Genomic DNA, 144,179 nt, shown 5'->3' on the forward strand with positions numbered 1-144,179 from the left:
GGAGAATATTGTATATATATTCTAATGGCATTTCCCTCTTTATTTGTAAAAATTTCAATTTTTTAATTTTTATTGCTAAAAATGTATCGTTGGGTTTTTCTTGTGTTATACAATTTTTATTACATAATGTTACACTGTATGAATATAAATTTGTATTTGGTTATTCTTTTATTAAGTTTATAAAATATTGTTAATGTGCTTATTGAAATTCTTACGCTGCATTTGTGTCATGAAATTTAAAATAGAAATTTATCGACAAAAAAAGATGTCAACGCTATCTTTTGTCTCAATAAATACGTCTTCGCGATACCCGAATAAAAATATTGCAAGAAGAAAAGTCGAAATTGCAGACAAATCGTTGGCGTGTTGTTGGCGACAAAAAATTTCATCTCTCCATTTAACCACCAGCTGCAACGTCAAACAAGAAGCACAGAGACGACGATCAGTCCATTTTCCCGGCCGCTGCGGGCGCGGCGAAAGGACGCTGCTTCTTGCTGCAGCCCCGACAGACTGATAATCACGGCGAAGTAATTAGTAACCGAAGGAATGCAATTGAAGCACGCCGGAAATTGGAATCGGCGAGGGAGCAGTCTGCCATTCTGCCGTCGAAACTCGCGTCTCGGGATAAAGTTTCGTGCTCGGTATCAGCAAAAAAGATTTCTTTAACGACCAAGGAAGACTCGGCGAAAGAAGATTCCGCTGCTCCTGGTATCCGGGACAGGGATGCGACATGCCACAAAGGGAGACGCGAGGAAATGGCGAAAACTGGCGAGGTCGCGACGTCGCGCAGTCAGCGGGACGATTCCGACGGAACTGCGAATGACGGAGTTGGGAGATCGCGTATTCCAAATGCGCGATTACGGGATCAGGATGGGACTGACCCGGTCCAATCGGAGCTGCGGGATGAACTGAATTATCGGTTGACGCTGCATGGGTTGGAAGTATGCGATTCCCCGATCTGCGGGAAAGGGACTCGGTGACTCAGAGAACGATTATGTTGCAGACCGAGGAGAAGCGGCTGAAAGTGAAAATCGCTGAGATGGCTATTCAGGAAATTCGATTCAGAATCCGAGCTCTAAACGAGGACATTCGGCGCGCCGACGAGCTGCACGAGTTGCATCTGGCACTTGCGACGGCTCAAGCGGTAAGTCGAGTCGAATCGCGGACACAAGCGCAAAAGTGCATTCTCCGAGATACTGTCATCCGCAATCAATAGTTCTATTATTTTTTATTTATTTATTTATTTTTTTTGTTATATACACACGCCAGTCGCATCATTCGATTTTTCGCGAGAAACCCGATAATCCGATGTCTCGTTCCAGCGAAAGGCTATCGAACATAAATCTACTGTAATCGTTAAGGAAAATATTTTTTATGGAAACATATTTCCGTAATACTCTTTTTTTGCAATATTGTTGTATAGATACTTTATAGCATCAATATTATGCGCGGAATGCATTTCGTAATTACCCAGATGTCGTTTGAAATTTATTTGTGGTTTTCTCGCAAAAATAAAATTCTTTCAATTTAATATTTACATGACAATTTTTTTTCAAAAATGTAGAGAAAATCTAAATAACTTTTTATTCAATATTTTTTGTACGCATGCAAATTAAGAGGACTGCGGGATCAGATTGCTTGCAAAAATCGTACTTGTCTTTGACAATTTTTTGTAGCGTACTGAATAAATATACAAAAGTGAAATTTTATTAGGAATATTTATACAGTATATAAAAGAGTAGAAAAAAACTTTTTATTTGACAAGTATACGTATGTATGTATTAGATTATTCCATTTTAATCAATTCAGTCCATTTTCTTCAAAATGATTGATGACAAAAAATGTTATTCATAAAAATAGACCGTTTTTGAGGGAAACGCATTTATTTATTTCGTCATGTTGTTTCTTTTCTAGATAGAGACATAAAACAATGTGAAGCTCACTGCCGTTTTCTAAAATTAAATTATACGTTCTTTTTATATAATATGATTTCTAATTATAAAGGTATTAAGGTAAAGTTATCGATAAATCAATAGTTTGAGATATTTTATATTTTATCGTACCATATTTCGACATAAAATATATAATATAAAATATTTTCGTGATCCCAACTATTGATTTTTAGATAATTATACTTTAATACTTTTACGCACAGAATAATGAAATAAATTAATTGATATAAAGAAAACACTATTTTTATTTTTAAAAATGTAATAAAAAAATATGTAATTTAAAAAAAATGTAATTCTTTAAAATAAATATATAATTCGCTTTTGTACTTTTACTCAATTCGTTATAAAAAAATGTCAAAAATTTTCAATGTAATTACTTCAGTTCCCATAATGTCTACATGGTCAATACCAATTAAAAATACTGCATCACTCCACAAAAAAATACAAACATAAAAAAACAAATATACTTAAGAAAGACGAGATTTAAACAATTAAAAACAAAGGCAAAGGCTAATGAGAGTCAACGCGGTTAACAATGCGCTCAACAACGTCAAAAATTCATTTAGAATTTAGAAGTAACGCTGTGAAAAACATCACGTTACAGTGAAACGGAATCAATTGTATTTCTATGGATTAAAAAAGTTTTACTGAATTACTATCCGTTGCTTCACGGATTCTCGTTTGGCATTTTGGGAGGGATCAAACTATCTCCTCTCATATTATACACGGTGGGAAATTTGCACTTTGGGTTCAGCAAACCGTGAGTGACTCTGTCCGCACACCGAACCCACGATGTCCTGATATTTCAATTAAATTTTTGTTGTTGGAACTTATTATTAAACTGACGATGACGATGACAAAGAAGAGTCGAAACGTTTGAACTTGTATATAATAAACAAAGAATATATGTCCATTTTTGATGTGTTGTAGGCATTGTTAACCGCGCTGACTCTCATTAGTCTTTGCACTTATTTTTAATTGTATAAATTTAAAACATTCTACTTTTTCCGTTATTTCACATTAAAATAAAACACTATTATAACAGCATTAAAATAAGATTTCATAATATTATCATTACGCGTGCATATTTTTTTTCTTTAAAGTAACGACTTCCTTGTTTCCATAAGTGATGCAATACTTGATCGGTACTATACAAAGATGAGAAACAGCAATAATTTATTAATTAATTGAAGATAAGAATATTTATACTTACTATAAATTTTAGAGGTGACGCATAAATATTTTCTCTTTATAAACAGGATACTCAAAGACTGCATGTTTAAGGATTATATAATTCTACAGGAAGGGACAGCAGCTGGAAAGGTTCAAGAATAGGAAAATATGAGAAGAGAAAACAATTGTATGTGCTTGAAGTTATTTTTATTAATCGCCATCATATCGCATGTCACGATGTCGTCATTTAGAAAAAACGCATGGGACCATACAAAATAACAATGCGCTTAGATTTTTGTGGTAACCGAGCAACGTCTCGAGGTCGCGTTATCTGTTTGCATTCGCTCTCTGCTTCCGTTCTTTCCTCTCCTCCTTCTTCTCCCCCTTTTTTGTCTCTGTTGCAGGATCAGAGCAAGTGCAACCATTACAACGGATCGTCGATCGTACAACAAACTACGGAACAATAATTTTATATCACCTAACAAGACGCCTTTTGTTCCATCAGCACCGCGCTCCCTATCCCTTATAATCGTGCATTTTCTTTCCTCCTTCGTTAGACTTTCCGTCATCTCGCTCCATTTTCTTCGCTCCGTACTTAGTATTTCTCCTCGTATTTAGTGATTGTTAATAATTATCACAGAAAGTTCGTAAAACAATGATTTTGCCGTTTATTAAGTGTACGTGTCGTGTTCTCCTTCCGTGTGCACGGAGCGGATGCAATGTCGAGTAGTGTACGCGCGTGTACGTGTGGACAGTATGTGTTTATGGGCGTGTCTCTCGAGAATGTATATTATGCATTTAGACGGAAAAGTTTCGCACGTTGCTGCAAATATAGTAACAGTAGTTAGCGTTAGAGTACATACTAGCGGTAATAGTAGCGGTACAAGTAGCGATAAGTATAACGGTACACATTAGAATAGCCTTCGTGCATCTCGCACGCTTAAGAATAGCAATATCTTACTATAGTATAGAGAATATACTTTTTTTCCTTTTATTTTTAACGTTATCATCGAAAAGCCGCGCACTTTTCGAGGTCGCCGATGCGTAAAACAAGTGGAGAGAAATAGAGAAAGAGAGTGAGAGAAAAATAGAGGGAGAGTGAGAGAAGGTATAATTGTGGAGAGAAATGTCGGAAAAAACTCACGCTTATCCCAGAGCATCGTATCTCCGTTCAATTCCATTGCAATTCCGTTTAGGTTTGTCCGCGCCCTCCCAGGGCGCCTGTCCTCGGAAGTGACTAGGAAACGTATGAATAATTCACGGTATTAACCGTCGTATTTACACTTGGCAATTTCGCAATACAGTCCAAGTAGTATATATTTAACGCGGGGATGCTTATAACTTAAAATCCGCTCCCATGGAGTGAAACTTAGGATTAGTACATCGAGAGACGGTCCCTCAAAACTGTTACTTTTTCCATCTGTATTTCTTCCACCGTTGTAAGTCTCAGAGAAATATAGTTGAACGATATTTTCTTTATTTCAAATTTTTCAATGTTCAATATCAAATATAATATTAAACTTGTACTAAGTTATCGTTGAACGAAGTATAGGAATTTCTATACCTGCCAATAATTTGCACTCGTGCGCATTGATTCAAAAATTTATTTCAGGTCATAATAATCTTTTGATAACGTGACGTATCAAAAAAGGGGGCCGCGCTGAAGCAATAGTCTCGCTAAGAAAAGAATTGTATCAGGGATGGTCAAAGAAATCGTTAAATGAGAGAAGTGGTAACAGTTCTGGGTACTCTATATAATCGCGTGAACGCTCTCGTTACGTCAACCTTCTATAACTCACAATAAAATAACGTCCTAACATCTATTTTCACGCTACCGTGATAGATATATCAATTCATGTATCTTTGTGAAATAACCAACGCCTCCCGGAGGAGTAATATAGTCGGAGTGGCTCAATAACAATCGGGAAATGGGTTACAGAAGGTTAAGCCTCACAATCCTTCTCGAGGCACGTATAAAGCTGCAACTGATTTATCTCTGGCTATTAATAAAGAAAAAAGGAAAAGCGGGAACGAGAAGGCCGGAAATACGGAATGTAGATCTTGAAAACTCTTATCGAAATCTGGCCGTACGCGTCGAATCCGATCGAATCTGATCACCATAAAAGTGCCGTTTATTTTCGCGAGCAGTGGAAATACGGGCGAAATTCGCGAACGCGTTATCGCGAAATCGTGATAAAAATTCCAAATCTCGGAGGCCACCGTGACGCGGAGCGCAATTCCATTCCAGCTGCGCTCGGACGACACGGCGACACGGATAGCTCGCGGGATGTGATCGTCCGACAGCTTTATCCTCGAAAGCGCGCCTTTTGTCTCCGGTGGCGTGTCTACCGCCGACGACCCGCGTCTCAAAGCCTTTGTCGCAAATTAGAGGCGGATGCCGAGCGCTCGATTGCGGAACGCAGACATCCGCGGGAAAGCCATTCTACGAAAATGACTAATTTCTCGTTCGCGCGGTAATATGGCGAAATTAAATCGGTTACCGGTGCAGCGGCTTTAAATTAATTATCGTAATGCGCTTGAAGGGATTCAAACCGATTGCCGCGTTGCATTATACGCGGCGATAAACGGTCACAGGTACGAATGCGACGCTGAGACTTGTTTGCCGGATTAAATTTGCATTGAAAACGCTTATTTCACAGCCATTAGCGCCATCGAAATGGAATTGAGTCGAGTCCAAGCGGTTAAAATTATGTTGAATCGTAAAGAATAAACTTGCGCAACGCGATGCAACAGATATTCTATCACGCTCCGATCTCGCGCGCGCCCGCGCGCACACAATAAATGCGCGAGCCCGCCTAACGAATACAAATGGAATAATTATCCCGGGCCGATAGTTACGTAATAACCCCGGGGGGGTCTCTTTCTCTCTCTCTCTCTCGCCGCTATCACTTTTCTCGCTCGGTGCGTTTATTTTTACCACTTCCGTCATTCCGATCACGCTCGGTGTTCGGTTAATCGCTAATCACCAACGGCGTGTAATGGCGCCTTTCCTGAACGGCCGCTCGCCAAAAGACGTCGCGCCGCACCGCGCCGAGATGAGCGTAGAGAAAATGGGGAAACATCGCCTGGAGCAGGCACGTTGGGCTTTTTGATTTCCTTTCGTGCTTTCCTTTCCCTCAGCACTTTTCGTCGCGCGCCGTTTACCTCCGCTCTCATCTCTCTTCTCCTCCTCTTCGCGAATTACGAGGAGACTTTCAGTTCTCTCACAAAGCGTTCACTACGAGAATTCAGTTAACACGAAAAGCATCTAGGAATTTTACTAAGCGAGGTTCGGCTCTTACATTTATGCTTCCCGTTGAAAATTGTAAAAATTGCTTAAAGACGATTTTTTTTTTTTTTTCGCTTAATAACTCCTTATACGAAGGTAAACTTAACCCGATGCACACCGCTTCGTCTTCCCGTTTCTCTCTCACACTTTTTCGTTCTCCGCGTTAGTCTCGGGGCCAAGAGTCCATCGGCAGAGTTAACTTATTGCGCCAGAGTAGAGAAACAGTTTCAAAAGTGAAGGGGGAGGGGGGAGAGAAAAAAAGCCGACGTTTATAAGAAAATAATCAGAGGGTCGCGGGGGTGCCCGCGGATATTGGAAAAGCTAAGCTTGCTGAAGCTGATGGATTATTTTTTTTCTCATTAAACGTTTTTAAAAATTTCTCTATTTTTCTCCTTTTCCGCCTCTCTTCCTCTCGCTCTCTATTGTGGCGCATGATTACCTCTGCTGGCGCAATCTTCTCCCACCTGACACGCCGCCGCCGCCGCCGCCAAGATCGATCGCGCGAAACGCCGGCGATAAAAATCCCGACGGAAAATCGCGAAAATTCGCCGCCTCTCTCTTCCCCGACCGAGGCCGGTGACAACGATGTGCGTTCCCTTCGATCTTACAACTTTTGACGCAACAATGTTGCGACTGCGTCGAAGCGAAAATCGGACGTGTGTGTTAGAAAAATAGAACTTTCGATCGCGCCGTGATAGCTCGGTAGGAAACGAAGAGTTACGGGAAGGAGGCCCTGTTGCTGAAGCCGATCGCTGGGAAATCATCGTCGGCACCAATTTGCCCCGACCGGGCCGTCTCTCGTACGCCGTCGGCGAAGTGATTCACCACCACGTCGCCGAGAGCCGCGTGGGTATGCGCGTCGTCGTCGTCGTCGTCCACAACTTGAGCCGAGTTGCACCGACAATCTGATTTAACTAACTCCAGGTCAGTGATTCATTATCTTCAGCTAGATTATAATTCCACTTAATGCGAGTCCTTTGATAAATTTGGAGACCGGATTTGATTAACGCTGATGACATGAAAGTTATGGCGAAGTAAATTTTACAAGTGCAAATAAGATAACGGGGTAGCATTTATTTTCCAAACTAATCTCGGGCGCGCTTTATCTCGAGGGGACCTTAATTCGCGACATGGTTACCGAGGCGCGTTCAAAAATTCTCCAAATTTATCGGGATATCGCGGTGGAGAGGCTCTCGCGAGTAAACGCCGCGGAGGGAAAACGTTAAGGTTTCATGTTAATTGATGGTTGGTGCAACCACAGCTTTTAACGCTCGACGGCAAATTAAAAAAATCTGCGCCACGGATCTAACAAATTAGATCGTGTTCCACGATTATTGCTAAGGTTCAAGTGATATCCAGGCCGCGTACGCGGAGCGAACTTTAAAACGCGCTTGCATCCGTTTTTTACGGACAGGTCGGAGTGAACTGGCGCGGGCGCGCCGTTAGCGCGTTCGTGTTTGCACTTGCCTTTTCCCTTAGGAAAAATCGCTCTGCTCATCGCAAAGTGAAGTCGTACAGTTTCTCGCTCCGATGTTCGAGGCATGCTACAAAATGATAGTTTCACGCCCGCTCGCTCGGGCAACGTCCACAAGTTTCCGCGAGGCGGGCACGCACGCGAGTAACACGAGTAATCGAGAGTATCGTTAAAGTCTTAACGTGTGGAGTAGAGTGTTTTTCTTTTACCAGCAAAAATGTAGAGTGTCTTAGTACAGTGATAGTAACGTGAAGTCGAGAGAGCTTTTAAAGCCTTACCTTAGCGTAACGTACAAGTATAAAAATAACGAGCTGACGACGAGATTCGTCCGGAATTTCCCCCGTGCGAGTAACTTTCAAAGTAAGAGACTGAAAATGCGCAAGTGAAGTCCAAGCGACCGTGACAAGGAATCTCTCTAAAGATATTTCCACTAAACGCTATTCTCATTTTTTTTTATGGCGCTACAATGGTTGGTATAACAGTAATATATTTCTCGAATACGAGTCTACAGTGTACGAACGATGAAGGACACACACACATACTCCCGGACGACTTTGATATTTCCTGCTGCGCAATTCGAGCCGCGCGCACGTTTATTACGTTACCCCAGGATTAATGTGGACGCGACGTCCTATTAGAATTCTCACGCAAAACGAAATCTCATAATTACCTTTATTAATTTTGATTTACTCTCTGTTATACCGAGAAATCGGCTACTCGCCGTTCACGGTATATACGTAACATTTGCATTAATCTGAATACCGCGTACTAAATCGCGATGAAAAAAAGATAGAGTTTTCAACACAGCCGTGTAAAACGGATGCTGTGACGCCCTAGCGTAACGTATAGCGAGGCGCGGGAAACGAGAAACGAGGGTTTTTTTTTGCGTGTTCGATGACGAAGCTTCTCAAATAAATCTTGACGACATAGGGCCCTGGGTTGTAGGATAAATTTGCACGCCGCGCCGGCGTAAAATACGCGTCATGAAATGGTCGTTATTTAAACGAGGACTGCGCAGCGCCTCTTAATGAGAGGCGCGCGACACGTGTTGATTCTCGCCAATATTTATATTCGTATTAGGGGAGCTGGCTCTCTGTGCGCGCCCGTTCTCTCGAGGCGATTCGCGTGCGCCAACATTGCGGATGAATTCTCGCTGTTGTTTGCCATTCAAGGTTGATTAAATGCCAGGGTGCGCGTGACAATTAGAGCGGCATCGCGGGCCGCAACTACGAGAATCAAATGTTAAAGCTGCCGCTCCTCCTTGCGTGCTCGCTTTCCACTTTCCACCGCGTACGTGGCGCCCCGCCAACATTTGTGCGCGACTTTGCGTCTCGTCAGCGGACAAGATGGTCTGTTGTGCACGAGCGGCACACTTTCCGTCTCTCCACGCGTCGTTGCTCGAAATGTTTTTCGAGCTTCGCTATCGTTGCTTTTGCACAAACTATTTTCCTTGGGTTTATAAATATTATCTTTCGCCGGTTTGTACCGCGAAGAGAGAGAGGGAGAGACGGGAACGATAGTTACATCGATTTGCGGTCGTGTATCTATCGGGTGGACAGGTGAAGGGTAGAAACCGTACATGTGAAAAGCAACGATGGGTATCGGGACATTAGGATCGTATGTGCGGCGCTACGTGGGAATTTATTTGTTTACACTAGGGTTCAAATATTGAGGGAAGTTTGACAGCCGCGGGCACTTGGCAGGGTCCTTTCCCCGATGCTGGTGCACACGATGTGGAGCGGAACTCTGACACCGTCGTAAAGTTCGTAACGTCGCGAAAGTTAGCGGAGCAATTCTCTCAATTGAACGGATATCGGGAGCGGGATTCTGAATGCTCTTTACCCCCGAGTACCGGTATTCCCTGCATCCGCGTATCGCGCTCGCTCCACTGAGACGTAAGCGTTATTTTGAGAGGGGATGAGTTACGTCGAAATATTCTCCCGGCATCGATCCGACGACGCAACGGCTAAGCTCGCGCGAGCGATTACCGCTTGTTCGTGCCAGCTTCACTTCGCCCCGAGAGTAACTTCTGCGAGAGAACGCGAAACTCTCTCGCAGTCGAGTCGACCGGGATGATTGAACGGAAGGGCGGGCAACTTGTCGGGGACTTAAACTTAAGAGCCTTATAGGACGCTCCAAGTTCCAGCGGCGGCTATCTGCTCGCGTCCTTGCTTAAATCCTGATCGACGCAAACATGACAAATAAATCCTCGAGGGACGGGCGCGAGTTTAACGTCGGCAATATTATTGTCGCGGAAGCTCCATTGCTCTTCGCAATTACGCTCCATGTCAACAAGTCGATGTTGTCGTAACGGCGATTCCGCGTTTCACCAAATTTTATTTTCCCCGTCTTTATTGCGTCGTCAATTGAAAGAGAAGCAAAACATTGTTAAGCATCGTTTGCTCTTAACTCTCTTTTAAGGGGATGCTAAAATTATCATGTTCCACCGATCAAACGCGAATTTCTTTCAGCACACTATTTTTCTAATTGTACTTACAGATTTAAAAAACCTTTTTCTCAATTAAAGGTCGACTTTACGCCGAGAGAGGACAAAAAAAATTAAGAAACTTAAATTTGTTTTACCTATTCTTGACCTAATATGACGTTTATAGCTATCAACGTGTGCCAATATTTGCTTCATATAAAAGTTTTGCAGTCTGTTTGCACAAAATGGAAATGGCCCGAGGTTTGGGTTACACGATAAAATAACGTTGCGTTCTCAATTTTTGGCTTGGATACTCAACGTGAAAGATTAGTGTGCTTGAAAATTTGCGCATCTACATGCGTGCAATATTGCTGCGGCGGGATATAGTGACGTATCGATATTTCGTAAATCGTACGTGTGTATTGTAAGTCGTTGTTCAGTCGATAAAAATATGTTCACGACTTTAGCATCCCCTTAACAACTTCCCATTTCTTCATGATTGACGGCATTAGCTGACGTTTTCGAGGATGGCGCTTAAATCCGTATCTCGCGACATGATAAAGTATCCCTCTTGAAGCGATGCGTCATAATCCCTGACCTGCGAATTATGTAAACGCGAGAATCGCGACCAATAGTCGCGGTGAGCTCGCGCGCTTCCTAGGAGAAAATGGATTGCAGGTAATAACGTTAACGCTGCGCGCCTCTCGGAGAAACGTTATTTGCCAGTATCATCTCTCCTCGGCGTGGCGCTAATCCGATTTGATCTCGGCGAGAGATGCCGATGGGCGGCGAAAAAAAGGGACAAGAAAGGTGGCGAGAGGGGAGGCGAAGGAAGAAAAAAAAATTGTCGCCGGGAAGTTTGCCAATATCGTGTCGTTTCACGACGCCCGTCACGCGTGCAGAGAAAACGTCCGCGCCATTTCGCTGAAGTGCATGCAGCAGCACGCGTACGTGTGTGCATGTGTGTGTGTGTGTGTGTGTGTGTGTGCGCGCGCGTGTCTTCCTGACTCTGCGGGCATCGTAAATAAATATTTGACGCGGCTAAATAATGGGGCGCACCGATCCGTAACGAGTGATTGATATCACACCGGCGTGACGACGCCATGGGTGGGCGTCGGATCTCGCTATCGACGAATTTCGGGATATCGGTCCTTTCGCCGCCAATTAATTACGACCTCGGGGTCCGCTCGAGGAGAATTGACTCACCAAACGGTTTGAGAGGAATGGTTAATATTTGTTTATGAGTAGGTCGCGCGCGGCGCGGCGGTGTATGTATGTACGTGGCCGGATGCAAATTTCACGATCCCAGCTTTGCTTGTCCGAATGGCGCGTTTTGAAATCATAATATAAATGAAAGTGCCGACGTGCATCGTCGGACTCCTGAAAGGGATAATAAGCGTCGCGTACACGCGAATTCTTGAATGTCTTTGAAGCGCGTTGTCGAGCTGCGCTACGAGCGTACAAGCACAATGCGCCGAGGGCGTAATGGCTTTCGAGTTTATCATGGGTGTAATTAATCGTCGCTCTTGGCTGCTGATGTATTGCAGTATGCAAACATTTATCCCGGAATTCGCTTCGCCGTTGTTATCGCTGTGCGATTTTACTTCGCTGCGAAACTGGAATCGTTAACCACATTGCTGCACGTTTGTATGCGCGTTCACCAGCGCATCTCCCTCAATAAAGAAACGGGAGTGAAACAGGAGAAAGAGAGAAAGAGAGAGAGAGTGGGGGGGGGGGAGGAAGTAAGGCAAGCGTGAAAAGAGAAATGTGCCCGCGGTGGCAGGGCGGCGAAAAATGTGTTCGATGGTTTTCCGACGAATGGAAACGTGTGGAAAGTAAAGGGTGCGATGAAAAATAGCGTAAATTTCAGCCGGCTGTAAATTTTTATTCGCGGGGAAATCTGCAGCTAGTCGGGCGGCGAAATTAACGACGGAATGGGAAGTGAAAAACGTTCGTCGTCGAGCAACCGAGGAAAATGAGTTTTGCGAGTCGACCGCCTGAAGAACCGGAGGCGCCTGCTTGGCCATCGTTCAAGTTTTATTCGGAAATAAACTTATCCACACGGTCGGTCACTGAAATTCTTGCCACGTGAGAAGGGACGGTGGTAAAGTGGAAAGGGGTGGAAAGGACGCGGATGTTGAAGGTGCAAGCACACGCGCCGTGAATTTATGGCGAGCCGACGCGACGCGACGCGATGGCAAGTTTCGCACGGTTGAAAAATTAAGAAAAGACGAGATGAAATGCAGATGCCTGTGACGTCGGATGTTACAAATTTGGCAACGCGACGGGGATAGATGGGACGACACGTGGGCGCTGGTGACACGCGATAGATAAAAATTGCAGAAGTATGGATGGTGCGGCGGCGCGTTTCTGTAATTCAGTAATTTTAACATTTTGTAAACACGATTCGACACGAGTGACCTGGCGCATTTCTTTTCTTTGAAATATTACAGACGAATAGCGGTCTTTAACCTTTCTTTGAAAAAATTTGATACACTATTCTACACTGTTAAAAAGGTCATGAAATTTAGCGTATTTTTAAATTTTGCAAGTAGATTAAATTTAAAGTATTTGTTTACTGAAAAATATGTGCAAGGAATTTGGTGCACTTTTGACGACATTAAGTTTTTTAATGTTTAAAATTTGCTTTTGTTACGCTATATTAAATTTTGCTGCGTATTTTTAACGATATAGGGAAAAAAGCTTTGTGCGTTGCCAGCCGGTTTCGTGCTTTTCAAAAAATTTGTAGAAAATTGTCTTGAATTATAAATGGCCCTATTGTATATAGAATGTGATTGTTTTATATTTGTAAATTTTTACTTTTTCTTTATTTTCAAACTCTAATTCTCATTTATATTGAAAGAATCACGAGGTATTAAAAAAAAAATCAAAATTTACACGATAATATTTCGAGTTAAAATGCGAGGAACATCGCTATCATATTTTTGTTGAATGTAATCAATAATATTGAAAAATATTTCTTATAATTAGTTTCAATATTTTTAACGCTACATACATTTGTTGAAAAAAACATTATTTAAAATGTAAATATAATATATCTTCAATTTATGTCCATTCGTGTATATTAAAATACATCATTCAGATCACTATATAACTCAACTTTTTGAACAACTGTACACATAAATTTTTTTTTTTTATAACAGTTTGGAATGCCAATTTTTAAGTATGAAAGTATTTCTTCTTAAATCATTTTTTATTCAAAGTTATGAAATTTTATATGATAACGTACATTTCTCTAATTTTGGCTATTAGTTATGAGACTGATATATAATTATTTTTTCAATTAACTATATAAATACTTTCCAGAGATATTAAATCATATGTAAGAATCACTGAAGAATTTTCACAACCGACTGTTGCTAATCTTCGGTTGTGACCAAAGATCTCCGTAATTACAATACATATCCTTATCAATTTTCTTATTAACCAAGTTGATTTAAAGCATATAATTATTACGTGCTTATACGTACGTAAGATACATCGCATTGAACGATTTGAACATTTGAACTTTTTACCGCGCACGGCGCGCATCGATTGAAGCACTCGCAGTTCGTCCGCCAACTTCAGATCGTTAAAAAGCGCGAGGCGTGTCGCGAGTCGCGCATATACTCGAGTATTAACAGCAAGTCGCGATTGATTTTTTATTAGTAAAACGTGCGTTTCGCGGAATTCGCGCGATCGAAAATTGTGTTAATATTGTGCCGAGTACTGAATCCTGTATTACTCTCCTCCGCTTCTCTGTATTTTCGAACGAATCGTCACGTCGCGTCGCGGCGCGTCGTACAGTTAACCTACTTTTCACGCACGCATTGCCGCTCGTTCAACGCGCGCAGAAAGGAATCTTAATCTTTGGTCTGTTTACACAGACGCGTTTGAACAAAACACTCGTTTGATTAGTAATTCATAAAGACGCGCGTTCGCGCTAAATAGCGTGTGCACGGAAAGCAGGCGACGACCGGTATTCTTCGATTCGGCGTTCCTAACCCTAGCGTGCCGCGCGCGGTAAACCAGAGTACGGTTGTTGTTCCCATCGAAATTTTCGACGATGACCAACGAAACGTCGTAGAGGCGCGACGAGAACGAGGCGGTCCTAAATCGTGACACGTTTAATTGGGAATTATCGGTCCGCGTGATTAGTTCCTGTATTCGTTGCGTTTCGCTAATTAGCGCGCGCGCGCGCGCGCGTGTATGTGTGTGTATGTGTGCGAGAGTGCCATGGGGAAGCAGCTCAAGCATCCACGTAGGATTCCGAGAGGAGGAGCTGGCCTGGGTGATGTCGGGCGACCATTGGAGGCGGCGAGGAGTGAGTAACCTATCTTTCACTTATGTATAATTAATTAATTTATGTAACAACACATGCGTGCATGTGTGTGTACAATCGTTTCTTGTACTCACAATCGTGTGCACGACGGTTTTTTTGAACGTATGTTGTTTTTATTCAAGTCTGTTTAACTCGACATATATTTTTATCATCCATATCTATCATTATACCTGTAAAAGAGTTAATGAAAATTAACTCAAACGCGAATGACCTAATCGTTCATGGAGAAGGTGTTTAAAAGCATCGTGTGCACAAAGTGTTAAGTACTAAACTTTTACACGCTCAGCTTTTACGATTGAAATTCGTCGAGCGTTCGGAAAAATGTCTGCGTCGAATCGCGCGATAAATCTCGCGAAGAATTTCGATATAGTTCGCTATTTTGTTCTCGCCGGGGCGGGAAGGAGGTTGCTATGCGCGGAGCAAGATGGTGTTTATCGCAATGCGAATGTTAGGCGAACTATTCGGGATTCTCTGTGCGCGCGAGTGATTGTATGCAGATTCGCGTAACTCTGAAAAAAGAATTAATAGCGCAATACGAAATGTGTGCGAGTATTGTAAAAAAAAGTCTGATACCAAATGTATTTTGTTTGATAAATATTATAAAATATAATTATAATGACCAATCGTTTGTTCATATTCATTACACTGTTAAATGTCAAAAGATCAAATTTAAATCAATTTTTTGAGTTAAATATTGACTTTTTTGTTATTTCTAATTTCATTTGTGTCGAATTTATTATTTTAACACAAAACATTTGATTGAAAAAACTTATTTCTATAGTTAATTGCTTAATGTTAAAGTAAACTCATATTAGTATACACAATAAGTAATAAACTAAATTTGAGTCATATTTAATATATTTCTTAAGTTAAATTGTTCAACTCCATTGTTTTAATTAAATTAACGGTACATTAAGTAACAGCAATAACAATGCAGAATTTCAAAATAACTCAAATGGATACATTTCGACATATATTACGAATTTAACATATAGTACAATTTTGTTTGTAATAACCGGACCATTTGATGATAATTACTATTTTGATTAGACTGACTGAACATTTGATTGAAATTACTTCACCAAAGCTTTAGTAGCTTTCATCTAGACTCGATCGTTATTATCAGACTTTTTTTCAGTGTATCGAGCAAAAGCGAACAAGTCGGGGTGATTCATGGTATTTCATTTTATTGTTCCACACACGTTTGACACCTACGCGCGAAATGAATACGCGGTTCTTAAATCACGCGAGATAATAGTGGAGTTTTACTGTTTTAAGCAGCGATTTATTTTGCGGACTTGCGATGCGACGAGTACATTTTTGCGAAAAATTAATATTTGTCTATTATGCCGGACCAGTCCGTTCAATTATGCTCGTGGAGTCTATTTCTGCGCTCTAGTTCCAGGCGCTATCTCAGGTGCGTGAAATTTTTTTATCTTTTTGCGAGCACATATGAATACGCGCGCGTTATTTAGAGCAATAACACGCGCTTTGCAACGCATCTCGCATTTACGTCTCTAGAGGCATTCCCGAGCTTGTGAATTTTTGCTGGTTACGCGACGTTTTTCTCGTACAGAGTCTCATTCCTATGTAGGTTGGAACTCGTATCTTCTTTCGCTTTACAGCCACCCAATTGGAGAATAGATATAGCGATGGAAAAAGATACGACGCTGCTTTGAAAATTCAATGGCACACCGTGAATTCCAGCCTTCCAAAAGGCGTCTTTTCTTTATTCAACTTGGCAAACTTATCTTTTTTTTTATCTTTACGTTAAAACATTTAATTCTTCTTTGGCAGCGGAATTCCGCAAGCACACGTTTCGTAAAGTCGGTTTAAAATTCACTCATCAACGTGATTGCGTTCTTATTCATTTCATTTGTTTTTACCGACTGGATAACTTCCCTGATAGCACAGAAAGGTTTTTACAGAGATATAACATTGAAACTTTTACGTTCCGTAATGTCTCTAAGATATTCTTACAAGATTGTTAATCAGTGTCAAAATTGCTTCAATTCTCAAGACATATTACAAAAATATTACAAAATGTTACATTTGGATTTAGTGAGATCACTGTAATTCTCTTTGACTCCATTTGCAACACATTTGTAAAAGATGTGTGCATATTTAACATATAAAAATATGAATTCAAATCACATAAAGTATCGATGTTATTTCTAATAAAAGAATAGGATGTCATCGTGATAGTAAGAATATACATACGTATCTTCTCTATTCGGAAAATAAATCTAATATGTGCATTTTTTTTATTGCAACCACGTTTGTGATTTTTTAAATCAGAAATAACAAGCAAGAAATAATTTTTCATGTGATTTGTTTTAAAATAATTTTATATATTAATTATAAATATTATGTGTCTCTTTTTTTTAAGACAAATGCTCTTCCATCTCAGATTCAACGTTAAGAGCGACGGCTGTGCACGAGCTGACATGTACATTTTCAGTGAACACTTCTCAGCAAGGCGCGCGCAGTTATTGATCTCAGAATCTTTGCATGTTTTTTTGTAATGTTGCGAAATACATTGCAGAAAGATTTCAAATCTTTTTAAGGTTTTAAGATTTTTTTTTTATATTTTAATCTTTAAGTTTTCAATCATGATGGCTGCAGAAATATTGCAATTGCAACGTTCCAAGAAAAGATGGTCTCAGAGACATTACAAATGTGATGATATACAATTGAGCTGTAGAATATGTCTGCAACATAATTGAAACTATCTTTTTGTGCTACCAGGGTTAATTTTCCGTTTTTGTGCTTTCGCAATTTTAATTACTCCGCCCGTCTCTCATTCCTCGCCGCATTATACACTGAAAAAAAGTGTAATAATAATGAAGCTTTGATAAAATAATTTCAATTAAATGTTTGATTAAAGTAATTAAATATTTACTAATATTTAGTAATTATATTAATAGTGACCAATTGGTATAATATAATGTAATTACTAAATATTATTAAATATTACTAAATATAATTACTAAACGGTTACTAAATATTGCTAAATATTTAGTTATTTTAACTGAATGTTTAATTATAATTACATATTTCATCAAAGCTTAGTAACTGTCATCTAGGATTAATTATTATTATCAAATTTTCTTTTCGGTGTACGTAAAATCGAATGATAGTAGCCGCGCACGTTATGGAAAAGAAAATAGAGACTTAGCGGATCGTTGTCTCGTGATGGTAACTTCGCTACCCGAAACCTCATTTTTACGCGCGAGAGCGTAAGCCAGAGAGCGTCGTCATGCAGTTTCGGCGGTAACCGTGTTACATATTGCATGGTCTGCACCGGACCAAGTGCCTATGCATTTTTCATAAGTCGTCTGGTGATTCTTTCGGGGTTTATTTTACTTGCCGCTATTTCTGTCCGAGCGCACGTATGCCTCCACAAAATATTTTCCCAATTTCCACGGCAACAACTGCCCTCTGTCCCTCTCTTTCTCTCTCTCCCTCTTGCGTGTAAACGTCGGTTTATTCTTTAAATGGATCTCCGCGAGCGCGGAGTCACGAACCGCGGCAAGATTTATCACCGTGCCACCCACCTCTCCCCCCTTCCCTCTCGGATCTCCTCATTGTCAAGAGGAATTCATTCTCGCGCGATTCCGCACCTATAAGAAATGCCATCGGCATAGCCGGTCGCGCACCCTCGCCCACGCTTGCTTTTCACGTCTCTCCTCCTTCTTTCTCGCGCGATTCTCGCACTTTTGTCTGGCCCGTTCTCTTTGTTCCACCGCCCGTGAGCTCCCGACCGCATCCGTATCCCGATTTCCGCGGAATGCAGAACGTTATAACGGATCGATCGATGAGAGACGTGGCGCGTCTCTATCCACTTCCACCCGCGCCTAACTCCCTTTAATCGTCCTTGGCGCTCTCGCTCTGTCACGTTAGATTTCCCTCTCCCCCTCCCCGCTCTTATCCGGCGACCATCTGACGCTCTCTCCTTAATATCGGAGAATGGGAGAGAGATCCGAAATTCCGATAAATCCGTGTACCAATAATGTCACGTCGCGCTTGCCAACTAAATGCAAGTCGTTATCGCGTTTCGCTACTCTCGCGTCGCTTTATTGTCTCCTCTACACATCGCGCGATTACGGAAAATTACAAGTTGCTTACCAACTTTCGACGTCGAATCGTTTCCACGTTCGTCTTAACCGCTTCCGTCGCGGAGACGGACCGCCCCCGAGATGACGAGCCGCGTCCTCTCTTTCAACTTAATCACCCTTGACGCTTTATTTCAACCTGATATTTCTCTCCCTTCCGTTTCTCCTGTCTTTGACTTCGGTTTAATATTCGACGGAGACACGTCGCGATGATGATTAATTGATCGCCATTGTGCGAAGAATGCAGATTACCGTGCTCTTTCTGCCTCGTCTCTTTTTTTCTCGTGATTTTATATTTCAGGTAAAAATACTTGTTCCAAATGACGCCGGGCACTCTTTTCTTTATCGATCGTTAGCTTTATTCCACTCGAGTCATCTTGAATATGAAGATTTAGGTCGTTGAAGTTGGAAAGTGGAGCATCAAGAACGTCGATGACTGCGATTGAAGAGATTGTGATTAAAAAGTGGACCCAAGAGAATAACAATACAAGAGATCCACGAGGCAGATGCAACTTTGCTCATTAATATTCGACGATCGGCCGCTATTATAAACGCGGTACTCGCATTTAATAAGATCATCCATTAATTTCATTGGTACCGTTTTCTCGTATAATTCTGTTTGCGTAGCTCCTGATGAATATCATTATGAGAGCCACGAAACCAATATTAGCGCAACTTTTCCTACTATAATTAAGATATATAAGCGACGTATAATTACACTTCACATTCACTATTGAATTTATCCCCTCGCGCTTTTTTTTTCTCCGATTCCATAACCCGGCAAATATTCCATTGATAATACGCGTGCCGCAGCTGGCGAATTGAACACCGGCGACCACCTCGTCGTGTAAGTGACGTAAAACGCTCATTAATATCGGAAAGCAGATTGCCATTATTCATCTTCCCCCTTTTTGCTTAGTCACCGTCTCCGTATCTCCGAATTTTTGCGCATGCCGTTCTAATGCCGCGTATTAGGCAACGCGGGAAGCTGATACGGCGATTTGTTAAGAAATCGCGCGCAAATGACGCCAGCGTCAAATCGACTGATCGCGGCAATTTTGTCAGCGGCACGCAATGCTCGTTATTCCTCGACGCTTTTTGACATTTGAAAATGAATAATCCCGTGCAGTGCTACTGGGTAGATATAAGCGTTACATAAAGTAGCGTTACATGAAAGTCCGCGTTAATATTCACGATTCGACGATTGAATTCGAAATGACGAGGAAGGAACTCCGCGCAATCCTTATGGAAATTGGATTTCGGTGGAATTGGCTGAAAATCTGATATATTGTACATCCTGATAAAAGTCTCTCCGTGAGCGCTCCTCCCAATATTTGATTTCTACGAGACGCTATCTCTCAAAAGTGTTTAATATCTTATTTTCAACGATGCATTCCTATTTTATTATTTACATATTAAAAAAGTTTTTACTGGCTATATTTTTAAACAAAAAACTATAAAGACGACGTTGATATAAGGACGCGTTTCACTTAATGCTCTCAACGTTCTTGGAATTATTTTATCCTTATTGAATATTAAACAAGGACAAATAATGCTCGCGAACGTTGCGAGCGTTAAGTGAAACGCGTCTTAAGTCAATATTGTAATGAACGTTGTTGTCTCATGTCAATTAATTCAGGATCTAGAATATGCTATTTTCAGATGTGTTTGTAGGACGTTGGGTTGAGTGGCTTAATTCTCTGAAATCGCTCTCTGAATTATTATAATAAATATCGCGCCAATGCGTAACCGTGGAAGGAACGTGTAACGCGCAAGAACACTGTAACTAACTGAATGTATGTCTGATAATGAGGTTAAGAATTTAATAGACGACAATTCGAACTAATCAAAGTGTAGATTATTGCTTCTGTACACTAGATAATGCGTCATTAACAAGATTAATCATAAAAATAATTCTTGAATTAATTAAGTAGGCGTGCATCTTACGGTCAATAATACTATCAGAGTACCAATCAATACTGATAATATTATTGATCCCGTATGGTTAATATTGATAGATTGATTTTGAATATTGACAGTGTTCCAAATTTCTTGATTCTCGAGCATCAGTATCACAGTGTGGTAGGGATATTGACAGTAATTCATCGACTGTGTAAAGAGGACGCGTCAATATTTTCGTCAGCTCATAGTTAGACAATGAATGACATAATCGTAGAAATAATCTTAGGTTGTAAAAATATTGATGCACACTGTCGATATTACTGATCGGAATTATTGATCGTGTAGGACCCGTTGAAAGTAAAATATTGTGATCTTAGATACTTGACAAATGGCGTCTCGCCGAGGTCAAATGGTCACTTATTGGCGGTCGTAGAGACTGTTCATCATTGGTGACAAGATATCAAACACAACATACGAAATTTTCAGCCAATTACACCGAAATCCAATTTCTACAAGGATTGCGCGGGGTCCTTTTCAATAGAACGCGCGCGCGATGTATATAAAAAGAAAGAGGAAAAATAAAACAAGTCGAATTACCACTGCGCTATTCATTGTCGCAAAATTTACATGTTTCTCTGGACTCTTCCGCTCGACGTTATTGAAATATCCACGGGCTCATTGTGTCCCCTTATTTTGTTTGCGGTCGCGTTCGCTACGCACAAAGTCGCACAATACGCGATCAGCTGTCCACATTTGAATGCTTTTCCCTGCGGCAATTTCTCTCCGCTACCCGCCCTCGCTACCGTTCTCTTTTCCGCTCTTCTTTCCTTTTTCCCTAATGTGAGGCTGCGCGCTTGCAATAATCGGAAATAGCCGCGGCGAGCCTTGTTGAAATTCCGAGCGGCGTGCTCGCGTCGAGTGTATTCGAATTTTACTCGTTACCCGTATTATCGTGACGTTACTTTGCCAACGGAATAATGGAGCCGCAGAGGAGGAGCAATGCGACAAAGGAAACTGCTTTCGAGGGAACCCGCCCCGAACGGGGATGCTCCCTTCCGTGATTCGTATGTCTTCATTGTTCGCACTATAACAATTTATTCGTAGTCCAAGTCCTGCATGCTCTCTAGCTAAAAATGTAATTCGCCACGTGTCCAGTCTCCTTGAAAGCTACGACTGCTCGAACTGCTAGACATCTACTGTTACATTAGCATCGAGATTCTCGAAATCGGATCGTAAACGAAGACGGAGGGATCGATTCACCAACGGGGAACGAGAACCGATCTTCTCCGAAAGAGCGAGAGATACGTACAGTGTAGAGAGAAAGAGATCAGTATAGAGTGAGAGAGTAGAAAAGAAGTGGTGGACTAGCTCTTCGACACGAGAGAAAGATCTCTTCAAAAATATTCGCAAATCTCAACATCACCGACGCCTCGCTCCTCGTTCACGTTATTGCCTATTTTATTCACACGTGCATGCCAAACCGCGCGGATGTGGACTTGCCTTTTCTCCCAAGGTCTTTTCTCGTCGGCCGATTATCGAGACGAGCGGCTCGCCCAGCTCGACGTCACACATAATTACGATAATGACGACGTGGAGACTCCCGTTTTCGAAGGATCGTGTGCCGCCTGTGATGAAAATTGGGGTTACTCGCCACCCAGCGAGAGCGCCTGGACGATCCTCGGGTCGGCCTTGCTACCCTCCCGGAATTCCTCGAGCGTGAGCTTGTCGTCGTGGTTTTTGTCCATCTGGTCGAAGATTTTGTCGACCCTTTTCTGTGGAGTGTTCTCGTCCTCGGCTTGCGGCTGCTGTCCCTGGAACATCCGACGTTGTTCTCCGCTTAGAGTTCCGCTGATCAATGGGAGACTATCAAATTGCCACTATACTCTTACTACAGTGGGCTAAAATACCTCTTTATTGCACGTTACGAGACTATAAATAGCATGCCATTCTTCAAACTAGAAAGAAAATACCGAACCAATTTTTTTCCCGATAAAATAGCTTCTATAACCAAATATGAATGTAATTATATATAAAATGTATGCACGTATATATATTTTTTCTTAAATAATTTCTGTTTGTGTATACGAGAAAAATAATAAAAAAGATTAAAAAATAATTACAAGGCTAACTTTAGTAATGTTCTTTTTAATATCAAGTGAAGTTTGAGGAAAATAAAAAAAATTGCCTTTATATATTCATATACATATAATATACAATAATAATTATAATAATAATAAATTTCAAACTTACAGTACAATTGTTAATAATAATAAAAATATAATATATAATAATAATAATAAAATTGTATACGTAATTATACGTAGAATATTGCATAACGTAATTTTACTTTTTTAAACAAAATGTGAAAGTTATTTTCTAATTAGTTTTCTTATTATTTTTCTTAAATATATAAACATTATACAAGAGAAAGAAAAAGAAAAGATATCCGCATATACTTTTATCTATAATTATATACATTTATATATTTAATTATGTATAGAGACTCTTATTGAATAAAAAACGTTAATTAGTTGGAAAATGTCTGCCTCTTGTTAAAAATTTATTACCACTTGTGACATATAGAAAATTTAATTCCCATTATCGTGAGATTTTATCGTTACTACGACAACGCGCAGAAAATGTGATGAGAGATTTCACTATTCGTTAATACTTTATTGCCCGAAACCCATTACTGATAGTGCTGAGAGATGATGATTCACGATATTGATTTTTAATGCATTCGTTTGATCCCATGGGTTTTAATTGATATCGGTTGATCCGCGCTAATTCTCTACATTGCGATTTGGCTTTATCAATTGCGTTCAATCGCATTACACAGCTTGATCGGGTTTATTGTTTTAAAGTCGACCGTCAAAGTTTCATGCGCTTTTGTCGACTGCCGACCTGCATGGTTATGGATTATCATGTGCATGCCCCGCGGGTATGCATATAATATGTCACTGTATTTCTCTTGGATATTAATATTAACGAGACTTCGAGGTGATTAATGGCGAACCATTGTCGCGAGACGGATTTGCCGCGGTCGCGTCGAATTTTACCTTAAAATCTGCATGGGCGCGCGATATCCGCATAAAACAACCTTATGAAGCGTTGAGATATTTTACCAGACCTCTCGAGGGTTTTTGCTGCATATTCTGCGAGTTTTTCGCATCTCGGTGGAAGTAACGTAGTTTTCATGTAAAGTTTTGACTCAAAGTGCGTAATCATGAATGTGCGCGACTTTGTAATTTAATTAGTGTCACAGAGAAAACTGCACGCAATTCGCCAGATAGTGTAGATTTCTTACGCATTTTAAGGCGTGCAATCTCAAATAAAAGGAAATTAAATCCACACGCGAAAAATACGGATTTTTTTTTAACCGTTTAATCTTGTTGCATTACCAAAATAATTATGTAGGACGCTCAAGCATGATGAGCGATGCTGTAAAAAGTTTGATTATTCTAACAACCAACTTGAACGTTCTACATAATTAATTTTCATGGTTCAACGAAATAATATTTTCAGATTAAACTTACATTTTTAGCAAAATTGTTTACAAAATTGTTCTTTCCATGTGTACTTATAATTTATTCTTTATTGAATCAATTCAACTCGATATCGATCTTAAAACATAATATGATTTAATAAAGCTATCTTGAGAATCAATTTAATATTTGTAATGTTATATCTGTCGCGATTTAAGTGAGAAACTCAAATGAACTTTGTCTTAAAATAAAGCTTGAATTTTTTGTTTCTTCTGATTTAATAATCGAATCTAAAGAGAGACGTGATTGGAGAAAAGATTGCATTTAAATAACTCCAGTTTTAATGTTGAGAAGTTGCACGATGATTTATATGGACAACTGGATTTGAGTTTAAAAAACAGATTTTTAAAAAGTGACAACAAGAAATTGTAGAACACTACTTTTTGTTTTCATTTTTGTACAGCAATAATGTTGGACAATAATATTCTTACATTGCATAGCAATCAGTAAACAATTCACGATTATTTGGAAATCAATTTGCTGTTTGCAAACGTATATCAACGGCAATCAAATGAGTATTTGATTGCCGTTGATATACATATGTTTTAAAGAGAATAAAGTTTATCTTCTTTTTAATCGGAAAGCATTTATGGAAATAAATTTGTCTTTATTATTTTCTTCTATGTTTTTGCGGAAAACCTCAAAATTATGAGATGTAATTTCAATAAATCGATAAAAAGACATGAAATTAAATTATGATATTTTTTGCAATGATTTAAATTGTTCTGATTTACTTGCGATTAAAAATTAGAATATTTATAAATCATATTTTGTAAGTTTAAGAAAATTATTTATTTTTATTGTTTTTAGTAAAAATTTAAGAAAAAATATTAATAATAACCAATTAATTTATACGTCATTGTTTCAATTAAAACAAAAATAAATTTTTTAATTTAAAAGTTTCTTGTAAATTCAGTTTTCATCAAGCATTCAAATTTTTAAAAATACTTATACTGTTTTTGGAACGTAAAAATTTACAGAAAAATAATAAAAAAAATTAATTTTTAGTTTTAATAATATAATAGTTTAACTTACAATTAGTTATTAGTACAAATATGATAGCAAATTTTAATTATTACACATAGATTATTTCATATTTAGTTATGTGTTATATCAAATAAATTACCACATACTTATTGAAAAAGAATTTTTGTAATAACGGGTCTTCAGATGCTCTCAATATCGAGTAGGAATCGTTATCTTAGACGATGCTTAGGCGAGTCCGTAAAGTGCGCGATATAGCATTGTATAAAAGATAATATTTGTTAAAGTTACCAATTTGAAATAACGGAATATTTTTAGTTCTTAATATGTTAGGTGTTCAAGACGACACTAGATGTGAGTACGTGACTTTGGCGCTTGTGTCGAATGTTGAAATGTTGTGTAACGTGTCACCACGTTATTATCCTTTGAAACGTTTGATCGTTTTCGATTGTTACAGTTCACGATTGCCGTTTCGAATTAATTAACGATTAATTAACTCCCATTAATGACTTGCATGTATCACACCTATTGGCAATAATTACTTAGCAGATTCTCGCGCGATTCACTGAAGTACTGAATTTAAAATCGGAATTGTAATGGAGAACAGAAATTATTTTAACTGCTCCTATATTCTTTACCATTCCGTTGCGATACTTAATTAATAATTACTCTCTTAACGTCACTTGTGGATTACATCATTTCGCATCGCGTTTTGTGACTTATTCGCGAATTCTAAAGCAAAAATTTTATTATTATCGGATTGAGAGCGCAGAGTTATATGCGAGAACGATCAGTACGAACGATTCAATTAATGGGGACTCGCTACATATCAATCGTTAATTAACTCGCGATGCATCGAACTAAATATTCAGCTTTTGTATATATAATAAATTTTTTATTGTATAACATATTTTTTAATAATGGATTTTATAATTCAATTTTACACAGACGAATTGTTCGCGTACTTGGAGCTTTTTTGGAATGACCTGATCAGGACCTTGACACCAATAATTGGATTCTTAATCTGAAATATTTGGCATCTCGATACCAAAATGAAAGAAAGTAACGCAGACATTGCGACAAGTTAAAAAGTTAATGTGCGGCGAATTTTATGTATAAGAGAAATGTGATTCAAAGAACAAAGTATCGCGAAACGGTTCGTCGTGTCTCAACTACTTTTAACTTCGGGAGTGCCGTAGAAAGTGTCTCGTGATCGTCGTGTTCCTTATTATGTTGAATAATTAATTTGCGGGTGATTATAAGTAATAGTACTTTCGCGAGTGTTGTGACTGAAGAATGAGAAGAAGAGGCTTAGACGGTATTGAACGTAACAACGGAGAGTAACGTGGCGTGAGTGTATTATTTATACATTAAATTTATTTAAAGAGGAATTAGAGAAAAACATTTTTCTATATAAAATTTTATAATGAAATATACTTGAAAAAAATATATTTTTTATAGTTATTAAATTTTTTCAAGCAATTTTTTAAAGATGATTATAAAATTTTATGCGTTTAATTATTATTTGTCATTAATCTTCCTCGTTTATTTGAATAATTTAAATAAAAATGAAAACGAGAGAGAAAAAATTTTATTTATATTTATTTATAATAATATATTATAATTTTATTTTTATTATTATAATATTTATTATAATATTTTGTTTACACAAGAAGTTATACTTTCAAGAAGCTTTTTAAAAATTATATAAATATTTTATTATTATAAATATTAAGTAGAAATAGAATTTTATATGTACGATAATTATTTTTATATATCTATATTGCGTTTATGTTACTATAATTTAAATCTTATGTTTATATTTTACAGATCAATGTAATTTCAACGTAACAACTTTGTTGCTGCGCATCGTATTGGTAAGTGATAAATTAATCTTCAGTAAAGACTCGAAAAATTCTATCCAATATGATATACGTATATGTATGTCGTATTGATATACATAATTAATACGTATTAAATTAAAAACCAGTTAACAAATGTGCTAGTCATTATTAATTGTACACAGAAAGAATGAATGGTTTTGTTAAATTATTTAAAAATTTAGCTGGATACAGATCTGAAAATAATTCTTTGTTAGACTATTAAAATAGTTATGTAAGAACTCAAGCTGGTTGCTAGAATGTCAAAATTTTTTGCAGCGTTACTTATGCTCGAGCGTCCTTTATAATTATTTTTGATAATCCAACAAAAAATTACTTTTACATCTGCAATTAGCTAAATTTTTAGTCACTTCAACAAAACCATTTCTGCCTTGTACTTATTTTTATTCGTCAATTTTAATTTATATAATCTACTTATCTATCTACTATTCATTTATCTGCATTGATATTATATCAGTTAAAACAAAGTGTAAAATGACGTGAAAAAATAACATTTCAATTTCGAATAATCGCGGGACAGCGTATCAAACGCTTAATAATCATATATCAAACGCGTTTAGTGATTTCGTAAACATGAATAATTGTTTTGCTTCCATCCAAATGCTCTCATTTTATCTCTAATCAAAATATGGCACCTCATCTAAAATATGAAACGTCATCCTGGGTATCTCTAAGTGATATTCAAGGCGAGATTCAAGAGTAACGGTTATATGTAAATACGGGCTTTAAAGTTTTAGTAGATGTTACAACCGGCGAAAGATTAGAGTGCGCGTTGCACAGTACGAGGCATTGTAACTCAAAAGAAGCGTACATCGCGCTTGTCAGGAGCAATAGCGAAGTGGAGGTGACGTTATAGTTTACGTTGCTAACTCGCTTGTATAATAGCATGTATTGCTCGGAAACTGCGGAAGAAGATTATAACTTCTGCTAGGTTACACGTAACGCGCTTCGTTCGGATAAAATATCGACTTGATATTAAGCACGTTTGCGCGCGATGCATTTACAATTGCATCGCAGATAGCTAGTTGTTAAACAAGCACGAAAATGTTGTGTGCTATCGTGACCTTATTTACAGACGATGAATAAGGGAAGTGCACTGAAACGCGAAATAAACGAAACACGATCATAGATATCAAATAAACAAATAAGTAATAGAATACTGAGATAATACAGCATTCCAGAGTTAAGAACGTTACTTTATTAAAGCAAAGTGTATTACCGTTACTTTTTTCAAAAGCCTCGTTACTGTTATTCGTAAATTTCAAAAGTAACACGTTACCGTTATTATTACTTGAAAGTAACAATTTGTTACTTTTTTGTTATTTTTTTACGAGATTTTGGCGACTTATTCTCTTTTTTTAAAATAGCATCCAATTTTTTATAAAAGATGATCTAAATGTATATATTGTTCATTTCTAAAGTAACTTTAAAAATAACAATAAAATTTTATTATTATAAAAGTGCTCGACGTTACCGTTACCGTTGCAGACAGAAAAAAGAAATAATTGTTACTAAAAAAAGTAATTGTAACCGAAATTATAAAAAACTCGTTACTTCCCAGTCAAGATTGTTCAGTTTTTCCGTTTTATCGAACAGCATACTATTGACAGTTGAAATACTTAACAAATTTCTAATTGTCATCAAATTCACGTGACGTCAATAAAGCAGAGAGTTATTTTAAGAAAATCCTTGGATAGACATTGATAGGAAAAGCGTATTAGGTCTCAACTCAATTAGGAAAAGAGCAACAAAACGTTTCACGTTTCGAAAACTTCTTCGCGGGTTAACAAGTAATTTGAAAAGGATGCACTTACAACCATCTGATATATCGCGTCGACTATATTGTACATCTCGTCCCTTGTGATGAAGCCGTCATTGTCCACGTCATACAAACGAAAGGCCCCTGGAAAAGAGATAGGAAAAGGGAGAAAAACGCGTTTGACTTCTGCTACTGAAATTCCTGGAGAGTACACAAAATCCGAAGGTGCGCTTTGTTCGTATGAGAAACCGGTATCTTTCGTTTCATGCACGACTTCGCAAGCTTGTAAGTTCTATTTTCTCCGATGATATCCCGACCGCAACATTCTCGGCGAGGCTTTCATTCTTTGCTTTTGTCCGAATTGTGATCATTCATCGATAGTTCTCTCTCGAAGAGAACAATCGAGATTATCTCTTACGTTGCGATTGTCTTTCATAAGTCATTTCAAATTTTGTGTATAATTACAGTATACAAATACTTTCTGGGTATGAAATTGAAAAAAGCGTATTATTAACAATCAAATTTAAAAATTATCTCATTTTAATTGAATGCAATTTTATTAACATTTGTGTTTGTTTTCATCATATTGGAGAAAAATGAAAGCATCTTCAATAGAGATATTTATTTTTAAAATATGTATCTGTAAAGAATACTATCTAAAATAAATATTTTGTGTAGTGAATATAAGAAAAGCAAATAGTATTTAACATTTATATATTATACAGTATATTATATTTAATATATAATATACATTTATTTGAAATAAGATTTATTTTATATTTTAATATATTGAGGATAAATAAATTTTTCTTATTTTCTGTTTGTTTACTCACTACATATTTTCTATTTCTTAAGAAAACAAAATTTATATTACTAGACAAAACAGGCGCGCGCTACAAGACCTATATTACATAATTTCATACAAATCACAAATTGAATATTACATTATTAACCCCTCAATATAAATAATCAAAATACTTGATCCCCCCGTGAACGGCTGTCATTTACGAAGTAAGCGTTGAATGTGAACCAATCAGCACATTGGAAAAGCGACAACAATAAATTTCGAAATTTCGAGTTTTTTGTAGATACATTTTTAAGTGAAAAATATTTCTATCACTATTTTTTCTTTCAATTAACTTCTTTCAATTACTTTAATTTGATTTCAATTAACGGCTAGTTTTCATCGACTTTATGGAAATGTAAAAGTTAAGTTGCGTCGCCAACACCAATTCTGACTTTTTGTGCAGTGTTACTATAGCGGCGAACTTTTTACTTTCCCAGACAAAATTGAGTTTGAATTATTGACTTAATCACGTTAGGTAAATCAAAGAGAACTCGCTGCGCGATCCCGGCGATTGTCCGCGACGTGTCTAAAGTAGATGGGTAAACAAAGTAGCGCACGGGGGAGAACCCTTTCAAATTCGAGTAGGTGAGTTTTTTGTGGGAAATAAAGGACGAGGTACTCACAGTGAAGCTTTTCGTCCAGGTTGCCGCGCGACGTCACCGAGAGCGCTCTTATGAACTCCTCGAACTCTATCGTGCCGTCCTGAAACAACAATCCGACGTATCCTTATTTTGTCGCACGCGAAATGCTCCCTCCTATCGATCGCGGTATATATTCGAGGATCACTTTGCGATCGCGTTTCTTTAAAGGCGAATAGCTATCGGCTGCCAGTCTGGCAATTGTGTCGGCCGATACATTGTGCAAATAGTTTTCTCTCTCCCGGGTATTCGTATTTTTCTCTCGGGCCGCAAATCGAATAGTCTCGCGAGAGAAATCCAAGGCAAATTTCCGTCTCAGATATTTTTCTCAATATTTTCAGTAAACATACTCGACTTCGCGGCGCGAATGCCAATGCTCGCGCGATCGTTTGCGAAGCGAATCGCGATCGCCAATATCGGATTATCTCTGGTCTGACGCGTGAATTTGTTCAGCGCGTGCAATGCAAATTAAGAGTCTGATCTTATCTAATGTCAAGCTTCACCGAGCGATTAAATAACGGATAATAAAGATGTTGCGAGGGGTAGCGGCATATAGCAATCGAGGGGGAGGAAAAATAATTTGAGTAAGAGATAGTCGTGAACGCGCATCGCGTGATCGTCGCTCCTGCACGCGAACGCCGAATATCCGACGAACGCGAATTTGAAAAGCATGTGGTTTCGCGAGAAGCGACGAGTCTACATACGTGACAAGAAAAAACTCACGGCATTCTCGTCGAAGACTCTGAAGACGAGGGAGGCAAACTTTGACGGGTCACCCTGAGGGAAGAACTGCTTGTAGATCTTTATGAAGCCCTGAAATCACGCGAGCGCTGTATATAGTACGAGCTTTTTTACCTACTGTATTGATTATTGAGGGTGATTAACCCTTTCCTCCGGCTATTGTTGTCACGTGACAACAATGATTAATGTACTTTTCGTCCTGAGTACTGCACTCGACCATTTAATTTTTTGTTTTATGTCTTACTTATATTGCAAACGACATTTCTTTTAGGTGAAACGAAAGGAAAGAGTTAATATAGTTTCAACAGTATATAAAACAGTGCATACCTGTTCTGTCAGCAATCCATCGGGGCAATCCTTTAGGAATCCTTTGTGCCTACATGATATATATAATTCTTGTGTAATTATTTATTTTATTTTAAATTAAAGTATAAATTTTGAAATGTTAATAACGCAATTCAACGCAAAAATAACACCACAATAAGACTAGTCATTTCTCGTAGTTTTTTGGATGCTAAATACGAACACGGTTTCCAATTTGTTCTGTCACGTCACAATTTCGAGAAATTTACAGTTAAAGTTGCAAAAAAGGATTATTTTCACATATTTTATCATGTAGTTATGATGTGCATGACTTGCTAGAGAGGTTTAATTGCAACTAAAATTAAGAGTGTCATTAAGACTCTTAGACACTTTTGTATCAGTAAAACTGACAAATTTTAAAAAATACTCAAAAAGTACAATTTTGCTGAAATACAGATCTGAAAATAATTATATTGAAACATTAAAAAAGTTATATCAGATGTATAATTTGGTTGCTAAAATGTCAAAACTATTTGGAGCAATATTATCATGCTTGGGCGTTCTACATATGATAATTATTTTTGGCGGTAACAACATAAAACTATTTTCTGATCTATATCTAACTATTTATAGACGCTGCAGTAAAATTGTTCTTTCCTTGCAGGCGAGCATATGTATGTTTAATGTGGCGAGCATATGTATATATTAATTAAAATTTAAAAAAGGAAGAATTTTTGCAAAAATGTATGTGTAGAGATTTTTCATGATACTGAATTTGTCGATTTTTGACGTCAGATTCGTATTTAGTGATCTGAAAAACTTTTCAGTTTAAATAACTATAATTGAAAGGTGAAAGGTATAAATTGTCAATAAATTTAATTTACAATTTTTCTGTAATAAATTTTATAATGAATCATAGTTGACACAAAAAAATCTTTTTGAGGATTGAAAGTTCCAACAACATACTTAATCTTAATTCCAGTAAAACTTTTGCAGCATGTCAGATATCATAGTTGTAATATGATAAAATACGTGAAAATAATCATATTTTTGTCATTTTTATTGAAAATTTCTCAAAATTTTGCCTTGATGAAGCAATTAGAAAACCGGATTTGTATTCGACATCTAATAAACTATAAAAAATAATTAGAGTTTTATTCGAAGAACAGTCATTTTTTGTTGAACTGTGTAATAACTGGAAATTACGAAAAAAATTTTATAGTTTAATTTAATAATCTTTTATTTTAATTTGGCACAAAATTGATTCTCTCGTAAATTATTTTTTTCTGATTATTGGCGGAATATTTAATCATCCTGTCCAAGCTCTTGCAAGCTCGCATAATAGCCCATTGCTTTTCTTAGAGTCGAACTTACCATTGACGAATCTCCTTCTCGGTAACTGAAACAGAAACAAGAAGGGACATTTGGAGAGGTAATTAATTATTGGTCGTGCGATGTCGAGATCGGGTTATTCCGCGCGTGAAAAGTGCCCCCTCCCCCCAGTAAGAAAAACGCGACAGAAAGAGCCGTCGAGAGAGCACGGGGCGGAGAGAATTATATTGTTCTCCGGTGCACGCTCGCACCAGGCTCGTATCAACTGCCGTGTGATTTACTGCGCGACGGATTTACTCGGTAAATTCAGTACGGAGGTACGTGTCACTGAAAAACCCGATTGTCCCGTGAAAGCGATCAAATTTTTATACGGTGCCGTGGGTGGGCGGGTTCGAATCGTTTCTCTTTGCGTCAGCGGACGAAAAGTGGGACGTTACGTTCTCCTCCGCGTTTACTTCGATGGACATGAAACAAAAATGTATCCACCCCCTCCCCTCCCCCGATTAGAGGTGGCTGCAAAAAAAAGGAATAAGTCGTCGCAGTGCAGGGGCTATTCGTTCGGTGGATTGAATTTATTTGAACGAAGGGAAACCAATATCAGCGTGAACGACAATCGATAACGGCGTTTGTCCCTCAAGACGGATGTGCGAGCTGCTGAAATAACGAAAGTTTCCCTTCGAACCTTTTGTACTTAAGCGAACGGATTACTCGGCTTTTTTTTATGACGGAGGTTGAAGAAAAAAATAGAAAGAATAGAGAAGGGAGAGATTAGCAAATATCTCGTACCAATTTGTTTCTTAAGAATGTTTTGATTCTGTAATATCAGCTAAAAGTTATTGACATTTAAAAATTGCAGTTTTATTCTTTTTTTCTTGATCAACAACAAAAACTTTTGGTTATAAAAACTTGAATTTTGGCTCTAAAACCAACTGCAAAGATCAAGCCAACAAGGAATTTGGCTTATTGTACTTTATACATCAAAAATGATCACACTTTGCTGCAGTTTCAAATAAACTATTTTTAAAGCCAAATAAACCGAATAAGTATGTCCAAATAAACGCGTTTGCACAAATATTTATTAGAATTTTATTAGTAGGAACGTTGCCAAATGCGTACCACTTAAAGTATTTTCTATTATATTTTGCATTTGATGCTATTTTGGATGCAAATCAAAATTCGAAATTGTAGCTTGTGTGTCAAGCATCTATTATTATTTGCTACACCTTTTAGTATTAACAAGTTAATTTGTTATAAACTCTTTTGAAATATGCTGCGAAAGATGTGATTTATAAAACTGGCCGTCTAAAGCGTATCTGTCTGTGCTCTCTTAAATCGTATCGTCTTCGAAAGTATTGAATTTATAAATTAAAGTAATTAAAAATATAAGGAATTATTAACGAATATAGTTATTTTATTAACAATTTATCGAAAAAGTGATTAAACATTTAATAATTAATAAATAACGAGTAATAAAAAAATAAAAATACTGCAATAAATCTGGCTCGAATTTTTATAATTGACATATTTTTATTTATATCAATTATTAATTTTACCATTATCACTCATCAATCTTACATTATTGTTTATATTGTAATATAAATTTGTAGTGGTACGAGTTAGAAAACTTGATAGAGTTTATAAAAATATTGATTTCATTATTACAATAATTGTAAATATGTATATGTAATAAATGTTAAATATTCTGCAACAAACCTTCTTTTATGAAAATATAATAATTCAAAATAAAATTACACAATAATGTTATCATCAATTATATAAAATGATAAAAAATTTGTATCAGATGTAATTTTACAAAATTCATCTTGTTTGCATGATATTTTCATATCATGCAAACAAGATGAATCTTGTTAAATTTTTGTCTTTATATTATTTCTTATTTACTTGATATTTTTGTCACTAAATGTTGTTTATATTTAAGTAGTAAAAATGTAAAATATTGAAGAGGTACACTTTAAGGTATGAGTATACATTCAACAACTCAATATATTGTATAAAAATTTTAATTTAATTTGTAATGACATTTCCTCATCAAACTTGTAAATGAATATCAGAAAACACAATTTTATATAAGAATCAAGAGTAACAAAACATAGAATTGAATAACTTTTAAACTAATAAGAGAATTATATTTAAATTTTACATAGACACTGAAACGTATTATAATAATAGAACAATCTATAAACAATCTTCTATGTTTCTGATAATGTTTTGAGATACAACACATTTATTTTTAAATTTTGAGTTTCACAAAGCGCACTTTTCGATAGAAGCGCGAACGCAGCCGGAAAACATTGATCCGTACTGAAATCGCTATGCGAAATAGGTTTCCGTTTGTCCCGGAAGTTTATTTCAATATATCAAAGCGAGAGCAAAGATATTTTAGCTTTAACAAAATATTTTATTGAGATTGCATTCTAATTGGTAACCAGATGGTAGGTTATACCCTCTAAAGTACACGTGCTGCGTACGAGCAAAGCGCTTTACTCCCCACGTCAGCTGAACCGAATGTGTTATGGCAGAACCGAAGGAAGGGACAAAGGGTAAAGGGCGCGAGGAGACGCGACCGCTTGGGATCGATAGAACTAGGAGAGAACATGAAGAGTTTTGCGGTTTATATGGTAATCTTGCGTCGCCCCGAGTATACCATTAGCTTTCGGCAAACAGTGCGGCGAAGCCTGCCATCTCGTACGAGAGGAACTCTAACCAGATATCACCGGATATCACGTGATCTCCCGCTCTAATCAGGATATTACTCCGATAGCGATAGTTCCGCGATCTTCTCTCTGGGAAGAAGCGTACGGAGAGAGTTTCTCGACAGCGCGTTTTCCTCCGGAGGACATATTGTTTTCACGGGATATTTTTGTCTCTCTGCGCAGTCTACGCGAAAATAAAATCGCCCTCTCGTTAGATTGGATATTTCCGTTCGCGACGAAGACTGACTCTCTCGGAGCAGGAGCCGTCGTGTAATTATGCGAGACAGATCGTCTCGGCGATTGTCGCGAGGATCGATCGCGAGCTCGCGAGCCGATCATTATTCCTCGGGGTTGCCGGGGAGAGGTGGCCCGGATGGTCTACCGAAATATTCCTATAACTATGCAAATCAGAATCGCGTGGGCGGTTTCGTCAGCGAAACGATTCGTTCGTGTTGATTCTCTCCCCTGGGAGTTCGCGCCCCTGTTGGAAAAACGCCCGTTTAAACTACGATTATCAATCCAGTCATACGCGTGAGGCGCATTTTATGACTATTGGGATTTTCCCCGCTCGTTGCTCCGTTTTTAACTTCTTCTTGGACTCCTCGGTCGACCGTCAGTTAACCGGCAGTCTCGACGGTATCTCGAGGGATATCGAGCCTCATGTTTATCTCAAGTTCGATCGAACACTCTGCGATTTCCGACGTGGAACCATCGTTCACCGAGAAAGTTTGGGAGGGGTGTAGACGTGTGACGTGGGGCAATGGGTCACGCGATGGAATGAAAATTCTATCGTTTTTCACGCGATTGATTCGCGGCGAATATTCAGTGACACGCTTGAGTCACATCGTTATATTACGTCGACGATTCTCGCAACTCGTTCAATTATTCGCGCAATACCAGCGACATAACGACAGCCCTTTCGTGACTTGTTTGAATGAACAATTTCCACAGTATTAAAATATTGCGTTTGCCACGAAACTTTTATACTAGCTATACTTTGTGAGTGCGCGAATTCACACACTTTCTCTCTCTCTCTCTCTCTCTCTCTCTCTCTCTCTTGCTCGCTCGATACGCATAATTGATCATAGTTACTTAAACTTAATACTTTAACCGGTTTATTGAGCTTAAGAGTTAGGGCATGCCGATCAAATGCACCGCTCTTCTTCTCCTCGTCGTTCGCATTCTCATTTATCGCTTTTTTCGTTTCCCTTAAATCTCTCAATATCTCTCCTGCTGCAAATTTTACCTCGAATGGAAAAAAACGCGTCGCTCGGAATAATATGATCCGCTTTATCGCGTTAATTTGTACAAATGCGCTCGGAGGCGAGGATTAGTCGAGGCATCGGGAACCTCCGTGGTATTTATCGTTTAAATATGAAATTACTTTACCGCAGTACGTGCGCATTTAATCGTTCCAGTGAAATATTGGTGAAATCAATTGTAATAGAGAATGCAAATTTTAGAGGATTTTGTGAAAAGCGCTAAATATACCGTACTGGCCGCTATGTACCGCCGCGTTACATATTGCATTGTGTGTATCAATGATTGACTATGTAGTGAACGAGGTAAAGGCTATAAAAGGACGATAAAAGCGAGTAGCATTTAATTTTAAATGTCATGCCTCGGTACAAGAGGAAAGTTATTTGTGCTTTTTAAATAAAGGGACTACAGTTTAGAAAAAGAAATATTTGTAACGGTTAGATGAGCTAGGGAATTATCAACGAAGAAAAAAATTTGTCGACATTTATTCCTTTGAGACGCTGAGGGCAACGAACGAATAAGCAATGAAGATCATATTCGCTGAGGATGAGAATTAACATTTAGATTAAAACACACACAGCTTTGACATTTAGTTTTTAAATATTTTAAGATTCCATAATTTTCTATTTTTATTACATGCCATCAGAAAATAAGTAACGTAGTTTAATCTTTTCAAGCTTTTTGGTTAAAGGTAATACAGTCACGAAACTAATTGTGCGAATACAGAATATTGACAGTTTGGTTTATGCTATACATTTATTAAATAAGTATTATAATATTTTTTAGAAGAAACTTGATTGAAAGTGAAAATTTTTGATGATACATTTCTGTCGAAAGCAAATTTATGTTCAAAACGAAATATTCACTGGTCTATTATTTTTAACAAAATCAGAATTAGAGGATATATTTAAATAAAATTGCACAAAGCACCGATTCTATTTTCTTTCTGTTTTTATCTGCTTGGAAAAATGTCTAATAATACAAAATAATATAACAAAATAATATAAAAGATGATAATATTGTAACGTAATAATATTAAATAAACAGCCTGATATTAAGGTCAACATTAATTAATTATCCGGGTATTGGGAATTAATTTTATGCTATAAATCAGAAACATCCTTTTGATATGAGTGCATTACTGGCAAGTGTTTTCATTTCCAATTAAGTTTTTCCTAAACAAACTATAATTTAATTAATTTGTAACGTAAAATAAACTTTCATATCTTATGTACTAAACAATTAATTTTGTATACATTCGTTCATGTATTTAGATAATTGTAGTGGCAGTAGATTTTTGCAAGTTTTTATTTGTTTCACACGAAGTACGTTTTCAGTATTTGCCATTACATCCCAAAATTATCTTGAAAAAATGATTTTAGTTTATTTTTATTTAGCTTACCCAGTAATGAGAAATAGACCTTTTTTGGGACCTGAATAAACAAAATTTTTTTCGATGGATTTTTAGTCGCTGAAAACGAATCTGACGGCCAAAGTTGGCTATCACATCGTAATTTTGAGAAAAATGGCATCAAAGAAGTAAAAAACGACAATTTTTAGGATGTTGTAGCATCAGTGTCTTTTATATTAGTCATATTTTGAAAACAAAGAATCAAATTGAAATAGAACAAAATGCATGTTAAAGCTAAAAGTCAATACTTTTTCGTAACATTAACAAAATTTAGAAAAAAATGTATTTTGGTGCTACAAATCCCGCAAATCCTAGAAATCATTGTTTTTTACCTTTTTTGATGCCTTTTTTTTTAAATTATGACGTGACAGTCTCTGGATTCGTTTTCAATAATTAAAAATTCATCAGAATACAATTTGTTTTTTAGGTCTCAAAATAGTATTGAACTGTGTTATTAGAAATTGTACTATCTCCATCTTCCACTTACATAAACGAAGTATTATCTTGTCTAAATTATCTAAGTAAATTATGAATAACGAGTATAAAATATTAACTTCAACCTTGAAGTTACCATTTATTATAACTGGAAAATTGTTTTTAAATGACAACAAATTGCATAAATTGGATTTTTTTTGTCAAATTGAATTATTTGGAAAATTTGCGTTTTTAAAAAATAAAAATTTATATAAAAAAATATAAATATATTGTTTTATATCCTAGATTATTTTGCGCAATAACAATAATATTTTAAAATTATTTATATACACCCTCTCGTCTTGTCTCTCTCTCTCTCTCTCTCTCTCTCTCTCTCTCTCTCTCTTTCTCTCTGTTTCTCTCTTCGTTTAGTAATAACCTCGGGAGCTGCTTTTCTCAGACGCATTTTCCACGTTGCTAGAAGTTTTTCTAATCTGCCGCCCTCAACGACTCTCATAAATGGAAGCGTTGAGGACTGTCGTGTCAGAAGAAACCCTCTCACAGAAATTTAGTGATATTGCTGTCAGCAGGTCTGTCATCATATGCTAACGTAATCTCAGCTTATTTTCCAGCGGTTGAACCAGATTGGCGTTTTTCCTGTCCTCTCTAGTCTCGTTCGCTTTCGCCGCTCGCTTTCCCGGAGATAAAGTTAAAACTATCGTATCAATCGACGCGCATGCCTGGTAAACTCCCTCCCCCTTCCAACGCAATGTTCTTCCACTTTCAAATACATTTCGTATATTTTCACGTTATATTTTCTCCTCGTGATTTGTTTCGCGAGGAGACATGCATACAAATGATGCGACACAAAGTAGAAATACGCTTCGTACTTGCCGTTAGTCTGCCAAATATCGGGAAAACTTGCTTCAAGGCCTGATGAATTTTTAAATAGGATATAGGACAGACGTATAAACGCGCGATATTGCGCGACCGCACTTAGTACCACGAGAGACATGAGGTTGTGTTTAATCGCGTGCCGTAAGTGCGGTGTACGAGTCTTGAATTAATGCCGCGGAGCTCGGCTTCCCTCACGCTTCGTCGTTATTCAAATTTGCCCGTTTCACCAAGGGGGAGAACGCCTGCCAACTGACTGTCGGGACGAGTACGAAGCGTTTATCAAAATGACTGCCTTAAACACGGCCATTCTTATTTTAGGAACGCCGCATGTTTACGCGCGGCATTGTGTAATCTACCGAGACACGTGTATTATTTGCATTCTAATTTTTCGCGCGTCTCGGAGACGAGTAACTGATCCGCAATGCATCCGTAATTATGCACGAAGAGACAGAATTAGCCAACAAAACTAAAATATAGCTGTGGCAATTAAAATGTGCCCTTTAAAACAGAGAGAACTAATGTCGTTGCTGTCAAAGTTTATTTTATTAGCTTAAAATATGCTATGCTACAGAAAAAAATAGTCGCTATATAATAATTATGCTATTTTATTCGCAATACAAAATAATATTTGTACTGGAACTAAAAATCTTAGAGATTATATGTGCTTCGACGCTAGCGCTTTGAATTCTTTCTGAGAGGAATATCGAGTTTTTAAATTAATTTTTAGGTAAAAATAAATAAACGAAATTGTCAAAATACATTTTATTTACTTTTATCTTGGAATGCAATTTTGGGAACTTGACTTTGAGGAATCCTTTCATAAAATGATATCTTTTTTATTCAAGTAATAGTGAAATTTCAAGCAATAGTAAACAATTTCATAATGTTGCGTTCTTTATTCTACTCTATGTGATTCCTTACATATGAGAATTGCAGGAATAATTCATCGCGTCCATCTCTCAATGGTTTCACTTATGTACGTAAAATATTGAGGAATGTCTGCCACTTTCTTAGCTAAAGTTCACTTTTAATTTCAGCTAATAAATTTTTATCTCGCGGCAAATATTTTACCTTTAATAGTCAACATTTAGCAATGATAGAAAAATTTTAGCTGCAGATGTTTATTAGTTAATATTTCTTTGTGTGTAGGTCTCGTGAAACTTTTATTAAAAATACTTTTTAATATCACTCTCGCGCGAATGGAAAGTTAGTTAAATAAACTAATTTTATTTCTTTAATTCGATAATTACTAAAAAATACTTCTAATTTATTAAAATGTGTTTGGAATAAAAAAATACGCGTGTAATTCTACCCGTTGCGTTTCAAATTAAACTGACGTAAATGAGAAAGATTAAATTTGGTAGTTGAACGTTTTATGATAATTTGAGTACGCGTGAAATGTTTATAGGGGTTTCAAAAATACGGCACTTTTATGAACTATGCCATTTCCCCTCGCGATTTATGTGATACAGCGGACGAATGTATGCATGAGCACAATATTCGTAAAAACAGCGTTATCTTGAGACACTTTAATTTGTTCGGTTCTGCGGTCCATTTAATCATTCGGATCGGCGGCGGCGACGCGGCGGTGGAGTATCGATAGATAAGAGAAAAAGCAAGGATGGAGAGAAAAGCCTTAGAGAGTGCGCCTTTTCAAATGGTTGCTCCGAAAACTCATCTCGATATATAGCGCCTTTATCCCACGAGAACGTAATCTCTGCTTATTTTCTCGAAGTGAAGCCGAGAGGAATCCTCGTCGTCGACTCGCCGTTGGGCCAGAGTTCCGATCGATCGGTCGATCTTTCCGAATATAATACTGCCCCCATAGCTCGTCTGGAAACTAGCTCGTTGATCTTCGAGCAAGTTTTATTAGCCAGTCGGTCGGATAATAGCGAGAGAGAAAAAAATTAGACGGAAATTTGCGAAGAAATACTCGATTTCTGATAGCGATTCATTTTCCACCAAGTCCGTGATTTTATCTCGACGGGTGCAGGATAGGCGTTTTCTCTTCTCTTTCTTCCTCCTCCTCGACCTCAAGTCATTGTCTCCGCGGTATACCTATTTCTCGCAGGCCGCGTGCTGTTCTTTACGAGCGGAAGTGGCGATGAAATGAAAAGAGGCATAAAAACCTTTGCCAGAAACACCAGTTCCTGTCCAGCAATTCTGATCGAGCGGCGAAATTATTTTCCGAGGTTGTCGGTTTCAGAAAACTGTCAGAGGTGAATTGTCTATTTCGCGAACGTGCATTGTCGAGAGCAGCAGATTGTCCTTACGAGCAATCAAGTTTCAGATATTCGTTGCACCATCGCCGCAGAGTTTCGCGGTGGAAACGTTATTGTCGCGCGATAACTTCGCGATTAAAGGGTGCGGACGGACATTAAAGGGCGGGCGGATGCGTTACTCGAAAATGGCGAACACCCGGCGCGGAAGTACGGATATAATTGCGCAACTTTTTAGTCCCCGCGTGACGCATCGCCGCATGATAATCGCTCGTAAAAGTCGAAAAAGCCCGCGTCCTCTCCGACCGCGTTAAGAAGTCCTCGGGAGCCGTCGTCGGGAGGTCGTTAATTAGAATAGCTCTCGAAAACTTGAGCGTCGGGACGCGCGCGATGACATGCAGATGGGAAAACTTTCGAGCACTGTCAACGGCTGTCGCACGCAAAAGACGATCGCTCTGAAAGCTTATAGCAAGTCTCTCCGATCTTCCTTAAAGTCTCGTTAACCCGGAACCAGTTGGGAGAAAGAGAGAGATGTAATTTACGCCTTGGAGACTCATAATCGAAAAACCATTACCCCCGTTTCGTGCCGAATCGGAATTATTAATAAGCTTTACTTCTCTACTTAACTAGAACGAATTATCTTTGAGGATAATGTGTTACGATTTCACGTTCCGATAATGTGACCGACGGAATATTATAATAGAGTACACGGAATGATTTAGTAACTGAATTATTGCTCTTTTCTGTCAAGATAGAAAAAAAAAAAATTTTTATTGATTAGTATTCATTATTTACAATTCTGTAGTTGTGCTTTCTGAACAATATGCTTGCAATGTAATTGTACTTTATTTTATGAAATTATATTATACATATACTTTTGTTTAAAAGTAAATTGATTTTTCTCATTACTCTGCATATAAAAATATTAGGATAAAATAACAAAGAAAATCAACTTTGATAGATTATGATTTGATATGTACTTTACATGCTTTCTTTAGAATGGAAAAGATATTTATAGATGTTTATGTATAAGTCTCAAATAATTATGGGTTGGCATAATTAAATACAATAATTTTGTGCATGTCATTGTGTGTTAAGCATACTAAATAAAATATATTAAAAGCATTATAATTTTAAAGAATTATTAACAAAGTATTTAGAAAGCTTATTGTAAAGGTTACTTGGTAAAGATAACTTTCATTTTCTTTCCTAAATGTCAGCAATGATTGAGAAAGTGATTTTGTATTAAGAAACAATAATTATAAAAGTTAAAGAATGTAAGAAATTTTTATAATTTTATTAATATATGTGTGTGTCTCTGTAAAACATTTAATTTTGCAAATTTGACTGATAATAATTAGGATCGCCACCTTACTACGTCTCTACGAAAGTACATTTTGTATGCAACATGTACAATGACGATTTATGAATGGGTTGTAAAATGCAGCTCGCGTCATTGCGTATGAAAAAATTTGCGCGTTTATTTTAGGATTAATGAGTTAAATGTGACCATTACGCGCGAAATGTATAGGTATCACGCCTGTTTCATTTTATCACTTTTTATGCGAAAATTTTTGACAGACCAAATTTCCGATACTTTAACGAATTAAATCTTTATTTATCTCATGCGTATTTATAATTTATATTAAAAAAATATTCAGAGGACGTGTAAAAGTAAATGGACGTTTCCTGCGTTCATAGACAAAATTGTATCATAGCATTTTTTACGTACGCATGTCCGGATGTATTTTGAGAAACTAATTTTCTCAATTAAGTTTAAGAATAAAAGCGACGAGAGAAGACCAATAAAACGATCTACGCCGAAGCAAACGCGAAAGTTAAAATATCTCGTTTCAGGTAAAACTACATATTATATACTAAAATTCACGTAAAAAAAAGGAACAAAAGAGAAACAACTTTTTTATTGACACAAGAAAATGCTCTCACAGTAAAAAAATGATATTCTCTCTTTTTGGTTAATATGCGGAGGTGTGCGGCATGCGGTTTGTTTAAAGGGCATTATGCGAATGGGGAATGCTCGGTCGCTGCAAAATATGCGTTGTCGTAACACACGCGATACGTAAGCTCCTACGCGGCGATATACAACGCCCGGTTGCACGTAAATGCGGATCTGCCGCGCGCGGCTGCGTATACACACAGCGGGGTGTACAGGTATGCATTCTGTTTGCACACACGCAAGAGAACGTGAACGATTGCGCAAATACGACGGACGCGCCCGGCGATGCGGCGATGCGGCGATGCGGTAACTCCACCGAGAGGGCTAGAGGGAGAAAGAGAGAGAGGGAGAGAGAGAGAGAGAGAAAGAGAGGAATTTCAGGACATTATGCACGCGAGTCCAAATACAATTTATACACAGATAGTTGTTACATTTACGAATTTCCGCATACGACGCCACCGCCACCTGCTCGAGAACCGTAATTGGAACGGGGAGCGAGCGTAGGGTATAAAGGATTAACTTTCGAAGTTCCGCATGTTCTAGTCTCGGAGATGCGGAGATCGCGGCGCTGTGCGAGCTGCAGCGCGATAAGTTTTAACGGGTTATCGCAACTCATTGCTCATTTAAATCTCCGCAGCGGCCAAGTCAAGAGAAATTCAACCCTTGCGCGCATCGTGTCATTTTTTGTCATCGGGATTGATGAATGATTAATGCATTTGTATTGTGAGAGGGCTGACCGGAAGCGCTGGCCGTTGCGAGTCGCGTAATTTTCGCGAATCTCCGAAAATAAATGGGTCTCGGAAAATTCCGCGTTGCATCGCTGATCACGCGTCGTGTTGCATCGCCACCGGCGACGACGTGCAACTCCCGATGTGACACTCGGACGTTGTAGTTTGGTCGGTCGGTGGTAACCGAATCTCTCTTCCTCTCTTTTTCTCTCATTCTACCTCTCTCTCTTCGTTTCCGGCAAAATTCAATTTTCACGCGAGAATTATCGAAGAGCGCACCTCCGGCTCCTACGCCATGCAGACTGCAGTCGCCGACGCGTTCGCAGCGTCCTATCGTCGCCTCTTATCACCGGCATCGACAATTTACGACGCGATTGTCCCGCTTATCCAATGCGCGTGCACGTGCGTAATGCGGCACCTCCGCATTTTAACCGATGATAACCGGCGCCATTACGTCAGCATCGATGACGATGACGATGGAAAATCGTCGATGGGAGAGCGAAGTCACGTCTTTTATTAGTGGACCATAGTTGATGTGTTTGAGGAGGAATTCCATTTTTCGAGCTTTGTTTTCTCATATTCGTATAATCCCTATTTTATTAACAAACGTATTTTGTGTCCGATCGAATTCCATCCACGAAAGTTCTACGAAACATCAAAGAATCCCCCCGCTTCTTATTCCTTACTAAAAAAATTTAAGGATCTTTGTGCGATCGTTTGGATGATCAACAGCATTAATTTTTTTTTCTGCGATTGGCATTGAGTTGAAATTTTATAAAATTGTAATTTTATAAAATTTAATTGATTTTATAAAAATTATTTTATTTTGATTTTAAATAAATATTTGGGTGTCTGTTTTTATTTAGAAATTATTTTTCTTAAAAGCAAACCACTTATTTACAAAGAAATGGAAGATTTGGGGAACAGAATTGGGGAATTATATTATATACAAGCAAGATAATGTTGAGCCTTTTGAACAAGACATTATTTTTGCAACCAAAGTATTAAAAATTACTTACATTTTTGTGATAATCAATTTTTCTTACTTACTCTTTATTGAAAATCACTCATTTTCATGTGTCTGAACAATTACATTTGTTTAAAAATTTGGAATTTTTGGTTCTTTTTCAAAGCTTTATTTCTAAACAAGAAAATCCTGTAATCATTTTTTATGTGCTTTAATTATAAGTTACAATTTTTAATAGTTCTTATACGATTTGTGATTAATCTTTAGTAATTAAATTATACATTTTATTTTTCTTTAAAATGAACTACAGATATATCTAAAAACTTAAAAATATGTTTATGAATTTTTAAAGATTTTTTGAATCCCTTTAAATAAGTAAAAAATGTGGTCTGATCCATGTTTGTAAAGAAAAGATGCCACTTTTTAAATTTACTGTAAGTTATTTTGACTTAACTAAAAAATTATCGAAATTAAAATTCGCAAGCTTTAAAAGTTTACATTGCCATTTTTTGCGCAAAAAATTTGGGTGTTAGCATGCTTTGAAACTAGCTACAAAGAACAAAGTAACAAATAATTTAATTTATAGTGGCTTGTGCAGTATCACATATGATGCGGTTTTAAGTAAATAACTTTTAAAAGAGTAACTCCAAATGAACCTTTCCACAAATATTTATTAGTACATGTATAAAATAATTTCATTTTAACTTGTAATGCTAGCCTTTATCAAAGTTACAAAAAAGTGCTACGCATTTTTAAATACGAATTGATGCAAACAAAAAATTAAATACCTTTTAAATTAATAAAATTTTCTTATACTCAGATTTTACACAGATATTCAAACGTAATAAGAACAATCTGTGAAATTGTTATACTTTTGCATTCTTAATGTTTTGAGTCACATACATTCTTAAGCAAAAAATTTTGTAAATGTAACAGTCTACCTCGAGTAAAGTACAACAGCATGATGTGTGTGCACATAGAGCTCGCAACTATTTTAACAATATTATTGTGTGTGGTGCACAACTTTCGCTCGGAATGTTTTAATTTACATTTTAATTCATGGATATAACAATCGCGAAAACGAGAAAATAGTTACCGCTAATAGTTGATCGAGGGTAATTTTTATTCGCTGAACATTTAGTTTTTTTTCTATTACAATTTGTGAAATGTTCTGACTAACTTGAACAATTAAATAATTTCATCGCGAGATTTACTTGTATCGTCGATTGAAGTAGGATAATTATGATCTTGAAATCGAGTTCGCTCAGTGAGTCGAATAGATCCGCAATAGATGCATTTCCGTGTATTTTCGTGAAACAACTGGTTGCAAACCGCATTTTAATAGGACGCTTGAATCAACGGCATCCGTCCCGGATGTAACGCGATCGAATCCGGCGGAACGCATTGTAAATACGCGGTTGCGCGATATACCGCGAGAATATGGTATAACGACTCGTGCGAACTGCGAGTATTTACGCGGGCGCAATTGGGGCGCGGTGTCTCGCGCGTAATCGCGTAACACAATTGCAATATCTCATCCACGTTGATAGAAGGGAATTGAATTAAATTTTAACGATTTCAACGTTTATTATGATCTTTACGCGCGGTAAACTTGCGCTGGGAAAGAAGAAACGGAAAAATGCGACTTGATGCGTTTTATTATATTATTTTGTAATAAAACATCTGGTTGCGCGGGGCGGGAGAGTGACAGTCGCATGCGGTATGTCATGCAAATTAAATTTCTAGTCGCTTGTACGTGGCGTATGTCCAGCGGTATATTGGATCTCTCTGCGTGTTATTAGTGGAAAGCGTGAAACGAGAAAAATCACAAAAAGTGCTTTTGTCCTCTTCGTAAAATATTGATCTAGTCATATTTATTTTTCATAACACGATTCTCTTTAACGTGAGACCACGGTAGGCAGTCCTAGTTATCACAAACAATAGTCTAATTGTTGGAATTGACTGAATAATGGTCATAATAACAATCCGTACAGTAAACAATGGCTAATTAATAGAAGAAGGTTCCCAATATCAAAATATCATTTTGTTTTTGGATTGTATTTCTTAAATGAAAACTAAAAATGAAACTTTAAAGACGTAAATACAAATAGAAAATGTACTAAATGATATAGCAGTTTTTATAATATTGTTTGGAATTTTTCAATAATTATTTAAGTATTTTTGTAAGATAAGCAAAAATGAAAATCTGACAAAATGAGTTTCAAAACCAATGACATTTTTCTTTTCTTTGCCTTTAATGAGTCTTCTGTAAAAATATTTGCAAGTTACAATATATGAGAATTCTTGGATTATTTTTTACTTTTTTCGATGTAAAATGCTTTTTATCAATTTATATAACTAGAACATAACAGCGCGTTTTACACGCACATCTTCTTTTATCTACAGCGGTTCTTTTACTTTAATAAATATTTTTAATAATTAACCAATTATACAGTTATTTAACTTAATAGTTGTAATAACGAACCAATTATGCAATTATTATATTTATATTAATTAAACAATTAAATAATTATTAATTTAACAAATTGATAACTAATCTGAAACGCGGAAAATAGATTTTAAATTAAAGGCTTTAAATTAGATAACGTGCCAATTTTAAAATAGAAATGCCTCATGCTATTCCGCAGGATGCAATATGTAGCGCAACAATATATGTATAAAGATTAGATTATATTATTAACTTTATAAAAATAGATCTGCTAGTGCTGTCTTTTATTTTATCCTATAAAATATCTGAACCGAATAAAACTCACTTAATTTATTTTATTTTTTTTAAAAAGATTTTTTTATGAGGATATTGAAATAAACTAAATAAGAATAAAGTCAATCACTCACCAAAATAAAATGTAACTTTATGTACAATATTTGTAAGTAAGCAACAAAGTTTTGAATTCTGACAGTAGGCCTTATATGTTTATGAATATAATAAAGCCTAAATAAAAATTGAAAATAAAGAAAAAATAACAAATAACTATACATTATCTTCTAAATCAATTTAAAAATAATATTGAACATCATAATTATCTTTAACTTTGTCTTTGATTAATGTTTTAATATATGGAAATTTCTAACCATTTAAATCGTTTTTAGCGGATTTTATATAAAAAAAAACAATTAACAACAAGAGCTATCGGTTTTTTCTTTAATTATTTAAGCAGATCATGTTTTTATCAACAAAGTGCAATGTCTAGTTATCGAGAAATAATGAGGTGTTGCTTTAGAAGATGTATACCGATATTGGCAACTTTCCTTTAATATATATATGTAAATAAAGGATAAAGTTAATTAATGGCAGTAATTAATCGAAACTATGCGCTAGGCGTCGTTTGTGTCACTTCGAGGTCGCGTGCACATCGCGTGAACGTCGCAAAATCCCTCGCTAATGTGCTAATTCCTTTGCCAATTTTGCGGGATAAACACGGATTCGCCGATCGATAAAGCGTTGATCCTATGTCTAACGCTCATGTTGATTTCCGTACGTTGTATCTTATCCCTCCTCCGCCCTCCTTCGTCTCCTCTCTTGCAAGTCCAATTACTGAGATACACATAACGCCGGATTTGACAGACGGCGGAAACGTGCGTCACGGTTTCGGGCTTCCGTGCAATACAAGACATTGTCTCGCTATTGTCTCAAAACACAGCAAGACACGCATCACACGAGATGTGTCACGAAACAGAGTGCCGAGTCGATTTTTAATCTTCTCTTTCCAATCTCCTTTTAACGACTGAGCGAGGTAATGATTAGAGTTTCGGCTGAGTACGCGCGGTTTATTGGTAAAAAAATGTAGCACGCCGCATTTTTAATCCGAAATTAATCTTGCGCTCTAACAAATAAAGTAAATGTATGGAATTACGCCACCATAGTTTATTTTGTGCCCGTAATAAAACACACAGCTGATTAAAAATTTCTAAACATTACCGAAAAGCAGTCGTCAAAGTGCTCTGTCAAATGGCTCTGTCAAAGTAAATAAACTCATATAATGTGATTTTTCGTGAAAAGCCGTTTCCAAAGATCATGGATAGGTTTATTTTTAAATTGTTACTAACCTGTTAAATGATAAAACGCATTAAATACAATTATATATAAAAATTGTTTTTCTTTTTTTAAATAAATTGTCAAAAATTAGTCTTTCTTAAAGTGGCGTAATTCTATACATTTATCTTGGGAAACGAGATAGAGAGAACTCGGTCGAAAAATGCGCAACACATTCTTCTCGTGTTCGCAAACATTTCGATTGAACGCGGAGAGAGTGCCGAGAGTATGAAATAGAATAGGTAAGGGTGATTATCGTAGCGTTAATTAACGCGCGTAATCCTGCATAACTGTTGTATCGCGTCTGAGTTTATTAATATTTTTCAGTTCACGCACTACAAGCGATTCGTGCGTGTAAATACGCCGCGCGTGGGGAATGCCGAACAGAATATCGGATTATCCTGGCGTATTAATTAACGTGCGTAATTAGGCGTGCTTTTCTGGTTGACTCGTGTACGTGTGAATGAATATCTTCAAGTGGCAGACATTTGGTATCGAGTTAACGAGTTTATTATAATTTTCCTAATTATTAACATGTTTCCACCGGTATCGTGAAATAAATTATTATCGCAACGTTGCGTTCGCAATTATTTACATTTACGCACTGATTCGATATTATTGCAAGACTTGCGGTTGTTTCATCGCAATTGTTTCATTGTTCGTAGGGCTTCATCGTGAATCAAACGAAGGAAAAATGTGATTTATTCCCGATCGACGAACCGACGATGTCAGCAGCCACATTTAAAAGTGCGCGCGTGCTCCAAATGCTCAACTTTCTCGAATTTCTATATTTCATGATAAAATTCACACATTTTTAAAATAAAAAACTTGGTAGAATGAATTTTACCGACCACGATGGATCAGTCTTTCGCATTTCTTTAGCGTAGTCTCGTTTTCATAAAAGAATCTACTTAAAAAAAAATGGAAAACACAGCAGAAGTAATAGCCATAACTTTGCGAGAAGATCTACGATCTCGTTCGTTCGTTCTATTAGATTGTCCGTCATCCTTATTCTCCTTATCTTCATCTTCCACTCTTGGCATAAAAATGAGAATTGTGTTTGCGCGGTCATGACGGAGCGTGGAAAGAGAATTCTAAGAAGAAGTAAAGAGACGGCCCCGGCGCCGAGCAAAAGACTTAGCCCAGCCCATCTGTATTCCATTTTCTGAGAATAAGGAGCTATCGTGCTCCTTCCATCGGCGCGGTGGTGCACCTCGTCTCTTCTGATTTTACCACTGGAAATCACTCGGGGGCTGCGATGGCAGGCTCGTACGTACGATACATTCGAATAACTGGAAAAAACCTCTCATGCCAGCCGCATTTCGTGGATGGCATCCCGAAAATAAATGCATTCTGCGTTCCCTGTCCGCTTTCGTTGTTCCGCGATTTCTATTATCTTGGGTTGTAAAAAGAAAAAAACATATTTGTCTGTGTCAAACTTGCGACCTGTATTGGGAGAGAGTTGCCACATGCGTACTATTTAAGCTATCTTTTATTATATATTTCGTATTTGATGCTGCTTTAGATGCAAATCAAAATTCGAACTTTTTCTTATAGTTGTGAAAAAATTATTTCATTAAAAAAAAATGTGTTGAAATAAAGGACGATTGTATTAATTGAAAAGTAAAAAGTAGTTTATTTTACTTTTTTATTGTTTTTTTGTATGTATATTGGGGCCGGAAAGTTTTGGATCTTATTACATAAAATTGAAAAGACACAGTGACATGTTTTTGATCGCGTTTTTACAATTTACAACTTACTAATCTTTGTAACTTTTATTTGTAACACATCTTTTATAAATATTTGTTTCTAAATCCCTCGCATATATATCACATACATATATGTATGTGTGTGTATATATATATATATATATATATATATATATATATATATAAAATTTTGAACAGAATCGCCTTTTTTTCCTTAAAAAGTGACAAAATCAAGTTAGGAGGAATTTTCATTAAAACAACGATATATTGTTATTCTTTGAAATGCTCGTGGGAATATTCGTAATGAAAGGATTGAAAACGAATCCCCTCAGGTGACAACTGAGTTATCCATTTTTATTAACGTGTTAATAAAAATCGATCATATTTGTCGTGCCATCGTAACAGTCGCGTAATGTTTTAAATATCAAATAAATGGTCGTAAATGGAGGAAAAAAAAAAATATATATATATATGATCGGCGGCACGGTCGCACGTGTTTCTACATGCTTGAAAGACAAAACAGGACCTACGACGACGACGGTCTTAAATCGTCCGTAACTCGCAGTCAGTATTCCACTCGAGTGCATCGTACTTTTATGTTCCGTGCGAAACCGGAGCTCGCAAAATCGAACGTGATCGGCATTTTTGTTCATGGAACATTACCGAACATGCGGGACCACCAATATCCGACGTCTTAGATTTTACGGCTAATAAAAATCACTTTTATGTTTGTGCTAATTCATATCGACGCTAATTGCAAACCAATTCGTTTCACTTTTCGTTTGTTCAGTCGTTTATCCGTTACACGCGATGGCAAAATCTCTAGAAGATTAGCAGCTATCCGAATTTTAAAAACAAAAAAAACTTCCAACGGAAGCTCTGCTCTTTCTCTGTTATTCGAGAATTTTATCGCGTGTAAATGTGCGATCGTGTATTTTAAATGGTGCGGAAGGGTTCGAAAAAGAAGTAACCGCCGAGTCGAGGTAATACCGCGCGATACTATTATACCTTTTTTTTTACACGGCGGAACGACTTAATATAGCAGTTAATAATGGCTAAAGTGATTCCTTTCTCAGACTTGTAATATATAGAGTACATGGCTGCGATTTTTTGGTACATTCGATAGATACTTAATTTAACGTTATCGAGCAATTCTATGTAAAGACCATGCTAACGTCTTTCGCGTTATAAAAGGAAACCGCTTTTCCCGTCGTTTGATTAAAGTCGAACGCCCGAGAATGTCTTTGGGCTCTCTCGACTCTCTTCTCTCCGTCTCATCTGAAACACACTCGTTCCACTCATTCACGTTCATTAATCGAATTTCCTTTATCGATCGGACGGCTCTGAGACCAACTTTTTCTTCACAAGGAACTGTGCGCTTTGATCTCATTAAGCTCGTTAAAGCGCTTGGAATTCTTCGAATTCCTTCGTCAAGCTGGATAAATTTCTTACGTTCATATTATTTCATACGTAGACACAAAAAAAAAATTAAATTAAGAATTATTATCTTATATAATATATAAGCAAGAATATAAAATTTTTTTGAATAAAATATGGATAGATTAAGAAATATTGTAAATTAAGTCTCTTGGCAAAGAGCTCAAGTGAATAAATATTCTATTTTATAAACTGCGATACTAATGATACCTGATTGACTAATTTTTTTTTCTGTGTGTGCACAGAGATTTTGCTGCTGTATTTCTTACAAACTAAATGGATTAAGTGACGTGAAAAATTTTTACAATCCGTTTCAGATCTCAATCGCAGTTTGTCTTCTTCGGCGTGAGAAACAAGGCAATATTTTCCCGGCATCAGATATTTTTCTTTAAATTACGCCCCATTTTACCGAGGTCCGGAAAAGGTTACTTCATGGGATCAGATCTCTCAATATTCATCACGAAACAGCTTTCAGGATAAAAGTTGTATAGCGACATCCAATACCATTAAAACCCGAACAAAAAAAGAATGTCAATGTATTCTTCGATATCTGAGTGGTTCCGGTAAGATAATCTTGCTGTTTCGGAATCACTGAAATGTAGATTTATCGCTGCAGCAACGATACCGGTAATAATTTTATTTTTATCGTCGTACCGCGCGATGTATGAAGGCGCGCAAAAACGCGACAGTTCCATTCGGATCCAATTACTTTCCTCCGATGCAGCTTAACTCATTCGTTATAACTTACCTACGGAACGCAATGGTATTTTTGTTCAGTTAAATAAAAGTCTCTTAAGCACATATAGCACACGCACCATATATCTCTTTTATGTATGTACTGCGGTGTACATGGAACGTTCTTTGGGAGAGAGCGGAACCGCGCGCACCGAGGAATAGCTTCACCGACCGACCGTACGGTATTGGAGATGGAAACGCGCGCGTGTAATGTACGAATTCGTACGGTCTCGTAATCTGTACGGTATCGTCGCGCAATACAAAGGAAATGTCTGTACTCGCGTAGTTTCTGTGTACGCGTAAAGAGCGATCGTGCAACCCTCTTACACTTCCGCGCTTCGATATTTCGTTTTCGCCCGTTTATTTCTTCGCTACTTGGAAACTTCGAACGACCAGCCGTAGCGTTTTTCAATCTTTTTCAGTTTGCGGCACATTAAATAAGGAACTAAGTTTGTCAGGGTACACCATTAGTTAGAGTGTTACTTTATAAGAGTTATCGTTTGCAGAAAGAAACTCGTTACCGTTATTCGTCACTAATGTTAAAAAGTAACGCGTTACGGTTGTCGTTACTTAGAAAATAACAATTCGTCAATTTTTCACAAAATTTTGATCATCTTTTCTTACAGTGTCATCGAATTGTCGTTCAATCTGTTACACAATAGAAAACATTTTGTACTTGTGTTAAAAACGGTTTATGTTAAAATTTTTAATATACTTAAGTATTAATTTAACAATTGGGTTTATTAAATATTGTGATTATATTATTTAAATATTTTGTGTTAAATTGATATTCAATATTCTTTAGTTCAAAATAATATAATTTATAACTAAATAAACAAATAACAAAAATATTGTAATTTTTAAATGTTATTTCTAAGATAAATGAATAAAATGTACTTGCCAACATATCATAAATGTTAATTGTACTGAAAAAGTATCAATTTTCGAATTAGTTTTTAAACTATATTAAAATGTTACATTTTTTTTATGTTAATTTTATACATAATAATTATGTTAACTTTTTAATATTTATATTGTATTAAATTAATATTTAAATGGATCGTTTGGGACATGGAATTTATGTTAAATTTAGCACAAATTATTTTACATATATATTATTCGATCAGTCCAACACTAAATCTATAATGATTTTGTTTAATCCCGACATAGTTCATACATGTATTATACAATCGTTTATAAAGTAACGACAAAATTCATTAACGTTACTGTAAAAATATAATAATGTTCTCGTTGCCGTTAATGGCAGGAAAAAGTAACGATCGTTACCAAAGAAAAACAACGGTAATGGTGTTGTTTTTAACCTTGCCATTATTTTTTCTCTCTATTTTAATTGCTTTTGTCAGTTACTTGTTGAGAAATTATGATAAAATTTGTGTTGATAAAATTGACGTCAATTTGACATTAAAATTATGAAATTGTCATTGTTTTGAGATCAATTTGATAGGTTATTTCTCATTGGGTAATACACGATATTCATAAATAAAAAGCAAAATGTTTAAGTTTTTATTTTTTCTTTATCGTTTTATGTGATTTGGTTACAATCATGATATCATTTTGATTAAAATTAGAGTAAAGTATCATTTAAGTAATTTTCACAATTTTTAAAACGTTTTTACTTTACATATTTAAAAATTCTCTTGCTTTTTTTTACCTACTCTAAAATTTTCACGGTTGAAAAACCAGTTGAAAAACTCTGGTCTATCCGAATACTAGCTAGAGTCACTGATGTATGAATCATTAACAGGATGTCCGACAGTATCAGCGCGCACAGTCTAACACGTGCGGCTCGTTGGGGCCCACGGGATTACGAAAACGGTCCCATAAATTCACCCTCGTTTGAACAAAGGGTGAATCCTCGGGGCACATCCGGTTTCTCTCGGCTGCCCCAGCAGCCGAGCCCCGCCGGAATCTATCGTCCCGCCCTAGATTCTAGTTCCAGCAACGTTTCGGAACGCTCTAACGAAATTACAGGGGTGGAAATTAACGTCGGGAAGGATGCCGTTGCCACGCGGGAGAAGTTGGTCGCGTCGCGTTGCACATTCTCCTCGCGCAGTGTCGAAGGCAGAAGAGAGAGAGGAGAGAGAGAGAGAGAGAACGAAGGAGAGGAAAGGTAATGACCGTTCGATAATCAATTAGCGTTCATTTAACGGGAGATCATACGCGTCGATAAATGAATCGTTTGACGGAATCGAGCACCGTTTAGTTCGTTGCTGCTCGCACACACGGCTATTCAACGTTATTCGATTTTACCGTCGGGATAATTGCCGACGACTGTGCCTCGCCTCGCACGCGTTGTATGCTACATGTATCCTCGAATAAACGGAGCTATAATTGATCGGTGGGATTTCGTGTCTCCTCGTCAGCTGCCTGCGGATTACACGAGCGTAACGAAAGACTCGTCCCGCGGGGATATAACTGACGTGTAAAGGACGCGCATGCAAGTATTTGCACTTTTCACCGCGGCTTACTGTGTTTTTGAGAAATTAAATCAACCCCACGCGCTCGGGCTCGCACGTAACTGAAAAAATTTAGGGTAAGAGCAGCTCGAGACAAAGGAGGCGGACGCTCTCTCGACGGAAAGAAAACGGCGGGGCTGTACGCGTATAGCACAATTTCATAAAGCATACTTTACGTTTACGGTTGCTACTCGTTATATTTTTATTTTGAGAGAATGTAGAAAAAGGTATACCGTTTGCACAGCTCTTGGAGTTTCTCGTGATGATCCTTTGTTAAATACATCGCTTTTATTAAATAACGTGTTAAATCGCGATACCAGATTTTTCGAAAGAGTTTGAAAAATCTGATATCGCGATTTAATTAATTTAAATGTAAAAATGAGAGCCATTTTTGATCACAGCTGATCTTCATACGTAATTATAATTTTTATGTGAATTGTTTCATAATTTCCAACCCCTGTGAATTGCGCACCACATATTTGTCGAGCTTGAAACATTCCTAAACTGAGGCTGGAATATGTAATGTCAACAATTTAAATCGACAAGTAATTTAATAATACTGTTGCTAATGAGTGCCTTAGAACACATTAAGAAATTTATTGCGAAAAATAACGCCATTATTAAAATTCGAACCTGGATCTTTTTACGTGGAGAGAATTTTTTCATAAAATTTACTCTGAAAATATTATGGTAGGACAACATTATATTTCAAAGAATTTTATGTGATTTTCTCTGTAATTTATTAATATCTATCACATATATTTTATATTTTAACACAGTAAAATATAAAATATGTTTGATTACTTTTACTAAATTGTAATTAAATTTCAATGGAAACATGTTGAACAGTTTGTGAGTCTTTGCAGTTTTAAATAGAATAAACGTCAAGTAGATAAACATGTACAATATTTTAATAAATTTTATAATGCAGCATGATATTTTCAATCAAACTAATCGGCCATGTTAATTTTATCATGCCGCATGGCAATTGATCGCAGCGTGCTGTTTATATCATAAACAGAAAATATATAAATATTTATCAACAGACGAAATGGCGTAGCATGTAGGGCAGCAGATTTATGATACATATGTCCTAGGATCGCAAGGGTGTGTTTTTTTTTAAGGATGACGTATATAACACGAAATACAGGAAAGTTACTGAATGGATATCAGTCGTTTAAATCTTATCTTATTATTAATATTTTATATTTTTACTTAATATGAGTAACATTTAGCGACAAAAATATAAAATAAATAAAAATTGCGTAATAAAGATAAAAATTTAACATGTTACATCTTGTTTTGCGTGCTAATAATTTAAAAAGTCACGTGCAGTTGATGTTAATTTTTAATCCGTTTATGTTGCTGATAATAACGTAATAATAAAAATAATAAGTTATAAGAATAAAACTATGTCAATTGCAAAAATAAATTTAAGGCAGTTTTATTTCGATATCCTGCCTTTTCATTATTATTATTTATTATTTGATTTTTTTTCGATCAATTACTAACGAATTGATAATACTTTTTACTTTTAATTATTTTTATTCATAAATTTGATACTTTCAAAGACAATACGATAGAAAACCCACAGGGTTAGGTGACTGATTGCGTAAATTATACTTCTTATAGCATGTTGCAAGAAGACTTATAATTAATTTGTTATTGATAAAAGTTAATGTTGTAGTAACAGATATTTGAATAAACATTGAGATACAAGTTCCAACATTTATTTGTATTAATACAAATTAATACAAATACGAAATTATAATGAACAATAATTTAAGTAGTACACATTTGACAACTTTTTCCTCTACAATTCATACATGATTATATGTATATCATTATAAGAAAATTTGAATTGTATTGAAAGAAAATTATTAAATTTTAAAAAATATTTTTTCAAATAATACTAATGTAGTATTTACTTAATGTAAATATATATTTATTTAGTGCAAAAACCACTAATTTAATTTAAGTATAATTTTTTCTTATAAAGTAAATATTTATGTACAGCAAGCAAATATTGTATTAGTACTATTCGAATACATATTTATTAAACTTTAGAAATTTTTTTCCTTTGTACAAATTTGGTCTTAGAACATCATTTTATAATACTGCATGGTAATTTTTATTAAGCAGTTTATAAAATGTTGTCTTTTATATATCTCAAAATTTCTTCGTTATCCATAATATTTGATAAGATGCCAAGCTGTTCCAAGCTTATCATCACAAAAGATAAAATTTGTAGCAAATTTTATGATAAAATATATTGAAAAATTTTTTCCATGTACATTCCGGGGTGTCTTCCGAAGATGAAAAAAAAAAATAATATTCTTTACTGTGTTCTAAGTCGCTCATTAACATCAGTATTTGCTTGTCAATTTAATTTGTCATATTCCTCATTTTAGGATTGTGCTTCAAGACTAATATACAGCGAATATGCAGCACGTAATTCACATAAGCTAGAAATGAGCAAAATATTTACATGAAAGATATTATTAAATATTAAAATCTACTGACCAAACATGTCTTATACACACACACACATCTTTGTGTTTGATATTTTCATGGATCGAATTTTACTTAACATTGTATCTAATCAATTTAATCATTGCATTACTCCGCACATCTGTCTTATTCGCCTTCAAATAGAGCAACTTAACGAACTATGTCGAATATAGCAGATTCGTCGATTTACGCTGAAATGGTCGAAAGTACGATTCGCCAGCTTCCAAACTTCGGATTTAAGGTTAGTGCTGCAAGCAGCTAGATGAAACTTTCCAATTTACTTTGGATACGGGGGAACGTAAATATTTTAATACAATGTAAATATTAAAACTCGCAATTCTGCAAATGTATTAATGTTGCTAAAGCAAAATTTCTATTTAATTTCATCCAGGCGCGGCTGCAGTTAGCGGGCAGATATTTAGAAATCGCTTGCATGCGCGTCTCATATTCGCGGAAGGTTGACAGGCATCCCGGAGTAGAAACTCACTGCAAAACGTGAAGCGTGACAGGCGGAACGATTACATATGCGGCCGCGGCTGGTAATCGTCGACGTCTAGTTCGCACGCGTGTGCATTGCATCCCCGCAAGCGTATAGACGACGAACAAGCAAGGCTAGGGTGAAAAAGCATCATGTGCATCGATCGTTCATCGTGACAGACGACGACGACGACGACGACGACGACGACGACAACGACGATCTGGGTGGGACGTCCCGTGAGGCGCGGAAGGACGGTCGCCGGGTAAAAATGAATAATAACCGATGACGACGTCGCATCTACAAAAGACGGAAAAGGGAAGCGTTCGCAAACTTCACGTATCGCGATCGTCGTTTCCATCACGAAGGACGAGACGGATCGAGGCGCGAGATGCAAGGGGAAGGGACGACGGGGATCACCCTACACAGGCAAACGTTTCCGTTCTTGCGACAGGAGGAAGGAAGAAAGAACGCCGCGCCGGCGACGAATCGCGGAGCGGCGGTTTTAATGCGACGCCGACGCGTCGCGGAGGCGTTTTGTCGACTCGAGTCAATCCGAGGGTATCGTCAACTACCGCGATACGTTTGTTCGATTTTCCCGTTCCGGTTCTTTCATAGAGAAAAGCGGGAGGTCAGTGGCAGAAATAACATTCAATATGATCCTAAATAAACGTCGCGGCCGATCTTTTGCGGGTATCGCGAACTTCGGGAAATTGCCGGAAGCTCTGTCTCTCTCTTTCCCTGCGCGATTCCTCGAAGAATGAAACGTGACTCCAAGAATTTCTGGATGATTCACGGTCGATGCGCCCACCGTCGCTCGACAGCGGGATTTAAGCCGGGGATTGAAGTCAGCACGAAACTCGACGAGTATTACTTCTCTCTCGCCCGACGGTAAAGACTTCGCTCGGACATAAAGCTGATGCGGGAAAAATGAACGGGGTGAAACGTCTGCCGTAAAAGTGTCTGCGAATTTATCATTTTTGTTGATTTTGTAATGCGACGTGATGTAAAAGCGCGGGGTCCAATACGTACCATTCAGGGAGTACATAAGAAAGCCATAAGCCAGGGATACTTCGGAATCATGTGGCGATAAAAGTAAAGTACTTTTCCCATGCAACTCCACGCAGATATTTCAATTTGTTTCGCTACACGGGGAATAAGAAGAGTAAGACCAAGTAAATATCAGCGAGACTTCCCTTAAAAAAAAAACTGGTGGTTTTTTTTTCAATTTATCTCGCCAGACGTGGGGAGAAAGATGGGCGGGACGAAGTGAATATCAGTGGAACTTAACTGCGACGCCAATATATAATGATATTTTGTCAATATCAGCTAAAATTTATTAAATTGAAAAAGTTATTTTGAAAGACTGCAGATTTCTTCGGTTGATATTATTTTCTTTTTGTTAATGAGAAAACATTTTGATCACGAATACTCTCTGAAACTGACTGTGAAAGAACAAAACAATAAATTATTTAAAATATTATTTAAAATCTTCACAAATTTTGTAATTTAAAACAAAATAAATAAATATATATATATATATATATATTCGAGCGTTAGAGAAAGAAACAGCAAGGCTTCTAAGTGCAAAAAGTGCAAGTAACACGAACATGCGTTATATATTGCTGCAGTTTTAAAAGAGTAAAAACACTTTTATAAAAGAGTAAATGGATCTAATAAACTTTAACATAAATATTTATTGAAGTTTTATTAATATACATAAAAAATGTGATTTATTTCATAATGTTAATTCTTCATAAAATTTGCAAATAGGTGCTAGGAAACGCAATTTTAAAGGGATATTCTAGAGCGTGAAAAAGTTGGCTTATTTTTTTAAAGAAAATTGCTGCACATATTTTTTTATACTTTTACATATCTAATTATACATATTTAATAAATGTTTACAAATTTTGCGGCATTCTTTTCATACAGTTGTACGCAGTTGTTTAAATTTATCTCGCCAGACATGGGGAATAAGATGGACAAAATGAACTGAATTCATTGAGTCTTAACTGCGACGCCAATATTCGTTAAAGATATTTTAGCAGTATTAGTTAAAAGTTATTGAATTAAATAAGTTATTTAAAAAAAACTACAGGTTTTTTTGATTTATGTTATATTTTGTTTTACTAATAATAAAAAATTTTGATCACGAACACGCTCTGAAACAGGAAATAAAATAATAAATAATTTAGCTTAGACAACGCAATGATTATATTTGTTCGTATTAATTAAAACCTCTAAATTTTTTTGTACTTAACATGAAATAAATATACATATATTCAAGCGTTGGAGAAAAAAAGCAAGGATTAAATTTCAAGTACAAAAAGTGCAAGCAACCCGAACAGGCATCATATTTTGTTGCGGTTTTAAATATAAAACTTTTAAAATTATTTAAATGGATCTAATGAACTTTTGCATGAATATTTATTAGAGTTTTATTAGATATATGTCAAAACTTTGATTTATTTCGTAATGCTACTTCCTCATAAAATTTGCAAATAAGTACTATGAATGTGTTTTAAGGGGATACTCTAGAGGGCAAAAAAGTTGCTTATTTTTAGGAAATTAAAGAAAAATTGCTGGATGTGTTCTTTTACACTTTTACATATGTATATACACATTTATTAAATATCTTCCAATTTTCCAACGTCATTTTTCCATGCAGCTATACGCAGGTATGTATTTAAGTTTGTCTCGCCAGACGTGGAGAATGAGATGGGCGGGACGAAATGAATATCAGTTGGGCTTAACCACAACGTCGGTATTCGTTTTAAATGCTCGTAAATAAAGTCATAAACTTCTCCGCATGCGTGGGTTGATCGGTTAAAATCTGCGGATGGCCGCCGATGGGAAAAATGATGGATCTTTGTCGTAACGTGATACTCAAACTTATGTAAAGTTAGTCCCTTAATATAAAAAAGAAATTAGCTTTTTGTTCATTTGATTGTTCATCGTTTGCATATGTATGCACATCTCGGATTTTCGTTTGTATACTTTTAATAAAAAAAGTTATTAACAAACCAATTTGAGGAAAATTATTTGCGACTATGAATACCAATCTTACATAGATTTTTGTTTACACACTCTTGATTAAAACGTTATTAAAATAAAACTTATTAATTAAAAGACAACATTTCGAGAACAGTCGACGTCGGCAGATAAGCTAAAAACATGGATATTATGGATATTGCGATTGAAACAGCACTGGCTGATAGAATTTTGTTTGCGCATTCTCAAAAACAGGTCGATTTTTCGTTTGCATTATTTGCACTTCCTTAGTTTAAAAAGTTTTTAACAATTAAAGTTTTAATAATAATCAATAGATAAACTGAAAACGTGGATACTGTATTTAAAAAAGCACCAATGGATAGACTTTTGTTTGCATATTTCCAAACAGATCGATTTTTTGTTTGCGAACCTTTTGTTAGAAAGTTATGAACAATTAAATTTTAAGAACAATCAACGTTGGTAGATAAACTCAAAACACTGATCCTTTATTTAAAATAGTACCAATAATCGATAGATTTGCTTATATACTCAAATAAGTCAATTTTTTATTTGCACACTCTTAGTTAAAAAGTTAAAACTGATAAATAAAAATTGGAGAACGATCAATTTCAGTAGATAAATTCACGTTGGTTATGTTTAAAATGACATTAATTGTCGTTTACATATTAAATTATATTTTTTGACAATTGCAAATAAAAATTTATTGACTGATGCTATTTTAAATTTATTCCCTCGGAATTTGCAGAAACGTTTTGTAGTGTAAAATCGACTCTAAAAAATTTATTTATTAATAACGAAAATTGACTCGTTTGGAAATGTGCAAAGTCTATCTAAAAGCTATTTCAAATAACAGTGTCCAGCTTATCTATTGAGGGTGTGCAAACAAAAAAATTAGTCAGTTTGAGAATATGCAAACGAAAGCTATCGATTAAGACTATTTTTCCAATGTATAATATTTGCTTGTCATTTGGAAGCCACTGTGAAGCTAATTCCTCTCAAAATTGGTTAGTTAATAACTTTGTTAGAAGTGTGTAAGTAAACAAAAATTCGAAATGTGCATACATGAGCAAAAGAAGTCATTGAATGAGATAAAAAAAATTTAATTTTTTTTTTTTAATATTTGGGCTATGCTAACTTCACGCGAGTGAAGTTGAATCGTTCCTTCGTGGCGATACTTTAGTTAAATTCCGAGGAAAAATTGAGTAACGAAAGCTCTCTCGCGAGCAACCTCTCGCGAGAAGATAGACGACACTTTTCGCAGTTTATCGTCGAGATTCTCCGCTGTAAACGCGCAAAGTGAGAATACGAACAGGCTGAGAGCGCAAGTTATATGCAGACAAATTGCGCGCGAGAACTTGGCGTGGAAGTTCGCGCGAGCGTGCGTAAGCCAGGAAAGAGACTATGTAAGTAACGTAGTAGATCAGGGGCACTCGAGATAAAGCAAGGGACAGGAAAAGCAAGGAGTAATCTCGCATCAGATAAATTAATAAGCCCCCCCGTTATAAACGGGCTCATGTATCACGCGATCGCGAGAACGAATGCCACAGCTCGAGCACGAGCTCCTCGTGTAATCGCTCGTAACGCAACGTGCAGTCGCGAAACATTGTTTCGCCCGACTGCCTATTGATTTTCGCGGGCAGATTAAATGGAAGTTTCCTGAACGAGTGTGCGAACGGTGCTCAACCTTACGAGAATAGTCGTAATGATGCGAAATGCTCGTAAGCCGTAGTTTACGGGCAAATGTCAGCTGCGGACAGAATTGTCACCAGGTACTTTTGTGGGAAATAAAATAGATAATGCTCGGGCAACTTGAAACTCAGTGGGATGTCTATACCAATATTTAATCATTTCTTGAAACTTTACAAATTAACGCATGGGTTGGTTATACCGTGTGTGTTTGGAATAAATATTTATACACTCGACAATTAAGGATTTATCGAACATGCAGTCCCTGCAAATTAAAACAAAATTTGAAAATGTGTTTAATATTGTCACTTTAAATAAACTATATACATATATATATATATGAAAGTTGTGTGAATAAGATTGTGTTTTTATTTAATAACATTTTTATAGTTTATTCCATTTGTTATTAAAATTAAATTATTTTTGTTACAACATTAAAAAAAAATCTCAATTCTTTTGTGTGAATACTTTTAGTATTCAAAATGATTTATACAAGGTTTTATTGTCTGTTAAATTATTTTGTAAATAAAGAAATAAATAAATTTTGCCTATTTTAGAGAACTGATTTTTACATCGTAGAGAGACTTTACATCATCTCGATTATTTAAAATATTTAAATTAAAAAATTCAGATTTTTTTATTATTTTATTATTAATTATATTTTTATTAGAGCACACACATATCTACCTGTTAAAATAACTTTTTATTTAGATAGAAAATTGCTGTCAAATTTTTTCTATTATTTTATAAAACAATCTCTAATTTTTTTACAAGTTTTTTAATGTTTTGAGAAATATCCTATACATTCTTAGGTAGAATTGAAATCGTTAGATGAAAACTGTAAAATGTTCAGACAATTTCTCTTTTAGATAAAACTCATTAATTATTCTTAAAAATATTTTATGGATGTTCAATGTCTAAGCAATATTGATAAATAATAGAATGGAAATAATGCCCAGCCAGATTTTATGCCGTTTTATGCATTGATTATATATTCTACGAGAACCCTCTATCAAAGGAAATTGCATAGTTGAACGATGAATTCTATTGTCTTGATATATGAAGCTTCCGAGAGCTACAAGTGCAGTTATGAAATGAGTATATCGTCGATTTCATTACAATATGTTGTGTAGCACGTTTCATATTATACTTGATTTTCGAACAGAGTGCATACCGCAATTATCCCGAGTTATCTTTTTCGTGAATGTATTAACAAAATCATTGCTTTTGCTCAAAATTATGTCAAGTTTATCGGAAAATTGAGTGAATATTTATATAAACAGTTTAAATAGTGCTAAATTATCTTTAGATACAAAATTATTATTAGATACAGAACTATAAAATATTTAGATGATTTTTTTATTTAGATACAACTCATTCGTTATTCTTAAAAATATTTTATCGATATTCATTACGAAACGACATCGATAATAGAAACTAATGCCAGCTATTTTATGATGTTTTGTATATTGACTATTCTATGAGGTGAAAATCCTGCATCAGAGAAAATGGCATGGTTGAATTCTATTGTCTTGATATATGAAGCTTCTAGGGACTGCAAATGCAGTTATAAAATGTATACATATATCATCGTTTCATTACAATATGCTGTGTAGTATGTCTCATATTCTACGTGATTTTCGAGCGCGGCACTTACAGTTACCTCGATTGTCTTTTTCGCGAATGTAGCAGTAACAAAATCACTGCGTTTTTTCCGAATTAAGTCAACTTATCAAGTTTCACGGAAAATCGAGTAAATATACAGACGACGCAGTTAATAAAATTATAATAATCATTCAATACAAAACTAGAAAATATTTAAACAACGTTTTATTTAAGTACTACTTATTCATTATTCTTAAAAATATTTTATGGATATTCAATGTCGAAACATCAGTAAATAACAGAATAGAGATAAAATTCCAAGCCAGCGATTTTATGGTGTTTTGTATATTGGCTATTCCATGAGGTGAAAATCCTCTATTAAAGGAAATTACATGATTGAATTCTACTATCTTCGTATATGAAGCTTTTCCGGGAGCTACAAGTAAAGCTATAAAATGTACATATCGTCGTTTCATTTCAATGTGCTGCGTGGCATATCTCATATTCTACGTGATTTTCAAGCGTGATACCAACCAGTTAGCCCGAATGTCTTTTTCGTAAATGTAGCAATAATAAAATCGCTGCTTTTGTTCCGAATTATGTCAAGTTTATCGAAAGATTGAGTGGATATTTATGTAGATGACAATTAATTAGAGTTAAAATTATTATTAGATGCGAAACTAGATCGAGAAAAAAGTATTTGATATTTGTGATTATAATTGTACGTTAAAATAATTATTATTAGGAGGTTCTATTGGTACAGTTATTAAGGCAAATGTACAGAACATCATTATAAGTCACTGATGTCACTTTATAAGCAAAGATTAATTTTCGAAAAATTACTTTAAAAAAAGTATTGTTAGATAAGATAAATTTTATTTTAAGCCAATATTGTGGATTAGTGAAATTAATAATTTGCATTTGCAGTCGCTGGATATGTGTAATAAAATGTGAAAGTCTTCACATTTTAATATGCACATTCAGAACTGTGCTCTCATTGTCCTCGTTCATTTTGTATTGACAAAAATTTTGAAAGTCCGTTGGATTAGTCTATCTACAAATTTTCAAATATCCCGAATCATACCTGCTCAAGGACATTTACGCTACTTACATGCACCAAATGACGTCACTTTATCTGATCTGCTTTTAGCATAAATAATTATAGTAAAAAAGAGAAAATTTTTATATTGAATTTTAATAAATGTATAACATTTTCATAAAATATTAATTTTATTATGAATTTTATCTACCGCATCATTGTAAATTGCTAATGAATAAAATTAATATATTTATATAAAACTTTTCTATTTTAAAGTTTGGAATTAATGGAATTATTACCTACATTTTTTACAATTATTAATTTTAGAAATGTAATTGATATAATTTATAATCATTTTTGGTTATAATGACAAATACCAAATACTTTACTTTCAGTATATAAAGTGTTGAGACGATTTTTTTTATTCAGATGCAACTCAATTCATTATTTTTAAAAGTATTTTAAGGATATTCAATGTCGAAACGATATTGACAAAGAAAAGACTGAAAGTAATAACAAGCCAGCGATTTTAGTGTTTGGTATATTGACTATTTTATGAGGTGAGAATTTCCTATCGAAGAAAATTACACAGTTGGACGATGAATTCTATTGTCTTGGTATACGAAGCTTCCGAGAGCTATAAGTACAGTTATGAAATGTGTATACTGTCGATTTCATTACAATACGCTGCGTAGTACGTTTCATTCATATTTCCGCGTAGTAGTTAACAATTAATAGTTATCTCGAAAGTCTTTTGTAAATGTGTGTTAACGAAATCGCTGCTCGGGATCTTGTCTAATCTTATTGCTTCGGGTTACACCGGACTTAACCAGAAAATCGAATGGATACTTACACAACAGTTAAGCGGTGTTAAAATTATCGTTAGATACAAAATTGTAAAATGTTTAGATGATTTTTTATTTAAACGTACTTTATTGTTTTTGAAAGTATTTTATGGATATCCAATATCGAAGTGACATTGATAAATAACGGAGTGAAAATAATGCTCAGCCAGCGATTTTAGTATTCAGTATATTGACGATATATGAGGTGAGAATTCCCTGTTCAAGAGAAAATTGCATGGTTGAACGAGGAATTGTATTATGCATAAGAAATGTCTAAGAATTATTCTACAAATGCAGTTTATACGAAATGTATATATTCGATTTCATTACAATATATTGCATAATATATTTTATTCTATACTTTAATTTGAAAGTCAAATAAATATTTAGCGAAAATTAAAAATATTAAACAATAAGCGTAGTAAAAAATAATAAAATAATAATAATATTATCATTAAATATAGTTGAAATTATTATTAGATACAAAACTATAAAGTAGTCAGTATTTTTTATTTAAATATAACTTATTAATTATTAAAAGTACCTTATAGATATTCAATGTCAAAGCGAATAAATGACAGAGTGAAAATAATGCCGAGCCAGAGATTTTATTACGGATTGTTTTATAGAGTGAGAAATCTCCTGTTCGAGGAAATTGTATGTTTGAAAGATAAATTCTATTGTCTTTATATATCAAGCTTCCAGGAATTACAAATGTAGTTATGAAATATATATGTTGTCAATTTCTCTTTCTCTCTCTCATTATTATGTTCTTTGTAGCACGTTTCACTTTAATTTTAAGCGTGGTCGTTATCTCGAGTGTCTTTTTCGTGAATGTGGCATTAACGAAATCACTGCTTTTATTGCTTGGGATTATGTCAAGCTTAATCGGAAAATCGAGTGGGATTTTCGTCAATGAATGTGGGCTTGTTTTGGCAAAGCCGATTTTCTCTTTTTCGGGAAAATCATCGTCATGTGGAAATAAAAATCTATTTACATAGCTGAGATTGCTTTGAATGTTAATTAGGATTCATTTGGTTTACTGTACATTAAAATCTATATAAATCTAATTACTAGCAAAATTAGCTTTGTAGTCGGCATTAGCGTTTAACTAGGGTTAATGCGCCACTTCTTTATACTGTCGCTGATGTAATATCGCGTTATCGCGCAAAGCGTAATGCGTGATATGGGATCAGAGAGCTAGGATCAAATCGCCGTTGGAAGCGTAGGCATTAGTGTTAGTCCTCAACCTTATTTTAAGAGGCCGTAAACCGTAAGGCTGTAAGGAATCGACCATCACAGTTAAATGTGAGGAGAATAATCAACTGTAATTGATCAATTTCTTATAGCCTTTTAAAGTAAGGTTGTGAACCAACACTTACTCATCGCGACTTCGTTTACACAAAAAGCGACTCTGGCCGAGATATTTATTTTTCGCAATAAATTCTTTACATTTTTTAGAATAAGAGGACAAGGCCTACAAAATACTTGTAAGCGTCAAAATTATTAACTTGATTAGTAATTAAATTTTTCTGATATTACATTTCTAGGTTCTTTGTTTTAAGTCCGGCAAATATATAATTTTGTAAACGTTTGTAAACTTACCTAGAAAATTACTGAGCACTAAAAAAAGTTTTTGACCGGTATAGCCTTTCTCGTTATTTGAATGTGTTGATACATTTCCCGGTTACATTAGGATATCGTTTATATAGGAAAAAAAATAGTATTTGTAAATTGATGACAAAATTGTTTGCACACGATACCATATAATTCATAATTTACCGGTTAATTTCTTATATGGAATAATTTGTCATGTCCAGCGACTCGCTTAACAGGCGGAATTTCATTTGCCTGTTTGTGCCACGGGGTCAGAAAGTTACAGTAAATTCGATCTAAATATAATGCGCTAAATATAACGGTCGCGAACAAGGGTGCATTACGCTGCAATTAGATACAATTTCCCATTCGTGTCAAGGGTGCGTGCTAATTTGAATTTTATCAAAGATACCACGCGCTCTCGAACATTGCCTTCGTGTACAAGGGGCGGGATCTACGATCTTCGCCAAACGGCACGTTCTCCCTTTCGTAATTAATACTTACTGATCGTTAATTATTCACAGTACTGCTACGAAGCAGTCGCCAATCCTGGTGCAATCCGATTCTCGCACGCTCGTGCGGTCGCTGCTCGCTCGAAAGTTGAATCGGATTACCAGCGTATCCAACCGAGTCTGAATTTATAATCTAGCAGGACGATGGTGCTCGCGCGCTAAAGGTGCATCCGCGCGTGAAATTCCTCGTGACCGGCCTCTAACGAGCTCGTAATCCGTAATAACTCGTAATTTCATAGTTATTATTCGCGTAATGAGAACGGCAGATCTCCCGCGCGAGGCCGTCCAGCTGGCAATTCGCGACAGTAATTTATCGCCATGGCACCAGGCTTCCGGCGCTATATCGCGTTTAAATCGCGACGGACACGGGGCTTGACATCCGTGTGCTGTTGGAGCGTAGACGTCGCATCGATAGCGCATAATTTGGACGTTATGGCAAGATCACATCCGACTGCCCGCCGCCGCCGCCGCCGCCGGCCCTGTCCACTCGTGACGATTTGTGTTACTGAATATTATATAATCCCGCACTCTCGTGTTTCGTGCCCGTTTTGCGATTTACATGTCATGTTTTCATCATCGATATTTTCCATTTAATGCGTTATACATGTCCTCCGGCTTTGCAATTCGAGGCAGCGTTTAATTTCACACTTGCTTTGTAACGATTTTTAACGTTTGATTCGAGAGAAACTGTCGACAAACAGTGCATCATCGCGCCAATTTTTTGTAATCGATCTGTAACGAGCCATTCGATCGAGTCGCTCTCTAATCTCGGATTAAGATGCTGGCGCCGTCAATTTTATCGATTGAACGCGTCTTACGAACGTACAATTTACAATATTTATAATCTATGATCAACAGATCTATGATCTTTACATATTACTACATCGAGATTTCATGCACACAATACACAATTTGTGAAACATTATATAGTATTCTTCTTAATTGGGCCTCTAAACGTAATTCTAACATGTAAATAAATCATAATGATTATAGAATCTAAACTGATATGTGAAAACAGAAACGATGAATGATTGAAAATTCTTAACAGTTATAGCTAGATAGATTAGTGCTGATATTTCTTATGTGATTTTATATACATTTTCAAGTTTCCTAGCTGAAATGTTATTTTTCACAGCCAATTCTTTACAGTTTTCAAAAGGAAAAACTTTTTCTTATTGAAATTATTGCTACATTAGATTACTTATTAGTATTATTTATTATTAAATTGATTATCAAATTTAGTATCGTGATATTCAGTGTTGCACTTAAATAATTTAAAATTATCCAGATAAAGGTAAGATGTAAATATACCTCTGATAAGACGGAGATAATTTAGTTTTAACTTATATACGAGTACATGAAAAAATTATGTACGTATTTATCTTAATAAATTTTTAGATAATATCGCTATTGAATAAAACAATTTAGGATATGAACAATATATTTATATATTTATTAACTATTCCTTCGTAGAATCAATATGCAAATAAAAATCGAAGTTAAAAAAAATATAAAGATTACATAACTTACAATATATAATGGCTAACAAAATTCCTTATAAAAGTTTTCGAATTTATAGTTTTGGGACAATTTTTATATTGTATTACTACTGATCTGTGCAATCTAGACTGCGTTCCTATATACACTGCCACTAAAAATCTATAGTTTACTTTACGTATATTATAGATTTTCAATATTGGTAGTAAATTTTGAAACGCAACCCTGTTATAACTTAAAAATATTCTTTTGTTAAAATAAATGGTAATTTGGAGATTGAGACTGTGAGGACACTACTTCATTTTTGTTAGTGTTTACGTTATCTTAGACAATTTGAAAAAGATTGCATTCCTTTTATTTAAAATTAAAATGAAAATAATATACATTTTAATAATTTAGATAAAAATAAAATAAAGCTATTTCTTTATCTACGTGAATATCTACGAGAATATCAATGTTTGCCTTTTTTTCTATATAAAAAATATTTCACATAGATAACGGCAAACACTGGCAATATTACTATTCTTGTTTAACTTATAACTGTGTTTCAAGATTGAAAATTTATTCGGCATAGAGTTTCGTGAACTTGAAAATGTATAAGTTTACATCTGTTATCTCTGTCGTTATTTCGCTCATGTAACTTTTATCACTTTTTCACAAAGTAAACGTGTTGGTGAATTGTCAGCTTTTGTTGCTATATTGAGATAAAATTCACCAAGAAAAAATTATAACTTTTTAAACATTTTCTTATTTTTATTTTTAAAAAATTATCCAGAGCCGTATACATTAGCATGTGTATTTCATTTTGTAAAAGGAATTATAATTCTGTGGCGCCAAAACGAAAGGTATAACTTGTTTAACAAAATGGTATTTTTGTCAGTATAAAACGGATAAAGCTAGCATCGCTTTAAATTTCGCATAGGGTCAGTGCCGTCATTTTCCAATGCTCCGATCTATCTGTGAGGCTACTCATGCGTTCATGGAAATTTTTACGGAGGTATTCATGAAAATCCCTTTCTTCTATCGATCGACTTGTTCAGAAATTGCGGACTCCCAAATTGGTTTTCGGATAAGATAGGTATTTTCCGCCACGTTAAGCATGCTAAAAGCGACGCGCAGTTTAAATTCGTTTCCGTAAAAGTCTACCCTCAGCGATCGCAATTAAAGTTCAAGAGTGTGGTGTAGTATCTAACGACTTTTCAAGAGACTCTTCCGTCGCGTAAATAATATAAAAATCCCGATGTCGAGGATTTTTAAAAAACGGGTACTCGCAAACGATAACGATCTACGGTAAATATCCGCGATAAAATTTCCTTAAAGAACCCTTGTCCTCGGAAGCTGTGTGCCTTCCGACAATGAGTCGTGCACGAATCGAAAGTTGTCGAAGGAGCGAATCATCGAAAGGTCTACTCGTCCAAGCGGAATAATAGACGCGGGAGCGGAAGATTTTCAAGCTCGCGGCTGATCAGCGAAGCGTACGTATTTTCGACAAAGGTCCTTCTAAACGTATCCATGGTGTTCTAATAGATAAGAGCTTGGACCCGCATTCGACCATCTGAAGGCCGAAGCTATCCATCAAGCCCGGACTTTTTGGCTGATCCTCCCCAGCGTTTTATAACTTATTTTAACGATATAAAGACTGACATCAGTAGCAGCCGTTTCGTAAGATATTGAATTGATAGGAAATTAATTTCAATTTGTCAAAGCAAAAAGTTTTACACGGTCAATATTATTATTCTGACTTTGCGTATTCTAATGTATGATTACAGCTAACAGAAACGTTTTCATATTTTTATAATTGAGATATAAGATATTCTATGAGATATAAGATATTTTACATTTTTATAATTAAGATATAATGTGAGACATTATAAAATAGAATGGAATTTATTACTTCAGTTTACAAAGCTAAAAGGGGATGCATTATAAAGGCATTGAGAAAATTAACATATTTGCACGTGAATATACGGTATTTAACCTTAAAGTGCTACGGTGGCTGAATTTTCACCCAGGGTCTAATTCAAGTATTTGCTATTAAATAGCGACGGTAACCAAGAGCTTGTGGTTCGGCCTATTCTCCTCTGTAGTATGTCTGTACTTAGACAGTGTCAGACTTTCATTACGTTCTTTATGACCTGTGATTTCAAACTTGTCTGAGCAAATATTCATTCAGAGCATTATTAATGTTAACTTTTAAGTGTTAATTTTTTTTCACTTATAATTTTTTGTAATACATTATATTGTTGGGTTTTGCGAGTAAGATGGTTTTTATAAATTAATAAATTTTTTAATGTGGATAGAGAAATATTTTTATAAAGATAACTATTTTAGAAATTTTCTATGAATCTTGCAATAATTTTTCTGTGGGTGATAGTGGAAATAAAGGCAGAATACAATTTGAGAATAAATCAAAATATAATTATAATATATGTCATTCATATAATAATTATATCTATTTATTTTATTCAGAAAGACATCATTTATTAGTTGAATATTTATTGCTATTGAACAGAGATCTTCTTTTACTTTATTTTTATACATATTTTTTTTCTACATGTTTTATTCCATTGCCGATTACATTTTTGAAAAGAGCAACTCAGCGATATCAATTGCGGTTTAATCATTTTGATTGAGATTTGCGTTACAAACATTTAAAATAAAAAAGGGATTTAATGGATTACAATAACTTTTAACAAGATTGTTGCATTAAAATTTATTTATCTTACATTAAAATAGCGTTAATTCAGTTATTGATCACCTTGCAATTTATAAAGTAGATATAAACAAATATTTACAAAATTTTAATTATATGGGTAATTTTTCACCCAGAATAGTATAAATGGCAGAAAAAGATAAAGCATTTTAAGAGTAATATTAATTAATTTGTCAAAAATTTATTATTTGAATTATAAAAAGCATCACTGAATACATGACATTGTAAACATTTTTGAAACAATGGAAACTTTCTGAATTTCTGAATTTTTCTGAATTTCTAAATTGGATGAAATTTATTGTCGCGTGAATATCTGCTAAATTTCATATCACGTATTGTACAAATAACAATGTTTGATTTACGATCGTTTTAAACAAACTGTTTAAATTGACGGTAGTCGAAATTATTTTTTTACACTGCGAACAAGCGAATAGAATATTGTTGGAGAGGGTAATTCAAAGCAAAGCTTTGATGTTCGTTAGGCGCGGTCTGCGTAAAGTTGCACCTGGATTATTCCCATACACGGAGTATAGCGGAAACAGGACGGTAAACGAGCGCGATGTGCGAATTTTACGGTACGCTGAACCGCCCTCTGTGCTTGAAAGAAAAGCGGGAAACCGGAGAATATTGTTGGACGAGATTATACATTTTTTTTCGTCGACGTGACTCAACACGTTACGGCATAATAAACGCCTGAAAACGCTTTCAACTTTTAGTCAATTTCGGCAAGCAATCGCACTTTGGGGTTAATTAATTCGACTCTGAACTTATTACAAAGTGACGAGAAAGGTGATAACGCAAATGTTATTCCAGGTCTCTTTATCGCGTTTGTATTAATAATATACAGAATAAATAATATACAGAACAAATATGTGCGTGAAGAGATTGAAACCTGTTCACTATCCTCGCGTGACGCTAAATATTTGTGCGGCCGCGTGTTCCGACAAGTTAATATTTCACATCGATAATACCCTGTCCGAAAACGGGATAAACGTTCAAGTAAGCATTACCACGTGCGTACTTTGCATTCAGCAAGCCTGGCACGATTTACTTCATTCTCGAGATCAAAGCGCGATGATGTCGGCAATGGCGTATAATATTAAATGTATACGGCTCGATAATCGAATACACATACGCATTATTGATGCAGGCGCAAACCCACGCAGAGTCACTTGTTTAACAAAGTTTGCTCTTGCAACGAGGTGTACTTCGCGGTATCCCTCAGCGCACGCAACTTTTTATTATACTGGGTCATCCGGTCGCGCGAGGTAACAAATTGGTTATTAAAGTGCAAAGGCAAGTAAGTCGTGACAAATGGACTGTCAGAGATCTTGTACATACCTTGGTCTATATCTGACACAGTTTCGTCTAACTAGAAATGTCAGCACGGTGCAAAAACAGAAATGTCATTTCGTTTATATTGCAGATTTTTAAAGGAAATGTGCATATCTGTTATAACCGTCGGAAGCACATTGTTTTCAAGTTAACTTTTAGTAAATGACGTATAAAATTCGATTTAACCATCGTGCTATCATGACGACTGTCTGGGATGCTCTGCTATCTGGGATTCTCGTTCCCACGTACGGTAAAACAAAGAACTAGGAAATAACGCAAATCTATGAAATAATAGTAAAATTTATAGAGCTGATATAATTCTATATATATTTCTATCTGATATAATAATTATTTTTTGTACTGTGTCCATTTCAGCAAGCGATTAAATAACATAACAGTGTTATCTAATTAGAAACTGTCAGAGTGGAATAAAACAGAAATGTCGTTTTCATTTAATGTTTAATTTAATTGTAGATACTGTAGGAAATGTACGTATCTATTAAATTTTAAGTATTGTAAGCAAAAGCGAAAACCAAGAAATAAATTTTATGAAATTAGTATGAAACAATAGAGGGCTGAAAATATTTTTGTCTATTATAGTAATTATTTTTTGAACAATATAAGCAAGCGACTGAATAATATGACACAGTTTTATCAAATTAGGTACTACCAACGGAGCGAAACAAAAGAATGTCGTTTTCGTTTAATGTATGCTTCACATTTCTGCAAGAATTGTGCACATCTTTTAACTTTTAAGTATCAAAAATAAAAACTAAGAAATAGTACAAATTTTATGAAGTAAGGGTAAATCTTATGAGAGTGACATATTCCTATTATTTTTATGCGTAGGGTAACTTCGTTATTTACACCGCAGAAGTAAAAAAAAATAGGAGTGGAAATAGCTCGCTTGCAACATTCTGCTATATGTCTTTATTTTATATTAATATTTATTATGTTATCATTTCAATTTTTTACTATTAATAAAATTATTGTGAGTTTAATCAATTTGTCAATGCTATAAGTGATACAGCGATGTATTAAAATATACGTAAAGTGATTTCTCTCTCTCTGCTGGGAGTGTAAAAGATTTAGTGATTTTTTCTTAATGCATAAGTGTAGAGAGACAATAAAAGATAGAATATACACAAAAATACAAGTGCTTAGCTTTTGTATTCCTTGTTTAATTTGATTATCCCACTCGTGAGTGGCCATAAATCTCACTCCTTTTGATATATAGCGAAAATGCAAGGGTTTTTAAAAGTTTTTTTTTAAATATGGGAAAATAAATATTTCATATTTCTAATTCTTTAATAGTAGTAGATAGTATGAAATGTTTATTGGTACAATGCTTTTTCCTTAAACACAGTAAATAGTACTTGATAAGTTAAGTTTCCACTAGGTGTGGCGTATGTACCGAAGTTACGAACAAGCAACTGAATAATATAAGAGTTCTATCAAACTTAAAAATTTTCAATGGTGCACAAAACAAAAATGTTGTTTTTATTTAGCGTATATTCCAGATTTCTGCAATATACGCATCTATTAAATTTTAAATATCATAAACAAAAAAACTTAATGCAAATTTTAAAAAGTAAGTATAGAATTTATGAGGCAGATACCCATCTATTATAATAATTATTTTTTGAACAATATTAGTAAGCGACTGAATAATGTGACACAATTTTATTAAGCTGGAAACTGTCAACAGGACGCAAAATAGAAATGTTGTTTTCGTGTTTTCGTTTAGTGTATGTTTCACATTTTTTCTGGAAATGTGCACATCTATTACATTTTAAGTATCGAAAACGAAAGTTGAGAAATAATGCAAATTTAATGAAGTAAGAATAAAATTTGACTGATATATTTCCGTCTATTATAATAATCTTTTCTTATATAATATGAGCAAGCGACTGAATAATATGGCATAATTTTATCAAAATAGAAACTGTCACCGAGGCGCAAAACAGGAATGTCGTTTTCGTTTAGTGTACGTTCCATATTTTTATAGGAAATTTACATATTTATTAAATTTTATGTATTCCAACCGAAAACAGAAACTATAATAAGAAGTAATACAAATTCTATAAAATACAAATATGTATAACTTTATAAGATTTATATGTTCGTGTCTTACAATAATTATTTTCTACAATTTGAGCAAGCGATCGAGCAACGTGACATAATTTTGTGCAACTAGAATCTGTTAGCGGGGCGTAAAACTGGAATATTGTTTTCATTTAGTATGCTCCAGATTTCTGTAGGAAATATGAACATCTATTAAATGTTAAGTGTACTGTTAGAGAAAGCGAGAATTCTAAGAAGTAATGCAAATTTTATGAATTCTATAACAAGAATAGAACTTTATGGGGCTGATATATTCCCATCTATTACAATAATTATTTTCTGTATGGCTCGTGCAAACGACTGAACAACCTGGCACAAAGGACGATGTCCCCTTATCATTAATCACGGTACGATCGATATCCTAAGAAGCCCATAGAGGCGTTTAGAAAAAGCACTGACATAGAAAAATGTTGACACGAAATCTCCGACCTGTCGCTGCGTTCTTACGAAAACGTTTGTCAAACGATTTGCGTGTAACGTTTATTAATTGAATCTCCGCTTGCGCATGAGGTGTGCCTGCGGTAAGGGCGAAAATCCTAATAAGGGTTCACGGTGAAGGCTATCATTAGTGCCAGAGTAATCACTTGGAAATGTCCGGTTCAAAAGCGTACCTGCCCTTCGCATTTTCACCCGAATAATTCGCGAACTCAGTCCGCCGTGCCGTATCTAATTTTTGCGCGTCCATAGCTGGAAATATGTAGCTGTTCGTTAACGGCGCGATAATTTTTGCGTGAAAATTATACGTGTGTTACAAATAGATAATAACGTCGGCAACTGCGTTCGCCATTTGCCACCGAGAGATTTTTAATGATTTTTACCGTCTGTTCTATCGACTATTCAAACACGCTATAAAAACGCTCGGTATAAATATTAGACTTACAAGTCGGTAAATGCAGGTGTTATACAACTTTTTACTGAAAGATTAAATAGAAGTCCGCGGTTGTAGACGTCGCGTCGCGCTCGCTATCGAATCGTGCTCTCGTTCAACGGAAACAAAGCCACGTGGCGTGGAAACGCGGTATGCCGTCACTTCCGACAGGCAAACTTTGTGTGGAATGGATTAAACACATTTTATCGAATGAAGGAGTGTACGTCGTCGTTGCGGCGCGTATTGAACGACCGTGCGATCGATGCGCGTTTAGCGTGTAGACAGAGGGAACGCGCGGAGAGAAAGCGATAGGTGGCTAAGGAGAAAGAGAGAGAGAGAGAGGCAGCGAACCTACGCCGGAGGCTGCGGTTGCAAGAATCGCCAAAATAACGCGACGGGTCAGTCGGAAAAATCGGAGGAACTCGTCTTTCGGTCCCGCGCGATCCTCGCGCCAGCTCGCCTGGAAGACCCACTTTTTGAAAAGTTGCGTCGGAAAGGGGCACGACGATCGGTCGTCGCGTCCGCGCCGGACGATTTAACTTGACGTTTACGAGCGGCGAACACGGAAATATCGCGCCCGGGAATTTATGATGCTCGCGATAATCAGGGACACGCGACGTAATCCGTCGTTGACGCGATTTCCCACGCACTTGCACTACGACGATGCAAATAAAGCAGACGGCGCGCGGCGTGGCGCGTACAATGGGCTAAGAGGGTTATTGCTACTTACAGTACGTGTCGGTGGTGAGACGATCGATGGTATCCTGCTTGAGCTTGCTGTTTTTCTTGCCCATCCTCGTAGCCTGGAGACGAAGCGGGTTTAACGTGTGCAAGTTACACCGATCTCCTCTCGCCGAGAGGACTCGAGGACTCCGCTTCTACCGCTGGATCTCTTTCGTAGCGGATTCTCACCGTCCACCTCGCATCTCCCGATCTCGCTAAATTGCAGTCGACAGACCGAGGAACGGCGTTCGCGTTCCGACGGGCGCACCGGGATAAGAGACGACGCTTTCGCGCTGCTTCACGAAGACAGGATGGATTTGCTGGACGATAAATTTCTCGAGGCGCGAGACCTCTCTCGCGTCTACCCCGCCCAGAAGTTCCTTGACTTCTCCTGTTTCGTGGCGGCCGCGGAGGTACTCTCTATCGAATTCCACTCGATAAGTTTCCTCGCCCGTGCCGCAATTTCCTCCTCCTCCTCCCCCTCGTTGAGCCCTCGCCAAACCGGTACTCTTCGCCTCGACAAGTTCGCCGGTGAATTCAATCCGAAGGCGGTGAGTGTTTTGCAGAACGGCGGAAACTTTTTCTTCTCACCAGAGAATAGCGCGTCCGAGTTTGCCGATAAATTTGCGTCGAGGGCACGGCGGTGCCGAATCGCGAGCGATACAGTTTGATTTAATTTGCTCGAGATGTGCGGACGGGCAGGATGGGAAGTGTACTTAATCGATTTAATTACGACACGGGCTACTCAGCATCACTCGCGTCGTCCTGCTAACGGGGTCGATTCTTTGATATGCCTCCCACGTAGACTTTTCTTTCGATGATATTGCTTTTTCTGCGGAGAAGACAGGAGGGAATTTTAATGAGGACGCGAGCTCTCCCGTGAATCAGTTTCGGGATCGCAGCTTCCCATTTTTCTTTCGCACTCGACGGGCGCAACTGTTCTGCAGCGTCAGCGCGGAAATTAGTATTAGAAATTAGAAACTTAAGCGCGTTCGAACCGCGAATTATGGGCGGGTGTCGAGGTAAGCGGGGGACAATTTTCCGGCGCGATAAGCTTCGCGGGATCATTAATCGCATCGCTTGGTCTCTTCGGAAGTGAAGTTTTGAAGGGCGCCGACGAGCTTCAATTCGCGAAGATCGTATCGGGAAATTAAGACCAACTCGGAGAAGAGGCTGGAAAACGTTGCAGGAGTTCATCAAAGCGATTACGTAATAGAGAAATTTGTTCCCCAATTGAAGATTAAACGAATACCGATGACCCGTAACGGAGACGTATTTCCGTCTTTCGAGAGTTTAATGCAAAATGAATGTCATACGCAAAGGTACAATGTTACTTCAGATGTCGAGCATATTAAAGTTTCAAAGGTCGTAAGACCGGACGACCGATACAAGCTACGTTCAGAACTTGCGTTAGCCAATCCCTTCTAGGCCATTATGTGCAGGGCTTTAAAGGCCAACGGCGTTACGGTATCTCCAACCTTATCCCGGGATTAAACGGAATTTCCACTAAATGTATTTCCTTAGCTCTCGCTGTCGCGATTCGCTTGTTCCGCTACGACGAACGCCTTTAATCCTATCGTTTTCCGGATGCCGTGAAAGAATATATATCAAGCCGTTTGTTACTCCGAAACGATAACTTTTATTACAATGTTTCTCTTTCTTCACTTTTTACCTCAGTTTATTATTACTACTAGGTTTTATAACTACTCACAAAAAACAAAATTATAAGAAAATATGAATCTGCAGTTTAATTAAAAAATTCAATTTTTTATTTAAAAAAAAACATATTAGTGAGATTGCCGTTCTTAAAACCAACAAAATTGTTGACATACGCTTTACAAAATTAGAAAATGTTCATAAATTTAGACATATAATATTAGGCATGAAGGTTTTTTGGTCGAAAAAAGCTTATCTTTTTTTACTTGTATTTGTCACTATCAGTTTTATTTATTATAAAAAATTTAATTTGATTTTTTTTAAATATCTGCAACATAGCGTGAAATTAAGTGAGTCTGATAGATTATCAAATTTACAATTACATTTGTATTTATTTGAATGTGCACGTCTTGATTTATTTAATTTTAACATTATTTATTAATGCTGCTGAAGAAGACTGAGTAAGTAGAAACGTACGGTATATGATTAAGCGAAAATAAATTTTATCATCAAAAATAACACTTTGCTCGTTTGTGGCCTTTAATTTTTCTTTGATTATCTCTCTTAATATAGTAGAGCGGTAAAGAACGATCGAGGGAAATAATAAATTGTCGTTAAAAAAGAGTATTGAGGTAATCATTCTAGAGATGCGCGAATTGATTATATGACAGAAGAAACGCGAGCTCGGTTATATCAGCGTATTTATCGGGACGTCATTGGTGTCAGTGAATAATGAATCGCGTCCTTTCCCGTGCTTTCTATATCTATCCCAATCTCTTTGTAGCGTCCAAGCGGATTAATTGAGTCGCGATTGAAGACAACGAAAATTCTCGGCTAAAAAGGCACAGCCTCCAATTCGTCGAAGATTAAGTGAAGATAGAAAAATACGGTCCGCGACACGCCGTGAGCCTGATTCGAAACGAGAACCCGTCCGCCGTCGTCGGAACTTGGTAAAAACTTGAAACGGAATAACAATGGAACAGGACGCGCAGTCTCCACGGAGAGAAAGAGCGGATCGTGGGATGAAGTTACGACAAAGTTGCCTCCTTCCTTCCCTCCCTCTCTCCTCTCCCCCTCCCCTCTCTCTCTCTCTTCTTCCCGTTTTCCCTAATATGAAGAGCTCACTCGCTTCTGAACGCAGCACGGCAGAAGACAAAGCGAACGAAGAGGAACCGAGCGAGATCTCACTCTCAGGGAGAATCCGCGAATCCGCATGCGGATCAGTCGGGCTCATGGCGAATTCACGTCACGTCGCGGTCGCGCGATGGCGCGTAGTGTCGCGTCGCGTCCCCGCGAAGTTCGGTTAAGCGCGCCTGATACCGGGGGGATTTTGATTCATGCGTTGTTCGTGCGTTGTGTCGCGCGAACAAAATTGCGGAAGTCGATCTACATGAGAGACGCGCGACGGCAGCAGCGGACAACCCTGCGAAATTCGAGGAAGGCCACGACGAGAGGGGGGGGGGGAGAGAGATCCTTGCCGAACAATTAACTTCTGGTCGAGGTCGTGCTGCACCCTTGACCTCGCGCTGTACATCTCGTATGTTTCTTGAAGAGGATATGCGTTTTCACGCTTATTATTACATTATAAATTAGTCGAGCTGATCGATGTCGAAAGAAAAATTTGAGAAACGCGTGAAGGACGAACGAAAGCGACAAAATGAGGAAATACGGTAGCAATTTCCCGTTCTCCGACTCGAAAATCCTCTGGAGAACGTTTGCGCTGAAAGGCCACGGAAGCCTGATTATCGGGAGACCCTCTCCTGACGCAGTAGCGTAGCCCATTCATAAAACAGACCGGATATCGACAAGAGAGAGAGAGAGAGAGAGAGAGAGAGAGAGAGAGAGAGCAGCTCTCCGGGGTGCACTAGAGCGCCGTGTCTCCGTAGCTTTCGATCGTGACAGTCGATAGCGCGAAGATAAAGGGTATTATCGTCATGTATCACCAGCAACACGCGCAACTTTCGCACAAAACGTCGATAGATAGACCGTGGAGAACGCCATCGCGGGCGCTCTGAATGAAGACAGCGCGCGGGGGAAACCATCAGCTGGCGGGCGGGAATCTTGCACGTTATTTGCGAAACGTGCTCGCTATCAACAGGGACCATCACTGGCGGAGATTAGCTGCTGGACAGTTTGATCAAGATACAGTCGGGATATCGCGTTCCGATAATTAACTTAGCGATACGCTCCGCTCGATCGAAGCCCTCGTCCACGCGAATCGGCATCCCAGTTATTCGAACCGTATCGATTCGCCGCGCGATTGCGTGGCGGAGCGATCGCACGATTGCGCGAAATTGGCTCTGTCACACGCAACTTGACACGATTTAACATGGATAGACGCTGCGCTTGGGAAGCTGGCGAACCCCAGCCCGCGTATAACCGATTGGTTCCCGGCGTTCACCAACGCGGTTCACCCCATCACGATCCCGCTCGCGCATCTTCGTGCAAACCTGTGTGCTGCTCGTAGGCGCGTCCTTCCGCGAGTATTCTATCCGGATACTCGGTAGTAAATAGAATTTCATTCATGAGTTCTCAACCGTTAGGCGAGGTATATTTGTCGGCGAAGCGCGGATCAGTGACGTCATAGCGTCGCGGCGCCTGGCGTCAGACTGGCTCGGCGATGACATTACGTGGACGTGTGTTGGGGGGTTACGTTAGCGCAAGCGCATCGCACGTACCTCGAGGAGGAGATGCTCGACTGTCCACCCTCCCGTTTTCTCTCTCCTCCGCACGTAGTGCGGTTCCTCCGATTCCGCTACCGCCGCCGCCGCCTTCGATCCTCTTCGCGCATTCTCTCCCTCTTTCGCTCCGTCGTGCCTACGCTCTCGCCGTCTCGGTCGATCGCGTTCTGCGTCGTTTTCACCCTTGTCGCTCTCTCTCTTTCTCATTCTCGTCTTTCCCGATTTTCCCAACTGTCCCCTCCCGCTCCTGCTTTCCTTCTTTCTTCACCTGCTGGAGGAAATTTTTCCGTCTTGGCTGCACGCACGAGTGGCGCGCCGTCTCCCTCGATTTCGCAGTCGTCTCACCACACGCCGTCTCTTTCGCGGATACGTTTCTGCCACTTCATCCCCTGCCTCTCCCGTTCTACCCCTTGGGCCGCGCCGAGAGATGCCCTTTACTTCCATTTGACCATAATTCTCGTCTTACAAATATTGTTAGCTCTTGATGCTTTCGGTGGGGAAACTTTGGCCCCGGCGCGTCCCGTAAAGTTCCATTATGAAATTAACCCGGGCGAATATTCGTATTTGGAGAAGAGAGTTCGCTTTTTTATTATTATTTATCATAGTCTTTTATTGCCCGTCGTCGTCGTTGTCGCCACCGCTGCCGCTCGTTCCCCGTTTTCAACTTTATCACGAGCTGTAATAAATATCACTTTGCTCGCGGCCGTCGTTTCGAGTTTGAAATTTTTGCTATTGTTTTGATAAACTAGAAAAAGTAACGGAAAAGTAAAAATGCTCTACTGAAGTACAACATACGTTGAAAAAATTGTATTCTTGAAATTAAAGAGAATAAATGACCCAATTATACTGACAACGTTACAAACACTGGCAATCCAATCTTAAATACTTTCTCGAATATATAAATTACATTACGCACTAATTGCACTTAATTCTACTTGAATTCTTAAGAAGTCTACTTATCGTTATAACATTTTATTAAAAGTAAGATTTCAATCTTCTAATTGAAAAGAAATCTTTAACTGTGAAAGTTTCGATTTTTATCCAAGCGATGTTTATTCTCAATAAAAGATGCGAAAAACAGCAATTACAGAAATGTTATTTTCAGTTAAAATTAACGTAAAAATAAGCTAAATATTTAATTGTTATGCATATATATGATTAATCAATTTCTTAAAACATCATGGACAAAGTATAATACGTCAGAAAATTTCATTAATTCACTAGTTTACCCTTTTAGTTAGTTTTATTTATTTTTGCCTTAAATGTAATTAGATCAAATAAAAGAATTTGTTTATTTTCTCTTTGTAATTTAACTTTAATCTCTATTAAGTCGTTCTAGTCAATTATTTTGTCTGTTTAATTTTAATTTAGATTAATATTTATCAGATAAAGATTGCCAAAAAATACTTTTATTTGATTACTAAAAATATAGACAAAGAATTATTAAAATTTTTAGTATTAGAAACTCTGATTTTAACAAATATTTTATTTAATAAAAAATAAACTAACTTTGAGTTAATTGTATTTTTTTTTGTTAAACTGACATTACAAGAAATTAAGAAAAAATACAATTTTCAATAAACTGACGTGTTATAAGTCAAATATATGTATATTTAAAATTATAATACTTTAATGTGTCAGTAATTGGATCGTTTATTCTATATATTTTGCAAGCTTTTTTAATATATATATATTTTTAATCAATATGAATATTCTTCTGTTTTAGAATATTTTTTTCGCGTTTTATGTTCCAAATTTTAAAAATTACGATATTTAAATAATAATTGAGACATTTTAATAAATAAAGGCTCGAAAACTTAACTTAATCATTTCAGACAATATGCATGTTTTAAAGTTCTATATTTATAATTTTAGTTTGTTAATTTTTTTAACCTTTATAATTGACAGTTTGTTTAAATAAGGTTGAATCTTTTAAAATTACATTTCCTTTCATATCTGTGGAAAATTAGTTCTGGAGTTAATCCTATAAAATCTCATCTTACTTATATATCTTTATAAAAATTAAGAATATCTGCCAATAATCTATCCTTTAGAAGAATTTTCTCTGAAGTGAAAAAAATCTTTCGGTATCTATTTTAGAAGAAATTGTTATGCAAATAAAAGTGAAATTTTCGAGATAAAAAAACAATTTCTTTTATTTTAAATAACATCTTTACTTTAAAATTTATATAATATTATATAAGTCGTGAAAAACGAGCATAAAATAGAAATATAAATCTTAATGGGACCTCCCTTTATACGATATGATGATAAAATCAATCACTGTTGCGCTATCAAATAGAATATTCCAAATTGAGAAAGATTAATGAATCGTGCCACAGCCCATTAATAGTTTTATTCCGAAGACATAATAAAAGAGATACGAAGCGCGTACAGGGGAAGGTACAGATCGCATAAAGTGATACGTGTAGAATTTTGATTCAAAAGTTTTTCGTTGCGGTGCTTTATCGTGATGAGATCAATCATTTAAAAACACCGTCGGTTGCCGTAATTCGTGGAATTTGTGGGAAAAGCGATGTGCGGTCTGCGAAACAACATTTTTCGATCGAGTGGAACTTAAGGGACGGAGAAGATATCGACGCTCACGGGCTGTGTATTTCGCCGCTAGCGGATTTTCGCGTCGACCGCGTTGTATGAGTCTGCACGATGAATTCAACGCGATAGATCTAAATCGACGCGGATTCGTCGGGCAGATCCATGAATAAAAGAAAAGGCTCGCGTGATACCGTTGATTCGTTGGTTCGATGACAAAACGGTTTATTTCAACTTCCTCGTCTATCTCTACCGATGCTCGAGGGGTTGTTTACATTACCGTCAAACTTATTACAAAATTCTCTATATATTGCACGTTGCATTTAACAATATCCTATACTATAGGAATAATATAATTTTGCTGAAATATAGATCTAAAAATAATTATGTTGGACTATTAAAATATTTATATTGGACGTTTAAACTCGATGCGAAAATATCAAAACGTTTGCAGCAATATTATCATGCCTGAGTGTCCTGCAAAATACCAGTTTGCAAGGTTTTGCAGTAATTTTTGATGTTGAATCTGCCGTTGAAATAATTTCAGATCTGATTTTTTTAGATTTAAGAAGACAGTTTTTTTATATAAAGTGAAATTTCTTTGAAATTAGGAAACAAATCAGAAGTTTTGAGGATTTGTATCTTTTACATTTAAAAAAGTAATGTAAATATGTAAATTTTATCGATTTTACGACTATACAGCTTTTCTTTTCAATGTATTCCCATATAACAGAAATAATACAATCTTGTCAATATTTCATGCTTTTTGCGATATTTTTGTAAACAAACAGTGCTATCAACATGTTGTAGCTTAAAAATTCGACTTGATGAAATTTTTCTGAAGACAGATTCAAACTCAGCGCTTCAAAATATGACGCCTTCAAAATAATTATTTATTTTTTTTGCGCTATAAAATTAATGTAATTGTTTTGATAAATCCAACGTAAAATTATTTTCTAATCTGTATCTAGCAAAATTTTGAATGCTGCAGATGCAGCAGTAAAATTGTTCTCTCCACATAATAATAATAAAAAGAATAGTAGAAATAAATAAAAATAAAAGAAATTTTGGAATGAGTGAAAATGATATTTTAAGAAAAACATTATAAAATATTTTAGAGAGATTTTTAAAACAGATCGTAGAGAGTGGCACATTTCCTTGTATAATATTTTTTTACTCCTCTTTTCTATGATTCTTTTTTTTTTTTAATCAATCAAGTGACACTGCGGTAATAAACTTTCAGCGACGTCTAATTATCTCCCAGTGATAATAACTTAAAGCGCGCCGCGTGCTCTCGAAATTCTCGTTCGAAACTCGTGCAGTTTTTCGCTGACTGTCGCCGAGTTGTTGCAGCAATTTGATTTAATCCTGTCTTTATTGACTAGTTACGAAACTCGCAACTACCGCACGTATCAGTCTCTGGAAAACATAGCATTATCCTCCCTCTACCTCTACCACCTCCTCTTCCTCGCGCAGTAATAACAAAAGTGTTCGATGTAGCGTACGTCGAATGGTAACGAACAAAGCGTAAACGAAAGTGGAGTATGTCAGCAGTCCTCCATGTCGCGCCGCAGCAGTCCACGGTATAAAAACGTCGATGAACCTCTCCCTCGCGAAAATGGAGCCGCGATCAACAACAATGTCGACGACAATAACAGATACATTCCCGTTGCGCGGGCGTAAAGCGCGATTCGTCAAAGTGTTTACAGCCATCGCGATCCCAGGGTGAATAATTGCCGCTTGTCGTCTCTCGCCCTGCGAGTGGCCGCCCTACGTTTCCTCCGCGGGATGATCCCTCAACTTCAGCCGTCGCCGCGTCGCGCGGGTTCTCCGATCCGCCGCCGCGCCGTCCAGGAGAGGAAGCTACATTGATAAAGCGAATGTACTCGCCGTAATTGATGCAGTGCCGTGAAAATGACACCTTCGTATCGTGACAAATTCGTTGCGCGAATCATCGTTCTATGGCGAATTAATTTTTACATTACCCGTCCGCAATTTGTCCCTTCCAGGGCGCTTTTTTTTATTATTTAATATGCGCCGCTCTTATTTGCTTAATGCATCTTTGATGGCTTTCCGTCGCTGCTTTATTAAGATTTAAGAAGGAGGTGAGATACATCTCGCGGAAATGAGGCTCTCTTGCCGCGCTCTGCGAAATTAAAGTCGTATCTTCGACCGTCTCGCCGCCGGGATGGTAGTGCGCTAACGAGAAAAGGGATAAAAATGCAAGTGCTCGGTGATGATATGTTGTTCCGCGCGAGCGATTATAAATATTCACGCATGCACTTCTACTACGTGTGCGACGCGTTTCTAATCATCTTTCAAGAAATAATAACGTATTCCTTGGAATATTAAATTAGTGAATTTTATTTAAATACATAGAGGGGAGAGTTATTAACTGCGTATCGGTCTCCTGAAGCGTATCTTTCCAATAGTTTACATTTTTGCTTAATACAAGCAATATATAGTGACAAAAATAAAAAAATTAATAAGAAATAAGAAATATAGACAGAAATCTTGTTTTGTGCACACTATCGGCATTGCAGAAAATCAGGTACGTCTGATGTAAATTTTTCATCAATTTACGTAAGGTAAATGTACTCTGTGTGGTCTAGTACCCAATATGGCCTACTTACTGTTTATAAATAGCTATATGGTGAATTGAACATATAACGCTAATATATCGTACAGGCTGTCAACGTGATTTGTTTGCAACGGTTGACTATTCAGTTTGTGTATTTTGTTATTGACAGTAAGATGAAAAGTAGAAATTTTTTGATTATGTTTTTCATGATCTAATATATCGTAGAAAAGTTACTCCTTTTTATAGCTATCGAGTGATGATTATTCATCTCCGTAATTCACAATCATATTATTGTATTTAGTTCTATATTTACACTTTACAACGCTGTATTTTATTTATACGTTCGTCACAGCATCCCGTTTATAGTCGAAGAAAGCTTTTGTAATGCAGAATTAATATAGTATAAATCAATAACAAGTACATACGTAACAATTGTATTATAATGTTTTTTTTAGTATTTTTATTACTTTAGATCATAATGTTTAATCCACCTAGTAAACTCTGATTCATAAATCATGGTTTTAAGAAGGAAAAGTTAAGATAAGTTAATTATTTACTCAATGGATTATTTACAAAAAAAGTTTTTTATGTTTTAATATGTCAATAAATGTGTCAATATGTTAATAAACTTATAAATATAACATTAAATCACTTTTATTCTTTTATTTATTATTCTTTTTTCCAATACCTTTTATGAAAAAAACGCATTATTAGATTTATGAAAAAAACATATAATTAAATCATATTGAGTATATCATATATTGAAATCGTGTTATACTTTAAATTAATATTTAAAATGTTTTTTATTTTGAATCTGGTCATCAGTTTTCAAATTTGAATTTGGCACAAAATTTAAAATAATCGCAAAACTTAGGTAGACATAGGGTACAGTTACTTTAATTGATAATAACGTAATTATGCAATTTTATTTTTAATCATTATACTTTCGTTAAAAGTTTGTTGTAGAATATTTTTCATTTATTGTGTGTGTATACTTATATTTACAATTATTGTAAAAATGAAATTGATATTTTTATAAACTTTATCAAGATTCTTAACTTATACCAGTACAAATTTTACTACAATATAAATGATAATATAAAATTGAAAATTAATAATAGTAAATTTAATAATTGATATGAATAAAAAAGATATTAATTACAAAAATACATTCAAGCCAGTTTTATTTCAGTGTTCTTAACTTTTCATTATTGTTATTTTATTAAGTATTGAATATTTGATCGCTCTTTCGATAAATGATTAATAAAACAAGTACACTAATTAATGAGTTCTTATATTTTTAATTATTTTAATTTATAAATTTGATATTTTTGAAGATGATATGGTTTAGAAGAGATCACAGGTACGTTTTAGTCGACCGATTTTCTAAATCACTTCTTTCGCAGCACGCAAAAAGCTTATAATACAAATTAATTTGTTGTTACTAAATAGTTTAAAAATAGATGTTTGAAACATCAAGAAATTTTGACCTTTACATCCAAAACACCAAATACGAAATAGAGTGAAAAATAATTTAAGTGATACGCATTTTCAACTCTCTCCTACAATTATGCCTTCGATCACGCGTGCAAAATAATGTAATTACATTTTTTCCAAGATGGTTAACGTGAAATTTTGGGAGTTTTATAACTGTTACATAATCGTAATATTTCTTAACTCTTTCTTATCTAGGTACTTTTTTGTACTTTATTTAATGTAGTACGCTCTTTAAGATTCTAAGAGGGACGAGCCCCTCTTTAAAATTCATCAATCTCGGTCATTCCTTTTTTCATAAGAAGCTACAAGAAATGCAAAATTCCCGCGCAACAGGGTTTTTCTTGTCATACGAGGTGACGAAATCAGAGGGAAATCTCGATGATATTTTGGCAGGTCTCATCTTCAAGTATCGCGCGAAAATTGCGGAACGAGCTGCTCGATTTGCCGAAGAAATAAATCGCCAGGAAACGTGACTCTCGTTCCTTGGAGGGATATATGATTCTATTTGCGCGACTGAGACAGGCGACGATATGGGCGTGAGACGACGATGGCCGGGGAGTGTTACGAGCAGAAAATGGAATCCGCGCTAAAAACGCATCTGGATTCGGAATTGGCGACGCTGCCGTATCTAACCTGAATATCTGCATGCGCGATGCATCGCTCGGATTTATGCACTTGTTTTGAATTTTCCATTTTATTAAAATTATCTTTCTTTTTTTTCGTCATTTCCGTCCTTGCCGGAATTTCCCTGTCCTGCGAAAACCAAAAGCGCTTAAGCCGAGAGAACGAGGTCGCGGTTATTGAATATTTCTATAACAAGTGAAGCAATTACGAAAGTGCATGAAAGTTCGCCGCGAGAATCGGATTAGTCCGTCGCTCAAAAATACATCTAACCATCTCCGAAGGAAAATTTGATCTTCCGACTGGGCCGGGAGCTTTCGCGTCCGCGAAATCGAGTCGCCGCGTCTGTTTTTCCGCATTTCCCACTTCCTCGCGGGAGAACGCTTCGCATCTACCTTGGCGGTTTACTTTAGCGATAGCTGCGTTAATTGCGAGGTAAATTGGCTTCACTAGAGCCCGACTGGCTATCTTCGTCTTCGCTGCATGTGGTCGAACTCGGGACTTAATGAGAATTACGCAGTCGGCAACGGTACCTGGTCAGTAGTCCACTGTTTGACCGTGTTTGCCTGGACCTTCGTGCTTCGAAGCGAGAGACAAACAGCAGCGGTCGGTCTCTTTTCAAACACGTACGCCACGGGAGAGTGATTCGAATTTCGCGAGTTTCGACCGCCCACGAATCACCCACGCGCGCGTTGCCAATGCCTCGTCCCGACCGATTTATTTATTTGAATTACACATTTCGCGCTTCTCAGTCAGCACCCGGCAACATGGACGGTAATTTGGATTATTATATATTTTGTATGGTTTATTTGATTTTATTCTGCGTTTCAAAAAAAAACGTGACACGCAAATTTAAATAAGGTTTGAGTTTGCGAACTCAATCGCCAGATCACGTATCTCACAATCGCCTGTCAAACTTGCAAATTCCCAATCGGATATGTCCGTGCTTTCTTCCAGCGGTGACAATTAATTCCTTCACTTACCTTAATCCCTTTTGGTTGTCTGCCGATCAGAAGTGATTGACGGCCGACATCGTGCCGCAGATGCAATCAACGTTATATGTACTGTCCTCAATATGCAATTCCAAAGCATGTAAATGCATCTCATTTACGTTCCGCGATTGTTAGGATAATTACGAGTTAACGTACGGGCCTTCACAACGGCAGCAGCAATTAGATCGGGGACGAGACGGCGCTACGGCGACGGCGCTGGATCTCTGATTTATCGATCTATTTCCGGTCGGGTGTCTCTTCCGCCGTACGTGATGCAATCGCTTCTTCATCAGCGGTACTCCTTCATACGAGGGAACGCGCGCGCGTACGAGTAAAACGGCTTCGTTAGAGGCTCAGCCGACCGGAAGAGTCGTTAACTACGGGCAGCGAAGTACACGCGAGCAATTTGCATGACCGCCAATTTCGCAGGCGCGCCCGTGCCGTACCACGCGCATCGATATAAGCAGCCTGTGTCCGGGGTCGCCCGCGTGGGGTTCCATTTACACCCTAATAAATTTCCAACAATAATTATTCGACGTCGAGCTCTACCGGCGCGGCACGGCGAGCGTTACATTATGCAATATCGAGGCTCAATCGAATTACGTTACGCGTAACGTAACGTGCGAGTCATGTCGTTTTATAATATTCATTCCCGGAATCCTGTGCATGTATAATCCGTTGATATCATTCATTCTATTTTATCAGTCAGGTGAACCATCTGCGGGATTTGATCCGGTCGTCGATTTATTTGTGGAGCGCGTCGCGCGTCTCGCAATTTCGAGCGGGGCTATTTTTGACGATAAATCCGTTTATGGTATAGTCGATCGCATTATTAATTAGGTGTATACATACGTAAAATAAACATTTGTAATTGAAGGCGACGGATACCTGCATTTAATTATAAAGTGGATGCAAATAATTAATCATATTCAAATATCGAATATCAATAGGATGCCATTTGATTCGTGCGTCCAAAGTAACTTGCAATATTATTAATCACCGAAATATTCCTTAAATTTATTTGTGAGTTTATGTTCAGTTTTACTCTTTAATTCCACAGCTTAAGTAATTGCGCTTTCGTGATATTTTATTCCTTTTTTAGGAAAGTTTGTAATATTTCTTCTATAAAAAAGATCATAATTAATAAACGTGACAAAATATCGAATATTAATCGAATATCAATAGGATTCCATTTGATTTGTGCTCCCGGAGTAACTTGCAACATTATTAATCGTCGAAATATTCCTCAAATTTATTTGTGCGTTTATGTTCAGGTTTGCTCTTCAATTTCACAAATTAAGTAACAATTCCGCTTTCGTGATATTTTACTGTTTTTAAGGAAAGCTCGTAATGCTTTTTTTCGTAAGAAAAAGGTAATTAATAAACGTGACACAAATACCGATAAAAAACATCGATAAGATTTCACTTGGTTCGTGTGATTCGAATATATCATGATTTGCGATATCATGAACTACAGAAATATTTCTCAAATTTATTTGTACGTTTGTATTCGGTTTTACTCTTTAGTTTCACAAATTAAGTAACAATTCCGCTGACACTTAATTTTTTTTAAGAGAAGATCGTAATGTTCCTTCTCGTAAGGAAAAGGTAATAAACGTGATACAAACATCGAATATCAATAGCATTTCATTTGATTCGTGTGTTCCGAGTATAATTGCGATATCATTAATCACTGAAACGTTTCTCAAGTTTATTTGTACGTTTATATTTGTACGTACATTTGCTTTTTAATTTCACAAATTAAGTAACAATTCCGCCCTCGTGACACCTTACTCTTTTTTAAGGGAAGCTCATAATGATCCCTCTCGCAAGAGAAAGGTAATTAATAAACGTGACAAATCGCGTTTGTAATGTATCGTTGATTGACGTTCCCCTTTGGCAAACAATGAATGAGCGGAACGCTTTTAAAGGACAAGTTAATTCGCCAGGAGGAGTCGCGCGACCCCGTTGTCTTCCGAAAGTGGGGTCGAAGGGTAGACAGGGTACTCGTTCATCCCGTGGTGCCTTCGACGGCGAACGAAGCCACCCTGTATCGACCCAGCGACGCCCACCCAAAGAGCAACCCCCACCATGGATGACCCCATCCACCGGCGACCGGTACCATTTTGCCCAAAAATTCCGGTGCGCGATGCGTCGTCGCGCGCCAAGTCGCCGCTACTTTTTTGTCCGCGACGCGACAAGACACCATGTTCGAATGCGGAACTGCGGATTTGCAGCGACCGCATTCGAATTGACAAATCCGCAAACAACTGACCGATGACGAGCCGAGATTCTTCGCGTTCGCGAGTTCTCTCGATCGTAAACGAAGGCGATTTCGATGACGCGGTGTATTGAGATACATTAGAAATACCGGCATCTAAATTGCCGCTTTCATCCCCGACGCGAAATATTTTCTCGTACTCGAGCACACAGCATGATTTATGGGCTAAAAACGACGTGGGAAAAATAATTCATGAGACAACTTTGAATCAAAGAAAGAGCTACATGGTGCAAGAAGGGGAAGGAACGAGAGGCGTAGGACTTTTTCTGTGAAAAATAAACTATATAAATCATCCGGCAAAATTTATCACGTCACCGCACAGTCCCGTATAAAAAATACGATAGGGGCATTGCTTAACCAGCCACCGTCAAAGTCACCGGTTTCCACTCCATTGTATAGACTATTGCTTGGGAAGCGATTTTATTCTTTAGACACATTGGAGTATTTCTCTCTCTCTCTTTCTCTCTCTCTCTCTCTCTTATTCTCTCTCTGTCTTGCTGGGCGGAAGAGAGATACCGATGCTACATCTCTGCGAGTGATGGTACAACGTCGACGGTAAACATCCCGACGCCTACGTATTTCGAAACTTTATTATGACATACAGTATATTTGCTCCCTTAACACACTTCTCACCGCAGCGTATCTCTTCGTTATTTTCGCAAAGGCTGTACGCGCGCTTAAATTATCCCCCAAAATGATGGCAGGACTCATCCATTCTGCTGTACGCGCGATGTGTGCTTCGCCCATCCCGGCGCAGTGGCCGAAACGAATCCCCTGGTGCACCGCTGTTCTAAATTATTTCCAAATAGCGGTGTACCGTACGACGGAGAAGTTTGGTCACCGCCCCCACACTTAACTACGGCGAAAATCCTGCCGCCGACCGTTTCATCCCTGTCCCTTTCCCGTTTCTGCCACTGCGTCGGGAACGATTTTCCCCCGCAACGGAACGGAAACCATCCGCCGGAGATTCTCTCCCCGCCGCTCTTCCGCCGCGCTTAATCGGTGCTCCACATTGCAAGAACGTGCGCGTGTACGTCCCCTCTTTCCCACTTACCCCTCGCGGAGCTTCACACGCGAGAGGGCTCATCGATCCGCGCGGTAAATATCAAAATTTCACGGACTGACGCATGACGCAAAAATCGATCGAAAGGAACGATTGAACGGCGCGGCCTGTTTGCACGAGTTCTTCCGCGAGGCTAGGTACGCCGAGCGAGCGCTCGTCATGTACTCGTCATCTGGTTCGACAGCGAGCCGACGCTGTCGCATTCGACGTGACGAGCGTTGGCTGAAGCACCTCGCAGATATTTTTACTGATCGTCGAAAAAAAATTCCCCTTTCCTCCCCCTCCCTCTCCCTGGTAAATCACGCTCGAAGGAAATAGCGATTCAAGGGACTGGGGAATGTTGGAATCTGGGAAGTTTGCGGGGACCGCAATTCGTTTCCTCGGGGAATGAAGTAGGATAAAAACGGAGGATTTAAAAAGGAGGAACGGAGATCAAACCCTCCCTTCGCGTGTTCCTCTATTCCCAAGTAAATTATTGATTATTATACTTTTCCAACTTTTGCGTTCCCGTTTGCATAATGAGGACAGAGAGGACGCAGAGATTCTTGCAAACAGAAAATAGACACTTTCTCTAAATTTATTTCTTTTTTCGCGCGCCTCGCCAAGGCTATCGCGTCCGGGCTATGAAGTATACGCGCGTCGCAAAATATTCTTTGTTTTGGGATTTACGTATGCAAATGAACGAAATAATATTACCATCGAACCGCGAGCGCAGACCCGTTGCGACGAATTTAATTATCGATTCCCCGGGAGAGAATATCTCTCTGCAAGGTGCGGCAGCTATTTTCGAAACGCGATGCAACCAGAAGGTAGCGGTTTATTTCGAAGAGAGAGAGAGAGAGAGAGAGAGAGAGAGAGAGAGAGAGAGAGTTCGATAGAATATTATTATCGTAGCCGGCAGCGGTCCTTTCGTTAGATCCGAAAGACGAGGCTAGAGCGGTTTATATTGCTCGTATCGCGATGCGCCCTTTTACTCTCTCAATACTTGGACCTCCTTGAAATTCAATTCCCGTCCCGGGGGGTGGAGGGGCGGGAGGGGGGAATGAGAGGGTGAAGGAAACGTTATCGAGAACGCCATACATAAATTGCTTAGGTCTAATCGAACGTAGCTTATCGACGGCGAAGATACATTGCGGTGTGTAAAAGATTAATGCCGATAACGCGGGCGAAGACGAGGCGTAATTCTCACTGGCGCTCGGCAGCTCTTTAATTATATAGTACTCACACGGAAATAAATCACATGATGATTCACCGCGGCGCGGCGATAAAATGTTTCTCGACGTTATGTGTTATTTTAAATGTCCGGAGAAGCCGTGGCACACCTTTCTCATGCGCCCCGCCTTCCGTCTCCGGTAGAGAGACCCTAGTATCTGAGGCTGGCCATAAGACAGCCAGTTTTATTTCATTCATTTTATCAAAAAAGAAAAAGAAAGAAAGAGATAAAACAGAAAGGAATAAGAGTGAGTAAGAGCTAATAAATTTTGCATGGTAGATAGAAAATAAGCTGTAAAAACAGCTAATAAGATTTTGTTCCAATGACGGCTATCTTGGAAGCGGAAACAGGGAACAGAAAATAAAGAATAGGAAACAAGGAATAAGAAACAATTTAATATGATGAATAAAAAGAAATATTTTTTCTTGAAAAGAAGAAGTGATAAAGTGTTTCAATAAACTGATTGCTATATTAGGAACTGATGATATTTCATCAGTTATTGATGCAGTATCTAATGCAATTAGTGGTGCAGCACTGATACAGTTATTAGTTGATTGAAACACTTTATTAGTTCTTTTTCTTAAGAGTTTATGTGTTTTCCTTATTTAACGTATTAAATTGTTTCTTATTCCTTGTTTCTATTTTTACATTGTGCGTTAAGTCTTATCCAAGAATTTATACGAAAAAAAATAATTTTACTGTACTTACTGTCTAAAAATTTAGCTAAATATAGATAAAAAAATATATAATTTTATGTTGAATTGTATTAAAATAATTATATAAAACATTCAAGCATAATGATTCTATTACTAAAAGTTTTGATATCCTAGCAATTAGCTTAAACGTCCAGTATAATTTTTTTAATGGTTCAACGTAATTATTTTCAGTTCTGTATTTCAGCAAAATTGTTCTTTCCGTGTAGAAATGGATGCGGTTAATACAATGCACGATATTAAACGTTCTCTGTGTATACAATCACTAATTGTCCAGACACACGATATTGGTAGTTTACTTTAAGCTATAAATTTATTCAATATTATAATTTTTTAGGAAAAACTTGATTGGAAGTGAAAACTTTTGGCAGTGATGTATTACACAGGCAAACTTATGCTCAAATCGAATCATTCACTGATTTATTAACAAAATCAGATTGAAAATGTATTTAAATAAGATTGTAACAAAGCATCAATTTTTTATCTTTATCTGTGTGAGTGGAAAAACGTGTGTAAAAGATAGGACTGTGACGGAATAATATTAAATGAACAAAGTAGTATATGCAGTCAACGAAATTAATTATCCGGACACACATTGGAAATTTATTTTATGCTACAAATCCAAATCATACTTTTAATGAAAACGCATCACTGGCAGGAGTTTTCGTTTCCAATCGAGTTTTTCCTAAAACAGTATAATATTTGATTAATTTGTAGCATAAAATAAACTTTCATGTTCTGTGTCTGGACAATTTATTTTGTGACATATATGAGCACACTTTACTATTCTTCCACCACGTGTGTGACGTACATTTTTTCTCACGCAGGATTTTGACAAAATCGCCTTATGGTCACAGACTCTTATTCTAGAGTCTCTAGCTTCCGGTGAGATTCCGGAATTAACGCGGTCCCTCCTCTCTTCCACCTCGATTTCACCCCGGCAATCTTCCGTGGAGATTCTCGCGGGAAAGATTCCCTTGTACGATCAGGTACTTGACACATTTCGATTTTTCCTTTTCTCGTTCTGCTTCTTCTCCATCTTCGCCATACCCGGCGCCCGTCGCCCGGCGCCTTCGCCCAGTGCTCTTTCTCGTTTAATTTTCAACGAGCACGACGGTGATCGCTCGCGACTCGATGCACAAGTCTTGTCGCCGCGTCTCCACAGCGAATTCTGATAAATTCTTCGCGTTGCAGCGCGCACGGGCGCATTACGGTGATTCTTGTTTCTTTTCCGCATCTCTCTTTCTCTTTCTCCGCTTCGCGCAAACTTGGTCGACGACGACAGAAACTTTTCCAGCTTGTACTTCGGAGCACGAAAGAGTTCTGCGGGGCACCGCGGCGATGCGATGGCTTACACAGAATTCCTTCTCTTTATACACTTTCGTCGTTACTTGGCGATCGAGCGATCATGCCGAGCGAGCGCGTCGTTCGACAGAGGGAGAGATAATGGGATATCGACTATTTAATCAGGTCGGTCGATTTAATGCTGGAATCTAATCCCCCGGAATGGTCAAACGTTCAAATTCAGCAGCAATAACCGTATAGACACGCCCAGCTTTAAGCCACTTTAATACGCAGGAATGTTTCGTAAATGGCCATACTCTGCAACTATTCTGGTACTTCACCGGTACGCAGAGAATACACATAGCTCGAATATTTCCTCGTGGATCGACTCGTAAGAATCGAAAGATTCGCAGGAAATGTCCAGTGGAGAATCAACGTCTTCTCGCAGCAATCGTATCGTCGGCCGAAAGGAAAAAGAACGCGACGGCAGTTTAATCACCCTCTACTATTATCACGCAAACTAGATTGTTCTACGTAATTGCGCACGATCTTCGGCATACTCGTGTATCGTTCGCGACACCTGGCTCTATTTTTTAACAGAGTTTTTTTTTCGCTCTTGCAATCAAACCCGCCTCGACATTTACAGTTGCACGGTGCGTCGCGTCGGTTCCGCGCTAGGTCCGAGTCCTTTTTGTTCCACCGCTTGGCTACCGAGCGGTTGACGCCAGGATCGATGGCAAAAAATCCGTGTTAAACGCTGGCACGAGCCAGATGTCCGGGGGTCGCGACTGTAGTGGTTGGCGGGGTCGTCGTCGTTGTCGTGGTCGGTCTCGGTATCGGGGAACGTTTCATGGGCAGACTCCTGCCGCCCTGGTCGCTCTTGACCCACGGCCATTGCAGAGTACGAATTAGAGTGTTTCGAAAGTCTTCGGAAAAGAGGCAATAAATGTAAAACGTGATCGAGTAATTGATCACTTCCAGTAGATTGGCCAGTGCTCGGAACACCTGCAACCGAACACGGCGAATTAATGGACGAATTCATAATTGATGAAGTCGTGTATTGGGCGTGCGAGGAGGTGGCGGGGGAGGATATGCCGGAATAATTAAATCAATTATTCAGGAAGAGCGGGCGGGGAAAAGTAAATTTTGATCTAGCATCTTTGCAATAAAATGACGGGGATAAAAAATGGGTCACAGGAAGAGCGAAGTTGTTTTCATAAATTAACTTTTAATTTAATTGGAATTTAACTCTATTGTTGATTCATATTAAAATGTAAAGGGTAAGGATTCTCGACAGACGGAGTTGTCACATTGGAAATAATTGACAATATGTAATAAAAATATTTAGAGTGGTTCCTCTTACCTGGTAAGGATAATTGTTAAGATTGCTCTCGCTGAGTGTGACATTTAAGATAACCATCGGACTGACGCAGACTAGGAAGAGAATGCTGGTGCTGCCCAAGAGCAAGATCAGCCTTCGCTCCTCGGCGAAAGTTCTTGGATCCTCGTCGCTGCTGACGGTTCTCGATAGGGTCATTCTCCGGCGTCGCTCGCAGGACCTTCTGTACACTATCATTATTCTCAGATTGAATCCGGCGAGGAGGATCGTGGGCGCCACTTTAAAAACAACTTCTAGCACCACCTTGTACACCTGAAATACATGTTTGCGTCATACACACGAAGAGCTCGTAAAATTAGAATTTCAAGTTAAATATGGTATGGACCGTTTAAGCTCGCACAATAGAATATATAATAACTAAATACGCTGAATGTTCTACAATCCTGACCTTAATTTAAATGTCAGATCCTTTTTGGACGTCAGACATACTTCTATGAATTTAGATTAATGGAGCACATTCTATATATGATCACTGAAAAAAATTTTGTCGAAAAACTAGAATATTTAGTCCGATATTTTCAACCAAATATTGAGTTGGTTTAGTTAATTTATGATTAAAATTTTTAATGGTTGACATGAATAAATTTTTTCTACAACTAAATAATTGTTGAATGAACGCAAACGTTGGATCAAGTATTTTAATTTTTCAACAAGTTTTGTGTAAGTATTCACATAAATGATTATTAATTATGTTATAGATAACAATAATTTTTTTATAAGACATTTTCTTTAATATAAAAGTTTTATTGAAATTAGAAAATAAATCAAAAGTTATGAACGTTTAATTTGTGTTCTTTATATATATGAAAAAAATGATATAAATAGACAAATTTCTCATTGATTCTTGTTTCCACTAATGTATTGCACACAATGTAGCAGTAAAAGTAGTTTGGATTAGTTTTGCACAATCTTTATAACATTTTTATGTTATAAATTTAAACTAAAACAACAACATTGCAGGATATTTTTATAATAATTTATTGTAATTTGACTATCAATTAAATGGTGCTATCAGTATTTTTTCAATCAATCCGGTGAAATTTTTCTAACGACAGATTTGAACTCACATCAGTATCGAAATACATAAAAAAAAACGTAGTTTTCTTTTCTTACATCAAATTAATGTAAAATTTGTAAACTAATGTAATTAATGATTTAACAGACGAATTAACAACGTTACGTTCGGCTGTTGTCGACTTTAAAGTACATTTCGAGGTTGTTACTGGAAGGAAAGAGCAACTTTGCGAGCGAAAAGGAAACATAAATTACCTGATAGTACCACGAGTCGAGAAACGACTGATTGTCTCTCCTTTGGTAGATTAGGGGACCGCCGGACGCTAGCAGGCAGGTCGTAATTTCACCCCGAAATACACTCGGCAGATAAACGAGAAATGTAGCCAGAGGGATGAGCACCACTGTTAGGTGAGGTGGTCCGCAGAGTGGCCGCGTGTGTTGTCCGGGATGACAGACGCTTACATAACGCTCCACTGTCAATGCCAGAAGCATCATTACTCCAACCCCTATGCATACAATTAACCTCTATATCTCTCGAACGTAGTGCTATGTTGAGTCGGCCTTAAAAGCTCTCTCTGCGTCACCAGGCACCTGTGCGTTTCGTGCGCACCCAATCCCCACGCACCCAATCCGCACCCCACAACAGCATCAGTCGGAAAACTTTTGCAACACATTTTCGTCGCCTGGACAGAATGTTTTAACGCTCTTTTTTTCTTTTCCGCCCCATTTTCTCCAATTCTCTTTCTCTGAACTGCACCAGGTTGAACTTCTAATCGCCATAATCGTTGTAACTTATAAGAGCTGCGAGGTACGAGAAAGCAAAAGTTTTCCGTCGCAAACGAAAAGTTTCGTAATGCGCGAGCGATCTTCTATTTCTTTCGGCGCATGGTGCAGTGAACAGATAATGCAGATAAATTTATTTCTTCCCCTCTCCCCTTTGTCGCGAGAATTGTATCAGTCATTTTTGTAAGAATGGTGCTAATAAGTGATAAGAAATACAAGAAGATCGCGCGAAAGAAGGAGAGAGAGACAAAGATAGATAGATAAAGCGTTTATTAATGTTCTAAAGCAATCCCTTTAAGAACATAAAAATAACAAATAAAAAATAGCGAAAAGAAAAAACGGTAACAAAATAATGCAGAAATACAAAAATAAAATAATAAAATTAAAAACTATACATCAATGGAAACATAAAGGTTATAGTTTAAGAGCTGTAATATACAAAAAGCATAATGTAGCATTGCAATAAGATCGTTGGACGAATGAGCTCTTATATAAATCAATATGTCTTTATGCCGAATGCTTATTGCTTATGCTATTGGCTATACGTATATGTACGCATTTTGTGTGTTCACGCTTTTATGGTTTGTCTATAATGCGCACAATAAATCTTAAGCCATAAGAAATTGAACAATCACATTATTCTCAACATGTTCGACTATGATTAGTCAATTTCTTGCAGCTTAAGGCTTACTGTACGCATTATAGACAGAGTTATGGATGTATGAAAAAAATCGAAGAGCTAATCGCGCAATTAGCTCAGCACTCAGAAAGAGAAAGAGAGAAGCAGCATTTCCTACTCGCTTTGGAACAAGTTCCTTCAAGTGCAAAAATTTAAATACATAAATAGAAATAATAATTAATACTAATTAGAATTAATTATATACTGAAAAAAATTATATGTTCAAGCAAATATATTTATTTTAACATCAATTCCTTAATTTAAAAAATATTTCCTAACATTAAAACTAAATTATTTATTCTAGCTAATATTTATTTATAAATGAAGGAAATGATATTAAAATAAATATATTCACTCGAACATAAAATTTTTTTAATATAGTGTTAACAATTATAAACATTTCAGGAATTAGTAGTTAAGAATGAGCAATTTCAAAACCTGAAACACTAAGTAAGAAGAAGGAAAATAACAGCTAAAAATTAGAAAAAGAGCAAAAAGTATTCCTGCTTGAGTAAGTACATACGAAAAAAGCGCAGTAAAAGGAAATAGAAAAACTTGGCCATTAAGGATATTTGGCTATACAATACGAGCTAAAAGTTATCGAAATTTAAAAACTGAAGTTTCTCTTATTCTTTTTTTTCTAATTGACAACAAAAAATCTTGATCGTAAATGTGCGAATTTTGACGTTGAAATTAGCTGCTAAGAAGAAAACAAAAAATTTAACTTATATTCAATAGTTTTTGCTGTAAAAATCACTACATTTTGCTGCAACTTTAAATAAATAACTTTTAAACGAGTAAGTGAATCTAAATAAATTTTTACACAAATATTTATTAAAATTTTATTAGTATATGTAGTAAAAATTTTATTTTAATTAATAATGCTGCTTCTGCATTAAATTTGTAAATAAATTCTGTAAAACGCGATTTTACATAAGAATAGTAAACAACAAATTAAATAACTTTTGAACCAATAAGTAAATTGTACTCGAATTTTACACAGATACTCAAACGTAATACTCGAATATTCGATGAAATTTTTATATTTTTGATAATGTTTTGAGATATGACATAACGATATTAAATGTTTCGGAATAAATGAATAAAGACGTTTGAATTCAAGCATAATACGCGAGTTCCGTGTTTTAGACGAAAAGCTAATCCATAATTGAGATGCAAATAATCGATATGATTTTTTAAAGAATTTGATACAACATTGCGAAAGATAAGTAGTAAGTCAACAGAAAGAAGGGAAAGGGAAAGAAAACAAGTCGATTGGACTATTCGTGGATGGAATTTTTGCAGTACATTCTGCGAAATTCTCGTGATAGAGAATCGTCTTACCTAGGCAGCCGTTCCCGAGGAAAAGCTCGAGATGAGCGTGATAGAATGCCTGGAGCCAGCTGGTCCATCCCCCGGTCTCCTTGTGAATAAGCACCCTCAGCGCGAAGGGGATGCAGAAGAGGATCGCGAGGAGCGCCGCGGCAGAATAACCTGCAACAAAAAGAGGAGCCGAGCGGTCAAGAAATGTACAGTACATACGAACGGGGAAAAATGAGAGGCGAAAGATCTGAAATCGAGTTAACTTGATTTCATAAACCCGAAGCGGCAAGCGAACGTTGAGCACGATTCACTTAATCATTCTCGTAACTTCTCTGAATATTCTGTCATCGCACGGTGGAATTTTTATTCCGTCTTCACGGAGACGTGTCGCGTGGAACGACGGAAATAGGATTAAATCACTCTTCAAGATCTATTACGGGATTCTCGAGTGTTCTTAGCCGTTTCCACCGTTTTACTGTCGCGCATTTAATACCCACCAGTTTCCTGGAGTCGTTACGCGTTCCTGATCGCATAAAATGTTAACGCCTTCTATTAGAATCCTCTTAGCCAAGTGTCACTTGTAAAGTTAAATTATACATTTCACTTATTGTTAGTCGCTAATCGGTCCTTCGGATGAACGCAAGATATTTTTATTTTCCGCGTGTTTCACTCCCAAATTGAAACTTTATTGAAACTCGTGAATTTAGACAATCGAAACGGGATACACGTTTTTTGCTCATTTCCATTGATTTCCTGTTTTCGTACGGTCGACCGCGCTGTTAGTTGCTCCATGTCTCTTGTTACGAGCTTTTACCGTCCATTGAAACCAATTAACGCCCGTATTTACAGTTTCCTTCCGCGGAATTTCCTCAACGCAATTAGACGTCGACGCCCGTTGTTCTCTTCTACATCGTATAGTCGCGAATTAAATGGAAGGTCGCTCACATTCTCCGGATATAAAATGCGAATGAAAGGAGATTCATCTTCGGATGAATTCTTCTTTGGATTAAGCGAATTTTTATTGTTTAAAACAATTCCTACTCCGTACACTCTTGTAATAAAATTAACAGAAATTTAAATTATTAAGCAATTAAATTATTCAGCATTAATATTTTACTCGACAATTACATAACGTAAATAAATGATGCGCATTATTCAGTTGTAATTATGTCCGAATTATCTTCAATCAATATGCAACAAATGCACTTCAGCCAATGTAGTTTTATCAATTCCCGCTTTGTCGCGCCGATCACCCACGAGCTTTCAGTCGCTGATAAGCTCGACAAACTCGCTGGTAAGGTTCCTTTGGTCGATGATAACCGAGTGGTGGCTGGGAAGGGTAGTTTCAACCCCCTTACCAGCCGCTACCTTTGTTACCAACCGACCTAGATCTCGCGTTTCGCAGCCATCTCGTAGAGCCTTTCCCAAGCATCTCGTCCCCGTAGAGCGACAGTTACTTTAATTGCGAAGGAAAAGTTCTTTCCTTCCTGAAAGTTTATTAAAGCGCGCGGCACACGCTCGTCGGAGTATGAAAGTCGCAAGAATCGCCTGGCAATTGGCTAATGCCTCGCGAATGAAAGTCGAGTTTTCCGTCCGGCTTCCGCGACGAGTCGCGAAGGCTCGTAAAACTTTTACGTCCATGCCGTCGCATTAAGGTGAAATTGCATCTTTCCATTTAAATTACGATCTCTCGCCGTCTTTCGTTCGTCAGTAACGACCCCAAAGAACCAACTATAGATTTCAATGGGTCTCTCGATCTTTTCGCCAATCGGGACAGGTCGGGTCTAGCACCTCAAACCTTTTCCCCTCGCTTTCTTGAAATTGGTCTTGATGCGTGGACGAAATTCCGTTCGTGAATAAACATGCATGTTCAAATATATCAAATATCGCAACGTTCTACTTTGGGGAAACAACGACGAGTACTCGAGGAAAAATTATGCAATTCGGATAATGTTACATTATTTGTTTATGTAACATCAATATCGGTTTATCGAAAAACTAAATTTGTGCGGAAAATGCGGTCTACGCAAGTTGTTATATTCTCTCTTAATTGAAATTGAAAGAACAGAAATGCTTTCAAAATCGAGAAATTACGCAATAATTATTACTTTATAATTGTCTAGTATGCCTTGAACCTTTCGCGCGCGCAAGGCTTTCTTTCTTCATCGCATTAATATAATAACGTGATGTATTCTAATGTAGTAAGCCATCCTAATAAGTTTTAAAACCATCGTTATTTATCCTTTGTTACGTGCGAATAACAGAGTTACGAAATTAAACTTGTGCAGAAATTGCTATATAAACTGTTACGTTCTCTTTCTTGGTTAAAATTGCAGTAACACAAGTACTTTTAACATTGCGAAAAATTACGCAATAATTATTGCCTCGTAATTTGTATGCTCTGAACCTTTCGCGTCTGCGAAGTTTCTTTTCTTCATCGCATTAATGTGATAATGCGATGTAACCTAATGTAACAAGCTAGCGTAATACGCCATAAGCTCGTATCGGACTACGCATTGAAAATTCAGATTATCGATTATAGATTGAAGATTGTCCAATCATGATGATTGCAATCATGCAATGCAATCGATATTAATCAATTTAATTTAACCTTTAAATTATAATGTTGGTCTCACAGACCACTATTGAAACTTGTCAATAATTTTCTTAAGATCCACAAGAAACGCTCTAAATTTATAATAGTTTTATATGTCATCTGTCTCCATCAAGCACTGCGGTCCGGTTATCATTTTTAAGATACGTGCAATATGAAACAGTTGAAAAATTCTAACAGTCCCACAGATCAGGGTTTACTGTTTGCATTACTTTTACCGCAGTAAGTACTAAGCATTTATGTATTTCTTCATTTACATCTTATTTAAAACATTTAACTTTTATTTGCTATTATTTATTTATGCTGTTATATTATGAAGTGGGAAAATTTTTATTGTTTAACTTCTCTTAGAATTTTTTAAGATTTTTCAAGTGGGAGTAATAATATTTTCTTATTAATCCTTATATTAAAACATCTTTTTTCGTTTCTGTATTTACAAGTATTTAGAATAATTAACACCTAAAAAAATTCTTATTTTTGAAAGAAGAAGGATACGTCACAAAAAAATTTTAATAGTTAATGTGGATAAGTATATTGCATTAATAAAACACATGTATTACATTTTTAACAATAATTCGAATATTGGACTAATATGAACATACATATTATGCACAAGAAATAAGAAGTACCGTTTTTTTAGTCGAAGCGGATTTCGATGTTTAATAATATTTTTATGTCTATTATTAAATACATTTTTCAGTTCTACAAATTGAGTATAAAGTTTTTTTATACTTTGTTAAGATGCTTTTAGCATTGTTATTAAAATTGATACTCAATCTAATTTAAAATATTATTTTTTTCTAGCTTTAGTTTACGATTGCGTTTCAAGTCAGACAATTCGTATCGACTACACGCAATTTATAAAATTGAAAAATACACTTAACAATTGATACAAAATTATTATTGAACATCAGGATTTTCTTCGATCAAAAAATACTACTTTTTTTATTTTTTTAATGTTTTTTTTTACTTTTTACAAATGTCACGTGTTTATCATCACATAACTAGTAAGTCGCCAAGCCATTAGTTAATATTGCAATTGATTAGAAAAATAGACTGAGTTCTAGTTCTAACTTGTAATTTTAATCTTTGCTTTCTTTGTTCGGATTAGTCAAATCCAATTTTCAATATGCAATTTCAATCTTCAATACATATGGGCTTCAAAAGCAGTTATCTATTGCTACATATAATGTCGTCAACCCAAGTAGATGTTTGTTTGACAAATACGTCGCTTGAAATCGCTTGAAATCGAAATAAGATGAGAGAAAGCAGCATCAAAGTGGCCGTCGTGCCTCAATTACCGAAAACCATTGCGGCTGATTTCGCGCATTCCATTTTTCTGGAAGACGGATGTCGGTGGGCGTCGGTGTTCGTTAACGCACGCAGACGCTGCGAATGGAATTAATGTGTCAGTGACCCGATTTCGGGTCACGATTCGTTTACCAAACCCTATCACATTGATTGGCCGATTCCCCCGCGTTTTCTTGCTCGCCCTCGTCCATCGGCACGTTGATACGAGGAAGGGACACAAGAGAGGTGACAGATCCATAAAATTCCGATTGGAAAAGATCCGCAGAAGTAAATCCTGGGACGTACATTTAGCACAGACGTCTCTTGCGTGCGGCACGAAGGTCGAGGAGCTCTCACGAAATACGCCGATCTCTTTTTTCCCTCCGAAACATCTGTGTATCAGATTATTGATTTACGTGATGTAAAACGTGGATAGAATTCTCTTTCCTTTTTCTTTGCATCTGATAAAAGCGCCAGCAACGCGTTACCGTCTGATATCTTTATTGGCACTTTGAGTGCGTGATAGAAACCACTTAGCGGTAATATCTGTATTACTCGGAGCATTGAAGAAATCAAAGTATTAAAACTTCGCAAATGATATGTGATTAATTCATTTGATTACACAAATGCTAATATCAACTATCAATGATAATGTTTCCACATTGTCGTGACCAGAATACGAACCTAGGTTACTACGACTACAACGTAGAATCCTAACTACTAGATCACGACTGATAAACAATTATATAATTTTTCAATAAAATTAAAAAAATTTTAATACTTTATTTACATTAAGAATACATTGTATATAGATATTTCTATAAATATGTTAATATTTATGCTTGAAATAAACTATGTACATATAACACTACATGATCATGTAAGTAAAATTTTATTGCAATTTGGAGCTTAATTGTTTTGCAAAGAAACAAATAAATGAATTTTTTTTATAAAATACAGTTTTTGACAATATAAGAAAATTTTATACATAAAGAAAATTCTATCATACATAAGATTTTTGTTATTTTTCAATGCATTTCCATTAGAGCACATTTCGACTTTTTATTGAAATAATTTTTGATCCAGATAGAAAATCGCTGCCTAATTTTTTATATTACTCTGAAATGCAATATAGAAAAATCTGTAAATTTTGCATAGCTTTTTCATTATTTTGAAAATAAGTGTAATATATTCTTTTAATCACGTTCGAACTGATATCGATGAACAAATATTTTTATGCAATTAATGTCATTTCGTTCATAACATCACGTTCAAATTTTGCGTTAAAATTCTCACAATTGGTAGATACCGCGCACTATATGCTGCATCATTGTCACGTCTGAAGTTAATATTTGGCATCTATCCCTGCGTATGAGCGAGTGCATCTGAACACGCGCGCCTGTTTGTGTGTGTGTGTGTGTGTGTGTGTGTGTGTGTGTGTCGACAAATACAGGAATAGTAAAGAAAAATGTCGCAATGTCTAGCCGGGGCGACGTTGTCGCCTGGCATCCCGCGGCGACATTTTACAAATCGCGTCCTCCCGGCATGTTTAATTTATCGAAATCCTGAGGGAGAAGCCAGCTGTAGCGTCCATTTGTCAACATCCCCGCGGCGGCGTAACTGCGCTGCGACGGGATGTCGCGTACCTGAACGGCTACTTTAACTCCATAAAAGCGACTGTTTTCGCGCAGATCGTTAAACGCATCGTTTATCATGCCGAGCACGCTACGGTACACGCATGGCTCGAATGACTCGCGGCCGATCGGGATGGGCGAATTTCAAAAATAGGGTGGCCCGCTATATTGGTATCTTCACCCGTGTCACATCGCCGAGCGTTATGTACGGAATATCAATGTTCTGCGACCGAAGTCATATATAAGCGCGAAAAAATATTTTCTCAGATAAACGACAGCAGCATAACACGTATCCAGATGTTATTCCCGGATAAAGGCCAAGGTTGGGCTGCACCTACATCGAACGAATCAAAATCTACATAATGTCAACCGCCCAGTTTGCGACCGGACAGTCTAATTTTCAAGATTTTTTCCGGTGTTCGGTTACAAGGGTAATCAGTTACAAGGATGATCAGCTATTACTAATTTTTAGAAGCTATTACTAATTTTTAAAATATATTAAATTTTTATTTTTAAAATTTAATAATAAATTATAAGATATGTATGTGTTTTCTGACATGTGTTCTGAAATGTGTGATCATGTGTTCCTGATTTATAACTTTCTTCCCTGGATAAATATTTAAGATTTTAGGAGATGCCTTTGACTGGATTTTTGTAAAATATGAAATATGAAGATGTAAAGAATGCGTTTATTTTCTATTTGTATTAATAATATTTTTGACGTTGCATCGAATTATCTTCATATATGTATGTTCATATAAGGAGTTTCATATATGTGTAAGGAATGGATCACGAGGTCCATACTTTGGAAATTCTTTGGAAATCTACAGTATAACAGGAAAAATCCCTGCCAAATAATGATTGAATTATAAGTTTTTTGACAATCCACCCCGTATGATAATCGGTCTTGTTCTACCCTATTTTAATATTAAAAAATCCAAAAATAAATGATAAACAATATATGCTGTAAAGAATTATTTATAACATTTATAAAAAGTAATATTTAATCTAAAAAAGCGCAGTAAAAGTTAAACGTTAAATTCAGCGGAGCGTTTCTCTCCTAGTATTCGCGATACGTCTCATCGTACTCACCGCGCCTCCGCGCCGTGTTCACACCACCTGTTGAAAAACGCACGTAATACGAAGTTCCCATTACTTCTGTAGACACCCGACGCGCTCTATACCTTACTCGTATCTCCGTCGAGTGCAGCCGCTGCATTCATTCTCGAGTTAATAAACTGCTCTACGTGGATATTCCCGCGAACAATAGTTATTAGACGCCTCGGGATCTTCGCTAATCTTGTCTTGGAATTAAATTTTGCTACGGTACAATAGAACGTTGTGATAACTATGATCTGTTGCAGACAGAATCGAACTGACAGATAGATTTGTTAAACGTTAGAAAAATCTGTAGAATCTGTAGTTTTAATTTATAAAATTTATATCAGTATAATAATTCGGATAGATATAGGAAGACCTGTTGAAACGAAAAAGTTTGACGTCGAAACGAGGGAACAGTAACCCAGGAAATTCATAACGACTAGAAATTGTAACGGGAGAAACGAGGGTGAATGCTGCAATATTGCATCCCCGGTAATAAACCGTTCCGCGGTAATATCGTAGCCCGAAGGATAACGAAAAAAGGGCCCTCGGGACATCACCGATATGTTCACGCCGAGATTCCTCGAGATTTGCGGTCGTCTCTTTAATCGCCGCTTATACCAGACGACGCGACAGCGATGTGGACAAAGCTAACGGATTAAAGGGGGCACGTCTGTCCGAGATTTATTTTTTCTTTTTGCAGTGCAGATAAATTGCGTACGTATCTCGCGCAACGTGAAGTTTTGCTCAAAAACGATTTGCACAAGTTATATAATCAGATGTTATTTTTTTAGTAGAATCAAATTTTATTACAAAGACATTTTTGGAGAATGATTATCTCCTCAGTTTTATTTTTAACTCGATTGACAAATGTCTTCAGGCTCTTTTTAACGAACTTTAAAACAATCGAAGAAAAGCGAAACAGAAGACAATAAAGATAAAGTTGGTTCACAATTCTATATATTACCTTCTGTCTCAGATAAATTACAAAATATTACTAAAGATCTAAACCATCATTTTTCAGTCTTAACAAACTCGAGAGAATTATCAAAGCTCAGAAAGATGTTCCTTTATATAATTCTACACCAGAAAACATCATTCTAGTGCTAGGAAAAGCAATTACTCAAAATTACAATTTTAGTTTTCTTTTTTTAAGTAATGGTTATTTTTATAAAAAACATTTTCTTGATAATAAAATCTTGATATACATTTATTATTTACTCGAAACAAGTAATATTTACTTAAAATGAATCTTCTGTATGAACACAGAAAAATATATAGTGTAAATTATTTGAATTAAGTATAAACATTATTTATTTCACACACAAATATTTCATAAGTTCATACATTTGCAAATCTATCATTTTTAACCATATCAAGCATTAAATTTATTTCATATATTCTGAATCCAGTAATACTTTAACCAAAAGTTTTAAGATTTATTAAAAAATTTTGATAAAACAAAAATTTGATTTGTGTATTATTTTAACTTTTCTTCAATAAAATGTTGTAATATTCTTCAAAAGAGTATAAATTCTTTCTTTGACTATATAATAATAAAACTTGTAAGTTTTTCTAAAATTTGGGATAATTTTAAGATGATTATCAAAAGAATATTTATCTTTAAAGATAACTGTTACCAAAAGTAGGATTGATATTTTTCTGCATTTAGAAAAATATCTGTATAAGATTTCATGTAAAGATTCGATCCAAACCAAGGCGTTTAGAAATTTCGATTCGTCGATCTCGAAAAAATTGCGAGCGGAGACGCGTGAAAAGACGGGCGTCAATATACGATATATTTCGCGCGTACCAGACATAAAGTACCTATGTGTACGTCGCGTGTAACACGTGGAAAGATTTAATTCGTGTGTCCGCGGCACATCTCCGGGGAAATAACGTCGAGTATTGCCGCGCATATCGCTCGATATTCCGGACATCCAAAGGAATCGTCCTTAGATAGGCGCGCGCGCGCGCGCGCGAGGGAGTTATACAATAACTCTTTTCTTTTCCGTCGCGCTCATCTGCAGAAAAATGACATTTCTGCTATGCAACTACTCCGACGTTCACATCCGTTCGATTAAGATGTATATATGTACGAGACAATCGAAGAGACAATAGAAAGCTTACGGAGATCGATTCTCCCATTAGGCTCCCGCTGGTTAAAATAACACGCGTAGGATTGCAAGAAAGTAATTTTCTTTCTATCCTTTCGATGTCGTGCACGAAAGTACATAACCGATTTGCCCCCTGACGATGAGAGAGAAAAGATCGTCGTTAACGAGTCGGTGCATTCGCGCGTCCGTCCGCGAGCGACCGCTCCATAGGATTTGAGCCACGCTCACCAGTCGGCGGCTCTGGAGAGAAGTTTTAACTAGTCATTCGACATAACGAGGGGTTATCTAAGAAGAGACGAGCCGCTCGCTCGGTTCGTTCGGTGCTCGGGAATTAACGACCGTCCTCTCCGTGCGTTTGCATACAAAGTGCATTCTCCGCGCCGCCGGCCCTCGTTATCCTTTTTACTGCGCGACGCCCCCGGGGAGCTCTCCGCGAATGCGAGGCCTTCCGTCGGGAATAGACTTCAGTGTGCGAAAGGAATTAAATCGTTATCCATATCCGGGATTCCGGGACGCCGTCGCCGCCGCCGCCGCCGTCGACGCCGACGACGACGACGACGACGACGACGACGACGACGACGACGCTTGCCACGCTTACAACGCTCAATTTACTCCGTTACTGGCGGTGCACGCAGGTCTACAAACTTCGCTCCGAGGTGGGATTCATTTTATTGCGCCTCGTATAGAGGCAAAGTTTGATGAAATATTGTGTAGCGTCGTTTGTCCCTTATTACTCATGAGATGGGACACGACGCGAATAATGGTGCCGCTGGACGGCATGACGCTAAGCTTACACCTGATGATGGATTTAACTTTGTGCAAACACTATCTTTATTTTTAAAATTTTTATCGGTAAATAAAAATTCGTGGAGTTTAGAATTTATTTAGATTTCTTTTAGATAGATTTAAATTATTATTAAATTTAGATTCCTTTCGTAGTATACATCGTAAGAATATTACACATATATACACATCTTGATTGATTTAATCGATTATTGAAAAAAATTATTATTGATTAAAAAAAATAATATAATAAATTGTTAATCATTGATTTTTAATTCATATTTTAAAAACAATATTTATAATTTTTACGGACATTTACAAACTTGGATGAATGTGCATGTCATATCAAAGATATTCAATTTAATATTAATCAATATAAATAATTTTAATTATTATATTAACACTATTTAGGTGTTATTAATGCTACAAATTAGTAACTAAAATTAACAAAATTAATTATAAATTATTAGTGTTTTAATCAGCAGTATTAATTATTTTCAACCATTCGATTGAATTAATTACAATTACATAGAACAATTTATTTTAATCGATTTATTTTATTAATTAAAAATTTAATTGATAAATATTTAAGATTTATAATATTTCTAAACAACTAGAAAATTTTATTCATTTATTATACTTAGAAGTTTAAAGTTTTAATATCAGTTATTAATTGATTAATTGATTTTACCCATCATAGGTTTATAAGCTTTTCTAATAATTTTTTATAATAAGCCAATTTTCTGACGAAAATCTGTTACCATCTATAAATATTTAATGTTAATTGTTCATTGGATGCGAACAGTCGCTTACGCATTTATTCTCATTAATAAGACATTAACAACGTAAAGTACGGTAGTGCTCCACGTATCGTGACGATTACTGCCGCCTCCGTATCGCACTTAGGGAGAATACTCCTGAGTTAGATATCTCCAAAAATAAATATACATATTCCTTTTGGTAACAGCAGATTAGTTCTATTTTTAATGTTAAGAAATTAATTTCTAGAATTATCCGGCAAACAACCACGTGTGAGTTAATTGGCTAGCCATCAGTGAATCGTGTTTACCCACTTCTGCTCTCCTCTAAGTCATAATTTCATAAAGTTACACGGCGTCGACGGTAAACCGAGGTCGTCTTTATTAAAATAAATCGACCTCGCTGAAGATGTGCCCACGCTACGAAGGCGTGACGAAAATATCGATCGGAATGATCAGTAGCGGGAATTCATAGCCCGTAGTGGAGTCACATCTTCTCTCCACGATCGATCGTAAACATACGTAACTCAAGTTACGAGTCGTTTTAGTAGTTTGCTATCTTCGGCGAGAGTTTCAGCGCTCTTTGTTCACGTGTGTAAGTGTCGCGCACCGAAGGTGGAAGACCGAAACTCATTGACACAGTTTCCACAATTTCGGCATTAAACATTTTAAATAACTATTATAATTATAATAATTAATTTGTACTAATATGATAAAGAGAATCTTTCTTACATTTTCATAGCATTCTTCCTGGAAAAAGATTTTATCTTTTATTTATTGTAATACATTTTTTATTTTAATAAATGTATAAATACACAAATATCTAAGAGAACGCAGTAGCAACTTGCTTCTTGTGTCAACGATGTTTTGGTCTTCTCTATGTCGCAATTTTCGATTAACTGGAATCGTTGTCGTGGCGAAACAGCAACGTGGAAGAAAACGGGAGTTTCGTGGAGCAAAAAAGATCCAGCGTAAGATATGATATGACAGCCGCGATTGAGCGCCTCGCTATGTCGGGCGTCAGAAAAGTTGGGCGAATGTCGGGACGGCACGACGAAACTTTCCCGGAAGATTAACCGTTGTCCTAAATCGCGCCGGGCAATCGGACACCAACGCGTCCACCCGCGTATATATCCACCGTGAAATCCGGCCCTCGTTATATCAAAAAATTAAACGACGTCAAGACGGATGCATCCGTCGGCGAAGACGGATCTCGCTTCACGACATATTAATTGAAAAGATGATGATTACAAAATTGTCACGGCTTAATTACATTACAACTCAAAAACATTCAGCTCTCTAAATGTCTTTTCATATATAATATATCATTACGATTTTTCATTATTTACAAGTATTTGATTAATTTTTGAAAACTTTTTGTTTTGCGTTCCCAGTAAAAAAATTTTCATATATAATTATATATAACTGTATATAATTATTTATAAAAAATTTTTTAGCAGGTTATCATCGTGCATTCTCGCTGCGTTATTTAATAGTATCATAGACGCTTTTGATCAACTGTCGCGTCCATATTTATAATCTGCAACCCGCGTTCTGTGTATTATGTACGGAATAGTCTTTAATCTCTTCTTCCGCTTTTCAAATCTTTCGAAGTAATTCCGCCAGTAATTTCCCTCCCGCGATCCGCGTAATGAGAGTGTAAATTTGCGAGCCTTCGCGCGGCACGTTCCCTCTCAGCAGATAAACGTCAGGACGCTTGATGTGCGGCACGTGCTGAAGTAAGAAGACCCACACGTGCAGCCCGCGCGCAGTGGTTTTGCCCGTATATGTATGTACATACATGAAAATGTATGGCATGCGGTTTGGAATGACGCGCCATTGGAACGTTAAGTGAAGCTATAATGGACCCTCGGGCGCGCAGCCTGCAGCTCAATAATTACTCGGCGACAATACATCGGGACTGTAAAGATCGGAAACGTCCCGAGAAGAATATTTCATATTCTTACCATACATTTAACGTTAAATAGCCATATTTAAATTTTGTTTTCATACGTTATTAACGTCAATACTTGACTGGTCAATCGAGTGTCTAGCGATGAGAATCGAACTAATGTAATGGAAATGCGAACTCTTATACAATCAAGATATCTATGAGTTTTATCTCTCTTGTGAAAGGATTAAGGTAATCTTTATCTTTGTGCGAAACTATGTGCATGTCTGTGAACGTTAATGGACTCCCGATAGCACCGTATTCCGCTCGGCAGCGTTTAAATCGCGAGATCCCGCGGAGTGGATACAATGGAGTTGACGGAAGCAAAACGTTCGTTTGTCCCTCGTAATCTCAAGTTGTCTTTTTTTACGGCTGACCTTAAGATCACTGAATTTCTTTGACCGCCGACTGAAACGCGATGTCGCCGTCATGCAAATGCACGAATTAAATGAACGACGCTGCATGCAGTTCAGTTGTTTAATCGCTTCTGGAAATACTTGATTGTACTCGCGAGAGCAAGTACGTATTTTCTTTTAAAAATGAAGTGTCCTCAAATAAATCGCCCCTTCCCCTCTCTTCCTCTTTCGCAATAACTGCAATTTCATCGTACGAAAGACTATGAGCATTGGGACGGATTATTAGTGCAAGAGTGCAAGTGTGAAGAGAACAGTGGAGAACAGCCAGAAACTCGTGAGAATTTTCCAATCTGACCTTATCATCATTCCCAGGCGATATGAGAATACGTTTGGGTAGAGAATTTTTTCTAACTCGTTTTTACCCGGAAGCTGGGCGATCTTAATCGGCGATGCGCACTTTACACAAACACGTTTCGTAAAGCTGTATATTAACATTTTTTTATTTTTCCTTCAAGATACAAAGGCAAAGTCAACGCTTCATTATTACAAAAAGGAAAGAAGAAACTTCGACGCTCGGTGCGAAAACTTCCGTATCGATATTGGGTTCTCACGCCACGACAAAGAAAAGTGACAGCGCGGCATGAAGTAAATTGAATTGTTAATTATTATCTTACGCGGTAATGCCGGGGTGGGCATGAATATTTATAGGCCAGGTAGTCCGCAATTTCTTAATATATCACCGGACGAATCCTTAAATCTATGACGACATCGGCGCGGAAAGTATTATGAATTTATAAATTTTGGATCGATTATCATTATCATTTCGCGAATACAGAAACGTGGCAGGGTTGACATAATTCCGCGAATGAAATGATACATATTCAAAGATATTTTGTTCTCGATCCAATTCTTGTTTTTACGTGCGTATTAGTATAATTTCTTCCGAAATTCATCGTCAGCGCTCAAAACTTGTAATTTATTGATCCTGTACATTTTCAGTGATGTGTGACAGTGAATTTTAGAATATAGCCAAAAAAATAGATGCTAGAACCTGTGTTAGAGATATTAATCTGGTCTGTCGGAAATGATCAAAATATTTGAATTCTGGCGCCTCAGTTGAGTGTATGTAATGAATCTAATAACTGATATAAGATTTTCTTTCGATAAACTTCTTAGTTTTTTATGTCTGTAAGAATTGGAAACTGTGATTAACTAGTCCTCGTCTTACTAGTAAAATTGATTTATAATTATCAAATTTGCAGGAATAAGATACGCTAAAATAGCATTAAAAACCATACTAGCAACGTTAGTAAGAACTTTTAAATTTGAAGAGAATCAAACCATCGAGATAGAGAAAATAAAATTAACATCAGATATGATATTACAAACATCAGAACCACTCAAAGTTAAAATTAAAAAACGAAATTTATTATAATAATGTACAAAAATGATAAACATCAAAGAAGACACATATAATATTCGAAATATATATTATAATATACATTACATAATATACCTTAGATATTCTTTATTACATGATTAACATATCTTAAGTTTATTGTAACAACGTAAAGATAAAATAAATAAAGTAACAATATTTTAATATACTGAGGACTTTTCTAATGTAACTATAAGATAAATAATTCGTATTTTTATAAATTAAACGATACTATCTATCTCTGCAGGATAACATTTTGCTCTGCTTAGGCATACACGTACAGTATGAAAATGTGCAAAAATATTTTTGCATTATTACTAAAACGTAGCGTGCAGCCATATTGCAACTATGTTGCTGCAAGTTCTGCGCTGTATGAGTTTTCAAATGTACTACATGTGATAGATTTTAGAAATATTTTTATTGCTACATATTTTGCAGAATCTTTTCAAAATTGCTGTATATAAAATTTGTACGTTTGTAACCTTGATGAAAACTCCACATCAATTGATAATGTATGTATGCAAATCAATCGATGTAATCTATGAAAATTGCGATTTTTTTGTTCTCGATATCTTTTGTGATATGCATTTTGTGATATTAAGTTTCAGATTTACATGCAAAAATAACGATTGATTATATGACTTGATTATTCCACTGAGACAAAAAAATAATTATAAATAACTTACGTTGTACGATACTTGTTATATAAATGTCAATGTATTATGAATGCAAATATAATACTGCACATTAAAGGCATTCGACGATTATCTACAAGTTTTAAAACACTGATGTTATGAATGTTAGTAGATTCTTTTAATCATTAATTCACGAGTTAAAATTATCACGCGTATGTTATCCAAAATAAATAATTTTAACATAAGTGTTAAGTTTTCATTACGTATCACAATATTTTAATTGAAATTATCTAATAATAAGAAATATTGTTTGATATTTAAAAAAATATATATGTATATACTGTTTTATGTTACTTTTTAAATTTCTACATAGTATAAGGTACTTAGGCACAATTTTTTTTTATTAAAAAAAATTGAATTTTTTTTTAATTCACTCAACTGATTAAGTATGCAGAATAAGAAAATTGTTCATTATTAGTAATGATCTTTTATCTTTTTAATGATGCATAGCATTGTAATATTCATTGTATGCAATTATAATTAATGTTTGCACGTACATTTTATGTAGATAAGAGTTTATTTTATAATCAGAAGCTTTTTTCATTACTGATTAATTGAGCAATTAAAATCATTTTTATTAATTATCAATCAATTAACCGGAAAATTAATAAAAAACAATTAATGGACAAAGGGACAAGTTAGTTCTGGTGCTATCAAATTTTTTATTTTAAAAATGTAACCTTAGTACAACTTTTAAAAGTAATATTTAAAATAATAACATTATCAAACAACATCAAGCCATATTTAATAAGTTTAAGCAAAATCAGCATTGTAAATTAAGATGTGTACATTTTGCATCGTAATTGCACTAGCCAAATCAGACTTTTAGTAAAAAACGATGAAAACTACCTATATAATTAAAATTTAAAAACTTTTTATAAATTAAATTCGATTTTTTAAATAATATAAAGGCTACCGTTAACTTTGTAATAGTATAATAAATTATAATGAGATGATCTACATGCGTAGATACAACAGATGAATAACTATTCTCGTGCTCTTAAATTATCTCAAGAACTGATGATCATAGTCATAATCCGTAACGCGTGCACGAATAAATATCTATTTATGAACTCTTTGATTGTGAAATCTGGATCAGTTTCACAACCTGCTATTAATTTAATCCACTTATTTTTTAATCGTAATTGAGCAATATTATTTATCGTTAAGTAGAATTGATGAGAAATAATTAATCACGATTGACACTTAAGTGATTAATTAAGTTAATCGGTAATTGGGAAACTAGTTCTGAGTGGGGAAGGTGTTATAAAATCATTACCAAGTAAACAATATTCGCATTTCAATAATAACTTTACTATACAGTAAATTTAGTGCAGTATTTTGTTATCGAAATAATGTTGTACATTACTGTTATACTGACTTTAATTTGTATTATAATAATCAATTTTCTTTGGAATTATTTGTTTTCTTCTCGAACAGTGAAACTGCTACCCGGTCCATCACGACTCCCACTTATCGGCACATATGCTTTTCTACAACCAAAACCCAAAGGTAATGATAGATGCATTTTATTTAGACATTTATAATTATGAAATTAGCATTATTATTTAAAATTTTTTCAGATTTTTAGAATAAAATTAATTATTGTTAACATTAAAGGAAAGTCGCAAAAATATAACTGACATAAGTTTTCTACAGTGATATTTCCTTGCATCTTGAAACATTGTATTCTATTTAATACTGATAAAAATATGATCTGCTAAATATTTCAAGAAGTAAAAATTCATATTTATGACTTTTTCTATATAAAATCCGCTAATAACAAGTTCTTCAAATGCGTAAATAATATTTTTACAATCTTATTTTGCAAATAGCGTAGTTTAAGCAGTAGCGAGTCTATTATTAATATTAGACCATTGTACATATTTGTAGAGCCTTAAAACTACTTTATTTATATTTTATTTATATTTTTCTTGTTTTTATTTTTGTTTTAAAGCAGTTTTAAACATATTGTACAATCGAAGAACAATGTAATAAAAAAAAATTTATTTGAATACTTACAATGTAATATTTATTTACGGTACATAAATATTTATTCAATAAAACAATGATAATTAAATTACATTAGTAATTTTTTTACTAAACAGATATTTAAATTTAATAAATAATTTTATTTCAAATAATTTTATTTAAGTAAATGGTTATTCAAATTTAGTAATTTTTTTCTCTTATTGTCAGTATACTAATATACACAATAATTAACAATTATTATAAGGCATTTTTATTTGCGAGTATTTCAAAACTTTTTCAACGTATATTTTAACATTTAATTACACATACTTTCTTATTCTTTTTAAGCTTCAGCGTAATTATTACATAAATATATGTACATTGAAATGTTTTTTTGTTATTTAACTTTTTATTCGACTTACACATGTCGAGTTATGCAAAAGTTAAACAATAACAATTTAATCTATAGTTTATATTACATGTATTATAAATTTTCAATACTTTAAATGGAGAAGACTTAAGTGTTATACATGTACATACATATATTTGCACATATTCTACAATATTGTTTCTTTATTTTAAATTAATGTACAATTTTACAAAACACTGTTGTTTTTATTTAAAACCAATTTTTTTAATTTATTCTTGTATGAACTATATTACCATCCCTGTTCTTCTTCGATTCATGATGCAGTATTGCTCAATATAATTTTCAAATATAATGAATATATCATAACTTTAAGTCTAGACTGTACTGAAGAAAACAAGTTTGATAAATATGAATAAAAATAACAATTGATGTAACTGACAAGATTTGATAACTTGGTGTTTTTGTCAGCCCGAGTTTTATGTGTTATTTATTATATGTTGCCTGATAAGAGACATCCATTTAACTGATTTAACACATGCATATTGTTTACTACAAGAAATATCATCACATGCGTCGGCATTCTCGGTAATCGAATTGATAAAACGTTTTCACGGAATGCAGGGAGGCACGATTCAAATCCTGACTGATGTGTTACTTTTTCACAATAAAGTTTTTACAGTTTTTCCAGGAAGAAAGGATCTTACAGATGTTTATAGCATTAATATTACGTAATCCGGTTTCATGCAATGAACTATGTTTCAAATCCGAGATATTTTCGTTTGTCTGAATTTTAAACTCACTTTTGATTAAGAATATTATTAGATCGATGCAAAAGTTCTTGCCAATACTTTTGTAATTTTTTTATTACAATAAAAAATTGATACTGTATAAATTAATCGAAGTATTTTCCCCCATTTTTCACAACTTTTTCTCATTTTTTTTCGATAGTATGCGAATACTACGTCGTCAAAATCATTTTTTGAAACGATCCATTGATCGATCCATCGTACAATAGCATTTGAGAAGAACTCGTCAAATAAGTTATGCTGCATTGATCTAAACAGATGACAATCGGAAGAAGTAATATCTAATGAGTAACTGGATGCGAAAGAACTTCCCATTTTAACTCCAATAATGCTTCTTTGATCCTTTGCAACAAATGACCTAGCATTATCAAGCAGTAAAATGACATTTTGTACTTCTGGATTCTTCCCATTTCGTTTATATGACAAACAATTGTTAAATGATAAACTCTCAATTAAATAATTTAAGTTCATGATTGGTTCAAGTCTTTATTAAGCAATACTTGCAATTCGTTCTCTTCTACAGCTGTAGGTGTTCGTAGCGTTCTTTGTCACTTATAAAATTGCAGTTTCTAAATTGTTTAAATTAATTCACATACATTTTAATAACTTATTTTCACAATACATCTCACAAATAATTCTGTGTGCTTCAGCAACAAATTTTCTTTTGATGAAAACAAAATAAAAGATAGTGGTAAACATGCTCTTTGTCTGGCTCCATTTTTAATAGTATTAAATGTAATGTTATGTTAATATGTACCTATGGCTTATCATGCACTAATGTTAATGCAGAAACGCCAACTTACAAAAACAATAAATTTTTCTGCTTATAAAATTATAACGCGTGTGTAAGTATTTATCCACATCGGCAAGAACTTTTGTAACGACTTAATATTTATAAAAATCATTTTACATACTTGTAAAAGATATAATATCAAATTCTTCACAAATATAGAAACGGTATCAGAATAAAAAGATATCTAAATTTTTTACAAGCTCTTTAAAAGCGTATTATATCTAAATGTAATTGAATTTTTTTTTTTTTAATAATAAACAGTGAATAATTATATTATTTTTAATGTATAAAAAACTTTTCAGGCTTGTTGAACTTTATGATTCAGCTTTGCGAAAATTATTCATCTCCTTTCCAAATGTGGATAAGTCAAAAGTTAATCGTGACAATATATGATCCATATCAAGTAAAGGTAAATTAATAATAAGTTTAAAAATAAGATTTGTTTAATATTAAGCAATAGAAATAAATAGTACAGTAATAGATCGTTTGGATTCTGGAGAAGCTTATAATAGACAATTTTGCGCATATCACACTACACATTTAACATGATCTTCTGCCCGTGAGTGTTCTGCACTGAAGTTCTCTGAGCTGAACTTGCGGCTTCGCATTAACTTCATTTTCATACTATATTACCATAGAAGATCCATTTTTCGTCATATGTAATCAATCGATTTAAAAAGTTTTGTCACGATATCGGTTGAGCAAATCGCCTTTAGAGATGCAATCAAGTTTGTTCCTTTTGCTCAATGCATGCGGTACCCATTTATTTAATTTTGACACAAAGCCAAGTGGATGGAGGCTGTTGATAATGGATCCGTGAGCTACTCCGAAGTCTGCCTCGAGCTCGCGAGTGGTAATACCCGATAAATTTCTTTGATCCTACTTCGCAAGCGCTCTTTGTCAATTATTGAAAGCCTTCCGGACCTGTACTCGTCCTCCAAGTTAAAATCATCATTTCGAAATTTTTCAAACCAAAATTGGCATGACCTGACGGTAATTACATCTTGTCCGAAAGCTCTATACAAATTGCGATGAATCTCAGACGCATTTTGTTATCACAAAATGTAAACGCTAAAAAAATGGTAAAAAATGTCAGCAATACAGATTTTAGAATTGTACTTATTACAATACATTTTTAACTTTCAAACTTATATTTAAAATGTTTGATTGTATTTATTGTTTAAAAAATAAAACTATGTGTTGAGTCCGAAAAATTGTACCATGTCACTCTATAATAAAATTTAGCTTACATTATTTGTTATTTCTATTATGCTATTCTAATTATATGTAATTATAAGCACATTTAAATATATTTGAAAATCATATTAAAAAATATGTTTCAGGAGACTACATTATACCAAAAAATGCCAATGTTATTGTGTCATTTATAAAGATGCATCGAAATGATGCATATTGGCCGAATCCATTAAAATTTGATCCAGAGAGATTTTGTCCGAAAAACACACAAAATTCTCAATCTTATTGTTACTTGCCTTTTAGCGACGGACTAAGGAATTGTATAGGTAAATGTGAATAAATTATAAAGCAATTAATAGATGCATGTCGAAATAATATCAGCTTTTGATCAGAGAGCAACAAGAAATGACAATGTTATGACGTTTAAATGACAGACTAATATCACAGATTGATGATGACATTTTAACACATTAAAAAGACTTAAGGAACACTTAGTTAAAATGACGTCATTTGGAGTAAAGATGAAGTCATTTTAATGGCAAATGATATCAAGATGACATCAAATAATATCATTTTGATTGAGATGTGTTTCTTTAGTTTATTTTTTATATTTTTTTTTTAGTAACGTTTTAATGACGTTTTAATAACGTATATATCATGATAAAACCATTTTAATAAATTATTATTAATAAATGGTTACATATAATTGAAGAGAAGTAAGTTTACACGTAAACTTAATAAACAATCACAATGTTTGCTTTATGGAATGTATATAATAATTCCAAAACAATACAATACCGAAAGACAACGCAAAATTTTTTACCATTTTTTTGCAATTTTCTGTTATAAAAATAAATAAATCACAATTACGAGAATAGTTATCAGATGTATATTTAAAAGCAATTCTTCATTTAAATTATGCCAAGACAATAATACTTGATATTTTGATACGCATAATATTCGAATTGAGGATCTAATATAATTAAATATTTATTATGTGTGTCAAAGAATATAATAAATTATTTGTACAACGGAATATGTACTCTTGATATTTCTTCGGAACAACACGATACTCTTCTGCTATATTCTCTTCACTTCATTTATTGCACAACGCACTTAGCTATTGCGAACATTTGCCGATTCTTGACCGAGATATGTATTAATCTGGTAAATGATCAAAATTTGAAATTTAGCCTCTCAAGAAAACTAATTGAGTATACGTGATCTAGTGTATTAAGTAATTGACATAAGATTGCCTTTTACAAAGTAACCCGACGAAGCTCTCAATTTTGTATGTTTAAAAATTCGAAAAGTTGATCAATTAGCCTCAATTTCTCTTGGTAAAATTGATTAATAATTGACAAATTTGCAGGAACCAAATACGCGAACATAGCACTAAAAACCATACTGGCATCGTTAATAAGAACTTTTAAGTTTGAAGTGAATCGAAACGTTGAGATAGAGAAAATGGAATTAATATCAGATACGGCATTATCTACGTTAGAACCATTAAGAGTTAAAATTAAAAAACGAAATCTATTATAATAATGTATAAAAATGTTATATGTAAGAAAACATTTTGTATAACAATATTATCGAAACTTTTTGCTTTTCATTTTATCACAACTTTTATAAAGATATAAAATCCTTTACGGAAAAATATTATTGGACTCGCGAAAAACTATTGGAAAACTAATGGAAACTATTGGAAAACCATTGAAAAACCAATTTACTTCTAATATTATTTATCACTAGGTTAAAAGTTTCTTAGCTAATCCAATAAAACTTTTTCGTAAATGATATTATAATTTAAAAAATATTATGATTAAGATATAAATATGCAACATATATTATTATAATTTATGTATTGCATCAACCTAATAATAATATAATTTTTCAAAAATGTAATGTAAATCTATTTAATACCATATTAAGTTTTTCATTTGTTCTTTTTTCTTACTTGTAATTATCAATTGTAAAAATCTTCATACATTAAAATTCAGCAAAATGTGTTTAAAAGAAAAGTTGACGCAAAAAAAGTTATTTTATTTGCCTTTTCTTTCCAGACTCGCGTAATCTCACCATTAAATTGTCACCGTTTACATAAAAGTTAAAAGTAATGAGCCATCTTTACGCACAATCAGTGACAAGAGAATTCATCTCCGTTTCTCCTTTTCTCTCAACTCATCGCGTAACGAGGTTTTCCTGCGTATTAATGAGCTGAAGAAAATGGAGTATCAAAAATACGATAAATCTGTATACGCGTGTGCGCGCAGGTGCTATATGTTAAAGGAATTACTTTGAGGCGGATACATGCTCTTTCCGCCCCTGATAATTCCTTTGATCAGCGTTTGTTACGGGAACCTAATTGTCTTCTCGGTGGGATAATCAAATTTGGATGGCCCCTTTTATCTCGTCGTTTCTCGTTGTATCTCGATTAATCGATCATAGGACCGTGGGACAAATTACAATGGATTTTTTCGGAAGAAACAAATCTCATTCTTTTTTTCTTAACAAAAAAAAGAACGCGAACATTTTTTCAATTCGCTCCGTAACAGTTCGCAGTAGAGAATTTTTTCAGGCTGCATTAACAGGTGTCTTGCGTCCATCAAGAAATATTTAGAGAGATTTTTTATTTCTTTACGTCGCTGCGTCATCACGAGACGCATTTCGACGTTTTTCTGCGTTCTCGGACCTCTGGATTTAGAAAATTCCAAATAAATCGTCCGATGACGCTGGTTTTCGATCTCAAAATAATTTTACTTGCCGCGAAGGTTGAATTCCATCTGGCCCGTAAGCAAAGACGTACTTCAGTCGCGATAACAATAGCAAAACGAGAGATGTGCGAAAGACACCAGTGCGACGACGACGGTCCGCTTATTTGCCGTGAGAGGCATTCGTAAACGGAAACAAAGTAGGTCACAAAGGAACTTGAAGAAAATGGTATATAAGATAAAAGATCATGGTGGGAGGAAAGGACACGATAAAACTACTTGAAAGACGCGAAAGAGTCGCAACTGACTGTTATTCAGGACGTCTTTCGGCAACCCGGTTTAACGATGCCTTTCCGCGCGGATGTTTTTCCCGCCGTTACGGGGTATAAAATCTATGACGGATTGCCTCTAATAAGTCGCGACGGTGATGCAACGCGAATAGTGTTGTTAACTTTCCTTTGGTCAACGTCCGGATATTAATTAAAATCTTATCTAAGAAACAATTATCTAAGAAAGGAATTAATATTATAAATCAGAACGTTGCGAAACACGTACATACTCAGCAAACAAAAATTAATTGAAATGGATAAAAATAAATTCATTTCGAATTCGCGCTTCAGATTTTTCAAATCCATTTGAATCCAAAAATGATATAATATGGATATAAATTCAACTTGATCAATAGGTCATTTCGTATTTATTTTAGCTCAACAAAAATTCAAAAAAAAACTCGAAACTTAGGCAAGCTATATAGGACACAGTTACATATCTCATTTCATTGACCAATTATTAACGTGAAATAATAATTATTCGCAAAACCGATCTTTTGCTCTTCTTTGCTTTTATAATTGGGCACCGGAAAAAAAAGTCTCTAAAACTGGAAAACCGGACATGAGAAATGTCGATCCAGTCTTCTCGGTAAAAAATTTTTCATATATAATTATACAGAGTCATATATAATTATATATTAAATATATAGCATATATTATATATTAAAATATACATAATAATATATAATTATATATGAAAAATTTTTTACCGGGTTTTTGCGGCTTTCCAAGGTACTTTTCGACAACCGCATCGCCATGCATCCGCGGAATTCTTGCATCCTGATACCCCGCGATTCGCGATACTTCTGCGCTCAAAGGCACGTACTCTCGCCCGTCGTACTTTGGCCGCGCATCTCCTCATCCTGTCCGCCCGCATCCTCGTCCTCGGCGACATACGTCGCGCATATCGATGCGCCCGTTTCGCGCGACGAACACGTCACTTATTTACATACGCGCGTCGATGCGATACACACTATGTACGCACGATGCTACCGTGCATAGCGTAAAGACTCTCGCCTTTCTTTCCTCTTCCTCTCCTTCCCCCGTCCATTCGACACGCCGCCGGGTGACGGCGGCCGATGCTCCACGCTCTGATATTTGACGCAGCCAGAATTTTGATGCTCTACTACGGCTGTAGTAGAGCACAGAGATCCGGACGCTTTAGTATACTACATGTACGTTCGCTTATCTACGGAATTGGCACCGACTTATTCGGAATTCTAACGACAGCGAATGCAACGCGTATGCGCATACGGATGACGCGAAAGCCATCGTCCATCCATTTCGGTAGAATAGCGAAGGTCGCTTTCTGCTCAATTTTCTGATGTACCGTTGATATCCTATTTTATCGCGCATTAGATCCTCAATCCCGGAAGCTTCTCTGATGAGACTCCGTGATTTCTGGAAGTTCCTTATCCTACAAGCGATCAACAAACTTGTCACAGGACATACGAAAGGATGTCGAAAATAAATATAAGGTAATGAACAATTTGTTTCGAATTTTGGGATTATAAATAAAAAGTTACTGACTTATTTATTTTTATACTTTGTGCATACTTTTGTTAATAATCGACATTGTTTATTGAAAACTTAATGGTTATATTCACACTTGTAAGATACCACTTGGAATGTAGTAACCTTTTTATTGAAGATAACTCTAAAGTGAGTTGAAATGGTCGTGGTTTAATTTGATCAATTTTATATTCAATAAATATTGAAAGAGTTTATAATTGGAACTGTACATTAATAATCGCATTTGACTCTTATTGAATTGTTTGAATATTGCTGTTGTTTAACTACTACGAGCTACTAAATAAATGTATAAGTACACAGTTATGCAGTTTCGAATATCCGAAATTTTTCAGGTACCCAAACTTTAAAAACTTTCGGGTCCTGACCCGATCCCGAAAAAAAAATCCCAACCCGACCCGAAGCTCGGGTACCCGTAATTTCGGATATCCGCACACCCCTAGTGAGAACATTACATGATAGATCAAATATAACTTGACATTTCTAACTATTTTTATCGATAAAATATTTTCCACGATACACAGAGCGTTCTGTAAAACACGCTTAAGCTTTGTGTTCCTTCTTGCATAAGATGCCATGACGAAAGAAGAGTTAGGGATCTCGCGAGAGGTACGTCTCTTTGCGTGTTTGCTTTGTGCGTGGGCGAATATCCTTGCTCGATAGCAAGATCAGGGATAGTAGTGAACCAGTGGAAACTCGAATTACACCAGTGAGAGAACGAGATACTCTCAGGATTTTATTCCGCCAGTCCTACGTCAAGTCGAATTGTGTGCCACATCGTGTATATGAACGTAAGACAGATTTCTTGATAGGAGTTTAATTACCTCGGTGAACTTTTTATGTTCTCTTCTATTAATAAAATTGATTATAAATTTTCTCCAATCTAATTATTTAACCGGCACGATTAGTTTCAATTATTATATAATAAAGCACTTACGAGAGCCTTAGCGCGCGTTTCTGTGATACATAAAATGATATAACGAGTACTTATTACCTAACTCTAAACGACTATAATAAACTATAATAGAAAGTTATTCATCACGCGCTAGAAACTGGTTGTAATTTGCGGTGACTGTTACTCTATTTATGGAACTCTCGAATGTAAGAAATTTCATTAGTTTCGTTGTTGGCGAACTGCTAGTTAAATCATTAATCTTGATGAGACTGATGGTGAAAGCAAGTGAGAAATTTTCATGGGAGAGTAACATGTCGGCACACCTACTCCGGATACCAAGTTTCTTGATGGATACCGGGATCAAGAACGGTTGAGCCCAGCGTCGCGGAAACTCGAAGGAAAGCGATTAAAGGCTGAAATACATATATACATTGGCTCTATAGGGAATCGAGAGAAAAAGAGAGAGAGAGAGAGAGAGAGAGAGAGAAAGCTGGGCAAAAGAGCTCCAACCATAAACAGACAAGGTTGCAGCATATCTCTCTTTCCTCTGTTCATCTCTTTTCTCCTCTCTTTCTCTCTGTTTCGTCGATCTTTTTTAATTCTCTAAACTCTCTTCTAAGATTACGTTCCCAACGCACGAGAAAACCGAGTAAATCGAAAATTTTCCGGCGAATCTCGCAATATTCTTCGGTAGGGATAAAGAATTTCGATATAAAATTTGTATAAAGAGCTTCTCAGATTGCAACATGAAATATTTATTTAGTCTTTTATTATAGAAAATCATCTTTGTTTTTTTAATATTTCCAATGTAGCGTGAAACATTCGTAATCTCCTTTTATCCTCAACGCGTCTACATTAGCGTTAAGAGGTTTAGATTTACGCTAATCCGAGATAGGTTTGTAGGAAAAAGAAATTAACTCGAGACTAGACTAGGCGAAATTGAGCGTGCGCGAGACAATGCTTCCTCAGCGAGCGCACTCCGGTGGCGTAAACCACTTAGAGCCAGCTTTGCACTCTTGCGGCGCGATTCCGTGGAGCGCAAGAGCTCCGGGCTGTGTTCCGAGGCTTTGCAGCCGCGGCTGCGGAGTTAAGCGAAAGGAAGAAGCCTCATATATGGCGAGGACGTGTTACGGCCGCAACGGGGTTTATAATCCTTAAAGAACACCGGCGATAAAGACACGGCTCGAGGACGTGCCGCCCCTTTCAGGACGCGCGAATCGTGAATCCGGTTCCATTCGAAACGCGGCACGACGAAAATGTCAAAATCGAGTTGCCGAGTAATTTCCTCTCCTAATGCGCGCTGGCCACGTTGCCCCGGAAACGGACGCGGACGTAGACGGCGCCGCAAAAACCGCCGAATCTTGTGTACCCCCGGAACCGAAGCTATAGAGAACAACTCGTCGTAGCGAGTCCGGACCCGACCCTCGTTGTTGTTCTTCTCTCCGAAAGCGACTGCTGTTCTGTATGCACGATGTATCTCCGCCACTCTTCAAATTGAAAAATAAATTAACGGTTTTTCAGAAGCAACGTATTTTGCACAGTGTTTGTCTAGATCTTGACAGTGAAGTATGTGGAAAGTAGAGACTTGCGATATAAGAATGTGTTTATTTTAAAAACACAAAATTTCTCTTACGTTTTAAAACTCAACTTAAGTTGTCTTTGATTAAAGTAGAATGTGTGTGTGTGTGTGTGTGAAAAGACGAGCTATTAATACTCTGGACACACCCTTTTTTAGGCACAGTCTCTACGATTGGGCATTTGTATTTGAGTTAATTTTCACTACTCTTTTTTAAGTATGAAAAATATTTTTTGTGACTCTTACATATTACTTTGACATCTCTATAAAATATTTGTACACTTAATCCGTATAGCTAATTTGTACAGCTAATAATATAAATGAATGAATACTTATATTGCATTTATAGTTTTGATTGAGTGTGACATTTGATTTGTGCTTTTGTAACCGAACATCACAAAAAGATCTGCAAAATCAGACTATCCGATCAAAAACCAGATAGTTGGCAACTATGTCTTAGAGTGTTAAATAAATTCAACCGGAATGCAGATTTAACTGTTATGTTGAAAAAATGTCTAAATAGACACGTCTATATTGAAATAACGTAGCTTCGTTTATCTACATAACGAAATTTTTTATTCTCTAATTTCTCACGATAAATGAATTCGTCGATATTGATCGCCACAGCAACAGGTTCAATGTCAATAACACGTGCCGTTCTCTTCCACGAAGTGTCTATTAATACATGTGGCTGCTGGAAGAACTATTAATAAGGGCGAAATGCGGCTAATGGTCGAAATCGTGGGCGGCGCTCGACTTAAATAATGGCGTGCCGCCAAAAAAGTAAGCCGAGCTGTCGGGGACGATATGTACAGGGAGACTCGGAATCTCGGTTTGAAGTTTAAGTGGAAACAAGCCGCCGATTACTTTGGCCCTATGTCAAAACCATCAATCCATATGGCGGTGCTTTTACGCTGTGTTGTTGCAAGAAATTCGCATGATCGCGAAATTTTCACTTGCTATAATCGCAATTTGTTGTCTGAGAACGCGTCTCCTTACATGAAAAACAGCTCTTTCATAATCAACTTGAACCACATGTAATTTAATCATCAATCAGAATTTCGTCACTTATTTTGGGAGTAAGAGGAGATTCCCGCCAATTTAACACCCGCTATTTCGCTACATCACCCGTATCTGAATGATGTGTTTTCTCAAGGGTTTCATATTTATTTGTGAGTAATAAAAGAAAAAAACCGAAGCTCTTTGGCACAATTTTTACAATTTCGGCATTGCAAACAGTTAAAATATTATAATTAAACTGTACTAATGTATACGTATATAATGATAGAAGCTTTCTTTACATTTTTATGCCAGAAACTATTCTATATACAATATAGTTTCTTTATAATAAATACCCAGGATACAATTTTTTATATATGTATAACTATATATAATTGTATACAATTATATAGCAAATATGTCCATATATATATTAAAATATATATAATATACGTATTTTATCATAATTCTATAATTATGTATATTCTATATATAATTATACATAAAAATTTTTTCCCGGATAAAATGCTTACATGCTGCATTGTAGCAAACTTTTCTCAATAGCAGAGAAAATTGGCACATAGCTCACAGTGTAAGTTACCTATACGAACTCCATATTAATAAAAGCGTAATAGAAATAGAAAAACATATCGCAGATATGCTGTTACAGAAAAGCAAATGTAAATTATTTTAAATGTAGCTTGCTTTACTATAGGGATATTAAATATAAAGCATTTTGTAAGGCTCTACACATAATAGAGAAATATTAAACATTAAGAATAGAAATTATAATTTTAGAATCAATTTCCTTAATAAACACTATAAATAAGTAATAAGTTATGTTGTGTTTCAATAACACATTAATACGTTATATTTTATTAATATTCATTATGCGTCCAATATTTATTAAAGAAATTAATTCTAAAATTTTAGTGCCTATTCTTAATATATAATATTCCTCCATTGTGTGCAGGAACTTAAGTTGTAATTGAATGTTCATACACTTTTCACTCGCGCATGAATTAAGCTTGTTTTAAGTATAAGTCAACGTACCCTATCCATACTTACATTTAATTTTAATCATTTTTGTAACAAATTACTTATTATTTAAAACGATTTGTCATGTAGTAAGAGAAACTTTTCCTTTAACTAATAATAGTATACTTACAATTAGATTTATTTTTTCAAACTGGAAAACATTAATATTAAATTTTGAAACTTTCTGTTTACTCGCCTCTTTTTAAATCAGATTTTTCCTTATCTTTGTTGTAATACTTGTTTGATTTAAATAAAACTTTAAGGAAAGTATTTATATTAAATTATAAAAGAGATAATTTTGCGTTAATTTTTGCATTGTTTCCTTTGTCATAAATACATAAATACGTGACACAATGAGTGAGTTTTATTTAACTGATTAAAAATGATTTTGCTAACAATAAGTAGACTACCGACGTTTTAAAAAATGATATAAATGATGAGACATTATAAAAATCAATACACTATATTTAGTAAAAATGAAATTATTCATTTTCTACTTTTCTACGTTCATTAAATTCTTTTAATCACAAAAAGATCTATTATTTGAAAATATTTTATTTAGATATTTTTTATATCTGGAATTTTATAGATATTATCAAATATATAATAGTATAAATAATGTACAAGATGTCCCGAAATTCGCAAATTAAAATACTATATTAATAAAATTCTTAAAAAAACAAATAAAATATTATTTATAAATTTTTATTTCAAATAGTAATCTTTGGAAATTACAACGGTCAATCAGAGATTTAAACGGTTACATGCGATCACTAATCTATTGTACGCGTAACTCACGACATGCATCTATTCAAACACAATTTGCGACTAACCAGCTTTAAACACATCTCAAACATTATTGTTTAAAATAAAAATTTGCAAACAATTATTTTACTTAATATTTTGAGAATTTTTTGCTATAATATTTTGATTCGCAAATTTCAAAAATGTATGTACCTTCTCTCTTTCATTTCTGTTATATTCGTTCATTTTCTACCTTTTATTTATTTACATTTATTTGTTTTTTCTTGTACATGATTTATTTTTCAACCTGACGTTGCATATTTTACAAACAGCTGCGCATTTTTGGGTCTTCCAGAGCTCAATGCCGAAATCAGCTTGGCAGTCGAAGTGTTAACCAGCGACGAGCCGAAAGCGCTTTCCGACGTGCCCGATGCGTGCGTTTCCGAAACGGATACACGTTAACCCGATCGCGTTGTTGTCCCGCGAAACTATGGCGATGAATATTGATGAGCGACCTACAGTGAAATGGTTGGAATCGGCGGGCGTAACGATTGGAAGGTTAATTGAGAGTAATGCTCGTCTTTTTCCGGTCGGGGAAACAGACCGTTAATCTCCGCGGAAAATTCGCGAGGTGTGAAACGTCGAATTTTCGAGGTTTCCAAGGATATTGCTTGATTGCTTTCCGAACGAGGTGCGAGCAAACCGCTCTTTGCTCGAGTATCCTGCGAATAAAGTGCTTTTTTTCAAAACAAAGAAGGAAGGAACCGAAGAGGGATAAATTGAAGGCCTTCGCTTAAAGTTTTCTTAAGTAATTTTGGCAATGAAAACGCTCGCGCGCGACCGCGCGCTTAAGTGGTCGTCCAATTGGAAGAAAAGAAACACGAAATTGAGTACATCGCTAATTGTGAGTTGTCGACACGTTTTTCGACCACTTGTGAGAAAAAGGTTTCTTTCGGTGCTTCTGCAATACTTTAATCCTTTGCGAAAGTTATACGTAACGCATTTATATAGTAGCCTATCGCATAATTCCTCAAGCATTTGAATCAATACATGATTGTAATCGACAAGTTATATTTTTTGAATGCCTCCAAATAATAAAAATTTTTTTATACACAATTAAATAAATCTATTTGTTTGACTCGTTAACAATTGTAGTTACTATTTGGGCAGTGGGAATCGTGCGGTTGTACATACAGCAAATCAAATTTTATAGTACAAATAATTATGCTGTGACTTTGATTTCCAAAACCAGTTCGATCTCTATTGAGATTCTTTTCTCTCGTTGATGGACTGAGCACAGGTTTGTTACCTTTGTTGGGCAGTCATTGCCATTAATGATACCATTGTTATTAATGTTGTTGTTAATGATTTTTATATCATACACAGAGAACAGGCAACTGGTAAAAACAGAAAAGAAGAAATCATTAACGAGATGACCGCTGAACAAAAGTAATCCTCTCTCGCTCATTTGCGAGAAACAGATTGGCTCACAAAGAGAGTTAAGTAGAGAGGTCTTTGCCATTTTGTTCCCACGTATTTTTCAAGCATTTGGTTTTCCGTTTGGAATAATCGGCAGATAATAATTGCGGATAATCGACGTGTGCGGACGCACGTGCTAACGATGTTCCCTGTACTGAAACGTGGGCACTCTTGAGCGTCCGATAATGCACCTCACGCAAAGTAATGCAATCGAGCTTCCTGTCTCGATATTACGTAAACATGGAATAATTTTATTGAAAGGTATTACACTGCTAATGGCGCCGCTTCTTCTTCTCACGTCGTCTCTTATTTCAATGCATTCACCTCGATATTTTCTTCCGTCTAGAAAAATATAATCAACACAGAAGGCTACTTTCAGGTCTACTTTTCGCTACTACTTGTTTCTGTTACACTGCCGAGAAAATGTTTGTCGTCGATAATTTCTTTTTGTTTCCAATTTTGAAGAGCGAACTTATGCTTTTATAACAAATAAATACTGTATTAACTTTTTAGAAACCAGAGAAAGATTTTTCTCTGTAAAATGCGCCTCTATAATTAATACTCCAATTTATTAATATTTAATTATAAGATTTAATTGTTATTTAACAATTTAATCAATTTAATCTAACAGTTTCTAATATTTGCAAAAAATTTTTTTATATATAATTATATATAAAATATGCATAATTATATATATTTTAATACATATGGACGTATTTGATATATAATTCTATATAATCCTATATAAAAAATGTTTTCACAAGTACTGAATTACATAATTACTGTCTGCAATAACACTCTCGATCTAAATATTCATAAAGATGTAAAATTATAAGTTTTGCAATGTAGAAACAAATAATGATAGACAGACAGACGATACTCACCTCTCATGTAGATGTAAGCGGTGCCGCGCATGTTTCTTCTCGTGAGGACGACGAGATTCAAGATATTTCCGATGATGCCGAGGCAACAAATGGCCGGCATCACGATACCGTAACTGACCCTTCTTAAAGTCGGTGTTCGAGGATCCTCCAGCATATCCAGATCTTGCGGTAGCCGGCAGATATTCCGAATCTCGCTTGTATTGAGCAGGTCCGTCATTTTGCCGCGCTCTCTCGCTCACTTTCTCACTCACTTCAACACCTCTCGCAGCTCGCGATAAATTTTTCCATTCTATCGCGCGCACTGATCCATGCTCGAACTCGTTCGCTCAGCCGCCATGCGCTCATCTTGCGCTTCGTTCGATCAATAATTAACTTGGCAGAGAGATCGAGTTTTCTCGAGACTAATTGACGACGTTTCGCGCGATTTAATTTTACGAACGAGATTAACGAGTTAGCAACGACACGCGTAAATTTGGAGACGCTTTTTCGTCAGATCATCGCGATTCGACGACACGAGTCGTATGAGCAGGCCTCACATACCGGTCGGAAGCGCGCGCATCCGTCAAAAATACGTCTGTCGTGCAACAGGTGCGACAAAAAGTTTCATTTTACCACGGGAGCACCGCGTGAAAGTCTGGAAGTCTGTGCAAGTCCGCCGGCCCGAATAAGCGGCTTTACCACTTACGACATCCGCGGTTGCTTATTTCACCGACGAATCCGAACGTATTCTTCCTGACAATTTGTACGCCGCCATTGTCGCGCGGCAGCTGCGCCGCTCCACGCTATCCTGAAACCAAACAGGTCGTCCGTGTGTATTCCACAAATCCGATATATTCCGTCTCGCTGCGAGTATTTATTTCCTCGCAGCTCTATTCTGGGGATTTTTATCGAAGCTGCACACGCGTAAGGAAAAACGGATCGCGCAATCTGTTCCCGTCATTCAATGATACTACGGTACTCGGGCGGAATAAAGCCCACTTAATTTACTTTATTTTTTAAAAACTCATTGTCAGAGAAAAATTCGTAATGCTGGCAATTGGTAAAAGTGACAACTAGACAAGTTTTAAACGTGAAATTAACGTACATAGTTTAATAATCTATTATACAGTTATTGTTATTAAAAGCAACGGCAGTGGAGCACTGGTGCAGTACCCAAGTGTTAGGAATAGAAATGAAGAATCTCGATCGAATCGGTTTCTCAGTCGGTTTAATTTTTCCATCACCCACATTTGCATTATTATTTTTCTATAGTTTATCCAATTTTATTACAAATGGTTATTGCTTCTTAGTTCGTATAACTTATTAATGTTTTTATTAGAATTTTGTTACAATACATAGTTGTAATGCTATTTGTTCACAAATTGTAGTTACTAATACGATTTTTCTCTCTGAGCGTATTTAATAGTTTTTTAAAAACTAATTAAATAGATTACGATATTTAAACTAAATGTATTTTCAAATTACATAAAAGATAAGCGAAGACGGTTGGAGTAAGTTCCTGGTGCTGAAATAATATTTCATATGTGATTTTTACAGTTTCCAATTCATTCAAACTGAGTACTTTCAATTTCAAACATAGCTCTTGAAATGAACTAAAACAGTATTATCACATAATTAAATTAAAAATCAATTTTTAATGATGCCGATGCTAACTAGCATCTTTAAAATCTGCCTCCATTATCCGAAGAAAGTAAAAAAATTGTTGTGAAAGTTACTTCAGCCAGGATGAGAATTAAAAATTGATTTTCAATTTGATTATATGATAACACTGTCTAAGTTTATTTCAAGAGCTGTGTTTAAAACTGACAACAAGAGCACCAGCGCGCAGTTTGAATTGCATAAATTTACTGTTTGTAAAAATTATATATAAAATATTATTTCAACATCAAAATCTTGCCATAACTGTCTTGGCCCATCTTCTATGTAATTTGTTGTATTTTATTTTATTTTTTAGACATTCCATTTTCGATACTGTATTAAATACAATGTTTTAAAAATAAAGTAAATTAATATAAATGGGTCTTATTTCAGATAAGCCTTAATCAAGATACAGTATTGTGGATTAAATAGATTTGACGCATCTAATACATAAAAATTCGTCTGAGAAGCTTGTCTACCTCATCACGTACCCCTCGCGGATTCCACGTTTCCGAATCGGGGGATCGTGAGGAACCGCGAGAATGCGGAATATGATTGGGAAGTAAAATCGAGCACCATCTCGTCGCGAAAGGAATGAATCGGGCTTCGCACGAGCGGTGATTCTTCATTGCCCTGCGGAAGAGCGACCGAGGAATCCGGAGAGTGGAGCCGTCTCGTCTCGTCTCTCGTCGCAGGAAGGAAATCGTTACCGGCACAGCGTAACGTGAAGATTTAGATTCAGAAGGAGTCGACCCTTTCTCGCTTCCGGATTTCGAGAGTTTGCGGCTGAAGAAGCGCGGCTGAATTTCAGATCCCGAACGAAAATGGATGGCGCTCCGGTCCCTTCCTCCCCCAGCCCCCAACGGCGACAGCCGTTCTCGTAGACGGCATGCACCGGAATTACCCCGTAGTCGGTTTATATTCAAGACGCTCGCCTTTCCGCGTCGCCGCGAATTCCCTCCGTGGCGAGATATTTTCCTCCCTGCGGAAGAGGCGGCGAAGGAGGAACACTGTCGCGCCTGTCGTCCGCAAAACGAATATAATCTCCGCGTCTCTCGTCTCCGCGCGAACTAGAGACTACAGATGGAAAACTGCTTTATGCAATCCGTGCGTTTCTCTAATACATCTCTCTCTTTGTATATGTATATATATATTTGTCGGTCCGCCGTCGGAACGAAATACCAAAGTGCACTTTACACGTCCGCCTTGCATTTTTGCAAAGTTTGCGATCAAGACTGAAGTTCGGGGATCGCGTTTCGCTTCGATGACGCAGTCCCTGGCACGATTCCCGGGAACTTCGACCCACAAAAAGTATTCCCCAAGTTTTCGGGCGACGCAAGTTGTGCGCGAGGGAACCACGAATCGATTTTCTGCGCCAGGAAACAAAATATTCGCTTCAATTTCTTATGGTGCTGACTCGCGTGCAGCCTTTTTCTACCGTATCGTCGCGTCGGTCTTCCTTGTCTCCTTCACTTAAATATTTCGTATACCGAGGTATTCGGAGCATTGCAAAACGCGTCAGGACGATGTTGCTATTAAACTAAGAGTGGGTGCAATTATGTGCCGGTATCCTTGTCGTTGGCAATAGACACTCGTGTCGGAGAAGAAATGTTTTCTTTTCTAAGTGCCGAGGCGAGGGAGATGACTGTCCGTAGCCTGTTCCCTGTTTCCTTATAGTAAACCATTGCCGTCTTCTAGAGCCCTCAAGAATCGTAAACGAAACTGTAAGGGAGTTGATTTCATCGTATCGTAGATTAGTTCTGTCGAGGATCAGAAATTTCGGCTCGCGCAAAGCAATTGGGATTATCGGTGATTTAACAACATCCTCTAGTATTCCGAAACTGAATTACGAGCAAGCATCTTTACAGTTATTATTATACTTAATAAATTGGAGTTTATGAAAAAATCTGTTGTTCATTATGTCATATTTCTACTGTCTCCAGAATCGTATTTTAAATGCATCTATTTTCGTATTTTAAATGCATCTTTGAGATTTAATTCGGTAATTGTTTAATTCTAACTACAAATACAACAAATATAATTTTAATTCCATTACAACTAGTATTAATTGAAGTGCAAATAATACCGAATAATTGTTGAAATTTTACAAAATTCCGTACCTTTTCGCATTCCCCATGGAAATTGTACCACTTGCGCCTTCAATAGCGCAAACTCTTCTCCAAACTCTGCATATAGTCTACGGAAAATTTCGACTCCTTTAACATTTCTGTTCGCGAGAAACCTGACGTCTTATGCAATGACATTCAGTACTACTTGTTGAAATCTACTATGTAAAATTGTACCGTGTTCGAACATTGCAACAACGAATACAGTAACTGCTGCGAGGTCACGACTATGTAGGGCATGAGTAGACACCTCCACCTCTCACTTACAAGGGGAGATCCGGTATGTGTATCGCGGATTTGAAAAGTTCGATATTAAAAATTTGGATGTAAAAGTAATACGTAATATGATGCCAATAGATTTAAAAGTTATAAATTTTAAAGTTTTGATTACACGCGTGATAGATACCACAGCGAATTGAAGCTTTACAGAATTAGTCGAGTCACAGTGTTAATCCTCTCTCAAATGCGCAGTTTTTATTAAACGGTATATATTTAAAAAATAATTCAATGTGTTTTGATATTTTTAAATAATCTATTTTATTTTTATTTTCTAAATAAATAATTTTTTAAAAATACGTCTATTTTCTATCAGAATCATAAAACACATTAAACTGCAAATGCTCTATGCGTTTTATTACGGACACAGCACCGTCGGTACGCCCAAGCTAACTTTATGACTGCTTATAACTTTCATAAAAATGGACATATTTTAACAAATTTTTTTTAATTGAAAACAGTGAGGAACATAAGCTGTACTAAGCAAATGTATCTCTGTCAATAACAAGTTATCAGTAGTTTCAGGGGAAAAGGGGAGAAGACTATTTTTTTGTTTAAATTATTTATCGTACATTGCGTTAAAAAATATTTTAAATAAGCATTTCAAAAAGTAACAACTTTAAAGAAAACGAAATGCTTTATTAAATATACCACTTTGGCGATAAAAAAACACGCGTTTTTCACGACGCGTGAATCCATCTATTCATTATGAATATCCGTCGCAAATAAATTACCAAAAATTTACTAGAGCTAGCGATTTGCTGCGCGGCATCTGTTGAGGTAGAGAGAACAATGACCGCGATATTAAATGAAATAATCAACCGCCCGTCGTAATAAACTCAAGAATGACAGCTAGAGCCCGGATCGTTCGCCGAGACGCGGAGATTACTCGAGCTTCCGCCGTGTACCGGAGATCACCGGGGATTAATCCGCGATCCCGACTTCGGGATAATGTCCTGTAAATCCGCGCGTTTTACGCTTTACCTCGCAAACGTTTTGCGACGCGTGCGTTCACCTCGACGATCGTGAGCTTGACGGCGAGCAAATAGAGCGCGCGTGTGCTTCCTGCCCGTTTTCACGGATATCTTATCGATCACTACTAATCGAGAAATACGCTGGCCTCACCGCCCCAAACCTCTCGCAACGTCCTTTGCTCCTCGATCGCGCTATCGCGACCAAGATGATCGTAACTTAATGGACTCTCTTTCCTGAGTGTAAGCTACAAAATCGCGATCGGTAGACCGTCAAATTGCGCCAGAGTTCAGGTTGATGGAACGGGGTTGAAGGATAGATGAGATCGCTCGCAAGTTTCCGAAACTTTGAGAGACGTGACAAAATTTTTAAGTAAATTACGAGCGCGTTAGCCTTTGAGGTTTGTGCGTTCTTTGTGAAACAAGAGCTGTGAGGGAATGGTATGAATATTGTCCGTTATATTCCGTTATATTATCTTACACCAAAAAACCAACAATTACGTACGAATGCTAATTGAATATTATTAACATAATATCAAGCAAATATTTAAAAAAAGTTTAATTAGCTTGCGAAGTCTACGTGATGAAAATGTGTGTATCACATTTATATCTAATGGATTGTCAGCATTTTGTATTAAGAAAAATGATCAAAGAGAATTTTATCAAAAAAAAGAGAAATAGAATCAAAATTTCAAAGTAAAATTTCAAAAATTTTTCTGAACATCTCACTTTCAAAGGGTTTTGAAGAATAAAAACTTAATTCCCTGAATATACATATATCTCAGATTTTCTCGCTTTTCTCGCTTATTATTATTTTTTTTTTTTTTTTATAAAAAACAAGTACGTCTTATATAAATTTTCCATATTTTATATTTATTTCTCATATGCAACGGCTTTTATTTTATATAAACTATCATTTTGAATTTTTCATGTATAAAAATGTAAACGTCTTTATTGTGAATAATAATATTTATTTTAGATGATAATGTTTATTTCACATAATAATTTAATGATTTAAGATGTAATTTTATATATTTCATTGTTATTATTATTTTATTTTTTACAGTGCCATTGTAAAGATATAAACTATATATAAATGTATTTTGATTAGTTTACATAAATTATTTTTTAATTGTATTTCATTACTGTTTCTGAAGTTTATCGTATTCTGACTTGTATTACATTCCATTTTTTAGACCCCTTGATTTTCCTACATTTTACTTTTTTGTTTTAATATTGAAGTTGAATTTCAGTTTTGGAGAATTTCAGTTTTCATTAATTGTACGTTACAGCTACAATAGTTTCTTAAGAGTTCTATATAAATTAAAAGTCTTAATATACATTTATATCAGAATAATGTTAATTTAACAGATATTCCATATTATCTACCTTCACCCTATTCCGGTATGTTTTTAGTAGAACAAAAATATCCCCGTGTGCTCGCTTAAGGTTAAAAAGACCGTTTCCATAATCGAGTTGCTTGATGAAGAATCGAGAAAAAATCAATGACGAAGAAAGAGAGAAAGAAAGAGCGGGAACTTTTTTACGAACTGATGAGGTTGAGCGAATGTTCTGCGGCCTGATGAGCGTTTCGAGTTTCACCCTGTAATCGTTTTCGCTCTCTATCCAAGTTATTGCCAATCAAGTCAGAACGATCGTCTCGTTCGACTCGCAAAGATCAATTCTACTTTTATTGTCTCATTGTCAACCGGAAGAATCTTCCGTTTTCATAATATATTTTCCATCCTAATTTATTTTCATTTTAATACTGATTCTCTTTCGGATTATCACGATAAGTGCCTATTTTGTTGGTTGCTCGTAAAACGGGGATTCGACGGAAAATTAACGTTTCCCGTTTTTGTTGAATTTATCCGCTCGAGTTTGTAGTTTCATTAATGAAAATTGTTCGTACGATCGTCGTATCTGTAATCCTTGAGTAAAAGTACCGTAACAACAAAAACTGGTAGCGTGTGGGTAGAATGCATTGCGTAACGATCATTACGCTAAAACGCTGCAATTCGATCCGCGTTGCGTATGTATACATACGTCAGTTGTTGTTCGCGTGACCGGCACGTGGATTGCAAAAATATCCCGGCGATAAATCATGAGTCATGCCGACAGTCCGTGAGTCGAAGGGTTGGAAATGTAAAAATAAAGCACGCGGTGCACTTTTCCCCTTGCTAAAAGGTCTCTCGCGGTAATTGGGTATATCGTTCCTCGTCGATCGTCAATTTTTTGCCCTTGATCCTCTGGACTTGGCTTAACTTTATTAATAACGTACAACATTTTATATGCGAAAGAAAGAAAGAAAGAAAGTTAGATATGAAATAATGTGAAACGTGATCGATCTCTCTTTTTCTGTTCTCCTTTGTATTTTCTCACTTCCTTTCTCTATTTTGTTTCTTTTTTGACCCCAAGGCGAGTAATTATCATCTAAGGGTGCTATTACACTTGTCGTATGACAAATGCAACAAAGAAAAAAATGTTTATATATACTTGTATAAAATGTATAATTATATAGATAATATAATCCGCTTTTATTATTTACCTGATAACCGTATGCGAGAGAGCCCAGAAAAATACGAGAGAGACGGAAATGCAGAAATCGACTGCATGCACTTGCACCGACGAATGTGTAGCGGTTAACATTTTAGCGTAACAGACAACGGGAAGCGCGAGAGGAAAGCAACCGCGTTGTGGCATGACACGTGGCGCAAAAGTCCCGTAGGAAACTTTACAATTTCCTCGACCACGTGCGCGAGTGTTTCGCGACGGGGTGACAAACTTCCGTAAGTTTTGCACCGAGGGGGTCTCTCCAGCCCCCCCCCCCCTTTTCTCGCTCTCGTTCGCCGCGACTCTCGCAGCAGCTGCGACTTAAAATACGCAGCGACGAAGAAGGAAACTCGGGCATGCCGAGCATTATGCATTCGCCGCGCCGGAGATGTCGTTCAAGACCGCTTCCTTGAATCATCGGTATGCATCGGGGATGGAGAGGTCGGACACAACGTGGGGGGCACAGAGAAACGAGCCGATTTTACGCTTACAACGCACCTTTCCGTCACTCGGTGGGTTAGCATAGGTTCTAGATCCTACACAGTTTGCAACACTCAGCCGCTCGCGAGTTTCTCCGCGGCGAAACTTTGTTCAATTTTTCTCTGCAAACTTCTCTTCCCAAGTCTTCCTTTCTATGCTTTCCTCGTAGAGGATGTTTGACTATTTGAGGTGATTTCGACAAATGCCTCGACATTACATATCTTATGCGATACTTAATGTTTACAAAGTGATAAAAGTATCTTGAACGTCAAGGCAGATTTAATTTGATAGACGTAATATTCAATTGCGTGTAAATAATTATTTAAGACGTTGATTGCTATAATTATCCGTAGCATTATCAAAACTTTTTAAAACGCTTGTAAAAGAACCAATGCTATTTAATATAAAATTGTAAGTTATATAAATAGCTAGATAACAATGTAAAATATAAGTGCATTTTAATGTAATTTAATGTTCTAAAACGTATTTTTGTTACAATATTTTGATCATATATTTATGATAATGAGCATTCTACTACAGTCTGCATAATGAAACAAAATTTTTAATGTATACAAATAAATAAAAAACACCATTTGCAATCGAGGATGGATCTTGGTACCTAATATTATATTATTTTATATATGTAAATCTTAAATACACATTTTGAGTTTTATAAATTACGCACTAAACACAATCGGTCTTAAAACGCCATTATAAATTGAAACTAAAAATAATATCACAAATTAAATTGGTTGTTAATTTCAATAACAAAATGATATTAGTCACTATTCTAAGAAAAAAAAATTATTAAATTACTTTCACAATGTAATATTCAAACGCAATAATAGAACACAATCTATGAAATTTTTGGTAATGCTTTGAGATACGACACATACATACTAATGTCCTTAAGATTTACATATAAAATAATATTAGATACCAGCCTCAATCCACAAGCTTTTTTAATTATTTATACGATTTACTGAAGCACACAATCTAATTTAAATTATTCTAGACCTATTCTAGACATACTAAACCAAGCAGATAACACACTAATTAAAAAGTAAGTTATGTGTGCGTGTTTGTATGTGTTCAAGTTACGTAACCAGTTACAAATCTTTAGCGTCAGTCCGTTCAACTCTTATTTCCTTACACTGGCATTACTTTTGTACATTTTAAGCAACGCGCAACATAAAGCTCATAGTGGGAGACCGAAGTTTATCGTGGGAAACTTGGCAAAGCCTGCTTATAACAAAGCTGTCCACGCTGATAGCGCGTACTTTCGCGCGCTATTTCTTTCAACAGAACAGACAGGGTGTCGCGTATAATTGAAAACTAAAAGCTCGGCTCTCCTACGCGATATGAATAAACCGCAATGTCGTGTGTTACAAGGATAAAGATTTATCTTCCGTTACTTGAGGAACGAGATACCAGAGAGTCTCGAGGAAAGAAGATTTGTCACAGAAGGTATACTTAGAGCGACGAGAGAATGTGAGGT

General features: G+C 36.2%; 3 protein-coding genes across 10 annotated transcripts in view; 1 reads left to right on the forward strand and 2 right to left on the reverse strand.

Annotated features, from left to right (window-relative positions):
- Positions 1-3,315: 3,315 nt before the first annotated feature.
- On the reverse strand, positions 3,316-82,525 carry LOC105196071 (frequenin-1). 2 transcript variants are annotated; one of them, XM_011161799.3, is made up of 8 exons: positions 82,349-82,525; positions 78,250-79,074; positions 32,765-32,789; positions 31,415-31,463; positions 31,070-31,159; positions 30,332-30,410; positions 28,917-29,005; positions 3,316-22,483 (listed from the first exon to the last, which is right to left on the reverse strand). In XM_011161799.3, the coding sequence occupies exons 2-8, from the start codon at positions 78,311-78,313 to the stop codon at positions 22,316-22,318; spliced, it is 564 nt and encodes a 187-aa protein (XP_011160101.1). In that variant the 5' UTR covers positions 78,314-79,074; positions 82,349-82,525; the 3' UTR covers positions 3,316-22,315. The 2 variants fall into 2 exon arrangements, with proteins under 2 accessions (XP_011160101.1, XP_039315088.1); XM_039459154.1 differs by lacking the exon at positions 82,349-82,525 and having other exon boundaries at positions 78,250-82,321.
- A 10,975-nt stretch (positions 82,526-93,500) lies between these two features.
- The window catches only part of LOC105196073 (probable G-protein coupled receptor B0563.6), a 73,333-nt gene continuing 22,654 nt past the window's right edge, over positions 93,501-144,179 (reverse strand). For 6 of the 7 annotated variants that reach the window (XM_026132023.2, XM_039458481.1, XM_011161802.3 and 3 more), the window contains 5 exons: positions 134,638-135,424; positions 102,597-102,746; positions 100,046-100,296; positions 98,741-99,028; positions 98,128-98,382 (listed from right to left, as the gene is read on the reverse strand). In XM_026132023.2, the coding sequence (XP_025987808.1) occupies positions 98,128-98,382; positions 98,741-99,028; positions 100,046-100,296; positions 102,597-102,746; positions 134,638-134,854 (1,161 nt within the window). In that variant the 5' untranslated portion in view covers positions 134,855-135,424. Of the gene's footprint in view, positions 98,383-98,740; positions 99,029-100,045; positions 100,297-102,596; positions 102,747-134,637; positions 135,425-144,179 lie in introns of those variants that run through there. The other variant, XM_039458483.1, reaches the window with a different exon arrangement.
- LOC105196072 (cytochrome P450 2A9) lies at positions 118,284-124,471 on the forward strand. The gene is made up of 3 exons (XM_011161801.3): positions 118,284-118,824; positions 121,555-121,661; positions 123,822-124,471. Exons 1-3 carry the CDS (start codon positions 118,668-118,670, stop codon positions 123,840-123,842), a joined length of 285 nt encoding a protein of 94 aa, XP_011160103.1. The 5' UTR covers positions 118,284-118,667; the 3' UTR covers positions 123,843-124,471.

This window comes from Solenopsis invicta, chromosome 16, assembly GCF_016802725.1.
Source record: "Solenopsis invicta isolate M01_SB chromosome 16, UNIL_Sinv_3.0, whole genome shotgun sequence".
In the NCBI taxonomy this organism is placed as follows: Eukaryota; Metazoa; Arthropoda; class Insecta; order Hymenoptera; family Formicidae; genus Solenopsis; species Solenopsis invicta.

What these genes read in the sequence shown, in the direction of transcription:
- LOC105196071 (XM_011161799.3), bottom strand. Translation starts at nt 78,313, where the DNA reads ATGGGCAAGAAAAACAGCAAGCTCAAGCAGGATACCATCGATCGTCTC. An exon ending in GAGAAGGAGATTCGTCAATG is followed by an intron (nt 31,464 to 32,764) that starts GTAAGTTCGACT and finishes TATATCATGTAG; the next exon opens with GCACAAAGGATTCCTAAAGG. An exon ending in CCTGGACGAAAAGCTTCACT is followed by an intron (nt 29,006 to 30,331) that starts GTGAGTACCTCG and finishes TCTCTTTTCCAG; the next exon opens with GGGCCTTTCGTTTGTATGAC.
- LOC105196072 (XM_011161801.3), top strand. Translation starts at nt 118,668, where the DNA reads ATGTTGTACATTACTGTTATACTGACTTTAATTTGTATTATAATAATC. An exon ending in TCTACAACCAAAACCCAAAG is followed by an intron (nt 118,825 to 121,554) that starts GTAATGATAGAT and finishes AAAACTTTTCAG; the next exon opens with GCTTGTTGAACTTTATGATT. An exon ending in ATGATCCATATCAAGTAAAG is followed by an intron (nt 121,662 to 123,821) that starts GTAAATTAATAA and finishes ACAAATTTGCAG; the next exon opens with GAACCAAATACGCGAACATA.